Source organism: Talpa occidentalis, unplaced genomic scaffold (assembly GCF_014898055.3).
Source record: "Talpa occidentalis isolate TD23 unplaced genomic scaffold, MPIMG_talOcc4v2.1 talOcc4.3, whole genome shotgun sequence".
NCBI lineage: Eukaryota > Metazoa > Chordata > Mammalia > Eulipotyphla > Talpidae > Talpa > Talpa occidentalis.
In genome coordinates, this window is record NW_023603184.1 from 40,371,028 (window position 1) to 40,487,693 (window position 116,666).

A 116,666-nucleotide genomic window follows, 5' to 3' on the forward strand; every position below is an offset into this window, starting at 1 on the left:
CTACTATGACGACGAGAAAGAGAAACTGCAAATTGTAGAGATGCCCTTAGCCCACAAGCTTTCCAGCCTCATCATCCTCATGCCCCACCATGTGGAGCCCCTTGAGCGCCTTGAAAAATTGCTCACCAAAGAGCAGCTGAAGACCTGGATGGGGAAGATGCAGAGGAAGGCTGTCGCTATCTCCCTGCCCAAGGGTGTGGTGGAGGTGACCCATGACCTGCAGGTGAGAGGAAGCCCAGCTTGATGGCATGTGGGCCTTGGCGGGGGCAGTACTTGGGACACCCATTCGCCAGCTCAGCAGGTCTGTCCTGAGCCCTCCTGGCTGTGTAAGCAGCACTGGGCTCTGTTGTGGAGAAAGCTGGGGGGAGGAGGCATGGGCGTTGCCCTTGGGGAGGTGATGATAACATCAGTAGCTAAATATAACCGGGCACTGCTCTATGCCAGGCACTCTTCTAAGCACTTTATATGTATTAAACTCTCAATTCTCAAAACTTTATTAGGCAGGACTATGAACCTTATCTTATAGATGAGGAAACTGAGGCTCAGAAGGGTTAAAAAGCCCATCCAAAATCACACAACCAGTCACTCAAACATTTAGCACCAAACCATGCCCTTAATCCCACTGGCTGCAGTTTCAGACTGTTACAGTGCCCCTGGCGTTAATAAAACTAAGTGATCTCAGCTATTAGTCACTTAGGTTGGTCAGAAACTTAACCTGCCAGCTCCACCTATTGCCCCCTCACCACAGCTTAGGTGACTCGGAATCAGTGACTCTCACTAAGATCCTCCTGGCTGTTAAGTAGCAGAACCACAATTAGGCCCCAAGGTGCGCACTCAGATGGCCTTTATGTCAGGAGAGATTTTTGACCTACTGGAAAAGGAAAACTGTCTATTACCTGATTCTTGCCTTAGATGCCAGACATGGTCCTTTGGCAGTCCCATCGCATAATTGATTCAGACTTGCTGCTGCGGGAGTGTGGTGCAATGAAACCCGAGAAAAAATGTGCCTTAGGCTCCTACCCAGAGACAGTGACACTTAAATGGTCTTCCCGTGGATGGCCCTGAGGACTTCTGAGGAGGAGCTGTCCCTATCTCTGTCCTGGGTCTGCCCAACTCTTCCCCAGCCCCTTCTGCAGAGGCTGGTCTGCTCTTCTTTCTCCTGGAACCCTGGTGGACACACTCCCCTCCAGTCCATGGGGTAGATTGAGTTGGGAAAGTTGAAGTGAGTGAATAGCTGGGCCTGGAATGCCCGTCTCAAGACCCTGTGTCTAGTACCTGTTCTGCAGAAGCCTGGGCTCCAGAAGCTGCTGTTCATTCAGCCAAAGTGCCTTTATTGCTGTCTCTTTCACAGGGAGAGCCAGGGACATGGGCCCTACCCTGAATTGAGGGTGGGGGTGGGTTTGAGCTAGGTGGGAGAGATAGACAGGTCCAGACACTGGGTACTGAGGCCCAGAGGATGGCCCAGAGATGTGGCCTAGGGAAGGCTTCCTGGAAGATGTGGTATCTAAGAGCCCTAAAGGGAGAGAGGGTAGCCATGGAGGTGCCATTGAGGTTGCAGTGGGGAGCAGTGGTGGGACAGGATGAGGGGTGAGGCTGCATGTCAGCACAGGTCACATAAGAAAGTGCTTGTACTGGCTTCCATGGGCTGTGGAAAGAGTGTATGTATAGTACATGTGTGTTTTAATATTCTATGAAAGTGTATAAAAATACATTAAATAGAGAGTTTAGCATAATGAGCCCTCACATACCCACACCTAGCACTGACCAGCATCTCAACTTACAGCCAGTAAAGATACATCTATTATACACATCTTCCCCCTTCCATCAAATTATTCTGAAGCAAATCCCAGACATCATATTGCTCCAGAAAGGTTTCCTGAGTGACTGTCCTTAGATTAGCCTTTCTCAAATTTGAGCGTGCTAAGAATTACCTGGAGAGTTTGTTTGAAAAGTTCCCAGGCCCAGCCCTGGTGGTTTGGCTCCTGTCATTCTGGGCTGGGGTTGGGCGGGTGCATTTCACCTCAGCCCCAGGTCATGCTGGAGGCGGGTGTCCATGTCCACTTGGAGAAGCACTGGCAGCGCCAGGGAAAGTTCTGCCTTTTCCCCGAGTTTCAGTTTCCTCCTCTGAAGCGACAACAGGAAGCTCTTGTAGGGCGGTTGAGAGAATCACGAAAATAGTAGAGTGAAGTGTCCAAGCCACATGTGGCACACAGAAGCGGCCAAGCAGTGGTGGTCTTGTTGCTAGGACAACAGGAAGGGGGGTGGTGTGGGTGGAGGGTGAGGGCCCGGGAGCCCGGTCCACTGTCTCACCTGGCACCCACCTTGTCCCGCAGAAACACCTGGCCGGGCTGGGCCTGACGGAGGCCATTGACAAGAACAAGGCAGACCTGTCACGCATGTCGGGCAAGAAGGACCTCTACCTGGCCAGCGTGTTCCACGCCACCGCCTTCGAGTGGGACACAGAGGGCAACCCCTTTGACCAGGACATCTACGGGCGTGAGGAGCTGCGCAGCCCCAAGCTCTTTTACGCCGACCACCCCTTCATCTTCCTGGTTCGAGACACCCAGAGTGGCTCCCTACTGTTCATTGGGCGCCTGGTCCGGCCTAAGGGTGACAAGATGCGAGATGAGTTGTAGGCCCAGCGTGGGCATGGGATGGCAGGAGGCAGGCGAAGGCTCCTGAGACACATGGGTGCTATGGGGGTGGGGGGCACTAAGGTACTGACCTTGGATATTCCACGGGGTGGGGGTGGGAAAGCAGTGGGCGGCCTGTGGGTGAGCAGACCGTTCCGGCCAGAATCCACTCTGCTTGGCCATGGCCTCCAGATAGCCCAGAGCCCACGGCCTGCGGGACCTGGGCAATGGTGGTGTGCCCTGCGCTCCAAGTCCTAGGAGCAAGCCTGCCTCAGCCAGTGTTCATATTTATAGCCATGTACTCGCTCCTCTGTGAGACAGAATCTAGGGGGTGGGCTCAGCCCAGCCCTGGTGAAATGGGGCCTCTCTTCCTGACATGACCCACACTCCCTTCCCCTCCCCCATCCCTGTCTTCTCCCGACTTCCCTCAACTATTAAACTAGGTGCTGTGGTCCCCGGGACTGGCACTCCCATCATATCCCTGGCCCCAGTGAGGGGGGTCAGGAAATAACTTTTGGGGGTCTCCCAGGCACACTCAAGAAGCATTGCATTAGGCATTGTAGGGACGAACATTTTTTCCCCCTTTTACAGATTTTCAAAGAGGGGGAGGGAAGGGGGAAATGAGCCTTTGTTGCTGTCAAACCAAGAACTTATTTGTGTAATTTTTTTCAATAAAACTTTTCCAGTGAAATGGGCTAGCGCCTGGAAGGTGACTGGATCCGGAGAGTTCCATGACATTCTTCCCAGAGGACAAGGGCTCTTTCTCTTAGGTCAGATATGTGATGAACAGCCCATATCCAGCCCTGAAATGCTGGCAGATAGCACCATGCGGCCAGCCCGCTGCATGCTGACTCGGGAAATGGTTTCGGCCTGGCAGCCCTGGAGAGATGGGGCTGCAGGACACAAGGATGGTGCTGCACTGGGCTCCCTGTCCTGCTCTGCAGGGCCCGGTCTTCAGCCCCCTAGGCTTTTAGTCCAAGCTGACTTCATCCATATCCAGGACCAGAAGGCACGAGCTCAGGCTGCCTGACTTCAGACAGGCCTTTGGAAGGAAGGAACTTGTGGGATCCTTGTTGTTTGGGTTGGTGGCAGGAGAGGAGAGATCCGACAAGGCCTTCCTCATACTGGTTCTTTCTCACAGGCCTTGGGCTCCTCACACCACACCTCAGCGAGGGAGAGGGTGAGTGGGGTACAGGGATACTGTGGCCAAGGAAGTGGTGGAGCAGAGCATTTCCGCTGCTTGTTGGCTGTGTGACCTTGGGTAGGTCACTCAGGCTCTCTGGGAAGCTCTCTGGCTTCCCTCTCTCAACAGCTCTGTTTCAGAGGTTGGTGGGGGGTAGCCTCCGCCTCTTGGGCAACTGAGCTGGAATCCTCCAAGATGCAAATGGGGCTGCAGAAGTGCCAGCTGATTCATTGTCATCAAAATGGAATTTGTAAATGGTTCAGAGTCCCAGGTCTGTACTGTGCTGTGAACCCAGTAAATTAGGTCTCTGCTGTCAAGTGGCTCCATCTAGGGGCGGAGACTTAGGGATAGTGCTCAGTACTCCCTGTTTCCCAGTCAACTGGATAGTTCTGTCCCTAGACATGCCACATGTGTCCCCTGCCTCTGGGCCTTTGCACCAGCTGTTTTTTCTGCATGTTTAGTGGTTCTTGCAGATCTTTTTAGGACTGCTTTTTTGTCACCCAGAACCAAGCTTGAATGCCATCTGCTCACTGAGACCTTCCCCTGCCTCAGTTTCCCTACCATGTGCTATCAAATTATCCACTGATTGACATACTGTCTGTCCCCACAAGAATGGAAGTTTCATGAGCATAGGGACCTTGTCATGTTCATCACTGTATGTCCTACACCTAGATTCAGCATCATACATATCATATACCTCTTACACACCTAAGAGGCACACATGTTTGTGCACGTGCGCGCACACACACATGCATTGCTGAGTAAGTCAAAGGGCTTTTGTAAAAGGGCACCAGGGCTGTAAGTGTCCACAGGTGGAAGCCATAATTGTTAAGGGGAGATCAAGGAAGGCTCCCCGGAGTAGGAGACATGGTCTCCCTTAAGGAGAGTAGACATTTCTTGATTAGGATAGTGATTTAAATAATAGCTGGTGCTACCTTTGTGTTTTGCTTCTATGTGCTCTACATACAATGCTACTCACTTGATGAATAAGTCTTCTAACATCTTGGCTACGGAGGGATTAGCCCCTATTTTCAGGTGATAAGCTGAGGCTGAAAGAATTTAGCTGAGGATGAGTTGGGATCTGCTTCTAGTCAGTTGGGTCTTTGGTCTTCCTCCATGTCAGGAAGGGCAGGAGCAGAACTGGCCAGACTTTCTTAATCTCCATGTCAATCCACTTGATCATTACAGCAGGCCAGTTAGGTGGGCACTCATTTGACCTGTACATGCAGCTCAGAGTGGGGCAGAGACCCGGGACAGCTGGACCCAAAGTTTAACTGCTTCCCTGCATCAGGTGGGTGAGGGCAGTGAAAGAAGGCAGGCCTGGATGTGGGGGGTCAGCCAGATGACACAAAGGGGACCCTGAGACCATCTGTGTCTATCCAGACAGGCGGGAAGGTGGTGAAAGTTCCATGCCCCTACCTCACAGTGAGGGGTGGAGGTGCTGGAGTAGAGAGGGCCAGGGCAGGGGGATGAATCAGGATAGGAATGGAGGCTGGTGGGGACTACCCAGTGGCATGGCCAGTGTGGGGCTTTCCTGCTGCCTGGGGCCATTCTGAGGGAGCTCCGGAGCTCAGTATTCTTCACACCTGCTGTAGTAGGTGTAAAGTGTCAGAGACTTGGCTACTGCTGGATGGTGAGTCCTGGAAGTGAGTCCCAAGTACGGAGAGGCATTGAGTCTGAGCTAGCCCACAACCACATGGTCATCACAAAGTTCAACCACTTCCTTGGACCACAGCCAAACCGCAAGTGCCACTGCAGTGCTTCCTTGCATGTGTGTGGGAAGATATGTCCCTGTTCTCCACAGAGATGTGGCAGAAGGCTAAGGTGCAGCTATTCACGTGGGTATTCACCAAAGCAATGTGCTTATCACAAGGCTGAAACTGGGCAAAGATGGGAAAGAAATTCTTGAGTGCAAAATCACACCTGGACAAGGTAGAGAAGTGGAAGGCAAATATAAGGAAGAACATACTGAGAAAAACAGGAGTGAGTATAACCTATTGTGCAACCATGGCTTCTCAGGATTTATAGCCTAGTGTGTGGCCTTTGGAACATTTCAAGATGTCTCTGAAATGTTGCATTTCCTTACTTTTGAAAATTTATTTATGCATACAAGAGCTGGGGTGTAGGCCAGAGGTGCAGGGTGGTGAGTGGATTCACCAGAGACAGAGCATGGAACAGAACAGGCAGATGTACTGAAACACATTGCTGAGGGGAGCAGCAGGCGAGACAGGAGAGGTCTGCTGTGCTATGTGGGTCACCATCCTGGCTGGGGATTGAACTCGTGCTGCAGTGGCTGTGGATAGCTTCATAGTGCTGCGTCTTAACACCTTGCGCCACCGGGGAGGCACGCCTTACTGTTTTGTTTTGTTTTAAAGATTTATTTATTTATTTATATAAGCACTGGGTGCAGTCAGAAGCGCGGGAGGGTGAGAGAATTCACCCGAGCCAGAGTGGGGAAGAGAACAGGCAGACTGACGAAATACACTGCTGAGGGGAGCAGTGGGCAGCAGGAGAGGTCTGTCGCGCCATGTAGGGCCCTTGCAGGTGGCCGGGGATCAAACCGGTGCTGCAGAGGCTGCAGGCAGCTTCGCAGCCCAGCACTCAACCGCTGCACCACCGAGGAGGCCCACCTTCCTATTTTGTTGTTGACACATGGCTCTAATCCTCGGAGCTTCCCTCAGGGTGGCTGTTACTGTCCAATGTTATACATGAAAAAACGGGCTCACAAGAGCATAAAATGGAGAAAGAAAAGTCACTTCAACAAATGCTGTTGAGAAAGCTGGACGGCCACATGCAAAAGAATGAAACTAGACTACTATCTCATACCATACATAAACATTAACTCAAAAAGGATTAAAGACTTGGATGAAAGAGTTGAAACCATGAAATACATAGAAGAAAACATGCAAAAATCCTCAGACATTGGATGCAGAGATGTCTTTGGGGACTCAACTTCAATGATCAGAAAAAAAAGCAAAAATAAACAAATGGGACTGTCCGGAGCCGCCTGGAGCATGCGCCGTGTTGCGCAACACACGTGCTATTAATTAGTTTGCGCTTTACCGTTTGCCTGCTGAGAAACCACAGGTGTTTCCTATTAATCAAATGAGACTGGGAGGTACGATGAGAGGAGCTACCAGGATATAAGAAGAGAACCACGAGAAGGTCGAGAGGTTATTGCAAGAGGTTATTGCGAGAGAGGTGGTTATTGCGAGAGAGGTGGTTATTGCGAGAGAGGTTATTGCGAGAGGAGCAGAGAGAAGGTCAGGGAAGGTAGAAAGATAGGGAAAAGTAAAAGAAAGGTAAAAGAAAAATAAAGAAGTAAACGCTAGCGTCAAGTTGTCTCAAGCCCCTCATTTCAATCCTCAGCCCTTCTCTTTTCGTGCCTCCGAATCCCGCGGGTCGGGACATGGGACTACTTCAAAATAAAAAGCTTCTGCAGAGCAAAAGAAACTCTTGTTCAAATGAAGAGACACCTTACTGAATGGGAGAAAATATTTACACATTGTATGTCTGACAAGGAGCTAGTGACCAAGATCTGCAGGGAGCTCATAGAACTCAACAAGAAAGCAAATAACCCAATCAAAAAATGGGCAGAAGAGTTAAAGAGACACTTCTCCAAAGAAGACATACAGACAGCCAACAGGTACATGAAAAAATGTTCAACATCACTCACCACGAGGGAAATGCAAATCAAAACCTCACCCCATTAGGAAGGCCCATATCAAAAAACACCAGGAACAAGGCCTCCCTGGTGGCGCAGGCAGTTGAGCTCTGCACTGTGAATCTGTCCGCAGTGCGGGTTCAATCCTCTGCAGTGTGGGTTCAATCCAGGCTGGCTGGGGAGAAGCCCACATGGTGCGGCAGACCTCGCCTGTCTCGCCCGCTGCTCCCCTCAGCAGTGTATTTCGTCAGTCTGCCTGTTCTGTTCCCCACTCTGTCTCTGGTGGATCCTCTCACCTTCCTGTGGTTCTGGCCTGTACCCTGGTTCTTGTATAAATAAATAAATCTTAAAAAAAAAAAAAACCAAACCACCAGGAACAAGAAGTATTGATGAGAATACAGAGGGCTGGTAGGAAGGGAGACTGGCCCAGTCCCTATGAAAACATTATGGAGATTTTTCAGTTTTTAAAATAGATCTTCCTTATGATCTAGCAATACCACTTTTAGATACCTACCTGAAAAATGCCAAAACACCGATTTGCAGAAATATGCACTCTTAACTTCACTGCAGCACTATTTTTTTTTTTTTTTTTGGATGACTTGTTTTTTTTTTTTTTTTTTTTTAAGAGGCATGCATTTTTATTTATTTTTGTTTGTTTGTTTATTTATACATGCGCTGGGTACAGTCAGAAGCACGGGAGGGTGAGAGAATTCACCAGAGCCAGAGCAGGGAACAGGCAGAAGGACCGAAGTACACTGCTGAGGGGAGCAGAGGTCTGCGCGCCATGTGGGATCCTCCTCCGGTGGCTGGGGAGCAGCCGGGGATCGAACCGGCACTGCAGAGGCTGCAGGCAGCTTTGCAACCAAGCGCTCAACCGCTGCGCCACCGGGGAGGCCCTGCAGCACTATTTAAAGCAGCTAAGTTATGGAAACAAACTACGCCCCAATGACAGATGAGTGGATAAAGAAGATGTGGCATATGCACACAATGGAATGCTGAGTCATTAAAAAAAAGAGATCTTGTCATTCAAGACAACATGGATGGAATTGAAGGAATTATACTAAGTGAAATAAGTCAGGGAAAATGTGGAATATAGAGGAAAAAAATAAAGTAACAGACAAAACCAAGCCAAAACAAACCCTGGAAATCTGACTGCTACCAGAGGGTGAGGCTACCAGAGGGAGAGGTTAAGAGGTGGGGAGCAAAGAGGAAGGACAGCAGACTATGGAGGAGGATTAGGGGTGCTTTGGTGATGGGTATGGTGTGATAACACACATCTGAAGAAGTGTGAACCTATCCCCCCAGCCATATTTAATGTTGTAACTAACATTAGTTGCCTAAATTAAAAAAAAAAAATTACAACAATAACACCAGGGACCTCCCTGGTGGTGCAAGTGGTTAAGACACAACCTATGAAGCTATCAGCAGCCACTGCAGCATGAGTTCAATCCCCAACCAGGGAGGTGACCCACATGGTGCAGCAGACCTCTCCTGACTGACCCACTGCTCCCCTCAGCAGTGTACTTCAGTAGATCCATCTGTTCTTCTGCTCCCTGCTCTGTCCCTGGTGGATCTTCTCACCCCCCACATCTCTGGCCTGCACCCCAGCTATTGTATGCATTAAAAAAAAAAAAAGACAGAAAGAAAAGAGAAAAAAATGGGCTCAGAAAGGAAAAAGCTATCAGCTCAGGCCACTCAGCAGGCCAAGTTGGGAACCCAGGTCTCCTGACTACCAAGAAGTTGCAGGCATGCGTACCAAGAGTTGCTGCATTCCTAATCTTCTGGTTTTTTTGGTCAATCACTAGTGGAGTCTGTAAAACCGTTACCCTAGTGCCTGCTGTATGGAAACTATCCGCACCTTATGGGTGAAGAAACAGACTCCAGCTGAGCCTTCCCTGGGAGCAGACCTTTCTCTGCCTGTGTCCTGCCACATCTCCAGACCCAGAGCAACGCCTGGCGCAGAGCTGCCTGATAAAGGAAAGGCTCAGCGAAGGTGATGATGTTTAGTGGCAGACAGTCCTGATAGGAGTCCCAGCTCTGCCTAGCTGTGTGACTCTGGGCTAGTTACTTAATCTCTCTGAGCTTCAGTTTCCTTGCTAGTAAAATGGGAATAACAACAGTGCTAATCTCATGAAGCTGTGATGAGAATTAAGTGAGGTAACCCTTAGTGCTTGGCAAATAAGGTGTGGCCAAGGAAAACTTCCTCTTCATAAAGAACATGGCTCCTTCCATGTTCCCAGTGCTCAAGATCATACCACAGAGCCGCCGCTTGAACCCGCAGCTCTAAGTCTGATTCTCTCCCTGAGGCCACACTACATGGGAGACGGACTGAGCTAAAGTGGTCAGGGCAGGACTTCCCTGGAAGAAGAGGTGCGGGAGCTCGATAAGACAGAGGGAAAGAGGCTTCCAGAGGAGAGGGATGATAAGAGCCAGAAGGACTGGAGCGCTCAGGACGCGGGACTGGTGCGCAGGGTGGGTAAGAGATGGAGGGAAGGCCTGGGTGCCAGGCGGAGGGTTGAATTGCTTCAAGGGAGGCTGGGTTGGGGGTGATGACAGCGAGGACAGGGAACATTTTTGTAGGAGCAAAGGGGATGGCCGCTGCCATCCCCACCTTTCCAATTTCGCCAACTTTCTTTCCCGCCATTTCCTCCTCTCCCCACTCCCACCTCCATTTCTTATCGCTTCCCCTGAACTTTCCTCCTTCTTTTTGCTCAGACTGTCTTTCCTTCCCCACATCGTGCCTCTCCCATCTCTGCTCGAAGAGCGCCTCCTCATCCTTCGAGGTCTATGTCAGAGGTCAACAGGTCCCCCAGAGACAAGCCCCTATTCAGAAGCTTGGTTCCCCCCATTCCCAGCGCTCAGCTGAAGCATCTCTGGCTGCTGACAGAGAGGCCGCCCCAAGAAATGTTTAAATCAGGCCTTTCCAAGACCTGTTACTTTAACGTGGATTATCTTGAGCTGAGATCCTGCAGGCTCGTGAGAAACTTACTACTTCCTTAACTAACTAGAGGAATAAAAATTTGGGGTAATACCCAGAATGATTATTTGTACTAGAAACAAACTTTCTATCAAGAAACCTATCTAATTCCAGAGTACGGGGCCCTTTCGGTGTGTGAGAACTGCCCCTCTCACACCCTATCCCACTCCTTAGTTCTCCCTCACTTTGCCCCACTGGCTTTAGAATTGACACCCACGTGGATACTCATAGATTTGTAGTGAAGTTTGTTCTTTCCTCCTCTTCATGTGCCTGATGCTCCTCTGATTGCTCAGGAAGAACCAGAGGCGTGGGGTGGGGGAGTTTCCGTTCTACCCTGTACAGCACAACTGGGTCTTCCCTTTTGGGGGATCCGTCACTATGCCTATTGTCCTCGTTATTCCTTTCTCTCAGTGTGACAAGGGCATGTCTTCTCTGTGCCATCACGCCCCTGTCCCCATCTGTAGGGGAGCATGGAGTTCACACGCCCAGCCATGGCCTGACTCACCTGACTGTTCCAGCAGGAATTAGAACCTTTACCTTTATTTTTTTTTTATTTTTTTTGAACTTAATATGTTTCTACATTTTATTTATTTGGTATTTTTTTTAATTATCAATATCATTTTATTTATTTATTTTTTCAGGTAGGGCATTTTTATTTTTATTTTTTTATAATAAATTTTATTTTTATATTCCCCATACAATTGCAACCCCCTTATTTTGACCCCAATCCCTCCCCTCCCGCCTCCCACCCCCCCATAGAGTATCTCTGGTTCATAGTTGTTTGTTGATTTTGATTTTCACTTTCTTATAGTTATTCATTTTCCTGGTCCCTTATTTAAGTTTTCTAGATTCCTGCTATGAGTGAGACCATCCGGTATTTTTCTTTTTCTTTCTGGCTTATTTCGCTGAGCATGATCCCTTCCAGCGCCATCCATGTTGCTGCAAATTGCATGTGTTTATCTTTTTTGAATGCTGAGTAATATTCCATGGTGTATATGTACCACATCTTCTTGATCCAGTCATCTATTTTTGGGCATTTGGGCCGTTTCCAAAGCTTAGCTATTGTAAACAGTGCTGCTATAAACATAGGGGTGCAGGTGCTCTTTGGAATTGATGTTTCTGTGTCCTTTGGGTAAATACCTAGGAGTGGAATTGCTGGATCATATGGAAGCTCTATCTTTAGTAGGTCCAGAAATCTCCACACAGCTCTCCATAGTGGTTGAACCAGTTTGCACACAAAAATCTTCAAAGAGCTGATGAGACTCAACAACAAAGAAAATAATCCAGTCCAAAAATGGTCAGAAGAGCTAAAAAGAAACTTCTCTGAAGAGGAAATGCAAATGGCCAACAGGCATATGAAAAAATGTTCAACATCACTTGTCATCAGGGAAATGCAAATCAAAACTACCATGAGATACCATCTGACACCAGTGAGAATGGCACATATTAAAAAAAACTAGCAACAACAAATGTTGGCGAGGGTGTGGAGAAAAAGGAACTCTTCTGCACAGAACCTTTACCTTTAAAATACACAGGCCTAGGGCCTCCCCGGTGGCGCAGCGGTTGAGCGCTGGGTTGTGAGGCTGCCCGCAGCCTCTGCAGCGCCGGTTCGATCCCCGGCTGCTCCCCGGCCACAGGAGGAGGGTCCCACATGGCGCGCGGACCTCTCCTGCCGCCCGCTGCTCTCCTCAGCTGTGTACTTCGGTCCTTCTGCCTGTTCTGCTCCCCGCTCTGGCTCTGGTGAATTCTCTCACCCTCCTGCGCTTCTGACTGTACCCAGTGCTTGTATAAATAAATAAATCTTTAAAAAAATAAAATAAAATAAAATACACAGGCCGAGGGCCTCCCTGGTGGCGCAGCATTTGGGCGCTGGGTTGCGAAGCTGCCTGCAGCCTCTGCAGCGCTGGTTCTATCCCCGGCTGCTCCCCGGCTGCTCCCCGGCCACCGGAGGAGGGTCCCGCATGGCGCGCAGACCTCTCCGGCCGCCCGCTGCTCCCCTCAGCAGTGTACATCGGTCCTTCTGCCTGCTCTGCTCCCCGCTCTGGCTCAGTGAATTCTCTCACCCTCCTGCACTTCTGACTGTACCCAGTGCTTGTATAAATAAATAAATTAATTTTAAAAAATACACAGGCCGAGAAGTGGCCAGCTCCCAGGCTTTCTTTTATTTCCTGTCATTCTTCCGTTTCCCCATTCTTGGTAAAACAGGGAATCGTGTACTCATTAGGGGAGAGGGGAGGTGGCCCACGAACAGGAGGGTGTGCTGAACTACATTTTATAATTTATCCAGATGTAACTCTCATGCTGCAGTTCCAAAATTACATTGGCATTTGTCAGTTGACTTCACAGCCCTGCCAGGTCTCTGGTGAAATTAGGGCACTGATCTCAGGAACAGAATTAGGGGACAGTGGGTGGAGGATTTGGATAATATAGAGTTCCCCTCATCCTCAGGCCCACTTAGCCCCTGGAGCAGAAGCAGACCCTCCTCATTGGCCTGGTGAGGCTGCCTCTGCCTTGCCCAGAAATGACCTTACTTTAGCAGTTACCCTGCAGAGTGTTCTAGTTGTTTATCGCATAGCAACAAGCCACTCCACACATGGTGGTTTCAATGACAATGTGTTCTTTAAACCCAATGAGTTCTGTGGGTTGTGTGGACAGTGCTGCCATTGTTTCTTCTGGTTTGCTTAGGCTACAGCGTTCACTGGGTGCTGGGCCTGGCTGGGACACAGGGATGATTCCTTGTGAGCCTCTCTTACAAGGTCCTGCATCCTGGCTTCTTCCTAGCATGGGGCCCTGAGGCACATGAGAGGGTGAAGCAAGAACAAAGCCTCTGGGACCTGGCTCCAGGCTCTGCCTCTTGTTTCTCCCATCACATTGTGTTGGTCCAAACAGCGGCAAGACCAGCAGCGATTGGAGGGCAGAGGAAGGGACTCCACCTCTGGGTGGAAGGAAGACATGTCACAGGCGGTTTCCACCTCCACCCAGGGGCAGCCAGGGGCTCTTCATGCTCACGCTCCCTGCCTGAGTCCCATAACTGGAGTCAGATGCTCACCTGCCCCAAGGCACTAGTTCCAGAGTCAAATTTGAGAGGAAGAGGCATATGCATCAAAAGAACTGCAAGATTTTGTTCATTTATATTTGCAAAAATATCTGGATCACATAAGTGGGGGTGTTTTCTGTGGGTGCTGGTCCATGGAGGGAGGAATGAAATTTTCACTGGCCTGAATTGACTAATGTGTACATTTACCTGAGAGTCTAGATTTGGTGTTCCAGTTTGAGCAGCTCTGAGTGGTTTTCATTGTTTGCTCAGCTGGGGGCACTGAAGCTGGAATTCAGTTGAGGCCTGTGCTATTTGATGTTGAAATATCAGAAATGCCTTGCTTTACTAAGGAGGAGGGAATCCAAAGACTAAGGGAGTGAGGAATATTGAGGTGGAGCCACTCGTCTGTGTGAGACACTGGCTGTGTGAGCCGCTGGTCTCCCCCCAGTCTACAGGCCACACTCCCAACGCCCTCCTGTAAGAGCCTGGAGGAAACTGCCCTCAGCAAGGCAGTGAGAAATACCATGCACCTCTGGGAGATTGCTGGTTTAGCAATAAAGTGAGTCACATGAATGTTTGGGTTTCCCGGTGCAAATGAAAGCTATCTTTGCACTATACTACAGTCTATTATGTGTGCAATAACATTATGTCTTTAAAAACAACAATAATATATATACATACATACGTACAAAATAAAAAATATTTTATTACCTAAAAATGCTAACTAATATGTGAGCCAGCAGCAAGTCTTAATCTTTTTGCTAGTAAAAGGCTTTGTAAAAAAAAGAAATACCGTATCTGCAAAGTGCAATAAAAAAGTGTACATTCCATTATTGGGAGCAACGCCTTTGAAACACAGCGTGGTACTTGTATCTGCAGGCGAGGGGAGCTAGGGTGCCATGGGAACGGGCTCCGTGGTTGGGTGGAAATGATAGGGTCCCAGGGGAGTGAAGCACATGCAGCAGCACTTGAACACCTGGGGCATCAGACCTCAAGTGGGGATCAGAGGGCTTACTTCTGTAAGCCACAGAAGTCTTTGGCAAAGGCTAATTTTTCAAGGGCCAGGCAGGACCAAATGAATCTGACCGGCAGCCTCTAAGTCCTCCTTCATCTGGATAACAAATAAAAAACAATAAAAATAAAACACAAAACCACATCTACCCCCTTCCTCTGACCATGGCAGGCTCCACTTGAGTCCTCTCTCTACTCCTGTCCCCTCAATGTTACTGTTTCCCAGGGCTCTGGCCTGGAGCTTCCTCCTCTCACTTTGCCCTCTCCCTGGAAAAATGCACCTTCCCTCATGCCTCTCATACGTCTTCCCTCTCCCCCAACCTAAATATCTTTAGAATGTTTTAAGATTAATTACTAGTATATTCTCAGTATGTTACTTGTATATTCTTAAATCTTTTCTTTCAAAAAAATTCTTGGCTTTCCTCTAACCTATTAGCTCCAGTTAATGAGAGAAAGCATTATTATTATTTTTAAAGGTTTATTTTTATTTATTTATGCATACAAGAACTGGGGTCTAGGTCAGAGATGCAGGGGGTGGTGAGAGGATTCACCAGAGACAGAGTGGGGAACAGAACAGGCAGAATGACTGAAATCCACTGCTGAGGGAGCAGCGGGCGAGACAGGAGAGGTCTGCTGTGTTTGTGGGTTGCTCTCTGGCTGGGGATCGAACTCATGCCGCAGTGGCTGGTGATAGCTTGATAGCGCTGAGACATTAACCCCTGCGCCACCAGGGATGCCTGAGAAAGCATTATTTTTACCTTAGAACACCAGCTAATAAGTGTAGTAAGAAAAAATGAATTCATAAAATCACCCTTTTGGGTTTTTCCCACCGCTATCCCTTGCCTCCTCGTCCCTTTTGCTCTCTCCCTCTTAACCTCAGAGCACACAGGATGTTTTTTAATGTCCACTAATTTTGGAAAGTGTCTTATGTTACTGAATTGTCTGCTATGTAAATGTCCAGTATTTGTTTTTTTCATTGTGACTTACTTTGAGACACATAACTCTCTCAAATTCCTTTATTTTGTTTAAAACGACTGCATTTCACCCTTTCTTATGTCTACATAATACTCTATTGTATGTTTAGACCACATTTTCTTGATCCAATCTTCTGTCAATAGCCACTTAAACTGCTTCCCTGTCCTAGCTTTTGTAAATAATGCTGCTGTGAACATAGTGGAACATATGGGGTTTTGTTGTTGATGATGGTTTCATGTCTGGGAGTATATGCACAGGAGTGCAACTACTGGATCATATGGTATTTCCAAATTTTTTTGTTTCTTTTTTAAAAGATTTATTTATTTATGCATACAAGAACTGGGATGTAGACCATAGTTGGGGGAGGTGTTGAGAGGACTTACCAGAGAAAGTGGGAGCAGAACAGGTGGATTGACTGAAATACACTGCTGAGGGGAGCAGCAGGTGAGACAGGAGAGGTCTGCTGGCCCATGTGGGTAGCTCCCTGGCTGGGGATGGAACTGGTACTGCAGTGGCTAATGGTAGCTTGATAGCTGTCTTTAATCCCTGGGCCACCAGGGAGGCCCTAAAGTGTGGCACTCTGAAGGATGAGGGAATAGAATGGACTGACTTGGGGAGGGGTCTGTGCTGAATGGGTAGGGGGTTAGGGGCCTAGATTACCGGGCCTCTGAGGGATGGGCCCAGCCATGAGTCTGCTACAAGGGTGCCTGAGGAAACTGCAGGAACAGCCCTCCTGGGCAGGCTTTGGACTTCCCTGGCCTAGGGTGAGGCTGCCAGCGCCCCCTGGCTTGCCCTGAGGTGGGCCATAGTGACAACTTCCGTGTCTTTTCAAGATGCTCCAAGTTCCTGGAATTGTGTCGGGCCCCAGAGCTGGGGTGAGGCTCCAGGAAAGTGACTAATGTTACAGTTCCTGCAGCTCTGGCCTTGAGAGAAGGGGACTGCAGCTAGATCTGATTCGATTTACCAAAAGGAAAGGCCACATTTCTTACGCCCTGAGGGCTGTGATGCGATTGACATTTAGAATTACAAATAGGGGCCTCCCCGGTGGCGCAGCGGTTGAGCGCTGGGTTGCAAAGCTGCCCGCAGCTTGTGCAGCGCCGGTTCGATCCCCGGCTGCTCCCCGGCCACCGGAGGAGGGTCCCACATGGCGCGCAGACCTCTCCTGCCGCCCGCTGCTCCCCTCAGCAGTGTACTTCGGTCCTTCTGCCTGCTCTGCTCCCCGCTCTGGCTCTGGTGAATTCTCTCACCCTCCCGCGCGCTTCTGACTGTACCCAGGGCATGTATAAACAAACAAACAAACAAACAAATAAATAAATAAATAAAACATGCCTCTATTTAAAAAAAAATAGAATTACAAATTGTGCTGTGTGAGGTAACAGGGGGTGTCCGTAGAGATGGGGGAAGGGTCAGATTTGCTCTTTGTTGAGCAGGTAGAGGGGGCTGGTCTTGGTGACGATTGGAAGTGGAAGGTTGGGGTTTCCGCCTTTCTGAGAAGTGGGCTAACCAAAGTGTCCCCCACTCCTTGCTCTGGACTCGCGAGGGTACTGCTCCAGGGGGACCTGGCTCCTAGTGCCTCCCTCGATCCTCACGGGCCGTCTCTTCGCTGCACCCCAAATGTCAGTGGCCAAGGCGGTGCAGGGTGCCAGGCAGGCTGGTTAGGTGAAGGGATCAGTGTGTGAGGAAAGAGTAAAATCCCCGCACCCCCAGGGGCTCCAGGGAGGCCTCGCGGGCGCTCCCAGAGGTCGCCCGAGCCGGCCTGCAGGTGGCGCAGCCTCCCCGATGGCGCGGGGCGCGCGGGGGGGCGTGGGGCGCGGGGGGCGCGGGGCGAGGCCCTGCTAATGCTCCTGAGACGGACCTCGCGCCTCGCGGCCCCGCGGGGCCCGGCTGCCCCGGCACTAGAGCCCCCCACCCGGGTCGGGGGTACAGGGTGTGCCAGAGAGACCGCGATCGGGGAGGGGTGGATCCCCGGGAATAAGACTCTGAGCCCAGAGGCAGGTTCCGGGGGGCGGAGGGTCCGGGCGGAGTCTGGGCATCTTTGGGATCCCCTCTAAGATGCAGATTCAGACGCTCGACCACCCGGGAGTGACCCTGAGAGGCCCCCCGCCGCCCCCCCAACCCCCCTTTCTCGGGGTCCTGGGGCTCCGGGAGGGACAGGGGTGCATGGGGATGACGGGCGCGGGGAGGGGCCGGGAAGAACCCGGGCAGAAACGAGGCGCCGCGAGAAGGGCCCAGAGTCCGGCTCCTTCTCGCCTGTCTGTGCAATTGCCTCTCCTGGACCTTCCTCCGCGGGGTGACCAGGCCGTAAAGGGGGAGGCGGGTCTGCAGCTTACCCCCAGGCTTTCTGCTTGAGTGTGTGTCATTGTCAGGCTGTGGCAGTGTACGCCCCATGGAAAGGGGGGTTCCCTCCCGCACCCAAGGGAGAAGCTGGAAAAGGCTGGGAAAAGAACTTGGGGGGGGGCTAAAGAGGGGTGAGGGAGAAGGCAGGAAGACCCCGCTTCTCAGCCTCGGCCCTGTACCAGGGACTTGGGGGGCAGGGATGGGTACACCTGAAAGTGACAGAGATGGGGTGGCGGGAGGGGATCTTACAGCGGCAGCCTTTCTCTTGACTTGTGTTTTGATTTTGTTGTTTTCCTTCGAGACTTGCCAGGCCCCTTTGGCCCCTTTCTATGGGTCCCCAAAAGATGGAGGTACCTTAGACGGTGGCCAGCTTTTGGGCTTGGGTGGTCCTGCTTTGGGCCTACCCGGTTTGGTTGGGCATTTACACACGAGGGGGTGGGAAACTTTGGGTGTTTCATGGGGAAACTATTTTTTAACTACATTCTTTCTTTTCTGTTGCACAGTAATCGTGTTAAAGTTTGTTTGTTTTTTTCCTATTGAAGGTTTTATGCAGGAAGAGTGTATTTTCTCTTTATGTGACAAATGGCAGAACCCATTTAGAGCAGGAAGGTTTGGGGGCCTTGGGGTGCCCAATCAGTCTGCCTAATAATGACAACAGTCTTACAAATGAAGACATTGAGGCAGCTGGCTGGAGCCCATGTCTGCCTTCTCCCAAGCAAAGCTGCTAAATCCAGCCACCACCTTTTGGTCCTCATGGGGACCTTCTCAGCTTTTGACACTAGGCATCACTCACCTTGAATCTCCCCTGGCACCACAGATCCCTGGTTTCTCCTCACAGCTTTGAACCAGCGGCCTTTGTACATTTCTCTTCCTGTCCATTAAAAAATCTCCAGAGGGCCTCCCCGGTGGCGCAGTGGTTGAGCGCTGGGTTGCTAAGCTGCCTGCAGCCTCTGCAGTGCCGGTTCAATCCCCGGGCACCGGGTGAGGGTCCCACTTGGCACGTGGACCTCTCCTGCTGCTCGCTGCTCCCCTCAGCAGTGTATTTCATCAGTCTGCCTGTTCTGCTCCCCGCTCTGGCTCTGGTGAATTCTCTCACCCTCCAGCGCTTCTGACTGTGCCCAGTGCTTGTATAAATAAATAAATCAATCTTTAAAAAAAATGAAAAATAAATAATAATAAAAAATAAAATATCTCCAGAGCTTAGAACTGGGACCTCTTCTCTTCCTGTCTGTCTATCCGACTGCTGCTGGGGAGTTCAGTGCCCACACTCTCCTTCTGGCTGACTCCTAGGCCCTCTATCCAGGCAGCTCTCTGGAGCGGGGAGCCCAGGTAGGCAATGGCCTCTTGCAGTTGGCCTCTGGATGTTCCTCAACTCAGATATGGTGCCGTGACTGGACTGTGGGGATGGGCATGTGGAGGACTCCGTGAGTGCCTTAGAGAACCGAAAGCAGGAGAGACATAAGACATGTCTCACCCCTCCTTTAGCCTCAGTGTGGCCTTTCTTGTCTGCAGGTCCTGACTGTCACAAATCATGGCAGCAAGTTCTGAGGGCTACCTCTGTGTTGGGCCACACAGAAACCTCATCTCTCTCTCTCTCTCTCCCCACCCAGTACAGTTGGGACTGGGGTAAAAAGGCAGGCTTGGGGCTAGTTACTCAGAAAACAGGACTATCTGGAAGTAATCAGCACTTTCTATAATGATTTCTCTGTAAGAACCGAGCTGAGAACCTTTAGAAAAAACCTTTAAAAGAAAAACCAAAATATCTTTACAAGGGGTCAGTGTTCATACCAAGGACCCCACGTCTTAAATGAGTAGTTTTCCCTGGGGGCAGGTTTAGTGGGGGCATCAGGTAGAGCTTTTCTGCCCAATCAATACCCTGAGTGCCTGAGGGCACTGGACTTTAAAGGGGAGGTTAGTGTGGCCCACACCGTGGGATCCTCGTGGGACTCATCTCTGACGAAGGCTAAGCTTCAGCCCAACAGGCCCTTGACGGATTGACCCCCTGACTCGCTCTGAGGTCCTGGGGTTTAGAAGATGGGTGTGCCCTGCCTGGTCCCAGTTTTCTGCCCAGGACTTGCCACAGCCCTTGGCCCCGCCCTCGTGCAAACTAGGCTCCTTTCATTCGAGGACTTCTGGAAGGGTCCGGAGCACACTCCTAGTGCCCTTTCTACCCCGGCCCCGCTTGCCTGATCTGTGGCTTTCCTGACTGCTCCACCAGGTGTCCTCTCTTCATGGCCCTCTCAAAGCCAAGCCTTTACTTGTCCCAGAGTCCCCTCCCATGCCGCATTTTATTATCCTAAGACAGGGACTTTTCACCCTAGTGATTCCAATGTCCAGCACTGAACATGACACAAAGTGAGTGCTGAGGAAAAGTCTGGGAAAACTAACAAATGTTTCCATGTAAATTAATAGTAATAGCATTTCCAGATTCAAAAAGAACCTATCAAATCATATCAAATAGGAACATGGTACTTTCGAATTGTGGGGGAGATCTGTATGCATTGGTGTTTAGCCCCCTGGTTCAGTCTTTGGCTGAACACGTGGAGTTCTGGAAGGGCAGAATGCCTGGTCAGGGCCGGAACAATGCTCCATACCTTCCCCTGTGCCTTACCCTGTACATCTCTTCCACCATCCCTTATCAGATCCTTTTAAGACAAACCAGTAAGCATTAGTGTTCCCCAAAGTTCTGTGACTCATTCTAACAAATTATCTGAACCCAAGGATAAGATAGGACTGTGGAAACCCCAATTTATAGCCAATTGGCCAGCCGTTCTGGACTTTCAGCCGACCTCTGAAGTTGGGGAGACAGTCTCATGGGACTGCTCTTTTAATCTATAGGATCTGCTGCTTCTCCAGGCAGATAGCGTCAGAGCCAACTTACGTCATAGGACACCTAGCTGGTGTCACAGAATTGCCTGGTGTGTGAAGCGCACACATCTTGCCAGAAGTGAAGTGTGATAAGCGTGAGTGTAAAGGAGAAGTGGGAATTTTTTCTTTACGTGACCCCTGCCTCGTCCTATCTCACAGCCTCACTCTGGGTCTTGTCCTCCATCTCCTGGCCTCTTCTGTCTCCTCCCATGTGATATCAGCAACTCACAGGCGCTGGAGATCTCTCAGACTTCTCTGGCCCAGGTGGGTGAGTGCAAGTCCTTCATGCCCACTTGGGAATGTGCATTGCATGCACACAGACATACACACCACACAGGTGCATTTGTGTACACACACACACACACACACACACACACACTCAAAAGGAGGCAGAGGGAGACATTGCTGAGCCAGAGGGACCAGTTTTATTAGATGCCAGCAAGACTATACGGTACATGTTTCATGCAAATTAAATATGTGTCTTCACTGCCCCGGGAGGGGGCACTTTCACTGCCGGCTCCTTTCTCGGCATGTCAAGGGGAGAGCATCAAGGGGAAGCCTCAATATATTCTGCTTGGGGGGCAGTTGGGATCATGACTGGGGGTGAGGGTGAGACCGTAGGCAGCTGAGGACCCTTGGGACCTTGAGTCTTCAGAGGTTCGGGGACCACAGGACCTTCGTCCTTTGCTGCTGGTGGCACCAGAGGATCATGGCCTTTCACAGGCACCGGGATTACGGGAACTTGATTCCTCGGAGGCTCTGGGGCCACAGGGCCTTGATTCCTCGGAGGTTCTGGGACCATGGGACTTTGATGTTTGACTAGTGCTGGGATCACAGGGCCTTCATTCTTTATAGCAGCCTTTAGATGCTCTGGGGCTTCACCTTGACTCTCCACAGGCTCAGTGAGCACAGGGCCTTCATTCTTCACAGGCGCGATGATCATGGCCCTTTGGTCCTTCAGAGGCCCTGGGACCGAGGGGTCCTTGATGGATGCTGGGAGCACAGGACCGTGGTCCTTCAGAGGCCCTGGGACCAAGGGGTCCTTGACGGATGCTGGGAACACAGGACCGTGGTCCTTCAGAGGCCCTGGGACCGAGGGGTCCTTGACAGATGCTGGGAGCACAGGACTGTGGTCCTTCAGAGGCCCTGGTACAGTGGAAACTTGATCCTTAATTCTTGCTGGAACTGTAGGGCTTTGATTCTTTGGAGGCACTGGGGCCAAGGAACCGTGGTCCTTGACTGGTGCTGAGATCACAGAACCTTCATTCTTTAAAGGCGCAGGGGCCACATGCTCTTGATCTTTAACTGGTGCTGGGATCACAGGCCCTAGATCCTTCAGAGGCCCTGGGACCATCGGAGCTTGATCCTTCAGAGGCCCTGGGATCGAGGGGCCTTGATCCTTTGGAGGCTCTTGGCTCACAGGACCTTGATCTTTCAGAGGCCCAAGACCCACAGGCCCTTGATCCTTGTCTGGCTCTGTGGTTATAAGACCTTGATTCTTACTTGAATCCTTGGTGGGTTCCACCTGGCTCCTGCAGAGGAGAGAGAGGTGGTCATTGTGAGGGCCAGGACTCAGACAGGGATAGGGCAGGGCACAGATTGCCTGAGAAGTCTCAGTCTAGTGGACCCTGGGCAGGGCAGCTCTGATGGAGAGCTGGGAGGAGAATCTGGTTTCTATATCCTCCGTACAGAACGCAGGGTGCAGGGGGAGGGCAGTCATTCAATGTGCTTGCCAATTGATTATAACTTGCACGTGGCACAGAGGGTGGCACGCAGGTGACAATAGCAGTATTGGACTCAGGGTCCTCCAGCAGGCACCCCGCAGTCTGTCCATCCCACACTCCACCCAGGCCCCTGTTCCTTTGGGATGGCTGGGCCCATCCACTCAGGTGACCCTGTAGGCCAGAGAGCTCTTTCGTTGTCCTCATGGACTCCAAGCTTGCCCGGTCCTCTCGTTAAGGGGACGGGTCGGGGTCTATGACAGGCTAAGAAAGAAGGAGCGGGAGCAAGGAAAGTGTTTCGTCACTGACATAGTTTAGAACAGCCAGCGCACGGATAACAAAAAGTAGACAGGCTCTTAATTGCTCTTATTATTGCTTTAAATTTCCCTAAAGACAATGCACCCGTTGCTGTCTGCTCCACCACCACTGACCCCACCTGTGGTAGATGGCTGGCTGGACTCCCCATTTAAGCAGTGAAGAGGCCTCGTTCCCCTCACTCTACCCCACTCTGGCTCCTCTGCACCCCCTGGGCCCTGGCCCTTGCTTATTCCAAAGCTTCCAGGCTGATTTCTCTGCAGCCAAGAGACCAAGCCTCTCACCAGAGTCCTCAGGGGCTGCTCCGCCTGCCTTACTCTGGACATCGGCCCATCCCTTGGCCCAGCCACATAGTGGGGAGCAGGTGACGTCGCTGACACCCAAGGCAAACACTGCTGAAGTCAGACTGGCTCAGCCTTAGTTAGAATGCACACTTCTTCCTCAAGTGTCAGGCTGAAAGTCACTACTCCAGAGTGGCCGCTTGGCCCGTGTAACGGGCCTCTGCACACATACAGCACATACCACCTTCCTTTTCAAAGCTCGTTTCAGCCACGCAGCAACCCAGCAAGCCTGGGAAGCAGGCAGGCATGTCATCCCTATGGTCTGTCTGCTCCCAGGGCCTATGCTGTTTCCCATAGTGCCTGGCACAGAGTAGGTGCTCACTGCAGGGGAATTATTACCCTTTTATACTTTGTGGCCAATCAAGTCTTTAAGCACAAGATCACTTCAGCATTTAAACAATTCCTATCAGCTTTTAGGCTATGCTTATTAAAGCTGGACCAATAAGATCTCAATTTGTAGTACTTTCTTAGCTCATTATGGTTTAATCTCTGTGGGTTTCTAGTTTGTCATCTATTCATTGTGTATAATGACATTTACTTAGACATGAATGCAGATTAGACATCATGTACACAGAGCACCTCATGCCATTTTACAACTACAATTTTTTTTTCTATTTACTTAAAAGTAAATTTATACACTCTTGGGCTATTTTTATTCTGAAATGTCATCCTGATCCAGAAACTTTTTGCTTTATTTAGCACCTTAGCTACTAGGGGACTGACATCTCTCAGCAGAGGCACACACCATCATCCTGTCCCTCCTGTTGTCTCTGATGTCACAGAGGTCAGAGAGGGTCTGGGTGGCTCCCTGGCCCAGGGTGACACAGAGCACAGCTGCTCTTTCCAAATGATCACAGCTGGCTACCGTCAGTAGGATCTCAGTGTTTATAGACAGAGCCAAGCGAAGCCACTAGAAGCATGCACAATCCAAGGGTGGTATTAAAATATCTCTAATACTTGGGGACTGGCCAGAGCAGAAAAATAAAAGTTAATTAGGAATCGATTCAAGCAGGAGACTGATTAGGTGAATCTTGTCAGGTCATGAGTGACCTGGGTTGGGTTGTCTTAAAGGGGTGAGGAGGTTAAGGCAGGGGACAAAAGAAGTGACCAGGGCTTCACTTAATCTCAGGATCTTGGGTTGCAAAACCTCCCCTATTGACAGGACAGGGATTCAGCATCTCCTGCTGACGCAGAGATTAAAAAGAAGGCCAGCCCTACAGCATGGGTGGCAAAATAGATTCCCTTGGATGTTTCCTTGGGGCTCCCAAGCCAGCCCCCCAATTTCTGTTTCATAAGCACTATCAACCAGCTGTGAGCTAACCCCAAACTGGCTTGAATATATAATACTTTATTGCTTGGGTTAGTAAACTTGTGTCCTTCATGAGTAAGTGTCTTTAATCCGGGGAAAGTTTAGAATTAAGATCCAAAACATTACCTTTTTAGATATTAAATTTAGGAAAAATCTGTGAGGCTTTAGTACTGTTTAAAATAATCTTGCATATTAGAATATCTAGCAAATTAGTATTGTGATTCCAACATAAAATGTGTAATGGAATCATTAATTTAGACATAATTGGAAGATACAAGACAGTTTTATAAAATTTGTAAACAATGATGGAACTTTTATGACAACCCAATAGTCATCATACTTTTAAGCTTATTTTATTTATAATCTAAGTTTAACTATTTAGGGGAATTAAGTTATAAAACTGCCCTATCAAAGAGACTATTACATTTTACTAGATTTCAAAATTTGTCACTTTTATAAATTAAGCATTCATTTTTAAGATCAAAATAGACTTGGCTGGTTTTCCTATGAACACACCACGCTTAAGGGCAACATAAAATTCTCACTGACACTCACTGGGCATCCTTTGGCTCCACAGTGCCCTGCCAGTCTCCCATCTATGAAATGTCCTCACGCCCAGTAAGGCTGGCAGAGGCTGCCCTTCAGTGCCCTCTGTGTGGATGAGACAAAGCCATGCCCCAGGGTGGAAGCCAAACACACAGTGAGTGCAGGTGGGCTGATTCATTCTGGCTCAGCCCACAGGCCCGCGGTCTTTGGGTGCTCATCCAAATCTGGTGCCCTGAGCCAGCTAAGCCAGCTGAGCCAGCTGCAGAACATCTCAAGACAGCTTGGGACACAGACCCTTTCTATCCCCCAGCCTGTGTACCCTCTCAGGAACCAGAATAACCCTCTGGACTTTGCTTCGGTACTGCTCTTGCCTGCAAGATCTTGGGATCTCGACTACAACAGACTAGTTTCTCCACCTGTAAAATGGGGATAACAATATGAACGTCAGGGACTTTTACAACAGAGGATCATATGATCCTATTAGGCAGGGATCTGAAATCATTTTTCTTGGTATTTGTAGGGTGCTCGGGTGCCTCACCTGAATAAGTGCACTACTAAGTGCAAACTGTTGTAACAGTTAACTAAACACACACACGCTCAGCTCCCTGCCAGCAGTCCCGGAGGAAGGCAGGGGTGGTGGCACCTGCCTGCAGCCTCACCCTCCTTGCACTGTGGGGGTCACCCAATGCATTGTATACATTCCTAACATTTTGTTTCTTTTCCTGCTTCCTGGATTGTCCTCTTTTACCCACTTTACCCTGTCCGTCCTTAAAGGCTCAGCTCAGATCCCACTCTCACAAGGACCTCTGGATATGTCTCTTCACCATTTTATAGTCTCTCTCCCCACATGGATAGGTACCCCAGTCACATCTAGGGTTTCCCCCAATATACCCTGAGCTCCCTGGAGGCAGGGGCCATCTTCCTCCCCTGCAGCCCCAATGCCTGGCATAGAACCTGGAAGCAAGAAGTTTAAGCAGGAGGACTTACAAATGATTCCCGTTAAAACCTGGTTCATTATTTACCCCTTGGCCTCCTGGCCCCAGTGAGAAGCCCCACATCAGGCCTTGCTCCTCTCTCCCGCAAACCCTTCACGCAATCGACCAAGAATCATACTTCAGCTCCTCATATTTACCGCTGGACTGTTCCACCTCCCTGCACCGGCCGTGCCATCACCGCTGTGACAGCCCCCTGACTCGCACGCCCTATTCCTCCTTCAGCCATTCTTCAGACAGAAACCAGGAGGCGCTTTCAAAACAGCAAATCCCTTCCTTGTTCACAGCTCTTAGTGGCTTCTCCTTGCCCTGAAATGAAAACTGTTACCTGGCAGAGCAGGTTGCTCCACAGCCTGCCTGGCTCTATGTGCCCTGCCACCCAGGACGCCTGATCCTCAGTGTGCCCTGCTCCTTTCCATTTAGGGCTTTTGCACATGCTGTTGTCTCTTCCTAGACTTTCTCTTGCTCCCTCTTCCTCTGGTTGATCCTTATCCTCCATCTCTCAGCACTGGAGCATTTTCCCAGGGATGCCGGCCCTGAACCTGCAGAAATAACTGGGTCCCCTGCTCTAGGCTCTCCTGGTCCCTGGCACCCTCTCAGACCCTTCTCCTTCTCAGAGGTATTTGTGCCTTCTTTGAGGTTAATGTTTCCCCTACTAGGTTGAAGTCTTCAGAGTCTAGGGACCATGGCAGCTTTACACCTCATCGCATCCTCTGCACCTAAAACAGTGCCTGGTCCAGGCCAGGTCCTGCCCGCACACCTGGTGAGTGTGTGACTAAATGAATAAGTGAGAACCTCTTCTGTGCCAGGTTCCTATTTGCAAGATTTAATATTGAGGGTACACCCGACATCCTGAACCCTGGACGCTTTGTTTTCTGTCCTTCCTATTTCCATGGAGAGAGGTGATACCTCCCAGGCACACACTGACTTTGGATCCAAGTTTTATCAGAGTCTGGAGGCAGGATTATTCAGCCCCGCCTGAGGCGGTCTGGAAAAAGGACTTCATTCCCTCCTGCTGATTCCTGCCCTCAAACATAATTCTAATCCCATCATCTGCCCTTGCAGGTTTTCCTCCCCAGACTATCTCCTGCTGTGCCATCAAAGTAACCAGAGCTGGGCCGTTGCTCTTAGTCTGGGCCCTTGGAGCCTCTGTCTCCACAGGTTGGCACAGCCCTGAGGAAGAAAGAGATTCCTATCTCCTGAGCAATCACCACGGGCCAGGCTTGGTGCTCAGCGTTTCCGCACAGAACTCTTTCCAGATGGAAAGAGCAGTCTGCTGGAGGAGAAAGGCCACGGACTGGGGTGGAGGCCAGTAGAGCAGGGTTCAAATGCTGACCCCGCTCCATTCCAGTCATGGGGTGTCATCATGTTCATGCCAGTCTCCCAGTCTCAGTTTCTCTATCTATAAAATGAGGATTGTCTTCCAGGGAGAATTGTTATCGTGAACACTCACAGTATAACCTCCGAAGTACAGGTGATGTTAGTAAATGTTAGTTCCACAGAGGGACTTGGTGATTTAGTCCAAGTCTGTTACCCTATTGAGGGAGATCCGCCGCAGAGTGGACAAGCAGCTGTGCCAGGCCTCCCGACACGGAGCCAAGGCAGGCAGGAGAGACGGGGAGGGGAGGCAGGTAGTAGACAGGGTGGTCTCATGGCTTTGTCCTCCTTTCTGCCCGCGTGGGCCCTGTAAGACGCCCACGGCTCCCAGACACAACGTCTCCCAACAGTTATGGGAACCAGCTCTGGGGAGGTGCCAAGGAAGCCAGCTTTGAAAGGCCCTTGGCTCTCAGGAAGAATCTGCAGGAGACAGGGCGTTCTCAAAACAAGAACTGTCGCTCACATCTCCCGCCCCCACAGCCGCAGTGGGAGCCTCTATTTTAGCAGTCATCGTGGTGTTGGATGACTCGCTGCCTCCCTGCTAGTCCGCGGGCTGTGTTCCGTTCCCCACTTTATCACCAGTATCTAGTGTCTGGCTCATGGCAGCACCTGGCAGAGCGGCAAGTGGTATTGCAGGTGAGATCCAAGCAGACACACAGCCTATTTCCTGGTGTCTGTGCCTCTACTGATAGAGCCTCAGCTGCTTCAGCTTTCTCTCAGGCACATCTGCGCTGCCCCCAAATACCACCTCCTCCCCTCACGGGCCTAGCAGCCACTGAAGATTCAGACCCAAGGTCACTTCCCTAGTGGAATCACCTCTGACCTGGGGATAGTCCTCTTCCTTAGTTCCCAAAGCAGCTCCCCAAACCCTCCCCACCCAGCCCAGCCCTTGGGCCCTCGAAGCAGCCCCTACAACCTGAGTAGAAACTATTTTGAAGCTGCCTCTCTAGTCTGGCTCTTTGAGGGTAGGGACCACATGTTTCATCTCTCCTCCCCGTGCCCCCTCTCTCCTTCCTTCCACAGACATACAACAAACCTATGCTCCAGGCCACTAAAGTGCAGAGAACCAGAGAGCCCTCGTGAGGGGGCAGCACATAGCAGGAGACCTCCATCCTACATGAGAAATTCCCAAAATAATTTGCACAAGATCCAATTCCAACCACCATGTTTATGGGACACACACACATTTTCCTATTTTTAACTGCCTTAGCACCTTTTTTGTCCTCCCACACTGTGACCTCTCCATGGCTTCTGAGAGGACTTCATACACACGCACAATGTGGCACACTGCATTCTCACAGCAGCCCTATCTGCCAGGTGGACAGGGCTCACCCAAACCCTCGTTTTCCCAGAGTTGGAAATGTGGCTCAGATGGGACTAAGTTGACTAAGGTCCCACAGTCAGTTTGTGGCTATGTCAGGACCATAACCCAGGATGGCAGAATTTCTGTCATGCTCTTTCCTGCCTATGACAACATCCCTCACGAGTGTGACTTCTACCATAGAGATAGCAAATTTGTCTGCAGATGTCTGAACTGGATCAGCCTAGAGATGACTCCAACTGACTGACTTCTGCAGGTCCCAACCTCTGAGCTCCCCAAAGCAGCTCATGAGAGTGTTGCCCCTCTGGGCACCAGGTCCCCAACAACCAGCCCCGCCCTCTTTGGCCCCTCTTGAATCTACTACACAAGGGCCCCTAGGTTACCTCCTGGCAGTCAACAGACTCTGGCAAAGAAGATAGTCCCAGAAAGCAGCCACATCCTGCTCTAAGAGTGCCCACCTGCCCCCACCCAGAAGCCCTACCTGTCGGGCTGCCTATGGGTCTACCAGCCCGGGTCACACAGAGGCCTCCCAGATGTGACTCGTCAGCATAGGAGCAGCTAGGACCCAGCTAGGGAAAATGTTGCCACCACAAGGCTTAATTCTGGCCTAGAGATGGGGGAAAGGGAGTAATAACTATGCTGATAAAACTCAGCCTCCGTGACCTTCACCTAGCTCATTTCAGAGCAAAAAGAGTGCTTAGAGTCGCCTAGATTTGAGAGCAAGGAAGGGCTGGAATGGAGATGCTGCTATTTCAGCAGGAGGCACATCTTCCTACCACAGGAATCCTAGAGATGGTCCCAGGTACTGGAGAAAGAATGGGTCTCCTCACCCAAACCTGACTTCAAATACTGGCTCTTACAAGTTGTGTGACTTAATATTTAATGACTGAGTCTTCATTTCTTTATCTGTAAATGGGGATGATACCTACATATTCTTTAGCACTATCGTGAGGATTAAATGACAAGTGTGTGAAGACCAAATATTCACTCCTTCCCCTGGGCTATGCCAAGTCTGCATTTTACGAAAGTGGAAGCACAGGTTCATGGTTTTTCTCCACTGTTCTGGGTTCCTCTAAGCAGATGTGTTCTCTGAGGTTCAGGTAAATGGCTGTGCTAGGTGGCTAGCTGGTTATGTTTGCGATGTTGTTGAATTTTTCTTTTTGCTACTAAGTACCTTTTCTGGATACTAACTGGTATGAAGGACATAGATTCCCAGTTGGATTCTATTTTAAAAAGCATCCTTTGTTGTTTTAACACCAAGAAGGCAACGTCAAGGGCATAGCTGTCTGTCTCCGTGGGCTTCCAGGAATCTGATGATCCTGCTAATGACCACTTGAATGTCATAAAGTGCTGGACTAAGGTCACCAGACAGGGATGGTTCAATTCCTGTCTAGCTCTGAGCTCCTGGGAACAATCATTCCTCTCCTCCTCCCCACCCCATCTAAAGCAAAGGATGGGATCTTGAGCAATTAATCAAAATTGGTTTCATCTGCTCAGAGGAGATGAGTGAAAACGAGTGTGTGACTGCAAGAATGGAATCCTCACCAGGGAAGGCTGGGGAGAGCAGGGGAGGGGGAGGAGAGGGCTGCGGGAGCAGGGGGGTGGCAGAGGAAGTGGCTTTACCACACGTAGTTCCAACTACCACACTGTTTGGGACCAAGGGTGGTAAGTAAGGGGGAAGTGGCAGTCAGCAAAATTATCCATAAAACTCACGATCACCAGTGTGCTCCACTGCACTTTACAAAGGACTTCCCTTGCATCCTCGGTGGCCCCTCAGGATAGTCCTGTGATTTAGAAATAGGAATCCCCAGCTATCAGAACTTCTTCCAACCTACTCTCCCCAACTGTGGAACCAAACAGATTTGAATAACAACTTATCCCTTGTTGATCTAACACCTCCTGAATTTGGGAACCAAATAAGATTTGGACAGTGATGGATACTTGTGTCACTGCTATCTCTTTGAGGCTCAAAGAAATTCAGACTCAGCCAAGGTCACACAGCTAGTAAATGGTAGTGCTGGAATTTAGAACCAGGTCTGCTGGCTTGGGACAGCTGAGCCCCCTTCCTATGACGAGCCCTTGGCAGGATGCCTCTCCACTCTTGTGGGTTAGGAGCTCTGCACCGTTAAGGGGGTGGGCTTAGCCAGCCTCTTAAGATGACTCTGTTATGGAGTCTATGATTTTTTGAAGTCAAAACTCTTAAAGAAATGTGGCTCAAAACTCTTAAGGAAATGTAGCGAGCTGAGCTGGTGCCAAGGCTGGCCATTATGAAAGCAGCCGTTGACTGCCCTGTGCTCTGCTGTTCCTGTGGGCTCTCTCTAAGCCACCCCTTCATGTGAACAGCGCTAGTTGTCAGGCAGAATAAAGCCTTGTGGCGACACCGTGGTGAATGTGGAGGCAGATGGTGAATACAGACATTCATTCGCTCACTCATTACTCATTTAACATACAATTCAGAAGCCATTCTCTGTGGTAGGCAGTGGGCCAGGAGCTAGGGCTACAGAGATGAACAGAGAAGGGCCTGACCCTCGTCCTTGGGGGGCACAGTCGCTGGGCGGGGACACACGCATGAGTGGATGACAGTACATGTGGTGAGTTCCATGAGGAAGACACACAGGGAGCATCTTACCCAGCCTGGGAGGTGCGGGGAAGTTTTCCTGGAGCTGTCCCCTGAGCGGAGTCTTGAAGGATGAGTTAGCCAGGTGGAGAAGCAGGAGAAGGGCAATCTGAGTAGGTGGGGCAGCGTGGGTAAAGGCATGTGGTGAGAAGCAGCATGGTGCACTGAGGGGACAATAAGCTTCTGTAGGCCTGGAGGAGCCCACGGATGGTTTAAAGCAGGGTGCAACAGATTTGCATATTCTAAAGGTCCCTCTGGTGGTTTAAACCAGTAGCAGTGGTTTAACTTTATCTCAGCGCCCCCGAAGCTCAAGCTCGCCTGCCCACATAAGATATCTGGGTTGAGACAGTTAACAGTGGTTGAGGCCACTTTTATGAAGACAAAGGACAGAAATGTAAGCTTAGTTCCACTTTGAAATAAAATGCACAAAATGGCTGTCTTTGACCCAATGCCTCAGGTAAGGGACACAAGTTTGATCTTGGTACTTCCAGTCCCAAGTGTATTTCTTATAAGTAAACAATTTGTTGGATTATTATATATTTGATACCCATGCATTTCAGTCACCCAGTCAGTCAATTTAGTACTCAAATGAGAAAACCTGTATATTTGGTTGAGACAGTTGGTTAATTCAGTCAGATGACCAGATGACTGAGCCAGTTGTGTGTGAAGACCTGATCAGCTTATTTCCCCTTTGTCTCTGGGCCCCAATATTTAAAGAGGATACTTCAGAAAAGCCTGCTGGAGGGCCTGCAATAGCCGAACCAGACTGTGGCACTGTGAGGTGTGGGTTAAGAATGGGTTAAGGTGTGGGCACTGTGAGGTGTGGGTGTGATTCTAGTTACGAGTACAACTTGTCTGAAACTGTTCACTTGGGCTGCCCAGGATCTGCTCTCTCGGGCAAAGGAGAGAAACAGGTCATGCTGTGGAGCTCCCTGCTTCCTTCTTTCAGAGACAGGCTGAGCTAGCAGGTGCCCCTCCTTGCTGAGTTCTCCTGCCTGTTACCTGGCCACACACTTGCTCTAGAGCATGAGGAAGGGTCAATGGAACAGCACAGAAATGCTTTGTAAGCAGTATGTGTAAAATGATACAACATAATCTTTAGGTTTGTGGGCCAGGTAATTCAACAGCTGGGATTCCTTCAAAGTGATCTTCTCAAAGTGTTTGCCTCAGTCAACTTCATGTATTGTCGGAGATCGCTCACAGTGACGCTGATGGCGGACGCAGGCCCTTCACGTACTGCAAGGGAAGGAGGAAATGACCTGTGCTTTGTGTAGCCTGTGGGTCCCCTAGAGCCATCAGTCCATTTCATCCTCACTGCTCTCCTTTGAGGCAGCAGGTATTAATGTCTCCGTTTTCGGAGGAGGACACACGGAGGTTAGTGAACACAGGGCTGCCAAGCCAGCACTGATTTCCATTCTCGAACCTCGTGACTTGTCCGAGTGCACTGCTCTGGTAACCAGGAGCCATGGGACAAAGAACAGAACATGTCATGATGTTAATTCTGTTCTGATGGGAATTCTAGACTGGCCCAGCTGCTAGGAAGGTCTACACGTCAAGTGGCAGCGACATGGCAGAGGTTTGGCTCACAAGCCTGCGTCTGCAAGTGGAGAGGGTTGGGCCCACTCGTTTGAAATGGATCTCACCTTCTCTCAGGTTGTTCTCAGTGTCCTCATATGTGTGTTTTTCTGTGTGTCTTTTTCTAGCTCTGCCTCTATTTCTACCTTTCTGCTTTTTCCTATCTTTCTACCTTTCTCAATTGTTGGTTTTGATCAAAACAAACTTTAAGTGATCTGAACAGTATACTTTTTTTTATCAGTTTATTTAATTTACTGAACAGTATTTTGTGTTTTCTGCCTTATACAAAAACAGGCAGATGTGCAGAATGTTTTCTACTCATCTGGAAGACAAATATATTGTGATTTTTCTTATATATGACATTTGATTGATTCTGACCACTGCTCCCCCCAAAGCCCAGAAATTTGGGACCAGCAATAGAATAAAAGTCCCAGCCAAGAGCTCCGAGCCCAGAGTAAGAGAGGGCCTGCGCTTGTTACCCGACGTGGGGCTGAGGCAAGAAGCATGATGGTAGGGAGCATGCACAGGAGGGGGTGCAATCTGGTACATGGAATGGAGACCCCAGTCAGCGGCCGCCCACTCACGTGGCACAGGACTTCTCATGACAGTTCTGCCACTCTCCACCCTTGGCCTTGACCCTTCCCAAGTGAACTGCTCCCCTGGGACCTGAGCTCACCTGGTGTTGCGCTCACTATGCCTTTGCTCACGCAGCAACCTCTGTCTGGCATGCCTTGGTCATGGGGTCATCACCTACCTATCCACTGACGTCCTCCCTGCTCCATGGAACCAGCTAGTATGGATTCCTCCTTCGTGCCGCATTGTGACCAGAGGCGGGATTTCTGTCATCCTGGCTTCCCTAGTGCTTACACAATGCCTAGCACATAGTAGGTATTTATTCAACATATGTTGGAAAAAGGAAGAGGAACCCCATACAAAAGAATCTTTTGTGTCTCACTTTAGCAGAAGGATCAGAATAGGCAAACCTGTCCCTAGCTGTGACATTTCTATCCTGTTTACTCACCTGCCTGTGGGCCTGCCCCTGCGTACCCACTCCCCACCACCTCTCCAAAGGTCCCTCTGCCAGGAAGCCTTTGGGTCCCCACCTGGTAGGAAGAAACCTGTCCTTCGTCTGTGCTCCCAGCTACCTATTCTGTTCTACCTTATCTGGGCCTCTCTTGTGACGGAGTCTACGCGCCCATGATAAGCACACACAAGGCCATCACCCAGATAACCCCCACAGTGAGCCAGACGCTGGAGGGTGGAGCCTCATGACTAGATTCAATAAGTAAAGGCATCTCTGCATCCTTTGGGAGGAGAAAAAGCCAGAACCGTTGTTCTGCAGGTTGACAGGGCAGGTGGAGAGGCAGAGGTCAACCTCCAGGGAAGCGAGGCAGCGCTGGCACGGGCGGTCACTCATCCCCAGCAACATGGGATCAAAACGTTACACTACCTTGTTGGCCAGTGGATCTCCCGGTCCATCTTCTCCTTCCCCAACACTTAGCTCTGACTGCTTGCAATTAGTATCTGAGAGGCAATCTAAAAGAGTGAAGCTGCATTATGGAGAACCCCCGGCAACCACTCAAATGGCAAAAGTTGGTCCCTTCACTTACTCAGCGGGGCCTTACCAAGGAAATAAGATCAAGAAAGTGTTGTTCGTCTTTAGCATTTATTTATAATTGGAAAAACTGTTTGTTTGTTTGTTTGTTTCTGAGCAAGCACAGACCACAAGCACGTCACAATCAATTGGCTATACATGAATATTTTTGTCATTGTCTTACTAACAGCAGAAATGAAATAGCACCAAGAGAGGTGTGCGCTACACGTTACATAGACAATCTGCGGTATGCAACAAAATCCAGGCCACAAAGTGATTATTAGACACTTCCTGTCTGCCTTGGAGAGGCAAAGGTAAAACAGACTGAATGCGAGCACCGGCAGTTGACAGAAAGCTTTGGGGAGCTAATGCACTGCTTTGGGATTATTTTTGCAGGCAAGTGAAGCAGACAGTGGGAAAGCTTCAGTCCTGGCCCTCTGGCCAGGGCAGTGTACAAAAATGGGTAGAGCAGGCATTAGAAGCTTGGTACCTTCAGAAAGGCAAAACCAAAACACTGCTTGTGAAACTGCAATCAGTTTCAATCAGTTGTCTGGGATACGGAGTGAGACTGGCTGAGTTTTATTTGTAAACAGTAGAAATCAAAGGAAGTTTCTTGCCAGTGAAGGGACACATTCAAGAGTCAAAGTGAACTACAAATAGGGTCTTCTTGGTTGGGGGCTGTTAAAAGGACGGGGACACTAAGGAGCCAAAAAAGCTTTCATATAGGTCAGCTACAGTCCCAGGTGGATCAGGTAGGAGACAGCAAGGTGAGCAGGGCTGGCGCTGCAAGGTGAGAAGGAAACTACAATTTGGGCAACACAAACAGGATGGACTCCCAGGTACCAGCTGTGTTTCTGTGGAGACAGATTTCTTTACACTGCCCATCATGTCTAGCACTGAGTCTGGCCTGCAGGCATTCAATGAATGGAATGAATGCTTTCCTGCATGTTGTAAGCTTTCATTTACTTGATCCTCAAAAAAGGTATGTCTTGTCTATGGAAAAATCCAAATGGTGGCTACCCTCAGCATGTCTGACTGATGCCGGGATCTGGACAGAAGAAACATACACAGGCAACTTCTCTGGAAGAAGTTTCCATCACTTTGAGAGAGTTCTCTGGTTCATGTTAAGATTCACTAACAAACAGCTGGAACCGGTACAGAGGTCTACTCTAGTCACTTCCAGACAGACATTCCAAATTTGTGATTCATAAACACTGAAATCACTAACGTTTTCTACCTTCAGTGCTTCTCTTTCCTCACAGTCCCAGACCCTGAGACAGAAAGGAAGATGGCAGCAGGCTGGCTGAGCACCATGATTCTACCATTCCTCTTCTCTTCAGAAACACAGCCCGCATCTGCACACTGAATTCATTTGCAAAATACTTCTCAATCAGCCCCATGGTGACAAACAAAATGGTAGAATGGAAGACTGCAGCTTCAATGGCCAGAACACAAGAGAGCTCACTGAGGGTTTGTTTCCTCCAAACTGGAAGGACCCACAGGGGCTTCCACGGCAAGGAACACTGGAAGCTTCACGCTGCGCCATTTTCATACAGAAGAACAGTAAGCCTGAGCAGAGGCTCGGCGTCATGAAACTGCCCAGTCATTTCAGGATGCCGGCAACAGTAAGGACTTTATAGACATAAGAAATAAAGCATACTGAGTGATATACATGTCACAAGGCTTTATATTTGCAATTGTAACTTTTCTGTAGCTATGTTGGGTTCCCTCACTAGCACTGGGGGACTTTTCACAACAACTCTCTGACTAATGCCTACAGCACAACTCTAGCACAGCTAAGGGGGCACCTGCCACCACTGGGGCCTGGCGACACAACACGTGACATATAAACATCGAGAGCTTTTATTCATGAATGAGGTCAAAAGTCCTTGCTAATCACGAGCAGGGAACTCTCCTAGTCTTGAGCTAAGTCACAAGGCGTCTCCCATAACCTGAAGCTGGGCATCCTCTGTTCTTCCCGAGGAACAGAGCAAGGGCAGCTCAGGAAGGGAGAGCAAACACCACCACACCTGCCAACTACCTCTACATCCCACCTCACGTTCCTCAGAAGCAAGAAAGTCACATTCTAAATGCACTATCCCTACACCTTGAGCTTTCTTCCTCAGTCACCTGGAACCAGCTGCTCTGCAAAGTGGGCAGCACTGGTTAGGCAGTCTGTGGAGGGAAATCAGAGGAACACGATTCCCTCATTTTTGTCATCTTCCTATGACGTCTAGAATGTACTTACAATGCCTAGCCTTTTTACCCTGACCTAGTTTTAGTCATCAGTGGCATATCTATTACTTGATACACACTTTAAAGTCCACAGACAGAAATCTAAATGCAGTCACACGCTTCTAACAGAAGATTCTGTGAAAAAGTTACTTAACCTTGACAACTCATTTTATTGACGTTAAGGCTGAGGTTTTTTGTTTTTGTTTTTGTTTTTTAAATATTCCCACAATTCCCAGGTTGAGCTTCCAGAGCACATGATAACTCTCTGAATTTGGAAAAGAACACATTTGCCTCAAGTTCAAAACTGACCACTGACACAGACTATGGGGAAGATAGGAGGACACCCTAAGGTATTACCAAGCACGGCCAGAACATTCTCGCAGCCACTGGGAGTGCCCTGCGCCCTGAGGCCTGCGGGGCAGCGTGCAGCCTCAGCTGCGCAGGAGGGCACGGCCAGTCAGCAACACTTCCTGGTGTTCCAGGGGCCCTGCAGAGTGAACATGGGGCCACGCTCGGCCAGGAGCGTCTCGATTCAAAGAGGGAGCATGCCACATAGTCTTTGAAGCCAGTTCCTGCATTAAAGGAAACCAAGCCAAAGAGCTCCTGGAACACTCAGGGCCAAGGCAGATGAGAAGCCTCTAATCAATTTTGTGGCCTTTTTGTTGGTCGGTTAAAAAGAAAAAAAGGAGAGAAGAAGAAAAGGAAAGTGCAGTGAAATTTACTCTTTCGCCTCAGCCAGTTTATTGTTCATCTCTTTACTTTGCTCCTTGTCGTCGGGTTGGGCGGCACTGGGGGCCTCTGCGCTCTTTTTCTTGGCGGCCCGGCCCGACACCACCTGTTTGTCTTTGGCCTTCCTTGGGGGCTTATGGCTCGCTGAGGTCTTTTTTGGTTTGGAACTCTGAACACTAGGTTTCTCCACCTGCATGAAGAGACAGACAGAGCGCAGATACAGAAACAGAAAAGGAGAGGGACGGGAGAGAGAATTTAAGGAGAAGACACGATTAATCAAAGGACAGCAGTAATGATAAAATGTGATGCCGAGGAGTGTGCAAAGTATTTTCGGTGAATACTTTATGTGGCTTCTCCTGTCTGAATGGCCCGGTCAGTCATTTTGGCTACACTCTGGCTGGCCACGTTGGCCCTCGCCTGACAGCTCTCACCCCTGGGCCACAGAGCAGGGGACTGTGCTACTATTTTGCAGTATCTGTTGCTCCTCCTTGTGGAAGATTTTATCTCATCACCCTGCTCAACTCAGGCAGGCCGAGTCCCAGTCCTTAGCCCGAGTCCCAGGCTGATGAGAGGCAAAGGCGCTGCAGCCCACGATGAACATCACCACAAGACGGGGACATTTGTTGTGTAGGACAGAGATTCTGGGGTGGCTGACTGCCTGGGCATAAGCGGCCTTTCCCTGTTTCTGTGTAGGGCGGTGAGCTCATAGTGAGAATTGTTGCCACAGAGAAGCCACCGAGGGCCCGGCGCCCTCATCTCAGTCAGGTCTTTGGCACTGCTTGCCCCTCCGTTCCTCCTCTCACTGACTCCCTCCTCCAGAACCACTGCTCAAGCCCTCTCCACTCTCCAGGCTCCCCTCTCCACCTCTGTCCCCTCACTCCCAGGAGCTGACCTTGCCTTCCCCTTCCCAAGGATTCTGGAGTCAAGGCATCAGCATCCTGTAGGCGCTCTCTCTGTGGATCGCCCACCCAGCTCTTCGTTGACTTTCCCGTCTTCCCTCCTCTCTCCCCTTGAATCTTTGTTTGTCTAAGGCCAACCCCCTGTCCTGGTCCCTCCTCAAGTGTGAAAGGTGCATAAGGGTCATGTTGGGCCCCACAGGCTAAGTCGTTCACTCACTGGGGTCCAGGGATTTCCAGTCCACTGACCTGTAAATAAGGTAACCAGCCACCCTCGTTTGCCCAGGACATAGGGCTTTCATTGAGCAAGGAACTTTCAATGGTACAACTGGAGGAGTCCAGGCAAACTGGGCTGGTTAGTTACCTTACTTGGACACCAGTCCAGAGCCAAATAGGACACTCCACTTGAGGTCATGACTTTATGAAAAAAGCAGAGAAAAGGCCCTTTAGACGCTGATTCTTTCAGCTATTGCAGATAGGAGAGCTGATATTTGCACAGTCCCTTTTGGTTTGACCTGATAAAATAAGCTATGGAATAAATGATTTCTGCCTCAGCAACTGTATCTTCAACATGTTTCTCTCTCTCACACTGGGATGCAAATGAGACAAAATAGTGTTATTATAGGACAATCTCTGAATCGACTGTAAGTTACTTAGAAATGTACATTATTTACAAACTGTTTATTATAGTAACAATTACTCGGAACCATCTTGTAGCTGATGTGACAGGTGTGTTGTGACAGACAAAGAGCTGCTGGTGGATGGTGTCGATCAATGAAAGAGCCAGCAACTTTCAGGGACTCAGGAAGTGCGGGAGAAGTGACCAGTGAATGGAGCTGCAGATGGGGCGGGGGCCAGGTGGAAGGCAAGAATGCCTCCAGTACTGGACCAGCACTTCAGGGGCAAAAACACAGCTATTTTAAGAGAAGGGGGTTTAGGGTTCAGGTGAGATTTTCTGTCACTTTTTTACTGGGTTTCTCAAAATCAAAAAAATGAATTCTCTGGAAATCTGCATATTAATCTTTCTTAATCATAGATTTTTTTTTACATTCCCTTTGAATTAACAAAGGTTTCTATCGCGAAAACCCTCGGTCTCAGTGTGCTGCAAACAAAAGGAAGAATTTTAAAGCAGCCCATGGGGGCCGGGCCAGAGTTGGCAGTAGCCACGCCCCCACGCTCTGCTGCTAACCTCTCCATTCCAGGCTGTGCTGATGGGCTCCCCACAAGATCAGTCTCACCTTCGGGGGTTCCTTGAAAGGTTCACTGTAGAGGCTGCGTATTCTTCTGCGATCGATGACCTTATTGTCAGCTGGTGTTGGCTTATTGGCCTCGCCCTTGAATTGGGCACTGTAGCTGGTCTCATGTGCCATCTTATCATCCGGAGGCCTGTACTGGGACCTGGCTTTTATTGCTTTCACAGGCTTGATATCCGTCCATGCTCTGAATTCATTCCTGTGAATCAAAGAAAGCATAAGGGATATGAAACATGGTATGCTTGGAACCAGTGCTCATCACACAGGCCCGCAAACACGGCTGCTCTCAATTAGTGCTTGTGGTGCTGAATGCAGTGAGGGTGAGGAGGGAACTTCACAGCCAAGGTGAGTTTTCCTTCCTGCTGAGTGAATCCAGGCTGTGGCAATAGCAGCAGCACCTTGGGGAAAGAACTCAGGCTCCCAGCTCCATAAGGTACAGTACAATCATGGAAATGGCGATTCTAAAATGTCTAAAATGATACTGAAAAACTCAATCCATTCAGTTCTGTATGGGTTCATCGTATATATGGTTGAAGTTGGCTGTGTGCAAGGTTAAAGAATTGGGAAACTTAAATGAGACAGTGTTAGGCAGACTCCAGGTGAATGCCAGTTCTCTCCCCCTTTGTCATGATGAAGAACTTTTGCTATTTACAATCCTTCAGGATAATTCCTCTCTTTGATAGTAATGGGCTTACTTCTTAGAATGCCAGAAATGTAACAATCTTAATCACTTTGGATGGAGATCAATATGAAATGTCTAAATGCGTGCAGCCCTTAAATAAGCAAAATGTACTGAGCACAACATGGATCTCACCGCTAGGACATGTGTTGGGATATGTAAGTGTAGGTGGGTTTTGGTGTGAGTGGCTCTTGGTCTGTGACCCCCATCTGCTGCCTTTTTTTTTTTTTTTTTTTGGTCAATGTGTCCTTTTTCTTGTTCACAGCAATCTCTCTCATGATTTATAATCTGCTAATTCTGATCTGTTATGGGGCTGGAGAGTAGATGGCCAACAATGTTCAAAACAGGGTAAAGTAAATGTAGCTGCTGCAGAAGGCTACAAGGGTCTGTGCTCTTCGCTAAGGAGTCAGATTAGCATAAGGCTCTTGAGGTCTTATCAGGTCTGTTCTCATTTGGGGCCACAAATTTGAGTCTGTGTTGTGAGGAAAGGAGGATTAATGCATGAATATCTGTGGAGTTCTGTTCTTCCAGTGTCCTCTTCTCCATCACTGATAAGTCCTCCTTCAAGATTCAGAGATGAATGCCAGAAAGGAGGTCACCGGGAGGCAGAAAGAGCTTAGACAGTGATGGGGACATGTGGGTTAGAGCCCCAGCACTGCCTCTAACTAGCTATTCATCAGACCCCTTCCTTCTCTGAGCCTTAGTTTCCTCATTGTCAAATGAAAGAATTACACGCATGCATTGTTTTATTGTGCTTCACAGAAACCATACATTCTATAAATGTTAGGTTTGTGGCCACTCTGTATCAGCTAAGTCTGTCAGCACAATTTTTCTAATAGTAGGCTCTCACTTTGTGTCTCTTGTGTCTCTGTGCCACATTTTGGTAATTCCTTCAATATTTCAAACATTTTCATTGTTATTATGTCTGTGACGGTGATCTGTGATCAGAGATCTTCCATGTTACTGATGTAATTATTTTGGAGTACCATGAACCACACCCCCATTTAAGACTGTGAATTTAGCTGATAGATGTGGCCACTCCACTGACCCGCCGTTCCCTGATCAGTCGACTCTGACCTGGCCCTCTCTATCCCTGAGACACAACAATACTAAAATTGGGCCAATGAATAACCCTACCATAGACTCTAAGTGTTCTAGTGAAAGAAGAGTCTCATGTTTCTTATTTTAAATAAAAAGCTAGAAATGACTAAGCTGAGTGAGGAAGGCAATTTGAGAGCTGAGATGGGCTGAAAGCTAGGCCTCTTGTGTCAGTCAGTCAAGTTGTGAATGCAAAGAAAAAGTTCTTGAAGAAAATTAGAAGTGCTACTCCAGTGAATACATGAATAAGAAAGGAAAACAGCCTTATCACTGACAGGGAGAAGGTTCCAGTGGTCTCGATAGAAGTTCAAATCAGCTATAACGTTCTCTTAAGCCAAAGCCTAATCCTGAGCAAGGCCCTAACACTCTTCAATTCTTTGAATGTTGAGAGAGATAAAGAAGCTGCAGGAGAGAAATGTGAAGCTAGCAGAGGTTGGCTCATGAGTTTTAAGGAAAGAAGCCATCTGCAGAACATAGAAGAAGTGTTATGTAGAAACTGCAGCAAGTTACCCAGAAGATCTAGCTAAGTGCACTGATGAAAGTGGCTACACTAGACAACACATTTCATTGTAGACAAAATATCCTTCTGTGGGCAGGAGATGCCATCAAGGACTTTCATAGCTACAGAGGAAAAGTCAATGCCTGGCTTCAAAGGGTGCTGACTCTCTTGTTAAGGGTTAATGCAGCTGGTGATTTAAGTTGGAGTCAATGCTCAGTGACAATTCCAGAAAATACTAGGGCCCTTAAATCTACTATGTCTGTGCTCCCTAAAGGAAACAATAAAGGAAACACAGGGACATTATTAAATATTTTAAGTCCACCATGGAGACCTATTGCTCAGAAAAAAAACATTCCTTTCAAAATGTCACTACTCGTTGACGGTGCATCTGACCTCCAACAGCTCTGATGGAGATGAGATGTGCAAGGGAATGCACGTTGTCCTCGTGCCTGCTGACACAACATCCATTCTGCAGCCCATGGATCAAGGACCAGTTTTGACTTTTAAGTTTTATTATTTAAGAAATACATTTTATAAGGGTGATAGCTGCCATGGACAGTGATTCCTCTGATGGATCTGGGCAAAGTCAATTTATCATTCTTGATACCACTTTCTATTAAGAGCATTTGTAATTCATGGAAGGAGGTAAAAATAACAACATTTACAGGAGTTTGGAAGAAGCTGATTCCAACCCTCACGAATGACTTTGAGGAGTTCAAGACTTTCATGGAGGAAATAACTGCAGATGCGGTGGAAGCAGCATGAATTAGAAGTAGACCCTAAGATGCAAGTGAATTGCTTCAATCTCATGATAAAACACAATAGACAAAGAGTTGCTTCTTACAGATGAGCAAAGAAAGTACTTTTTTGAGATGGAAGCTACTTCTGGTGAAAAGGCTGTAAACTTAGTTGATAAGGCAGTAGCAGGACTGAGAGGATTGACTCCTAATTTGAAAAAAGTTTTATTGTAGTTAAAATGCTATCAAACAGCATCACCAGCTATAGAGAAATCTTTCATTAAAGGAAGAGTCACTTGATGTTGCAAACTTCATTACTGTCTTATTTTAACAAATTGCCACAGCTACCCCAACTTTCAGCAGTCACCACCCTCATCAGTCAGCAGTCATCAACATTGAGGCAAGAACTCTCCACCAGCAAAAAGATTAGGACTAAGTACATTTTTTGTTAGACAGGATGTTACTGTACTCTTCAATAGACTGTGCAGAGTGTGACCATAGCTTTTATTGAAATATGCACTGGGAAATCAAACATTTATTATTTTACTCACTTTATTGTGGCGGTCCAGAACAGAACCCACAATATCTCGAGGTGTACCTATTCATCATGCACTGTCCTTTTTTATTGAATACATCCTTCTAGTTTTAAGGCTCTGAGTTAATAGAACTGAATTGGTAATACTGAGCTATTTGCTGGTCATTTGACCTACTGCAGAGAATTGTCTCATATATGAGCAGAGAAATCAGTGTCTTTAGACCCTCCCCCAAGCTTTAGGCTCGCCTTTCTAGTGCAGCTGGGACCTCCATCTAGATGCGCAATCAACAACTCAAACTCAATGTCTTTGCAACCAGCTTATCTTGTTTCATCTGCCAAACTGTCTTTTCTTGGATTTCCTCATTGCTCAATTTCACCCATTCATTCATTTGTAAAATATTTACTGAATGCTTAGCATCTGCCTAGCAGGATGAAGAGCTCTGTGGAGCCTGAAGTGAGTAAGAAGATCTTGGGTTTAGGGTGCAGGCACCATGCTGAGTCATGAAAGAGAAAGGAGTGGGGAATACAGAGAGGGAGCTCCTATACCAGCCCAGAAGAGGGGGTGGGTTTCTGGGCATTAGAGAGGCTGACAGGACATTGGTCAGAAGAGGGGATTAAGCTCCAGGTGAGTGAGCAGTACATGAAGAGGATCAAGGGAGGCAAAACCCCTGTGGGGACTTGCAGTGTGAGGTGGCTGGGTTGAAGCTTGGTGGGGAAGAGCACAAGAGGATGGACAGATCAGGAAGATTCTGCTGGCCTTGCTATGGGAATGATCTGGACTGTACAAGGAGGTGCCAAATGATTTCAATGCAAAACATTTGGAGAATTGAAGAAAATCAAGTATTCTGTTCTATTTTAGATACTGATAACCACACCCTAAAATCCATATGCCTGAAGTCTTGACGTCCTTGGAGGGACGAGTTTCCCTTACTAAAGCACAGATTTGAAATCTCCAGGCTGTCATAAGATCCACCTCCCTAGACTGACAGGAGGCAGCCCAGCGTCCCTGCTGTGGGAGGCGACTTCAGGTGTGAAGGGACTGACTGGGGGCAGGAATGAGCCCCCGTGAATGGGACAGGTAAGGTGAGGAAACTTAAAAGACACTTGTCTAACGCTTACTTTCTGTAGGTTGCACCCTTTCTGAACCTAACTGGCTCTGCTCTTTCATCATCTTATGAGGTCACTGTTTCTAGCCCCATGTTATAGGTGAGGGACCTGAGCACAGGGCTATGGAGCAAGGACCTGCCTGAGCAAGGCAGATCTGGTGGCGAGGCAGTTGTGTGAGCCAGTGAGTCCACCAACTCAAAGCCCTCACCATTTCTACTCCCCCACTCCTGGGGTTGGGTGTGTAACCAACCTTCTAGCTCATGGCAACTTTGGCTCCTGACAACAATTACACAAAAGCACTTTCCTTCAGCCAATCTGGGTGCATACCACAGCGAGGATCTGGGCACTCTGGGAGGGACCCACATCTGCAGCCAGCTGCCCTTGGCATCCCAGAGATGGTCCTCATGCCGCAGCTTCTCCTATGTCATGCTGTGGGGAAGTCACAGGGATAGGATGGTCTCCAGCTGCATTTCCAAGGACCCACTGTCCCCTCCACAGTGGGTCTACAAGTAGGCCCTTTCATTTGTGGGTTGGTGCATGACTTAACTCCTGCACAATCCCTGCAGGGGCAGAGGAGGATCTTGCACTGCAATGTCCCTCTGTGGTTGGGTAAACTGCAACAGAGAAGTGGACTCAACCACTCATGTCCGCATTTAGAGGACTCCGCTGATGGCTCATGTGTGCTGGAATAAACATGGACAGAAGCCTAGGCTAGCTTGCAAGTCCACACCAAGGGATGGTGGAGCCAGGCCCAGTGTGAGCCATCTCATTGAGACTCGGCAGACACAAATCTCCTGCGCTGATCCCTCAGGACCCTTATGCAGCTGTACAGTCACGTTCAGAGCAGCTGCTACAGTAGGACTTTTGAATCATGTGGGCCAAAGTTTTTAAAGAAGTCAGAAGATATTCTACCTTCATCTCCTGTCCAGTCCCTGTGCCCCATTCACCTGGACCCTCAATACCTTCTCCCCCTGGATGGCAGCATCAGGATCCCCCATCTCTTACTCCTGACTCATCTGACACTTGCTACAGGAGGACTCTTCCCTCCAATGTGGCTGTGAGCACACTGCGCCTCTACCAAACTTCTCAGCAGATCCAGCTTCCTAGGACAAAGTCTAAAATGAGATCCCTTCTAGTTCCCACATGTACAGATTCCTCAGGGCGATTCCAAGCTTATTTTTTCATTTTCATCAGTTAGTCACATCATCATTTTGTGAGCGTTTTGAGGCACTATGCAAAGCTCTTTCAATGCTACCTTACAACATTCTTGCAACAACCCTGCCCCATAGTTACTGCCACTGATTTTGCTGATGAGTACACTGTGCGGCTCTTCCCCAAACACTTCTGCACTTTCCCACCACTGAGTTTTGGGCCATGCTGTCCTGTTCCTGGCAGGCTCCATACCTCCAGTTACTGAAATACTACACGACCTTCATGCCAGGCTCAAATGCTCTACCCCCTAGAGAGTGTTCCCCAGTCCTATTGCTGAATCAAGCTTGTCCTTCTCTGACCTTCATCTCTCTGTGGCACTCAGCATACTCTGCCTTATAGTACTACCCACGTAAATAGCTTTCTTCCATCCTGGATTGTGTACTCACTGAGGGCCAGGACCGTCCTTCTGCATCTTTGTAATCCTCACTGTGCTGAGGACTGACCATGACAGGGATTTAAAAATGCAGCTTCCACCTCACCGACGTGAAGCTACATGGGAAGCACCTGGGCTCCCCCAGCCAGGGAGGGTGCGTGTAGTTGCTACACAAGCATCTCAGGGCATCCAACACCTATAGCGCTTCTTACAATATGTCACACATTCTTTGACAGTCCTCTTTTTGGTGGAACTTTATTTCCCTTCCCTTCGAGGTGGTTGGGCATGGAGACTTTATTAGAAATCTGTGTGCTTCTCGCAGACAGAATATGGTAGAAGTGATGGGTGTGAGGGACTATCATAGGCATTGCGGCCGCCTCCTTTGCTCTTTCTCTCGGAGTGCTCGCTCTGGGGATAGCAGGCTGCTGCATCACAAGGACAGTCAAACAACCTCCATGGAGATGTCCACATGGCAAGGAACTGAGGCCTCCTGCCAAAGCCATATGAGGGAATCTCCAGCCCCAGGCAAGCACACAGATGGCCTCCGAGAGACCCTGAGCTAGAGCCACCTGGCTAAGCCATTCCTGGATTCCTGACCCTCAGAAACTCTATGAGATAATATTTGTTGGTTGAAACGGCTACATTTTGGAGTCACTTCTTACACTGCAATAAATACTAATACCGGCTCCCAGGAAAAATTGTTCTTCCTCTTTAAAAGGGAACATCCAGGCTTTGTGTCAGCAAGACAGACAGCACTGAGGTGAGCAGAGCACAAGAAGTTCAAGTTCCCAGCGGAGCTGTGACATCCAGTTAACAGACAGGGTCATGTTCTGGTTGTCAGAATAGCCTCACTAGAAGGCAGCAAAGCGTTCTATGCCACAAAGGTGGTAAAAATGCACCTGTCTTGGGGCCAGGTCATAAGCAGAAACAAAGAAACACAGACCCTCAGGAGAGAAAAATGAACTCTCAGCACACACAGCACACGCAGGTATCAGGATAGTGGGCAGATGCTAACAAGGTGGGAAGCCTGGGCCAGACCAGAGACGGGCTTGCTGGGAAGAGAATGGGCTCTGGAGGAAGATTTACCTGGGCTCGACCTAGTGCTAACCCTCACCCTCAGGTCCCTTCCTCGCCTGCTCTGAACACATGGAAAGATTTTACATAAGGCCTGTTTCACTATTTTGATATGGAGGTCAAATGGAAATATACTAGTTAAAGAGGGCCTAGACTTTGTGTCAGAATTACACAGCCCATGGTAGATAATCGTGTAATAACTCTTTGGTTTTCAACACAGAGTTGTTTGTTCAAGAAAAATTACTGAATATCTTCTACATTCCAAGCACGGAGCTAGAAATGCAGTGGGAACTGGCAGATGCAGCTCCTGTCTCCACTGACCTTGTAGTCAGATGGGGAGATATAAACAATTACACAGATGATCAAATATCCATACAGCTATTGTCATATTTCTGATCACTGCAGTGAACACTCTGGAACTGGGAGTGGGCAAAATTTGAGCAGCAGCTTCCAATGCCAGGTTAATTTCTCAATTCCTTTCACATTAGACTTGAACAAGTAGCATTCAGTGAATGCTTGATTAACTGAATCTCCAATACTGAGCGTCCACTACAAACAGATGGTCGCTTCTCAGGGCCTTACCCCACTTAGGCACATTTTCTTGCAGTGATTCAATGAGAGATACTGAAAGAGCAATTGCAGGGGAGAGACAAGACAGACAGGCGAGAGCTGAGTGATTGATGAAGCCTGGTCCCAGAAGAGGGGGAGGGGAAAGCAGGAGGCTTGGGCCTTGGAAAGATAGTGCTGAAGAGAATAGAGGCTGTTCTTTCATTTCTAATTTGAAAACGCCTGACATTTTTAAGAAACAGTGAAAGAGAATTATACAAGGAACAATTTTACTGCTATGAAGAATCTCTGCATGTGTTAATTGGTACAAATCACTTCTTGACAAATATGGAGATTTAGAATAATGGATCACTGCCAACTTTGAACATACATAAATTCCATTTTTTTACCCATGAGCCCCAGATTTATTTATTATGTTATCTAAGTACTTGAAGAATAAAATTCTTTCCCCATCCTCTTGGCAACGAAATCTTCAAAAACATTCTTTGACCGCTTTACAAAGAAAACTACTTTTAAGTCTTAATGGTCTAAAATCTTCCTACAGATTTCCATAAGTAACTTATGTTGTCATGGAAACATATTCAATACCTGTTCAAAAATCTTCTCTACATTTGTTATAAGAAAGTCTTCTCAAAGAAAGGAAGCAGGCTCCTTCAAGAGCTGCGAGGCACCAGTCAGTGAACGTTGCCAGTTGCCAGCTATTGTTGGGGGTTGGTTAAAGGCAGCAGGACTGTAGATTGAAAAGAGAATATCCCTGAGCAATGAGGGTGGCAGGGAGCTTAGGGAGGCATCGCTCTCCTTTTAGAGGAGAGTATAAATCTGACTGGGCCAAGGAGGCTTTGTGACTCCGCATGTACACTTGTCTGCACATCTTTCAGTTTCTTCTATGCAAAAGGGAGAAATACATAGCGAATGCTGACACACAGTCATTTAGGATTGCCCTTCTTATCCATTACTATCCAGCAAACACACACGCACCATGTAGGATAGTTTTCTAAAATGAGGTACATACGAACCTGAGGGAGGTAAATGTCAGTATATAAAGAAAGGTTTGAAGTTACTCTAATGCAAATAGAGAATGAGTGGTAAAGAACTCTCCCTTTCCCCTACACGGAGAGATCTGATATGGGTAAGAGTTGGCAGTGATGGGTGTCAGGATTAGGTACCCTTATGAGGTAAATGACTTGTGCTGCAGGTAACTGCAGAATAAACCCTGTTGTAGGTTGCACGCGGCACCCAGGCCCCCATGCATCAGGGAAACAAAGAAAGCCCATGTGTACAGCATGCGTAGAATTATCAGGATAGATAGTTAAAAATGAAAGCAATTCAGGCCTCCCCGGTGGCGCAGTGGTTGAGCGCTGGGTTGTGAAGCTGCCCACAGCTTCTGCAGCACTGGTTCAATCCCCGGCTGTTCCCGGCCACCGGGAGGAGGGTCCCACATGGCGCACAGACCTCTCCTGCCGCCCGCTGCTCCCCTCAGCAGTGTACTTCGGTCCTCCTGGCTGCTCTGCTCCCCGCTCTGGCTCTGGTGAATTCTCTCACCCTCCCGCTCTTCTGACCTTACCCAGTGCTTGTATAAATAAATAAATAAATCTAAAAAAAAAAATTAAAGCAATTCACACTAGTGTCAATTTGATTCTATACAAATTAATGTAGGTAGCAATATTTACTAGGCACTATGGTAAGAACTAGAGGGAAGGGAAGGGGTAGAATTAAGAAAACTTCAATTTATCAGAGATGGAAGATGAATAGGGGAACGTGGTAATTAAGATAAGAACACAATCAAATGTACCTCAAGTAGAAAAAAAATAAGAGATGAAAGGTTATAAGAGAATTTTAGTTATCACTTCCTTATTTTACTCCCACCACTTCCCCAGAATTGTTTAATGTATCAAAGATAGGGATGGAGGGGGGTTATGTTGGAGACCTTGGAGTTTCAGGGTTGAGGTTGGAGAGGGAGTCTACTGTTCTGGTTCTGTGTCCAAGTGCCTAAGTCCAAGTACTACTTGCAGAAAGATGGCTTTGATAGGAAATGGAAACACTGAAAGTGTGCCCTGAAAGGTGGGAAGCAGCGCTACCTCCTCCTTCTAGGGATAAACCCAAAATTCTGGGAGTACAATCCTATGAGATGATCTATTAAATATGCCAAGGACATTGCATGACAAGTGAAGTTTATCCCATAAATATGAGGTTGGTTAACACCTAAAAATCATTAGTGTAATACACAATATTAACAGCATAAAGAAACCATCTGATTATCTTAATGGACATAAAAATAGCATTTGATAAAATCTAAGATGCTTTCATAACTTAAGAAAAGTTCAGCAAACAAGAATCGGAGGGTTATTTCTCAATCTAATAGAAAACATCTACAAAAACTTATAAGTAACATCATACTCAATAATGAAAGAATGCTTGTAAGAAATGAAAGAATGCCTCTAAGTCCAGGAATAAGACAAGAATGTACACTCTCATCAATTCTATTCAACATTTTACAGGTGCTTATTATATAATAAATCTACAAAAAAATTAAAGGCACACAGGTTAGAAAAGAAGTAAACTTGTCACTATTATCATATAATATGATTTTGCATTTAGGAAATCTCTGACATCTACAAAAATGTAGAGAACAAATGAATGAGCTTAGCAAGGTTTCTGGATGCCTGATCAAGATATAAAAATTAATTTTATTTTTATGGACTAATAGCAGACAATGGGAAAGCTTTTTAATTTAAAAATCCATTTACAATAGCATCAGATAAAATACCTGGGAATAAATTTAACAAAAGAAATGCAATGTCTGTATACTGAAAACTACATAACACTGTTGACAGAAATTGAAGACCAAAATAAATAAAGAGATGTACCATGTTCATAAATTGGAAAATTCATTATGCTTAAGATGACAATTTGAGAAATTGATCCATAAATACAAAACAATCCTTATTGAAATTGCAACAGAACTTTTGTAGAAAATAACAAACTGACCTTAAAATTTATATGGAAATACAAAAGATCTAGAATTGCTAAAACAATTTTGAGAAAGAGAAAAATCTGAGGATTTACATTATGTGAGTCAAAACTTATTACAGAGCTACAACAATCCAGGGTGCTGCTGTCATAAAGACACATGGATCTATGAATAAAACAGAGCTCAGAAACTGATCTTCACATATAGTAGTATACTGATACTGGCTTATAGGTTCACAGAGTTGACTGTTACATTTTCAGGAATTGGAGAATTGATTGTTAAACTATTGATAGCTTCTAATCAGCCACGTGAAAGCGTTCATATCAGGAAATTGGCCAATACTACAAGTCAGGCCCCTCCTTTTCTCTCCTATAGTTAGTTGTTAAACATTTACCATTATATTGGTGTTTACATATCTGTGGATTCATTTTTGACAAGTTGCTCAGGTAATTCAAGGGGGGAGAGGACAGTTTTCTCATCAACCATTATCTTACATCATATACAAAAATTAATTAGAAATTACCACAGGCCTAAATGTAAATCCTAAAACCATTCAACTTCTTAAAAATGACACAGAAGAAAATCTTTGTGACCTTGGCTAGACAAAGATTTCTTAGATGTAACACAAAAACCAAAACAAAAGAAAAAATGATAAATTCAAGTTTGTCAAAATTAAATATTTTCACTCTACAAAAGACACCATTAGGATAAGACAAGCCATAGACTGAGAGAAAATGTTTGTAAACATATATATAAAGATCTCCTAAAACTCAATTATAAGAAGACAAAAAAAAATTAAAAATGCGGGAAATGTGAATAGACACCTGACTAAAGAAGCTACACAAATGGCAAATAAGGCATGGAAAGATGGCCCGCACAAATGGTCACTAGGGAAATACAAATGAAAACTGCAGTGAAATACCAGCGCATCCTGACTCTGGCTAAAGTAAAGAAGACTAACAACACTCAATGTGAACAAGAATGTGGAGAAAAAGCATCTCTTGTGCAGTGCTGATGGTCTAACAGTGTAACATCCACAGAAAGGGGAGCTCTGGGTTCCTGCCCCGCCCAAGAAAGGGTGGCGCTGGTGATGAGGAGAAGCTGAAGAAGGAAGAAGACAAAGAGGAAGCCTGGAGATGGGGAGGAGGCGCGTGGAACAGAGAGTGTGAAAAAGAAGCGGCACTTGCTTGTCAGCCTTGGACTTGTACTGGGGACTTGGGGGGCATGGAAGGAGACTCTTGAAGAAACAGAGACGCGGGTGGGAGACCCGTGGGGAGGCTGACAATAGTAGCCTTTATCTTGACTTGGGTTTTGATTTTGCTCTTTTTCTTCCAGACTTGCCTGGCCCCTTCTGCTCTTTTCTTATTGTCCCCACCAGAAGGTGCCTGAGACTCATGACCAGTTTTTGACTTTCAGTGGCCAGTCCTGTTGGGTTGGATATTTACCCACAAGGGGATAGGTAACTCTAGGTGCTTCATTTGGAAACTATATTCTTTCTTTTCTCTCTATGGCACTCAAATTGTATTAAAGTTCTTTGCTACTGAAGGTCTAATGCACTAAGAGTGTTTTATTTTTATGCGGCAGATGGCAGAACCCATTTAGAGAAGTCAGGGTTGGGGGTCCTGGCATGCCCCTCATTCTGTCCCTAACAATGGGAGTATAAAATGGCACAACTGCTTTGGAAGAAATACTGTTTTAAAGCTACCATAGGCTTATTATCCTCTGCCCCAGCAATTCTACTCCCAATTATCAAAGAGAAAAGAAACGTCTACAAACAACTTATATACAAATGTTATTAACATTATTGTTGGGAATAACTCAGATATTTATCAACTAATAGATGAATTAAAAAATAGGCAAAGCCATTATGATAGAAAAGTACTCAGCAATAAAAAGAAAATGGAATAATAAAAAAATGAATGAACTAATATGTCTCAAAAATATCATGCTAAACGAAAGAAGCCAGACAAAACAAAAAACACACTATCTGATTCCACTTACATGAAATTTCTAGGAGAGGCAAATGTAGAAACAGAAAGGATCAGCTGCTTAAGTCTGAGAGCAGAGGGAGGACAGATATCTCAACTGCATACCATGGGTGCCAGTATTTCCAGTGTCTATCAGGCACGGCTGCACCACAGTATACATGTGCTAAATCTCCTCAACTATATACTTAAAAGATGTTAATGTAGATTATACCTCAGTAAAGTTAGTAAAAAAAAATCCAGCATCCTCTCGCTGATATCCTGCCCCTTTCAAGGAGGTGATTCCTGCCTCCCTTGGGCCCCAGGGCCTCCTTGTACCAGCTCTTTTGTCTGCTATTGTCTCCCTGTACCAGCTATTTGCAAGCCTATCTGTGAGGCCTGGGAAGGCAGAGGGGACTTCTGCGCCACCTCCATGTCCCCAGTCTCTGGTTTGGAGACTAGAATACTTCTGCTTGCACTCCATCAGTGTTGCTGAACAAACACCGTCCTTGCTTTTTTTTAATTGTAAAAGCAACACAGACAGGGCAGTCAGTTTTCTATTTTTCTTTTTCTTATTGCTTTGTAAGAATTTTCCATACATATTAAACATAAAAATATGATTATTTGCAACTATGCTTCACAGCTTGTCTTTACTATCTGCATGACATATATAAATATATATATATATATGATTTAATTTGCATGAGGTCCTCCCTGGTGGCACAGGGGTTAAAGTCTCAGTGCTATCAAGCTATGGCCAGCCACTGTGGTGTGAGTTCAATTCCCGGCTAGGGAGTAACACACATGGTGCAGCAGACCTCACCTGTCTCACCCACTGTTCCCCTTAGCAGTGTATTTCAGTAAATCCACCTGTTTTGCTCCCCAGTCTGTCTCTGGTGAATCGTCTCATCCCCTCCCACCCCCAGCACCTCTGGCATATACCCTTGTTCTTGTATGCATAAAGAAATAAAATAAATCTTTAAAATAAATAAATTTGCACATGACTAAATCTATCAATGTTTTCTCCTATACTATTTACTCTTAAGGCTATGCTTTAAAAGTCTCCCTATGCCATAATCATATACATATTTATGTGGAATTTCTTCTTAGCATATTTATGTATTTGTGTAAGTCATTGGAAACACATTACTCTTTTCATGTAGCCTGCCCAAGTGGAGTCTAAAACATATCAGTACCCACTACTGGTGAGGCTGGGGGTGCATGGCCTAGTCCCACCCAGCAGGGGCCGCAGAAACAGGGCCCAGCAGAGTGTTTGGTACGTCATAAAAGCTCAATGCATGTTTGTTGAATTTGTGGATAAATGAAGCCTTTAAAATTGCTCTCCTTTTATCTAGCAACTCCATTTCCAGGAACTTGTCATGAAGAAATAATTGGTCAAGAAAGTATTTTTATGTATTGCAAACTCTATTATCATCATATGTGAAGCCTGTAGATCATTCCTTTGTCTGGAAAAAATGAACGAATTCTAAGTCTTATAGTGCTGAGTGCGACTAAATCTCAGAAATTATTAAATAACATGGAGCATAAAAATATTAAATAGGTGATTCCCATGATGCCATTTTTGTTGCCTTTAATGTCACGTTTGTTCTTGTTGCTAATGATTCATGGGGAGTGAAAACCATTAAATTCCACCTTTGGTTGCCCACACTCCACCTCATTGAGGTAATGGGCGCTCTGGGGCACAGCAGGGAAACTGCAGCCTGGCAGAAAAGGAGGGGGGGTGGTGCAGGCTGCTGAGTGAATGATGGACTTCATTTACCCAGGACAACCAACCGTTCAGGGGTTCAGGGCTTCGATACCTTTCTTTTCACATTGTAATTTCCTTCCTGAAGTCTTTCAGAAACCTGCTAGCTTTACAGAATAATGGATATACTCAGAAGCACCCGAGTTTGAGGAAATGTTTGAGAATGTTTTTCAGGCCGCAAAATTCAGAGGGGTTTCCTCAGAAATAGGATCTAGACTCTGTTCAAGAAGTTGCAGTGTAAAACTCAGTACTGCTGGCCATTTGCCTGTGCCAGCACCAGGATGTGGTGATCTGGCGTGGCTGACACATTTATAGGCCAGATGGAAGGGCCCCGGCTGTGTTACTCCCTTCTTTCCCCTCTGGGCCAAGGCGGGGAAGGCACTACCACACATGTGCGACCCTGTAAGGCTGGAATGGTGCAAGAACTTGGGGTCAGTGAGGGTCAGCTTAAACCTGAGTCGTTTAACTCCACATTTTAAGCTCCATGAGCTGCCCTGTGAACCTTTGAAATGTTCATTAGTTTGTGTCCTTGCATGCGCTTGGACATGTCTTGATTTTTTTTCTTTTTTTTTTGTACTGGGGAAACTGCTATTCAAATACAGGCAAAGAAGGCAGTAGAGGAAAGAAGTTATAGACACAAGTCCGCACCTTTCACAGGGCCACCAGGAAGAGCTCTGTGTTCCTGAGAAAGGTAAGCATCACCCTGTACACTAGATCCCCACCCAAATCCCCCAGCTCACGCCCCTCCGGTCAGCAAACATTCTGAACCCAACGCGTTGCACACAGCAGTGTTCAAACAATATTTTAAAAATTGCTTCATGCCTCTGAGCCTCTGATGGCGCTTCTGTTTGGAAAGCAATTATGAAGCATTCCAGAGTAATATAAAGATATGTACTTGTCTTTCGGGAAGGTTCAGCTGAGTGCAGCAGTGAGCCACGTCAAACACAGGGAACAAAGGTGAAGGCCATGGCCTGAAGAGGGCTCTGGGAGCACAAGGACCTCACAGAAGAATCTGAGGGGGTGGGTTGGGGGTGGGGGAGAGCATGAAGAAGAGAAGGGGAGACACTGAAAGTCCCACAACCCTTCCCTCCTCTGAGCTCTCCAGGGCTGTTCTCAGGAAGAAATTACATCAACGAGCTCAGCACATGGAGCCATCGAAGGGTGTGTCTGCCCAGCTGCCTGCAGAGGCAGGTACTAGCAGCGCAAACAAAGCCTTAAAACAGCTTGTCTTTTGGGGGAAGCAGTTAATATTTCACAGAAAGCCTCCTACCCACCAGTGCCTCCTTCCCATCGGTGCTCTTCACCTGCTACGCCGGGCAGGTCACTGAGATGGAGGCCTGGTGCCTGGAGTCCAGCAGATGAGAGGGACCGGAGGGGGAGTGTCAAGGCCCTACAGATGCCAGATGCTTCTCACCGCTAGCCCCTGACAGTGCCTTAAGGAGTGCATGTGGGTGTCTGGGGGGTGGGGAGGAGAACTTCCTCCATTTTTATAAAAAAACAATTCAAGGGCCCACAGCTAGTAAAGGGAGGGGCCAGAAATCCAACTCAAAAGTGAACAAATAACTACACACCTGACATTTTCCTGTTGTTCTATAGTAATCAGTTTCTATATACAAAGCAAGACATACCTTAATGACTTTTCCCTCCTATTTAAATATTAGAATAGAGTGCAGTGCCCAGCCACTGTGTGCACTGCAACTGTGACAAAGGAGGCACGTTTTGGCCACAGTGGAAGAGGTGCCAGGCCTGATCAAATGACCGCTGCTATTTCTACACCTGGAGGGGCCAGGCTGGGTTCCCCGACCAGGCATCAGGTCCAGTCCAGCCACACACCACCTCACCAGGCCCACTCCCACCTCCAGTCTTTGCTTATCCTGTTCTTTGATTCTAGAATGGTCTCCTAGTCCTCATGCTCATTGCTTGACCCCACTCAAATGTCGCCTCTGTGAAACCATCACTACATCCCAGTCAGGTTGAGGAGTCCCACCCAGCTCCCACCACGCATCCCTCTCTGATGCAACTGTCTCTTGACAAGCCAGGCACAGAGCAGGCTCTCAGAAAAGGCTTCTGGAGTGAATGTGATTACGTGAGACTCACAGGGAAGTAGAGCTGGATGGGTGCCTCACGACGGCTCAACTCACAGTCGAGGATTACAGAAAGGTGATGGAGGCAAGTTAGGGGAAGAGGTGAGGTGGGGCCAGTACCAGGGCTTGGACTTAACTAGAGGCAGCAGGAGCCACTTGGGAACTCCCTGTGGGGGTGGTGTGTGATGTGATGATGGGGCCTGGGAGGTGCTGTGGTTTGGTTACTGAGCCTGCAGGGGACAAGAAGAGGATGGGGAGGAGAGGACAGAGGTTGCAGATTCATGTCCATTTTATTTAATGATGTTACAAACTTAGTGTCAACTCTGTTAACAAATTATTTAACCCACCTATTGCAATTATACAATATAGCAATTATAAGATGGTTTCCTTTTACTGAGGGCCTATAGAGCACTGAGTGATTTGATTGCATTATTTAGTCCTCAGAACAACCTTTTGAGATGTAATCTATTACTTTCTATTTTGTGGATGAGGAAACTAAACCCAGAGAGGGGAAGCTCCTGTCCAAGAGTAGGAGTCAGAGTCTGTGCTGGTGCTTGGCAATGTAGGATCAAGAGTTCAAGTCTAGGGCCTCCCCGGTGGTGCAGCGGTTGAGCGCTGGGTTGCGAAGCTGCCCGCGGCCTCTGCGGCGCCGGTTCGATCCCCGGCTGCTCCCCTGCCACCGGAGGAGGGTCCCACATGGCGCGCAGACCTCTCCTGCCGCCCGCTGCTCCCCTCAGCAGTGTACTTCTGTCCTTCTGCCTGCTCTGCTCCCCGCTCTGGCTCTGGTGAATTCTCTCACCCTCCCGCGCTTCTGACTGTACCCAGTGCATGTATAAACAAAACAAACAAACAAACAAATAAATAAATAAATAAAACATGCCTCTATTAAAAAAAAAAAAAATTAAAAAAAAAAATTAAAAAAAAAAAAAGTTCAAGTCTAGTGAGGAGCAGAGAAAAAGATAAACAGACCTAAGTCAAGTAACAGCTAGCTTGCTATCTAGCAAGATAAATAGACCCACGTCATATGTTAGTGTTATAACAGAAATAAAGCACCTCAGAGGACCCAGAGTAGAGCCTCTAAGCACTCTGAGGGTGTGATAGGTTACAGAAAAAAATGCATCACAAGTTGGGCCTCCCCTGGTGGCGCAGTTGTTGAGTGCTGGGTTGTGAAGCTGCCCGCAGCCTCTGCAGCGCTGGTTCGATCCCCGGCCACCAGTGAGGGTCCTACATGGTGCGACAGACCTCTCCTGCCGTGCCCACTGCTCCCCTCAGCAGTGTACTTCGTCGGTCTGTCTGTTCTGCTCCCCACTCTGGCTCTGGTGACCGAAAGCAGCAGGGAAAATATCAGAGCATCAATGCGCAAGATTCAAAAATCACCTTTGTGCTTATGTAACCATTCAACACAGAAACTGCTACATGTGATTTCCCAACAATGCGATTAGCTTTATCTTTCTGTCTCAAGAAACTATGGGGCCATCAGGGGTATCCCAAGAACCCTGGGAAAGAGATGACCCACAGCTCAGCAGCAGATGGCTTACACAGCCCCACCCCCTAATTAGGTTACTGTGAGCACAGAGGCAAATGAATTTCTAGTGGTGGAAGACAGGGCACGGAGAGTGCTGTTGTAAGAGTGTCAACATTGAAGGGGTCATGGTGTAGACACCCCTAAACAGCTACTACTCTGCACATGCAGCTGTGCTTATGTGCATGTCCCTGGGTGGGTTTGTGGGTGTCTGTGTGTATGCTCTGGCCACACAACATGAGGAAAAAGGGTTGATAACAAAGGGATATGAGAATAAGGGGTCTGTCTCAGAAACCAATTAGTTTTGAGATTAATCATGATAATTGTGATGACAGTGTAAGTAGCTTACATTAAGGAGACCCTTTTCAGTGGCAGGAATTGTATGATGTACAATTTATGCATTATCTCATTTAATCCCCACAGAGACTCTAGATGGTCAGCACTATCATTATCATTCTCATTTTACAGATGAGGAAACACGAGCTGAGGGTGACTAAGTGTCGTGTCCTTGGGCAGCACTAAGTAGAGATGCTGGGATTAAAAAGAGCAATGCAGCTAATAGCCATGTCCCAGCTATTGCCCAGCTGAGACAATAGTACATCCCAAAGTAAGGCAAGATCACAAGACTGGAGTTTCAAAGGAAAAGCAGGGAATAGTGGAGGGGCAGCACTTGATACGCCACAAAGAGGCCACCTTCTCTCCAAATGAAACCAAGAATTGGGCTCAAGGACATTTGGGTCTTGGGCAACATGGTGGACTGACAATGACTTGTCAGGGGGGCTGGATGGTCTGTACAGGAGCACAGGGAAGGCACAGTGGCCGTGCTGAGGTGTGTTCTCTGGTGTTTGGGGTGGTTAGGTCAGTTTCCCTGGAACAGATGGGTCAAAGATGGGCCATTTCAAGGGGCAAATAAATAATTTCAGCAGAAAAGCCGAAAGGGTTGTAGGAGGCACAGGTTGGAAGGAGCAGAACAGAACCAGCCAGAGGGATTCACCTTAAACAAGGGACCACAGGGAAAGATCTACTGTGACAAATGGGGGCCCGCTAGGGACTTCAGCAGAGCACCCATGAGCAAGTCCACCCCAGCCGTGTGCAGTGCAGAGAACACCATCACCAAGGCCACACCAGTGCACACAAGAGCTCTCCTGTGTTCCCGGACCTCTGCTTTTACACCATGAATCCCAACCTGTGTAGGTTAGATGTTGTGGGGGCTGGGTAGGGAAGGGTAGAAGCCCCACAGTAGGCTTCTCCTCTGGAACAGACTATAGGAGGGAGAAAATAATTAACTTGAAATAGACTAACATAAGGTGAGACTGGATATTTTAATAACTGGAGGACTTTCATTTACTGAAATTTGCTGCACAAATTATGGTAATGACCCAAAAGGTCATATAAGGGTAAGGGAAGAATATACCCCAAGGAATAAATGTAAAGGGATATGGGAGACAAAAATAAAGTCACCTTACAATTATGTCCCCCAAGTTGCATTTGTTCAATGTATATGTTACATTTATAATGAGTGAAAACTTACTATGTGCCAGAAGCCTCATTTAATCTCAAGCTGATCTTTCAAGATAGGAGTTATTATTCCTATTTTATAGGTAAGGATATGAAGGCTCAGATTGCTAAAGTGACCTGTCTAAAAACACAGAGCTGGCAAGGACCCAGACTCATAAGGACTCCAAGCCTGGATCTTTCTCTTATCTTTTGTTTGAGACTCCAGCAGGTCAATCTATGCTAAGCAAAGTGATTCTCAGGATGGGAGTAGTTTTTAGTATGCTGAAATCTCGAGGCCATTTATTCCAAATTAATTCTGTTCTCATCCAGTCAATAAAGACTTCACTACAAAGATAAAAGGTTTTGCTCTAAATACTGACATGAAATGTTTTGAGTTTGTTTTTTTCTTGAGACCAAAGGAATTGGAAAGAAACAGCTTACTCCATGGCTACCATCACTTGACTGTCAAAGGGTTGATATAAACTGCAGTTGTCATAACCAAACAAAACAATGAAAGAGGCCAGCTGGAGCTCTAGAGTTTGGATTTGTGAAACAAAGCTGGAGATGGACTCCTGGGGGGTTCTATTATGTAGAGGAGCTTCTTGCAGGACAGTAGAGAATGAGGGGAGGGGAGTGTTGATTGAGGAGGGAGAAAAGAGAAAGCCAGTGAGCTAAGTCCCAATTCTTTTTCACAACACACATATCTAACATTTTCTGTCACTACAGGTTAACTGCTCGGAGCAATGGCATCTACGGAGCAAGGAAAAGACCAGCGTCTACCTGAGGGAAGGATGCTCAAAAGTGCACAGTAGAATCTCCAACCTGTGTGTGTGTGTGTGTGAGTGTGCGTGCAGGAACCGCTGTAGTTGGAATCACTGCCGTCCCAGTCCTGACTGTGGTCTCCTAACTAGTCTTCCTGATGTTCACCAGCCAGAGTCAGAGAACCAGGGGGGATTTCGGTTTAAATAGCGCTACTCTCGCTGGTGAATATCCTCTCTTGGTCTGGTTTGGGTGTCAGGGTTACACTGGCCTTACAGGATGAGTTGTGAAGTGCTCTCTCCTCTATTTTTTGGAAGAGTATATGAGGGATTGGTATTAATTTTTTGACTGTTTGGTGAATTCATGGGTTTGTTTTTATAACCCACTGGACCTAGCAATAGTTGATATGCATTAAAGGATAATGAGTTGAAATGAATTTATTTCTATAACTTTATATCTTGATATAATCTATTATGGATATTTTACTTAAGTATTTAAAAGAGTTTACATTATATATCATTGAATATTACAAAATTCTAGACTGGCCAAATTACAGGCTATTTATACCAGGACTTAAATTTTATAGTTGTGACCTACTAATCAGTTCCAAAATTAATTCCCTCAAATTCCTCTGGGTATCCAGTAAAATGCACCCAATTAAGCCCTGCACTAAGTTCCAGCTTCTAATCCTGTATCCTTCCTAAACTCATTATTCATTAAAAGAATCCATAACTGCATTTTAAATGCAAAATGCTTAACTTAGAAAGGTTAGTAAAAAGGAGGGGGTGATTTTAAGTATTTCATTAATTATAAGGATTCTTACTTTTTTTTTTTTTTTTACTTCTTTTTTTTTTTTTTTTTAATTTTCTAGAGGCATGTCTTATTTATTTATTTATTTATTGTTTGTTTGTTTGATACATGCACTGGGTACAGTCAGAAGCGTGGGAGGGTGAGAGAATTCACCAGAGCCAGAGCGGGGAGCAGAGCAGGCAGAAGGACCGAAGTACACTGCTGAGGGGAGCAGCGGGCGGCGGGAGAGGTCTGCGCGCCATGTGGGACCCTCCTCTGGTGGCCGGGGAGCAGCCGGGGATCGAACCGGCTGCAGAGGCTGCAGGCAGCTTCGCAACCCAGCGCTCAACCGCTGCGCCACCGGGGAGGCCCAGGATTCTTACTTTTTAAGAAAAACTGTCCTCAAACTTTGAGTGACCAACTTTACAGAGGATTTGTTAATAATGAAAAGCCCATTGTTCCCACCTGGGAGTAAAGCCTTGGGATCTGTGTTTCTACAGATTCCTTGGGTGATTTGCATTTGCTTGGTCAGAGGAACACATTTTGAGAAACATCACTTTAAAATCATCATGGTCACATGTATGAAAGGTGACAAATAAAGGAAAAAGTGTGTGTAAAGGGACTGGGGCAGCATCTGGCTCAAGGCAGCATGCTGTGGGTGCCAGTGTGGCCAGTGTAAGTCCCCTACACCATGATAAAAATTTAATTATTGCTAGGGTTGTAGGCTCTGTCTAGGTATTTTAGGATCACTCTTCCACAACCTCCACTCATTCTCAACATTAACAAAGCATGGCCTGTCAGGAAGCTTGGGTTTGGAGCCTCAAATATGTTACCAGCTTTGTAACTTTAGGAAAGTTACCTGCCATATCTAAGCCTGTTTGCTCATCTGCAAAACAGAGATAATGTCATCTACCTTGCTGTGGTAATATGAGGATTTAATGAAATACAGAAGTATTGTTCTGAGTTTGTTATAGGACAGGGAGAGGGGCAGCCCAAACCCCGCAAACCTGCCTATTCTAAATGGGTTCTGCCATCCGCCGCAACAACACAAAACATATGAGACTTTAATGGGAAGGAACTTTAATAAAACTAGGAAACAATACAGATAAGGCAAAGAGTCTAGTTTCTAAATGAAGCACCCAAAGTTACCCATCCCCTCGTGGGTAAAAGTCCATCCATATGGGAATGGCGCAGAGCAAGGCCACAAAGCCTGCCACAAGTCTAAAGCATCTTCCAGTGGGGACCCACAGCAAAGGGTCAGAAACAACCAGACAAGCCCGGAAGGAAAAGAGCAAAATCAAAATCAAGATAAAAGCTGCCATTGTCACCTCCCCTTGGGTCTCTCACCCACATCTGTGTCACCCAGTCCACGACCAAAAGACAAGCGCAGTTTCTTCACGTGTCTCTAGGCTCCATGCGCCTCCTCCAGGTCTCCTGGCTCCATCCTGCTTCCTTCCTCAGTCTCTTCTGCAGCTTCTCCTCTTCCTGCTCAGCTCCACCCTCCTTTGGGTGGGGCAGGGAACCTCCCCCTTTCCTGGGGACCACCCTGTTACAAGTTGACCTTGGCCCTTTGCCTAATCCCTAGGCCAGCAGGACACATCATGCACTTTCACAGCCATGCCAATGGATAGCTAGCTGTCTGAGGGCTCTCAGCTGACAAAACTAAAACATAGGGAAGAAAAAAAAAAACATAGGAAATTCAAAGGCTGGTGACTAGATCACAGGTTTGTTTCTGAAGAAAAATCTCTACATGAGACCAGTAAAATTCAATTGAAAAAAACTTTCTTCTATCCTCAGGTGCTTTGATATATTTAGGGGAAGAGAGGAAGGAATATCAAGGTCAGGTCTAAAAGAAGATCAATGAAGAGAGCATTTCTGCTATCCCAGGAGGCAGGCACTGGGTATCCAATTATGTTACGTAGATGGAATAATACAATTCCATCTAGCAAATACCACCTGCAAGGGCACTTCTGATATGCTTTCTGCAACATACACCAAGTGTGTGAGTGAGCATCATACAGATATTTCTTTCAGTTAATTTAATCAATAGCAAATTATAAGACAGTCTCTTGATTCCTTTTATTTTATTTTATTTTTGGTGGGACCCTCGCTGGTGGCTGGGGATCGAACTGGCGCTGCAGAGGCTGCAGGCAGCGTCTCAACCCAGCGCTCAACCGCTGCGCCACCAGGGGAGGCCCTTGATTCCTTTTATTTTATTTTTTATACGAAATAGTTTTATTTGGAGAGTTTAATTCTATTTTCCAGTTACATTGATTTTACTCGTGTTTTATCTATGTTAGATAACTCACAGTCCAATTAAACTGTTTTGTTCAGTTTCTACAAGAGACATTACTAATGGTGGGTAGAAACAAAAATAGTTTTTTTTTATGGAAACAATGGAAAGAGCAAAGGTTAAAGATTGAAGCAAACCACAGGTTCTTCCAGGAGTCCTGAGGGAAGCCTGTCAAGATTTTTAGATGTCATCAGGTATTTAAAAAAAACAGCATTCAGCTACATCTGCAAGCATGTGCTGATCTCTCTGAAATCAAGTTTTCAACTTCCAGCCTGTGTGGTTTCCAAAAAGGACGATCAGGGTTTTAATCATTGATCCTGTTATTTCTACTTCCTTCTCAGGCTTTTGGGTTCAAATGATTAGTTCTGTGACCTCAGGGGCAAGTCACTTTACCTCCCTGAGCTTTCTTATTTAATTCTCGCTTCAACCCCACTGACTATTCTATTGAGAAAAATGAGGTGCAGGGGTGCCTTTCCTCAGGTCACCTAGCTAGAGAGCGGCAGGCCTGAACCTGGGCCAGCCTCCTCTGTGTTCTCATCCATTCCAACTCTGGGGACTTGCCCAAGTGCACCCAGTTAGACAGGTAAGATCTCGCATTCAGATGTTGTCTAGATCTTTTCATGTGTAACTCTGAGATGAAAATCCATGAAAGGGAAGACTTAACCTTAAATTCTCTGTAGTCCTTGTGTGAAAGTACGTGAAGAAATTCCTCAAAAACAGCACAGGCTCCATGAGGCTCTTTATATGCACAGGCTCTTTATATGCTCACCCAATGCTTGGATATAAGTCAGCATATCCATTTATTTCTTCTCTCCCTTCCTTCCTTCCTCCCTCACAGAATAAATAAACCTTTAGTGACCATCACTTCTGCTTTTTATGATTCTATTATCTGCTGGTTTCTAACTGTCTACTACTTGAAGGTATGTGTACATAACACATTTTCAGATCAAGAGTAGGACTCTTCTGGAATAAGAAACAGTGAGAGGAGAGAGGTAAGAAACTAGAGCCAACCAGGGGGAGCTAAGACTAGGGAAGGTGGGAACTAGAGGCCTTATCCACCCAACTACCCGTCCTTCCACCTACCCAGCCGTTCCTAGAGCTTAGAATTTCAGCGCTGGTAGACATTCCAGAGATCACTTAATCCAGTATTTTAGTTTGTTTTGTTTTTCTTTTCTTCTCTTTTATTGTGTTCTTCAAGTTTCTTGCTGTTTACTCATAAATTCACACCTCACAGGACTTGTGAAGTAATGGTCTCAGCAAGTCCATCTGCTTTCTGGTCTTCGGGTTAATACTCAACGTAACTTGAAAACCAGTCTCCCTCTTTTGAAAGATATTATAATCAAATTTATCAGTGTCCATCAGTAAATAGCAGAGAGATTGGTCAAGATGCTCAGTAATCCCCTCAGCCCTTTACTCAACGCATATTACCCCAAGGTCAATGGTGGTCACTCCCATTCTCTGCTAGAACTGCCGGGCACCTTCTCTTAGAAGTGACTTTTCAGATCACAAAAAAACTTGGAATCTTTAGAGAGACATGTATTGATCAAGAGATATGCTGACACTTTCAAAGTACTGTGTAGGAAAAATTCTCCTTTTCCTTTAACAGGGGTTTAAGGGCTATTAAGGCTGCATTTTTTTATCAGTAATCACCAAGCTATAAAGAGACACCCTTTTATTCTTTCACTGAGTTTTCTCTCACACTAAATTACTAATGAGGTAATTACCAACACAATAATTACCATATAATTATTAAGGGAGTAGGAAGGAAAATGTAGAACAAAATAAGCAGCCAGGGTTTGGTTGTTCCATCAGAGATCTGATAAGAATTATCTCTGTGAAAGTCAGTATCAATTCATAAAATGAGAGACCTGTCCTGGGGATTATAAAAGTAACTCGTCAGAAGCACGTCTTTTAACCGTCCCTGAGGATCCAGCCTCTTCTTGGAGTCAGCCTGGCTGGGAAAGCAAGGACCCTCTATAATCAAACATGATCCCACCGACCTCCATGACACCTTGACAATTAATTAAACCTGCCTGAACCCCACTTTATTAAAGTAAAATGGGAAAAACTTACCTCGCAGTCTTCTGTTAGGATTTAAATAATCAAGTGGCATCTGAGGCATACTGAGTATTATTCTCCTGAATCCCTCCCTTTCAATCACCACCCATTTACACTGTGCCTATCTGCCAAAAGCCCAATTAGGCAAGGCCAGAGGACTTAGCAATTATTCAATGATTCTTACCCACTTATTTTCCCTAGAAGCTGCCAAAATCATTTTCAATTAGCCTGTCGGTTCGTATCTTTTTAATTTGAGGTAAAAATAGCAACCCATGGTGTAGGGTAAAGAAAATATCAGGCTTTTCTGCCCTTCCGCCATCAGGATAGATGATGGATCCTTGTCCTGAATGCATGCCTGATGGCGGGCACCTGGAATAGGGTGTGGGCATAGGTAGATGGGATTCAGCTGAGCTAAGACTGTGCTTTTAAGGGCGGCGTCACGGGGGGACGCCAGCAGCACCAGCACCAGCAGCAGCAGCAGCAGGAGCAGCCCCAGCCAGCAGCAGCAGAACCTGAAGGAGAAGCCGAAGCAGAAGCAGAGAACGCCAGAGAGCCCAGATAGAGTGAAGACTTGCTGGGGGCTGGGAGGCCTGCCAGCCTCCCAGCCCCCAGCCAGCACCCCTGCCTGCCATATGCCTGGTGAACCCCAAATAAAAAACCTGCAAAACTACTGAGGACTCTGACTGCTCCTTTACCCGGTCTGCATGGGATCAGAAAACCTGCACTGTGCCCAGTTCTGCCTCTACAATTGGCGTAAGTCGGCAAGATCCATGTAGACGGGTATTGGAGCCCTCCGAAGACCTGGAGGGACTAAGGAGAACAGACTGTTTGCCTGTGATGACGCTGGAGGCACCATGGCGGCACAGAAGGTGGATACGGTCTGGAGCTGTGGGACGAGACCTCGCAGGGAGGAGACGCCCGAGAGGACCAGGCAATGACACCGGAAAGGACCAGCCAATGACACCGGAAAGGACCAGCCAATGACCCCTGAGGCAGCAGGCCGCTGCTGACGCAGGGAGAGGCCAATGGACATGGACTGATAAACTTGGACTGACAATGCCGCCAGAAGGCGGAGGACCTTGCAGGTTGATATGTTTTGGGACCCTGGGGGTGGAACAGTTTTGTTTGTAAACCCCAAGAGATGGGAATCTGGGGGTGGCCAGTGGGCCTTGATGGCCAAAAGCAGCCTGTGCATGCCCAGCAGCCAGGTGGAGGAGAAAAGCCAACTAAGAAGGCAAAAGCTGGTACTGATGATAAGTTGAGAATCCCTGAGCGGCTGTTAAGCAGCCTGGGTATGCTGAAGAACTGTGAGTCTCGTAAAATCACCTGTGGGTGATGCCCTGCTCATTCTTGAGCGAGGGTGAGGAGCTGAGGAACCTGTCCTTGGGGGACGGGTGGGGAATGTGGCTTGGGGTGGAGCCCAAGCCAAATGCAGAGTTTGGATCCCCGACCCATGTGCTTGTGCAGTGGGTTGGCCTGAGTGCAGGGGTCTGCGAGTCGCATGGGTGGCCATGAAGGCCGAGTGTTGGAGCGACTGCAGACAGAAACCCTGAGGGTTGGCGATTACCCCCAACAGAATAAAATTGCCAATCCCAGAGCTAGTGCATCCTGGGGGTGGATGCTATGTGTGCCTTGTAGCCGAGACTACAGCCAGAGAAGGCCAGGAAGCCTGACGGCTCCTGGTGTGATATAGCAGATGCCGTGTGTGATTTCCCCTCCCTCGCATGAGCAGTGCCTTCGGCAGCAGATTTGGTGGCTCATCTGCTGGTACCAATAATTGTCTTTTGCACTTGGTTGGTGCCCTGCCTGGACTTATTTGTGTTCTGTTGTATTTTGTTATGTTGTATTTTGTTATTTGATGTATTTGCTTTTGTGGGCCATGGCTGCATTGTTTGTTTGCTTAGAAAATTGTGTATATATGTATAGACTGTATGGCAGAAAACCCTGAGGGGGTGGACTGTAGGGTAAAGAAAATATCAGGCTTTTCTGCCCTTCCGCCATCAGGATAGATGATGGATCCTTGTCCTGAATGCATGCCTGATGGCGGGCACCTGGAATAGGGTGTGGGCATAGGTAGATGGGATTCAGCTGAGCTAAGACTGTGCTTTTAAGGGCGGCGTCACGGGGGGACGCCAGCAGCACCAGCACCAGCAGCAGCAGCAGCAGGAGCAGCCCCAGCCAGCAGCAGCAGAACCTGAAGGAGAAGCCGAAGCAGAAGCAGAGAACGCCAGAGAGCCCAGATAGAGTGAAGACTTGCTGGGGGCTGGGAGGCCTGCCAGCCTCCCAGCCCCCCAGCCAGCACCCCTGCCTGCCATATGCCTGGTGAACCCCAAATAAAAAACCTGCAAAACTACTGAGGACTCTGACTGCTCCTTTACCCGGTCTGCATGGGATCAGAAAACCCGCACCGTGTCCGGTCCTGCCCTTACACATGGGGATAAACATGGAATTTGAAATCACACAGCTGCATCAGCGGCCAAACTAAACAGGCCAAACAGAGCTGAGTTGAGCCCGCTGGCCTTTGAGAACCTGGTTCCTTGGTTGCATTCCTTCCTGAGGTCTATCGGAACATCTGTAACGTTAGCCTCCCCTAGCAGCTGGCCTACCACGGCAGAATGGCAGGAAGCAGGACTTTAGGGTAATATCTTTTTGTTGTCCATGTGTTTAACACCTAGCGCAACAGCTGCAACACAAAGCAGGCAACCCAAACATAATTCTTATTGAAGGGGCTGAAGCGTTAGATGCATGTGTAAGATACTAAAGCACGGTGAAGGCCATGGTTGTAATAAGTACATAAAAATCTCTTCACATTTAGATTCTAGAATGTGCCTAGCATTTGTTAGGCTGGTCTCCACTTTGGCATTCCTAAGAATCAGCTGGGGGAGGGAGGGTAAGGAGGGCCTTACTGATAAGCAGACTTCTAGACCCAACTCTCAGTCTGATTCCAGGTCCCAGGAAGCTGCATTTTAAACAACACTCCATGCAGTTAGGATACAGGTCCATGGATGGTGAACACCAAGAAAAACACTCAGGTATTGACTTGATCTGTGCACAGTTTAAGGATTTAAACAAAATAAATAGTATTCAGAGGGTGCAAGGAATTTACTCAAGGTTGGGAAATTGCCAATGAGTAGTGGGAGCAGAGATTTCTCTGCACCTCACCCTACACTGCTGAAAAGCCATTCTTCATGAAGCCTTTGTCAGAGCAAGCATTCTTAACTTCTTCATCTTAACTCCCAAAGTGTGCCTCCTTTTTGTTACATACAGCTTTCCACCTTTTACAACATTAGAATTGAACACCTGCCTTGCTTCAGCATTAAGCATGTCTTTTTATTTTGAGGTTTTGTCATCTGGGGTCTTACTGACCCAGGGTTAGACAATTCCTAGTGATAGTAAACGACTCCCCTGTGAGCAAGCCTTTCATACGCAAATCAGCCAAATCCAAAGCCTTTTCCTTAACCACTCGCTTTATTAGGCTTTCACAGGGCTCTCTCCATCCTCCTGTCCCAGTCATCCCAGGGGCAGGCCAGAGACAACTTTGGACAAATCCTATGCCCCAGAGCTTGCTCAAATTATTCAAACTAGCCAATCCTAAACCTGCTTACTCTGCTCCGGCCTCACCCATTCCTTCCTGTGAAAGCACAGTAAAGGTTCTTGCCGTGTTTTCCCTTACTCCTGCCTCCTGACCAAAGCTGATGCTGCCCCAGGTGGCCCTGGTTGGCACAGATGGCCTGCCCCCTCCCCTTGGGAGTAAACTGTCTTTTCAACGGCAGTTCTCTCCTCATCTCCTCTAATGATGATCTAGAAGCAACTTAAGGATAAACTCTCCCATTTAGCCACTCAGTGTCTTGTTCTTTGTTCAAAATAGCTGTTGAATTAATTTTAAAAATTAATGAAGAATCTTATATCACTGGTTTTGATCACTTTGGAGTTAGAAATTTTTTTGAGGATTTATTTATTTATGCATACAAGAACTGGGGTATAGGCCAGAACTATGGGGAGGTGAGAGGATTGGCCAGAGACAGAGTGGGGAGCAGAACAGGTGAATCGACTGAAATACACTGCTGAGGGGAGCAGTGGGTAAGTCAGGAGAGGTCTGCTGCGCCATATGGGCCAGCTCTCTGGCAGGGGATAAAACCCACACTGCAGTGGCTGCAGACAGCCTCATAATGCTGAGATTTAACCCCTTGTGCCATGAGGGAGGCCTTGGAGTTAGAATTTTAAATCAATTTTTAAGCTGCTCCCAAACTTGTTTTTCTCAAGCAAAATTGTAAAAGTGAATGGCAGACCAGATGGAATGGTTGAGTTATCACAGGCTTCCTTCAATCATGCAAGATAACTGTTTACTGACACTAAGTTGAAAAAGACGCAGTCTCTGCTTTCTAGTTTCCCTGAAAACAGACAGTATTGATTCATAAATAAACATTTAAAAGGACAGAAATATTTTTAAAAGGCAGAAACACATCCAATAAAATAAACCCAGTTATTTATAGTGTTTTGATTAAGCTAACTTGGGAGTATTTCTGTGTGATGGGATGTGTGAGCAAGCAAAACAAGATGATGGAGCTGGAGGTTGCGTGATAAGAGAAGAGAGCATGGGGCCAGATATACAAAAAGATTTAGATTAAATTCCTTACACTGAAACCCACCTCTGTGTGCCAATGGGTAAATCACAAAGCCAGCTGTGAGTCTCAGCTATCACATCTGTAACATGGGAGTCTGGGACAGGAAACTTCTAAAACACCTTCTGGTCACTACACTGGCAGTGAATAAAAATTAAGGCTTTGAAATGGAGCCAGGAAGGAAGGAAGGAAGGAAGGAAGGAAGGAAGGAAGGAAGGAAGGAAGGGACAGGTATTATGATGTTTTGAACTAACAGTGGTGAAAATTTGAAAGCAAGTAAAATGACCAATAATAGAGAAATGTTTAAATAAAATGTGCCACATGATGGAATAGTATGCAATCATTTAAATGATGTAAATAAGGAGTCTGTAATGCCTTGGGGAATCTCAAGGACACTACAATGGTCCTTGTTGAGCCCTTGTTTGCTTGAGCCCCCCTCACTCCCCACCTCTCCTCAGTGCTCATGACTATTACTACTCCCCCCACCTCCACCAAGCATCCTGCTCAAGATCATACAGGGGGAAGTGATCAGAAAAAGTCTAAATGAATCCATGTGAGCAACACTGATTGAAATAGCTGTTGGTCTCACCAATAGGCTTGTACATTTCAGCCTGTGGTGCCCACTTTCCCCTGAAACACGGCCACTTGAGGATGCAGCACTGGCCCTTAGGGTGTAAGCACTCTTGGGGGTGACAGGAAAAACAAGGTCTCTGGTTGCACCACTACATTCAGGAGAAATGACCCAAATACACATTTCTTACCCCATTACTCACATTCTAGGGTCAAGACAGCATTTAATTCTTAACGCTCTTTTCAGAAATATATAAACAAAATAATTTACCAGTTTTTTCTCTGTTGGAAGTGTCTGTTCCTTTTATAAATAGGCTTTTCAAAGTTGTTTAAATACAAAAGAAATAACCCAATTAAAAAAAAAAAACTAGTGACACAACTAAAATGGGCATCTCTGGCTAAGGTAGCACAGTAACATTCACTCAGGAAAACCCATTTTGGATAAATTTGTCATTTTCACCTCAGTCATTAATTTTTTTTAAAGATTTATTTATTCATGTATACAAGAACGGGGGTACAGGCCAGAGGTGCAGGCAGTGAGAGGATTCACCAGAGACAGAATGGTGAACAGACCAGGCAGACTGACTGAAATACACTGCTGAGGGGAGCAGCAGGTTAGTCAGGAGAGATCTGCTGCACCATGTGGGATCACCTCCCTGGCAGGGGATGGAACTCATGCTGCAGTGGCTGCTGTTAGCTTCACAGGTTGCGTCTTAACCCTTTGCGCCACCAGGGAGGCCCAGTCATTAATTTTTAAACCAGGCAGATCTGGGATGCAAATGCAGAGGGTAATCTCACTCCAAAGCTTACATGTTCTTCCTCAAGGCTAATGCCTGACAAAAACCAACTTTTTAGAAAGCAGAATACAGAACTAGAAATGCATGATTTCAAACTTATAGAAACAAGAAGAGAAAAATATGAACTAGCACTAAAAATAAAGCTCCTGCGGGTGTCCTGGACCTAGGTTGCCTGCGCTCAGGCCTATCCTTGCTTTTATAGCTGACGGCCTCTGACTCTATTAACACACAAGTCTGTCACTTTTGTTTCCACTTGATTTCCACTCTCCCCTCTGGCTGGCAGCCCTGGAGTCTTCTTGGCAACCTTCACACTGGTTCCCATGGATACCCTCAACTCCCAGACAGGCAGCTGCTGGGAGCAGATGGTTGCTGGCACTGGGCGGGGAACAGGCTGAGGGGACATCTGAGTTATCCAGCAGCCTGCCTCTCTGACCACCTCTTCCCAAAATGTGTGAGCCTGCACATTTTTCTGAAAATTCTGTTTGGTTCTGACCTTGACAAGGAACTCATGATTTTCTAATACCACCAGTCACAAATGCTCCAGTTGCTAACATTTGCTGAATATCTACTATCTGCCAGACAATGGCCTATGAGGTTACTCTGCATACAAGAAGAAAATAATTTGCCAGGACAGTTTAAGAAGTTCAGGTTTTTTTTACCCAATTCAAACATAGCCCAGCCAATTCTCTTTGGGATTAGTGTGGCTTGTTGATATGCCTAAGAATAATCTCAGAGGCATATTGAAATTTCAGGATCCTGGGTCCAGGATCAGGCCTGGGGTAGGACCCAGGACTCTGGGGTGGGGCCTAGGAATATACACTGTAAATAAGCACTCCATGGGATTCTGATACACATGGTCTGGATCAGTTGAGAGAAAGCCTGCTGTCATTCTGAGGTCCTCAGACTTTACTGTGTCCATGGGGGTCTTGTTAAAATGCAGCCAGACTCAGTATGTCCAGGGTAGGATCTGAGGCTGATGCTGCAGGTCCATGGGCCACACTTTGAGTAACAAGAATCTAAATGGTCAGCCAGCCAGAGGCTGGTTTGTACACCACTTACCCTGCCAAAAGCGCAATTAGGTAAGACAAAGGCCTTAGCAATTATTCAATGGATTGGTTCAGAGAGTGCAGAACACTGACCCCACTCCTTGCTAGCACACTCCATGAGCAGAACTGTATCCAACTCATCCACTGGCACAAGAGGCCTTGACACTGTACTAGCCATCTCCAGATTCCCGGTCACACCCCTGCTATGCCCCGGCACAAAGTCTACGCCAGGCCTCCACACTACCCCGTTTGCTGTATTGGGTGTCTCGCACCTCAAGTCCCTGCATGTGTTTGGGGTATAGGGAATGCGCTTCCTTTACCACCTGACCTCTGCTCCAGGGCACCTTGCTGACTGCCCCACAGCATCATGACATGCCCTCAGCAAGCTTCTTACTGTATACATCCCAGACATGTTTTTTTTTGAGAGTGAAAATCCAATCACTCACATTCTTGTTAAATATTTTTCAATGATTCTTTGGAGCTGTGGAGCTCGGAGTCCACAAGACCCTTCATGACTTAGCCTGGCCCTATTTCTCGGACCTCCTACTTGCCACCTATATTCCTCAGAAGCTCTGGGATGTACCTTTCCTTATTGTGTTCCCTCTGCCTGAGAGGCCTCCCTCTACCCTGCAGATTTTAACTCAGCTCTCAGAACCCTTCTCAAATGCCAGTCCTTCATTCCTCTGGTTTCCATGTCTATTTCAGACATGACTAGAATGCTGGCGCCAGCCCAGACGATCTTGTGAGAGTCAACGACTAAATTTTCTGAGCCAGTTGTTAAACACAGCATTTATAAAAAAAAATAAAAACAATGATATAATTTATATTAAAAATAAAGGTGACAAATACTCAAAATGCACCACTTTCTAGTTCTATCACCACATTTTACTGTTATCTATGCTCTTGAGATGACCTAGGTCTACCGCATCCTTTGGATGGAAGTGCTACATACTGATATACTACTGTGGAACTCTTCCCAACTCTGTGGTAGGTAATATCACAGTTTGAAATTAGCCATGTGGTAGTATTCACACCATGGAAAGCAGCAAATGCTACAAATCAGCACTGGGTTTATTGTGTTGTTGATTATCGACACTTAAGAAAGTGGTGGAACAAATGTTATTAATGAAAATTAAACTTAAAAGTGTGTTATATCTGTAGCTGTGATATTGATAACAGCAAAAAAAAAAAAATTGAGAAAAATTTTTCCAGTACAGTCATATAGCACTTAAGGGTAAAGATGTGTTCTGAGAAATGTGCTGTTAGTTGATTTCACTATTGCGTGAATGCCACGGAGTATACTCACACACACCAACGAGGTAGAGCCTACTCACACCTCTCCTATATAGTGTATCTACTGGGAGCACAATCACAGATGCTGTCTGTCCTCAACTGGAAAACATGTTTAGCAATGTATGCCTGCATTCAAGGTTGCAATCTGATTAAGAAGCCCACACCATCAAGTAAGGAGTGAAGATCTGACATGTCTCCATTCATCTTCGTTCCTTCTCTTTCACCTACTCCTTAATATAAGCAAAAATATTAGCCAATATTCATGTCAGAGATACACTTGTTTGTCAGTAATAAGAGTGAGTTCTTTGCTGGATCAAACAGTAACAAAGCTTGTAGTCATAGTCTGGTTTTGGAACACTATTTATTGCCAAGCGAATTATAAAAACTGACAATGGCTTTTGCGAGAAATGTAAAGTCACACTGAAGTTGTAGGTGTTTCAGATTTATAGTAAAGAATATTGTGTATTTTATTATTATTTTTACATTTTGTATTCACATCCTTTACATCAATAAAATTTGTTTTGCACTTTTTCTTGGAGGGCTGGTTGTTAAACATTTGCCAGCACACTACTGCTGATGCCCCTTCTTTGTTTTATGTGAGGGAGTCATTGGCCCAGGAGTAACAAGGAAGTCCCTTTCTGTCTGGGGTTCTGGGTGGGCTGGGTGATGAAATCTGCTGCAATCAGACACTCTTCTAAGCATGAGTCACATGTAGGTATAAAGCCACTATTTGCAGTACCCACAAAGTACAGTTTCAAGCTAAGGAATTAAGGTTTAAAAAAAAAAAAATGGATCCCAGGCCAGTAAAACTCTGAAATACTTCTCAGGAAACTAATGCATAATTGCTCGAGAGGGTCACTTTTACGACCCACAATAAAAACTTAAAACCATATGAGCAGTGAAATTGAAATTCAAAAGACAGTACATAAGATCAATGAAACAAAGAATTGGTTCTTTGAAAAGAGAAGCAAAATAAACAAACCTCTAGCCAGACTCACTAAGAAAAAAAGAGAAATCTCTAATAAATAGAATAAAAAATGAACAGAGGAGAAATTACAACAGATATACAGAGGAGCATAAGAATTTACTATGACTATATTTATGTCGATAAATTGGAGATCTAGAAGAAATGGACAAATTGTCAGAATCATATAACCTTCTAAGACTGAATCAGGAAGAAATAGAAACTACAAGTAAGGAAATTGCAACAGTAATCAAAAGTTTCCCCAAAAACAAAAGCTCGGGGCCAGATGGTTTCACTAGTGAGTTCTACCAAATCTTTAAAAGCAAACTAATATCTATCCTTGTCAAACCCATCCCCAAAATTGAAGAAGAGGGAAAGTTTCCAAACACATTTGATGAGGCCCACATTACTCATAATAAAAGCAGCAAGTACATCATACAAAAAAGAAAACTCTAGACAAATGTACCTGATGAACATAGATGCAAAAATCCTCTACAAAGTCTTAGTAAACCAAATCTAACAAATACATCAAAGGAATCATACATCATGACCAACTGGGATTTATTCCAGACATGCAAAGATGGCTCCACAAATCAGTAATTTACCATATCAGCAACAGGAAAGGTAAAAGTCATATACCATATCAATAGATGCAGAAAAAGCATTCAACATTCATTTCTTCTATTTTTAAAATTGAAAATGTATTTCATTTTAAAACTGTTCCAAACTTAAAAAAAATGTAAAAATAATATAAAGAGCTCTCATATATCTTTCACCCTGAGGCTCCACCCAATTTTGCCAATGTCCAGGGAACATCCTTTATAGCACTGGACCCAAGGAAGGGTCACTTGTGGCTCTTTCTTTCTTTTTTGACATTTATAATAGTTGTTTTACTTTGATTGGGATAAGAAACAACATAAGGTGACAGATAATTTTGTGACTCTCCTTACAACCTTACTTTTTTTTCCTTTTTTTAATATTATTTTTTTACCTTTTTTACATCATTGTTCATTTTTAAACAATATTTGCTTCTCCCCCCACCCCCTCAGGTGTAGTCCCCATAGAGTTTCCTTCCCCAAGGCACCCGTGCACCATCACCTCAGTCCCCTGTGCTCCTCCCTCCCTCCCTCTGATCCCTCTCTCTCCTCCTCCCCTGCAGGATGTCTCTGATTTATAATTGTCTGTTTTTGCTTTGTTGTGTTTTGTACTGTTATTATTTTTTACACTGATGTCTTATTTGGTTCCCCTATATTCCTGCTATAAGTGAAACCATCCAATATTTTTCTTTTTCGTTCTGACTTATTTCACTGAGCATAATCCCTTTATTTCCATCCAGGTTGCTGCAAATGGCATGAGTTTATCTTTTTTGATTGCTGAATAATATTCCATTATGTATATATGCCACATCCTCCTTATCCAGTCATCTATTTTTGGGCATTTGGGTTGTTTCCAAGTTTTACCTATTGTAAATAGTGCTGCAATAAACATAGGTGTACAGGTGTTCTTTTCAACATTCATTTCTGATAAAAATGCTGGGTAATGGGAATAGAAGGAACATATCTCAATATTATAAAGGCCATATATGAGAATCCCACAAGTTAATATCATACGCAATGGTAAAAAGACTGAAAGCTTTTGCTCTAAGAACGGGTACAACACAAGGATGTCCACATTCACCCCTACTTTCCACATATTATTGGAAGTCCTAGCTAGAAAATTAGGCAAGAGAAAGATACAAAAAGAATCCAAATTGCAAAAGAAGTAAAACAATCACTATTTGCAGGTGACATGATAATATACATAGAAAACCCTAAAGACCCCTCTAAAAAACTAACTGAATAATAAATCAGTATAGTAAAGTGACAGGTTGCAGAATCAATTTACAAAATCAGTTGTGTCCCTAAATGCAAACAATGAGCTAGAAGAGAAAGAAATCAAGAAAACAATCCCACTTATAATCACAACAAAAATAATTAAATACCTGGGAGTAAGCTTAACAAAGGAGGTGAAGGAACTATACAATGAAAATGATGAGACATTGTCAGAAGAAACAGAAGAAGACACAAAGAAATGGAAAGATATTTCTGCTCATGGATTGTTAAAATGTCCATCTTACCCAAAGGAATAGACAGATTTAATGCAATCCCTATTAAACTTTCAAAACTATTCTTTAAAGAAACAGAACAAACATTACTGAGATTCATAAAGAACTACAAAAGGTCCCCAAGAGCCAAAGCAATCCAGACAAAAAAGAAGAATGGTGGTATCATATGTCCAGACTTCCAACTATACTACAAAGAATAGTACTACATAGATTATAGTACTACATACTACAAAGAATATACCACAAAGATTACTGTAGTAAATCAAAATAGTATATTACTGAGTAAATAGACATATAGACCAATGGAATAGAATTGAGACCCCAGGTACAAACCCAAACTTATATGGACAGTTAATTTACAACAAAGGAACCAAGAGTATATACTGGAGAAGGGAAAGTCTCTTCAACAAATGGTGTTGGAAAAACTGGACAGCCACATGCAAAAGGATGAAGCTAGACCACTGACTGATATCCTATGCATATACAAAAACTAACTCAAATGGATTAGAGAATTGGATGTAAGATTAGAAATCAGCCTCCCTGGTGGCGCAGGGGTTAAAGTCTCAGTGCTATCAAGCTATTGCCAGCCATTGCGGCATGAGTTCGATCCCTGGCCACAGAGCTGACCCACATGGCACAGCAGACTGCTCCTGTCTTGCCTGCTGTTCCCGCAGCAGTGTATTTCAGTGGATCCACCTGTTCTGTTCCCTACTCTGTCTCTGGTGAATCCTCTCACCCTCCCATACCTCTGGTGGTGTTTGTATGTACAAAAATTTTTTAAAAAAGATTAGAAACCATAAAAATACCTAAAAGAAAACATAAATAAAATACTCTATGGCATTGGCTTCCAATGTTCCTGGGGACTTGACTCCAACAGCAAAGGAAAGAAAAAACAAATGGGATTATATCAAACTAAAAAGTTTCTGCACTGTGAAAGAAATGATTATAAAAATGAAAAGATACTCTACTGTGTGGGAGAAAATAGTTGCACATCATAAGTCTGACAAGGGGCCATTATTCAAGATCGAAGAACTTATATAGTGCAACAACAAGAAACAAAGAGCCCAATTTAAAAATGGGCAGAAGAACTAAATAGACACTTGTCCATGGACATCTACATGGCCAACAGGCACATGGAAAAATGCTCATCATCACTTTTCATCGTGGAAATGCAAATCAAAACCAAAATAAGATACCAACTCACTCTCGTGAGAATGTCCCATAATAAAAAGACCGGTAACAGCGAGTGCTGGGGAAGGCCTGGAGAAAAGGAAACCCTTGTATACCAATGATGGAAATGTAGACTGGGTCAGTCCCTAAGGAAAAATTCCTCAAAATATAGATCTGCCTTATGACCCAGTAATCGCACACCTAACTATCTATCCTAAGGATGCAAAAACAATAATTCAAAGGGATATATGTGTTCTGATGTTCATCGCAGCACTATTTGCAAAGGCCAAGTTACCAAAACAACTTAAGTGTCCAAAGATAGAAGAATGGATTAAGAAGATGTGGTGCAAATACCCATTAGAGTACTACTCAGCTATAAAAAAAAAAAAAAAGATGAAATCTTGCGATTTGTAACAACATGGAGAGATCTGGAGGGGTAAGTAAAGTAAATTAGGTCAGAAGGAGAAAGACAAATACTAGATGATTTTACTTATAAGTCAAATATACAAAACTAAACAAAGAGACAGAAAATCAAAAGCAAAACAAACCCTAGAAAACTGACTATAGATGTGAAGCTACCAAAAGGGGAAGGTGGAGAGAGAGAAAGAAACAGAGAAGGGACAATCATGGGTGTTTTAGTGTTTGGCCTGGGGTTGTAACATACATCTGAAGAGGTGTGAACCTGCACTCCCAAATCATCTACGAGGTGGTAAATCACTGCTACCTCCATAAAAATAATACAATTAAAGGAAAAAAATATGAGGACATGATCTGCCATGATGATTAACATCCTAAGAACTTGAAATAACATTGTGACCTGAGACTAGAAAATAAATAGTTTTAAAAATTAAAGAAATAATCCAGTCAAAAAATGGGCAGAAGAGCTAAAAAGAAACTTCTCTGAAGAGGAAATGCAAATGGCCAACAGGCATATGAAAAAATGTTCAACATCACTTGTCATCAGGGAAATGCAAATCAAAACTACCATGAGATACCATCTTACACCAGTGAGAATGGCACATATTAAAAAAACTAGCAACAACAAATGTTGGCAAGGGTGTGGAGAAAAAGGAACTCTTCTGCACTGTTGGTGGGAGTGCAAACTGGTCCAACCACTGTGGAGAGCTGTGTGGAGATTTCTGGACCTACTAAACATAGAGCTTCCATATGATCCAGCAATTCCACTCCTAGGTATTTACCCAAAGGACACAGAAACATCCATTCCAAAGAACACCTGCACCCCTATGTTTATAGCAGCACTGTTTACAATAGCTAAGCTTTGGAAACAACCCAAATGCCCAAAAATAGATGACTGGATCAAGAAGATGTGGTACATATATACCATGGAATATTACTCAGCATTCAAAAAAGATAAACACATGCAATTTGCAGCAACATGGATGGCACTGGAAGGGATCATGCTCAGCGAAATAAGCCAAAAAGAAAAAGAAAAATACCGGATGGTCTCACTCATAGCAGGGATCTAGAAAACTTAAATAAGGGACCAGGAAAACGAATAACTATAAGAAAGTGAAAATCAAAATCAGCAAAAAACTACGAACCAGAGACACTTTTAGGGGGCGGGGGTGGGAGGGGAGGGATTGGGGTCAGAATGGGGGGGCTGCAATTGTATGGGGAATATAAAAATAAAATTTATTATTAAAAAAAAATAAAGAAATAATGAAAAATAGGACACTATGAAAAAATGGTAGGTTTTAAAAATAAAATCAAATAAAACTTCTAAAAATGAAACACAAAAATGAAAAATTCAGTGGATAAGGTAAAATCATATTTGAGGAAATAAGTGATATATTGAGAAAATTACCCAGAATGAAGCACAGAGTAAGATATATGAAAAATAAGAAATAGTGATTGAAGGAAGTTATAATGAGGGGACTGTGCCTTAGATAAGTTCCAGTGAAGTGAATAGAGAAAATGGAGCAAGGCATTGCTCAGAGACACAGGCTGAATTGAAAAAGTAATGCACCTCCAAATTCAGGAAAATAATGAGTTTCAAACATGATACATAAAATAAAAACAAATCCATGCCTATATGTATTATAGTTAACTGTGAAACAGCAAACACAGAAAAAGAAACTTTAAAATAAAACAAGGAAGAAAACTTACATAGAAAGGAATGACTATTAGAGTGATAACAGACATTGTGGGCAACAGCAGAGGCCAACATATGGTGGAATATCTTCAAAACACTGAGAAAAAAATTACTTTCTTTTTTTTTTTAAATTAACCATTTTATTTTATTATTTTTTAAAGATTTTATTTATTTATTTATACAAGCACTGGGTACAGTCAGAAGCGCGGGAGGGTGAAAGAATTCGCTAGAGCGGGTAGCAGAGCAGGCAGAAGGACCGAAGTACACTGCTGAGGGGAGCAGCGGGCGGCAGGAGAGGTCTGCGCGCCATGTGGGACCCTCCTCCGGTGGCCGGGGAGCAGCCAGGGATCGAACCAGCGCCTCAGAGGCTGCGGGTAGCCAGCACTCAACCGCTGGGCCACTGGGGAGGCCCAGAGAAAAAATTACTTTCTACCTACAATCTTCCCTTAGCTAACTATCGCGAAAACCTGAGGGAGAGAGAATGATATTTCAGACAAAGGAAATACTTTTAGAAGGCAAGAGTGGAATTCAAAAGCAACGGTGAGGTAAATGTTACTGCATATTGGAGGCAAGTGTAAGTAAGCATTGCTACCACTCCCAGAAGAAGCCCACACAAATCATCATAGCAGCGAGGGACTAATACTATTTCACAATGGTGACTCCTGTACCTTGTATTCTTGGTTGCTATGAGAGATGGGTTGGTTACCCATTATATGTGAGGACAAAGAGACTCACACATAGATCAGAGGCCTGTTGCTTTTCAATTGTAAGGAAACAAGAGAGCATCTATGTCATTTGGGAGGAAAAAATGATGTGCTTAATAAGGCATGGCCAACCAAGCATTCTAGGCACTCTGTTCGGGATGTTACTTGTTACTTAAATACAAAGTCTGAAATGTAGCACAGTACTCTATCCTCAACAATATACAGATTGGTAAACTATGTCCCATGAGCCAAATCTGGTCTTCCACCTGTTATGTTCTGCTGTGAGCTAAGAATGATTTTTGTAAATAAACATTTGCCATCAATTTGATGAAAGGGAACCCTAATTTTGAATCCCATTCCAGCAAATGCTATTCCCTAAAAAAATCTACTCTCCTCATTAGTAGACCTCTACTAAAAAAAAAAAAAAATTGTATTTTGTAAATTGTATTTTGAATTTCAGCAATAAATTTTTTTGGAAATTTGTTCTCTCTTGTTATATAACATATAAGGGACCGCAAATCCCTTTACAGAAAGTTTGCTGCCCACTGACTGATAGAGACCTTTCCAGACTCACCTCCCACTGTATCACTCCTCACAATGGGAACGTTTGTTATATCTGAATATCTGTGGTTCCCCAAATTCACATCTAGCTCCCCATACTCCAATAGTGCCTTCCACCTGGATTGTGTCACCTCCTTGCCTACCTGAAGCCAGACTGACATTCCAAGGTCTATCTCAGATGACTTCCTTTCTAGAGTTCTCCTTTGAAGTCAAAATTACTCATAAAAATTACTAAAAATTACTCATAAAAAAATCTTTCTGACAGCATTTCATGGTTTTCTTCCCAGAAAGTCTGTGTGTACACAGAGGCCTAAAGTACTTCTTTATATTTGACACACTGGGGTAATAATGATGATTACAGTATTGCCATTTATTTAGAGCTTACTATGGGTTAGGCACTATGCTAAGTGCTGTATGGACAGTGTTCATTTGTTCAAATAATATCTACTAAGCATCTCTCAAATATTATGTACTAAGCTTGGTGCTCAAATATTATGCACTAAGCTTCCAATGATAAACAGGAAGGTAAGAGAGTCAAGACTTAATAGAATGTTAAATCTTCAATAACCTTGCAAGATAGGTATTATAGGTTCTGTGTTCCACCAATAGGAAAGCAAAATCAAAGATAGTAGGTTAAGTAACTCGCTCAAAGTCAAAGCCCCAAATTAAGCCAGGCATCTGAGAGGAGCTGGAAACACCAGTAAGAATTGCATTCTTAAATGCCTTCTTTGTTCCTGTCTATTGTTAAAGACCCCTACAAAGGAGTATCTAGTGCTTAATCTTTTTCCTTTCCAATGGAATTAACTCCACTCTGTTGACACACTGTGCAGATATACCTCTTCCAGACTGATGCTGGAAGTAGCCTCTGATTCAAACTGAGGGCTGAGTCAGACCCTCCTTTCCTCTACATCTCCTCAATATCTTGCGTGTATTTCTATTATTGCACTTACTGCTATTACCACAATTCTCTTAGCATGTGTTTCTCTCACTAGAGCAGGAGTTCCTTTAGGACAGGTACTATTTACAATTCATTTCATATCCCCAGGTCCTAGCACAGTGCCTGATACAAAATATATGAGAGATGTTTACTGAATGAATGAAAGACTTTCACTGGTAACCTATTCTACTCCACAGGGGACATGCACTGGGGACAAGCACTATCTCCATCTTTCTCATCACTCGGAGATACTATAACTATCAGTATTTTACTCATGAGAAAAATAAAGGCTTTTCCAAGGTTGCACAGATTTTAAGTTACAGAAACATGATTCAAACCCAACTTTAATGGTCACCAAATCCTTCACAGGATACCAAGATACCTTCTGGAACTCATAAAACCATATAGTGCATGAATCTTCCAAAAGAATTAATCAGTCCTTCTGCTGTCCTTAGAAGACTCTGGCTCCTGATTTTAATCCTTATCCAGTACTTTACATACTTGCATTCCAGTTACCTCCCTGCCAAGATAGCAATGTCCCATGAGCAGGGATCCATGTTCTTCACCTTGAATCTTCATAACTCATGGCCCTAGCCTCTGCATGCTCTCAAGATGCTGCACTGAACTGGGAATAAAAATAATATTAAGCCCACTGCATTATTATTATTACTATATTATGATCAAATAAATTCAACCTAATTCCCTGCTTTTATAGTATAAGCCTCTTTTACAATGAACTAAAATCCCTGAAGGATTGGGAGGATTTAGGAAGGAGAAGAGGACAGCAGGAAGGAAAACTGTGAGCAAAATCCAGCAGCAGTTATATGTGGGGCTTGTCAAGGCCCAGCTCAGACTGTGATTTGGCCAGATCATCTGCTGGGGGCCCATGCTATTAATATGCAACCAGAAATGAGAATTCCCAGGAAAAAGCATCTGGTATGAGTTGAGAGCAGTGGGCAAATGCACAAGAAACACTCGATAGGTCAGATTCCAGAAGACCTTGATAGCAGGCTGAGATGACTCAACCTGGCTCTGGTGGGGATGGGGATCCACGGAGAGTTCAGGGTAAGAAGTAGTGAGACCATCCACCCCTCACCCACTGCAGAAACAGGTTGGTGGAGGAAGACGGTACGGGTTTAAACGAGTGGGGGCCAAAAAGGCAGCAGAAAGGATGGGAGGAAGCAGCCTTCCTGGTAGGAATGGCATGTTGAGTCAGGAAGACATGGCAAGGTTCTGCTGAGCTGCACAAACAGGCAGCGCTGTGGGCTAGGAGAACCAGGATCCTGAGCCTGCTGGGTCTTGTTGTATGATCTCAGTCCCCAGACCTCCCTGACTCTTTCATCCTCACCTTTACAGAGAGAGGCTTTTGCCTTAAAAGGTGATTATAAAGTCTAAATAAAAAGCAATTGGCACAGAATAAGCACTCAGCAAATGAAGCTGAAACTCAATTATGTCTCTGTGCTAACTTTCTGCTTATTTACACTCGGCCATTGTCATCTTTCACCTATTATTAAGGAGCTAAGAAGATTACAAAAAGGCACTCTAGGATATGTCACAATATGGGCCAACTTTCTGAAGCCACTGCATGAAATGGACAGTGACCACAGCAAACAGCTGAGCAGAGAAGGGAGTGCTGCTGGGAGGATTTGTGGTGGGTTTTGTGGCTTCAGGCCTGGCCCCAAATTTCCCACCCAAAGAGGTTATACCTGGTAAGGTCCTGCAAAATCTTCTTTACTCAGTTCAGAACAAATACACATTGACAATGGATGATTATAGGCTAAGGGAGGACAGAGAAGAGTCCGATTATACAATACACATGTTGGGCAGCACCTGTGGGTAACACACAAGGCCAGAGACAAGGGAGGTGAGCGACTGGGACAATGTCTCACTTCTGGATGGGGCAGCACACAGGACCCAACTGACTCTTCCACCCACCCCTGAAATGTCACTTGCTGGGCGCTGGGCTCTGGGCTCAGCATTCTCCTCCATCCTGACACCTATGGGTCTAATGCTAATTTTTTCTATTCCCTTTCATGGATTTTACCTCCTCCTATGGCTTTAATAATATCCATGGGGTGTTGCAAATCTATATTAAGGAAACATCAATACAACTAATCATGAAAAAAATGGAGAAGGTACAAAAAAGGACATAACTGCAAATAAGTATATTATTTTTAAAATCTGTAAGAAAATGCTGTGATCAATAGAATGTGTATAAATTTAGAAATTAGAAGAAATGTAAAATTTTCAGTTACTAAAAACATCAATTATGAAAATTTCTCAAGGAATATAAAACTTGAATAAATGAATCACTATTAGAGACATCAAATTGGTAGGAAAAAATCCATGTATGTAAAAGACACCAGGTTTGCATACCAAGCTTTATAGGAGAATCTTATCAAATATTTAAAGATCAGCTCTTGTTACATGAATTTTTCCAAATAACTAAAAATTGTTTCTATTTTATAAACATAACTTTGACCCCAATATTGTACAAAACCAATATAAAAATATAAAAGGGGGAAACTATACAAATTTCACTTACAAATATGTACACAAACATTTGAAATAAAAAATAAGAAATCAAATCCAGTATCATAAAATATATTTTTATCTAAGCCAGGTTTTTCCCAGGAATTCACAAATGGTTTAACATCAGAAATATCTATTAGATTAAAAAAAAAAAAACATATGATCATCTCAGTTGATGCACGAAAACCGCTCAATAAATTCAACACCCATCCACATTTTTAGAAGTTCCTAATAAACCAAAATAAAGAGAAATTTCTTGGGTATCCCTGTTGGCCTAGGGGTTAAGCCTCAGTGCTACCAGCACGAAGGCCCACCCACAGTCTGAGTTGGATCCCTGGCCAGGGAGCTGACCCACATGGTGCAGCAGACTGCTCCTGTTTCCTTGGCTGCTCCCTCAGCAGTGCATTTCAGTAGCTCTCCCTGTTCTGCTCCCCACTCTGTCTCTAGTGAGTCCTCTCACCCCCACACCTCTGGCCTGCACACCAGTTCTTGTATGCATAAATAATTAAATAAAACCTTAAAAAAGAGAAAGAGAGGTTTCTTAATTTGATATGAGCCTATCATAAAAACACAGAGCAACCTCATACTTAATGGCAAAAGTTTAGAAGCATTCCCAAGCCCTAGACAAAGACACCTGCTATTACCTACTAGCAAGTCGCTAAATGTCCTAACCATGCAGGAACAGAAAACAAGATATATAGATACTGGAAAGGAAGATAATAAATTGGTATTTGCTAACAACATACATTACCTCACAAACAATTCAAGAGAGCCTCTAGACAAAACTAATGAGAGAATGTGGTAAGGTTGTTGAATGCAAGATTAACATACAAAAATTAAGTCTCTGAGAAATAACAATTAAGAAAATGTATTAAGAGATACTTTCCACAATATGAAGAATACTTAAAAATAGCTTAGATAAAAGAGAAAATGATAGTGAGGCATTAGCTCAGCTGGAATAGAACAAGAGAGCCCAGAAAAACATCCAAGCTGACATGACCCTTAGGTGACAGAAGAAATATTAATGGGGATAATAGAAGGGGAAGGATGAACTTTCAAAAGGGATATTGGTATAAATAACTTTCCAGATGGGAAAAAAGAAAATTCCATAAAGTTACCTCATTCCATAAGGTTGAAATTCAGTTAGATCATTAAAGACTGAAATATAGAAAAACAAAACATGAAACTTGTTTGCATGACTTTTGTACAGAAAGTCACAAAATATAAGTGAAGGACATAGAAGACTTAAATGAATGGCAAAAATAAATGGCAAATGATACCATGTTGAAAATGGGGAAATTCAGTACCTTAGAGACAACAAATCTCTCCGGTGTTTTCTTAAGTCTAAAGTTTACCTGCATCAAAATACCTAGAATGACTGTTAAAATGCAGATTTTAGAATCCATTTTAAACCTATTGAATCAGCATATTTGAGGATAAAACCCAGGAATCTGCATTTTAGAAAGTTCTCCAGGTGATTCTTTTGTGTACTAAAATATGAGAATCTTTGCTTTAGGGAAGTAGGTCATACCTAAATGGCATGTTGAATGACTTGGGACAACTTTTTAAAATTCAGGTGCCTAGGCTACACCCCAGGCTCATTAAATCAGAATTTCTGGGCAAGGCCCCTATACATCAGCATTTTTAAAGTTCTCCAGTGACTCCAATGTGCATCCAAGGTTGAGGACCTGGGTGAAGGGGCAGTGAGAGTCAGATCTGCTGCCCTTCCTTGTCTGAACATTTTACCTCTTGTGATAATGCAGCAGGATTTAGACTTATCTTGATTAAGGAAGACACATAAATTCAACAAAATGAAACTGAACAAAAGTGAATCAACATGTGGGTGAGTAAATGTTTCGCCAAACTCTAAAAACTCCATTGGATTCAACAAGCTTCTATGGCAACTAGACACAATGTTATACATATACTGTGATAGAGGGATAATACACTACACAGAGATGAACAGAATATAGGCCTTCTCTTCATGATCTGGTAGAAGAGGCAGATATGGACAAAACTATCTTACAATCAAGCAGACAATGAGAAGTGTACAGACTATTAAAAGGGAATAAAAGAAAAATAAATTCTCAATGGCAGGAACTAGGAAAAGGTCATTGAAGATTCATTAGCAGAGACTGGAACTTACCCAGGAGGAAGCTAGGGACCTGAGGAGTTACTCTATAGATATAGAACAATTCTGCACAATATAAGCCATGGTAGATGGGCCTTTCTCGAAGCTTTATGGAAGACTATAGGACAGATATAAAAGGTTCCTTTTCTTCCTGATTTCCTTGTAACTGCTCTCTTTTTTCCCAAGTATTTTGCCTCTGGTTTATTAATTCTACACCCTGGTGTCTCATCTAATTTCTTCCAGGAAAAAGTCTCTCATTAGCATTTCTATGGGGAGCACCTGCTCCCCCATCCATCCCTATTAACGGATGGCTAAGGCAATGGGGTAGACTGAGAAGGGAATTTTAATCCTCTCCTTATGACTCATCTGTTTTCTAATTGAGAACACTAGGTCTAAAGTCACAAATGGCTGCCCAGTGAAGTCCATCCTTAACATTAAAAATGATAACAAAGACATGTTTCTCAATTTTATAATGTTATATAATACAAATGTATTCAAAATAATCAACTTTATGACTGTGAATAATTCTAGAGATAAACTTGCACTGAGATACCACTTAAATGCAAAAATCCCAGGCTAGTGAGGATAGGTCATGAATAAGATGAATTGTTGAACAGGGAACGTTTCTCAAAACCATAGCTCGAAAGGATATTTCATGTTATATGCCAACCGTATACTGTAGGGGAAAACCGTTTAGCACATATATGACTCTGGATAGTAAGTGTATATTTTCCATTATATACCGATATATTAAGCTGCTAGATTATGTAGTCTTTCTCTCTTTAAGCAAACCGCGCACACTAATGTCATGTGACAGATGTCATTTGTAAAGCCCATGAGATGAACCAGTCACCATGGTGTAAAACACCATGATTTATGTAGAGTGGCAGAAGAAAAGGGTTTATAAATCAAATTATCATTGAAATGGAACCAACTTGGCTTCAAAGGTAATGGAACGCTCATCTACAGCAGACATGAGGAGATATTCAGAATCATAACAAGGAAAATATGTGAGACAATAGGGAAGGAAAATCAATGTTCTAGGTAAGACTATAATTTACATGCATTTTTCTTTATAGTATCTTTGATGTATCGGTTATCTTATTTCTTCATATCTCTGCTCACCTAATGTGCATTTCCCTATTATTGGTTAATTGTCTTCTGAAACAAAAAATACGAAATTTCACATCAAATTTGTCATGCACTTAAAGTACCCATTAGAGAAATCAATGTCTCTTAGCAACACTCATTGTCTTAATGTTTCAAAATTCTTCTAATTATACAGTAAAATAGAACTGTTGGCCCCAAAGTCATATGCATAATTAAATTTTATAGAAGACCCAAATTAGAAAAAAATATTTTTAAGGTGCCCAGAGATTTTTCTGGACAGGTTGATGGAATTTTGATAACCACTAAAAATAATCATTTTCACCAGCTGTGACAGCATAACCTAATCAGTATGTGTATAATTAATTCTACCTTAAAGCATGGCATGTTTATTGCACAGTTGAGGTGTTGTCTAGGGGAAAGAAGCTACACAGAACAAAGGTAAAACCCAAAATACTGATTGTGAGTTGCATCTGAAGGGTGGGGCATTCCCTGATGGTCTGGATAATCAGCCATGGACAAAGTAAGTCCTGCCAACTTGGAAACATAAACTGAGTAGGATCACCCAAGAAGAATTGAAAATCAAGGAAACACTCTTGATTGGTAAGGCTACATGGAGTTGAAGAGAGGTAGCTCCTACTTGGTGGATGATAAAGTTCTACCCATGACAGAGTGGTAGGACAGGATGAAGCCAAACCAGAAATCTGTGATGTTGGGCCACCTTTAGGGTTCTCAGGAATCAAGGACCTTGTAAACAAGAAAGCCAATGCAGAATCACAAAACTACATCTTGGCTTTGTTTTTTTATGCCCTTTACTTATTTTCTTTCTTTCTTTTCTTTCTGCTCTTCCCTTGGTGGCAGCCTAAAAATATTCTGAAAATCCCACCTCCAGATTGCTATGAGCCACGAAATATGACATATGTCCTTGCCTGACCCAGAGCTTTATTTTCAACTGTGGTGGAAATAACAACAAACCATGAGAGATGCCAGGGGGAGGTGGAATTCAGGAAGAAGTAGGAATCAGTTAATTAGTGTTCCCTTCTCATTGTGAAGTCCTTTCCAGAGTTAAAATTGGGGGTAAGGGTGTAGACTTTGTTTTAACAAAAGAGGCTATCTATATAATGTTATAAACCAACATCACCGCAATAAAATTTTATTTTTTTAAAAACAAGATGTCTATTCTATTCTTTCCTCAGCATATGAGGGTTTTATCATGGCCCCTGGAGAAGGACATCAGTCTGACATGAAGTGACATATAGGGTCTTGGCAAAAGACACTAGCTCTGCAGTCCTCTTGACCACACCCTCCTGCAGGAAGGAGGCAACTGGCTGTGGCATTGATGAAGAACCCCATAAGTCACATTTTGAACACCTCTAACTCAATTACTCATCATGCACATCTGCTTCTCCAGAGAACCCAAGCCCAATGATACATATTCAGCGTCAACAGTGATCTTAGGTCATTAATTTGGGTTGAAACATAAGGGCAAAATTGAAAGGTAAGCATTGAGAAATACATACAGGATGGATAAAGGATGAAAAAGGCAGCTGAAAAAGCTGAGGCTGCAGCATGGGGAGAATTTGAGACAGAGACACGGGGAGGAGGGGATATGAAGAAGGAGGGGGTTGAAAAATGCCATTGTTTGAAGACATTAATTTATAAGGAATTTAAAAGTGATAAAGAGGTTCTTGGGGGCAAGAGAATAAGAAACACATCTGGAGAACATAAAGGGAAAAGAGAAAGGAGATGTATCAATAGGGCAGAAGGTTGGACGTATTCAGGAAGTGGAAATCAGAATAATGAGGCATGTAAAAGGTCAGAATGGAACCAAGACATGTAATCACCTACTATGTGCCAGGCACATCGCTCTTCTTGATTCATCTCATTTACTCTTTACAATGTCTAGCACAATGTCTGACATACAGTAGGTGCTCAAACCCATGCTGAATATTTAATATTAAATCAATAAATGTAAGAACAATTCTAAGAGAACAATCTATTATTAATCGCATCTTACAGATAAGAACCCGAGGCCCAGAAAGGTTAAGAAATTTGTCTACTGTGTCACAACTCACAACAGGCATAAAGAATGTGACTTGAAAGCCCAAGTGTCAGAAGAGGGAGGGTGATCTCTCAGTGCCCTGCAGGGACTCTAGAAAAGGGTGTGGTGTTTGGGTGTCTCTCAGTGACTCAGAGAGGGGAGGAAGTGGACTGGGCTAGGAAGGAGGGGAAATCTATGAAACAGAAAAAGAATCCTGTAAATACTTTGGGGAGGATGGGACTCTATGGAAAGTCACAAAGCCTGTGGGCAGCAGCTGAGTCAGCAAAGGGCAGTACCCAGACTAACACAGCCAGTGAGTTGGGTGGGGCAGAATGGAAGCGCAGCCTGTGTGGAAACCGCAGAGGGTCTCTGTTAGGCAGACAGGGGTCCGAAATGGGGCGGGACTGGGAACAGGGCAGCTGAAGGGTGAAAGCGAAGACCTGGGCAAGCGGGAATGGACAGTGCCAAGTTTTCAAAAAGAGAAAAGCAAAAGAGAAGTAGCCTGCCGGAGGAAGTCTGGTCTGCGCTGGGGAAAGGGTGTGGCCTGGGATGGCGGGTGGGGGCGGGGAGGCTGAACATGAGGTCTGCGGTGCAGACACAAAGCCTGGGGCCTTCTCTGAGGGGACAGGGTGACCAGCCCCGTCCAGCCCCGGGCCCGGGTCTCACCTGTAGGAGCTGCCGGCCGCGCTCGCCACCTCCCGACGGATCTGCCTGTTGAGGGCGTCCGCAGCCTCGCGCCCCTTGCTGGCCTCGGACATCGCTGGCAGGGCCTGGACCGGGCCGGGGCCCTGGTCCTGGGCCTGGGCCTCAGCCAGGGCCTGGGCCTCGGCTGCAGGCAGCGGCGTCTGCTCCGGCCCCAGTCCCTCCGCGCGTCGCAACATCCAAGCGGGCCCCGCCTTCCTGCGAGTGTCGCGCACCTCGTCCCCTCCGGAAGGCTTTCCCGCGGCGGGGCCCGCCGACCCCCCGTAGGCCGCCTCGAGCTCGTGGGCCTCGGCAGAGGCATGCGCCGCCCAGCGCTCCTGGCTGGGCGGCCGGCGTCTGGACGCGCCGAGCATCGGAGCCGAGGCCGGGGAGGGCGTGGGCACCTGCATGGGCTTGGGGATCCAGGGGTGGTCCCCGCGGCGCGGCAGCGGCCAGGCGCGGAAGTCCTTCTGGTACTGGGTCTCGCGCTCGAAGGGCGCGTCCGAGGGCTGGTACTCGCTGCGCGGCCTGCAGCTGGGCTCCGGCCGCTGCACCTTCCAGGCGCGGTAGTCCTGGCGCATCACCGAGTCCGCGGGGCCGGCGCCGGAGGTGGAGCCGGAGCCCGCGCCCAGGCCCTGCCCACTTCGGCCGTGGGCGCCCGCCGCCTCGCGCTCGGCGCTGGGCCCGGGCGCCGGCCCGGTTGCCCGGGCAACTGCATCCGCCTCGCCCTGGGCCGGCTGCGTCTCTATGGCGACCGCGCGCGCCGAGAGGGGCGCGTGAGCCGGCGGTGCCTGCAGCGGCTGCGGCGCTGGCGGCTGCGTCGGGGCTCCAGGGTGCTCGGTGGCCTCCGAGTACTTGGTGAAAACCAGGGGCACGGCGATGTCCGCCTTGTCCAGCTGGTTCCAGAAGCGCGCGATGCAGCAGGCCCGCGTGATGCACGGCCACGCCATGGTGATCGCTGCAAAGCCGGCCTTTCCTCTGTCCTTTTGTGGTTCAAAGCAAGCCTCGAACCTTCCTTCAGCCCCCGGCCCTCGACCAGGCAACCTGATTCCCACTGTTTTATTTATTTTTTTTTTTCCCCCTCCCTCCTGGTCAACCTGAGCTCCTCGCCCTCCTCCCTCAGAAAGCACCTGGCAAGGTCGGGCTGGCAAAGCTGCCGCAGAGACAGAGTCTGTAAAGTCCCTCGATTACCGGCTGCAAAAGCCTTCCCAGCTGCCCTCCAAGGTCTTGAGATCGCAGTCGGCTGCGGGCACCGAAGGGGAGAGGCAAGGCGGCCCGGAGTCCCCTCGGGGTGTCTGGGGCGCGCCCCTCCCTGCTGCTGCGGCGGAGCTCAGACCCCGGCAGAGCGAGGCGGCCAGGCGAGGTGGCCCCGGACTTAAGCCATGTCGCAGAGGAAGGGCCGGGCGGGGTGGCCGGAGGATGCTGGACGGAGCTCGGTTCTCCTTCCCGCCGGCGTCCGTTCGCAGCTGGCCACTGAGCAGGCCCAGGGGGATCACCTCCTGCAGAGATCCAGCATTGCTGCAGCCGCCGCCGCGACTCGCAGTGATGCTGCAAGCACCGCCGCCGCCGTCTGTACTGCAGGGAGGCGGCCCCACCCTTTTCTGCCGTTCGGCAGGGGGAAAAAAATCCAGGGAAGATGCTGAGAGAAAGCGCGCTGCAGAAAAAAAATCACCTGCTGTCGTCAGAGCGCGCTGCTGGGAACGCGCCCTCTCTCCTCCTCCCTTCTCTCTGGCAGCTCCTCCTCCTCCGTTCCCAGGCAACAGCAGAATCTGGGGCCTAAGTGGGTTCAAATCCCAGGCTGGTGACCGCTTGTTTTCCTTACTGCTGGTTTCCCCCCTCCAGGAGCTTCAGGCTCCTTCCTCTTTTGCATAATAGGGCCAATCAAGGGGTTGAGGAGGATTAATTAATTAATATGTATATATACCCTGGTGAAATGTCTGTGCCAGAATAGATGCTTTTTTTTAAAGGGAGCTGCTGATATTAGCCAAAATTTGGGGGACAGATTTGAGCCCAGTCTGACACCTAATCCAACCAATTGACATTCTTACGCACAAGCCTAGCTCAGAGGTGTAGCGTTGGGAACCCTGGGACTGGGGGTGTCCTGGCTGACACTTGGGGGATCGTGTGTCTTAGAGTCTCCCAAGGACCCTCTAGTCCCTGTGCAACCCATGGGAAAGGCTGCGAAAAGAGTCCTGGAAGGGACCCACTTGGGGAGGCTGGGGGTGAGGGGGAAGCAGGGAGACAGTGTCCTAGGAAAGGGTGGTGCCTAACTGGTAGGGGCTTTCTCACCTATTCCAGCACCACTGGCTTTTGCTCTTCCCCAACCTGGGGAGGCAGAATAGATTTAGAAATCAGACACCTGGTTTGGTTCTGACACTCTCTGTGTCACTTGAGCAAGCTTGGTCACCCCTGGGCCTCGATCTCACTTGAAGAATGGAGGAATAGTCACCTCAAAGTGATTTAGTGAAGATGGTTAAGGCCTCAGAGCAGAAGCTGTGAGTGAAATCAAATCCACCTGGGTTCAGATTCTAGTATTTGCCTTCCTTTTGTTGTATGACTGAAGGCATATCATTGCAACTTCCTGCCCTTTAGCTTTCTCTACGAACAGGAGTATGCCCAGCATGCCCCAGGTTGTGCTTTGAAATCAATTCCCAATCTAAACACATAAATAACAACCTTTTTTTTTTTTAAACTTTAGAATTAAACAGGATGAGAAGACAACTCTGATTAGTCAATTATCTGCTGAACTTCCTCCTACTTGGGTCTTTGCCTCTTGGTGATTTGATTTGAGTTCCATAAACAAAATGATTTCTGGCACTGTTTTCAGCACAACATCTGTTTCTATAAAAGAACATAATCTTATTTGACCATTCCTTCTCCCAGTTCTACAGAACGACCTGAGGTTTGACTGAGGTCTTTCCAATAAAGATTTCTACAGCTAAAAAGAGGAATTAGAAATTGGAGGGTGGATTCAGCATCATTGAGATTCTCTTTCTTTCATTTAGTAAGTATAGTCTTCTACTGTCCACTCTATGCCTTGCACCTGTGGATACAAATGGATTCTAGCTCCATTGAAGGAGTGTGGTATGGGAGCACTAGGAGATAGACACACACGTAATTAGGAAACCATGTGGTCAGTATCACACAGGTTCATTCATAGGTACTGAATGAATGCCTAATAAAAGAGAAGTAGGAGTTCTCCTAGCAGAAGTGTAAGAGTGTTCTAGGCAACTTTATCATCAGGATCATCTCCCACATTCATTTATTTGGATTTGATGGGGATAGACAAGTCTGATGGTTATCCTTTGGGTGGCTTGCTCAGCCATCTATTTTGATGAAAATAACATCTTATTATTTGACTTTGGGGAACCATCCCTTTCCTACTTTCCACACGGTTTGGATGGGGTTAACCTTATGCAATTCACCTTCCTAGAGTAACTATGAGCCCCATACCTGTTTCCCAGGGCACTGCACCTCCCCTGGGCAAAAGTGACTATTTCAGTGATGAGCATGTGGCTCACATCAGAGCAGTAAGAGGAAATCCTAGAGTTCAACCGGAATATCTATAAAAAGCCCCCACCCTAATTTCTTTCTTCCCTCCCTTCCGCTGGAAATGCTAGAGTGAGAGACCATGAAGTTATAATGTTGCTAGGGGTGAAGCAAAAAAACCCAGAAGGCACAGGATGCTGATGATGTCCATGAAAAACTAATTTGTGGGCCTCCCTGTTGGCGCAAGTGGTCGATGTCCACAGCCTCTGCAGCGCCCGTTTGATTCCCAGCCGGCCAGGGAGATTCCCACATGGCACAGCAGACCTCTCCTGTCTCGCCTGCTGCTCCCCTCACCAGTGTCTTCGGTCCATCTGCCTGTTCTGCTCCCCGCTCTGTCTCTGGTGAATCTTCTCACCCTCCCGCACCTCTGCTAAACCCCAGCTCTTGTAAAATAAAATAAATCTTAAAAAAAAGAAAAGAAAAGTAAAACTAATTTGTTTCCAGAGCCCATTCTCCCCTCCTCCCTCTAGTTACCCAAGCCTCAGAGTTTTACCTGTGCTTTCGGTCACCTGGTCAGAAACTGTATTTCGTAAGGTCACTTACACAAAGAGCAAGCCTAAGTAGGCCCAAGACACAGAAGGGGCAATAGGAGACTAGACTTATCAAATGAAAAAAGGGGAGAGTCTCAATAATGCTGAGTCCACCCTCCAATTTCTAGTTCCTCTTCTTCTTTTTTTTTTTTTTTAAGATTTTTATTTACTTTGTATAGAAGAACTGGGGTGTAGGCCAGAGGGTAAGAGGACTCACCAGAAACAGAGTGGGGAGCAGAACAGGCAGAACCACCGAAATACACTGCTGAGGGGAGCAGCAGGCAAAACAGGAGAGGTCTGCTGTGCCATGTGGGTCAGCTCCCTGTCCAGGGATTGAACTCAGGCTGCTGCAGTGGGCCTCAGCGGGGTCGTGCTGAGACTTAACCCCTAAACACCAGGGAGGCCCCCTATTTCCTCTTTTTAGCGGTAGAAATTTTTATTGGAAAGACATCAATCAAACCTCAGGTAGTTCTGTAGAGGTGAGAGAATAGTCACATCAGCTTATGTTGTTTATAGAAACAGATCTTGTGATGACTAGAAAGTAGACTTTCGGACCACTTTTTTAAAAGAAGTTGCTTGAGTTCAACTTCATTTTTTTCCCTTTCTGTAGGGTAGAATTTGGACTTGGTAGAGTTGAATTACCATTTGGGTCACTAACATGACCATGATATGATGGTAAAAGACTGTTCTAGGGCCTCCCTGGTGGCACAAGGGGTTAAACACAGCAGCTATGAAACTAGCTGCAGCCTCTGCAGCACAAGTTCGATCCCCAGCCAGGGAGCATCCCACATGGCGCAGCAGACCTCTCTTCGCTCACCCACTGCTCCCCTCAGCAGAGTATTTCAGTCAATCTGCCTTTCTGTTCCCCACTCTGTCTCTGGTGATTCCTCTCACCCCCCGCATCTCTGGCCTGTACCCCAGTTCTTGTATGCATAAATAAATAAATCTTAAAAAAAAAAAAAGACTGTTCAGGTGCCAGGATTTAACCCTCGATAAAGGAGAGAAGAAATCTATCTTGCTAGACATCATGGGATGGTGCCTTGGATCACCTGTCTGCTTTCAGACTGTTGAGGGAGAAAAATACACTTTTCTCTTGTTAGAGTCACTTCTTTGGGGTGGGGGTCTCTGTTTTAGCATTTTAGTCATTTGAACATATGGACTTGTCCATTCTTGAACTAATTTGAGGTATATGAAAACAGTATAGAACTAAAATACTGGAAAACAGCATCATGTATGATAGGAGGGAGTGGTCAGTGTTAAAATATTCTGATGTCTCATTTGTTTGTGAGGAGAGTAGAGATCTTCATTAGTTTATTAACCTAAAATTTTTATTGACATTAAAATGCACATTAAAGGTAGGAAAAGGGCATACAGAAAAGTTTATTAAGGCCAGAAAGGGTGAAAAATAAGCAGTGAAAAAACCTGGCAAATAGCAAAAACAATATAAGGTGGTTGAAATATTTCTAAATATATTAGTGATTGGGGCAAATGTACATGGTCAAAATTATCTAGCTGAAAGACAGAATGTCAGATTGGAGGGAAATACAAAATCAAGCAAAATGCTTTTTTTTTTTTTTACACTATTTGCAAGAGAGATATTTAAAAATAATGACACATAAATATGGCAAAATGATGGGAAAAGAAGTCATATCATCATATCAAAATGACAAAATTGGTCTTAAAACAAAAAACATTGTTAGGGATAAAAATGGTCAATGCATAAAGATAGAAGAAACATTCAACCAGAAATTTATAACGTGATTTGCATTTAGTAATACAGTTTTAGAATATATAAGGCAAAACTTGGTCATATTTTAAGGAGAAATGCATCAGCATCTTTAGGTTTTCTTTAAAAACACATTTAAATACAAACAAAACACATAAAATGTTGCTAGGAATGTAGAAAATTTAAACAGTAAGCTTGATCTCTGCAAGTAGAGAATACACGTTCTTTTCAAATATAGTGGAATATACATAAATTGATAATTTCCTATTCCATAAAACAAATAAAAACAAATACCGAAGACTCATACAAATCACTTTTTCTGATGTTAAGTAATTAGAGAAACGCAAATTATGTTAACTAAATGATGTTAAGAACCAGTTACACAAGATGATCACAAACCTCCACATATTTAGAAATTAAACAAAGAAAATATACTTCTAAATTAATTTTCGGTTTTGCAAAAATTATAATGGATGTGAGATAGTATTCACAGCTGAAAAAAATGATAACATTGCATATCAATATTGTGGCATGCAGCTAAAAACAATATTCACAGGAAAATGTATAACCTAAGTACACAAAACATTAAAAAAAAACCACTAAAAATGCTCTAGTGATTAGACTCAAGAAATTAGAAATACAGAGCAAACCCAAAGAAAATGGAAGGGAGAAAACTGAAGAAAATAGCAAGATAACTAAATATAAAGCAATCATACATTATAGTACTGCCAAAAATTTTTTTTAAATAGATTTTTATATTTTAAATCTATGTTTTGTGTTATGGTGTGAGGTTGTGTTGTTGTCTACCCTTCTTCCTTATAGTTACCCCAAGTTATTTTGGTGTGGGTCAGCAGTATAGTTATCTTTTCTGATTTCCGGAAGTGGTCAGAGGACATGATTCTGCCCAATGAGGCCTAATCAGAAGACTGTCAGATTTTTCTAGAAAAATATTGGCTTTCCTGATAAGGTGTTTTCCTTTCTACCTTCCTGCATATCTTCTACTTTTTCTTTTCTGAAAAATGGACATGGGCTAGAGGTTACTCACCCCTTCTCAGCATGAGTTGACAAGCTTGAGAACTGATGCTGCAAGCTAAGTTTTGTGGAGGGACAGACAGAAGGAACCTGGACATGAATGACATCATGGGGTTGCTACACCTGCCTAGCTCTGAATTTTTTTCAATTTCTGTATTTGTTTTTTTCATTTTTAGAATTATTTTATGAGTGAAAATAAATCTATCATTGATAGATTACCTTCTTGTGTCTTGTAGCATAATGCAAATCCTAATTGATACAGATAAGGATATAATGTTTTCCATGTAAACTGCCAGTTCTTTAAGAAGTTATTTTAATAGTCTGTCCTTTCTTCACTAGTTGGTGATGCTTCCTCTAGTATATAATAAGTTTTCAGCTATCTTGGAGCTGTTCATTAACTACAAACATTCTGTTTTATTGGTCTTTTTATTTATTCCTGTGCCGATATTTTATTATTTAAATTTATTGTGTATCTTTTTATGCAGAAGTTCAAATCTCTCCTACTCCTCTTCTTGTTGTAAGCTGTCATTCACTTGTTCACAAGTATCTTTTGAGTACCCACTAGGTGCAGGCACTGTTTCACATTCTGGGACAAAGAATGGAACAAAATAGATAAAACTTATTTTTTCTCGCGGTGTTTCCAATGCATTGCAAGACTTTGCCCTCAGTTGACATTAATCTTATAGCCAGTTTGTCAAATTTTTGGAAAACTTTTATGAACCAAAAAGTTTTATGAAATGTTTTATGGAATTGCATTAAATTTATTGCATATCTTTTTTTTTAAAAAGAATATGTATTTATTTATTTTTAAAGATTTGTTTGTTTATTTATTTATACAAGCACTGGGTACAGTCAGAAACGCTGGAGGGTGAGAGAATTCACCAGAGCCAGAGCGGGGAGCAGAGCAGGCAGAAGGACCGAAGTACACTGCTGAGGGGAGCAGCGGGCGGCAGGAGAGGTCTGCGCGCCGTGTGGGACCCTCCTCCGGTGGGCGGGGAGCAGCCGGGGATTGAACCGGCACCGCAGAGGCTTCGGGCAGCTTCACAATCCGGCACTCAACCGCTGAGCCACTGTGGAGGCCCGAAAAATAATTATATGTTTAAAAGAAGTTGCAAAAATACTACAGAGAAGCCCCCTGTATCTGTAACCTAGCTTCTCCCAATGGTAACATGTCAAATAACTAAAGCACATTATGAATACACACAAAATGACATTAATACCATGCAAATAACTAGATGACAGACCTCACTTGAATTTCACCAAGTTTGCGTGCATTCATCTTTGGTATCTTTGTCTATAGTTCTTTGACTTTTTATCACATACAGTGATTTGTATAAACACCACCAGAATCCAGATCCAGGAGTATCTATCACCACAAAGGATCTCCCTTTTGTTACCACTTCATAGTCGCACCCTTCTGGGATTTCCCTGGTTTCCTGGGCAACCACTGATCTGTTTCCATCTCTGAATTTTTGACATTTGGGAATGGTCTATAAATGGATTGTGTAATCTTTTTAAAATTAATATAATTTTTAAAAGATTTATTTTATTTATTTATGCATACAAGAACTGGGATATAGGCCAGAGGTGTGGGTGGGGGTGGTGAAAGGATTCATCAGAGACAGAGTGAGGAGCTGAACAGGCAGACTGACTGAAATACACCGCTGAGGGGAGTACCAGGTGCAGCAGGAGAAGGAAAGGTCTGCTGTGCCATGTGGCTTAGCTCCCTGGCCAGGGATCCAACTCAGGTCACAGTGGCTAGCAATAGCTTGATAGCGCTGAGACTTTAACCTCTGTGCCACCAGGGAGGCCCTAGTGTATAATCTTTTGAGTGTCTTTCTGTCTCAGCACAACTCCCCAGAGTTCCACCTAAGTGATTACATTCATCAGTAGTTTGTCTGTTTATTGCTGAGTATTAATGCATTTATGGATATGCCACATTTTAACCACTCCTGCATGGAAGGACATTTGGGTTGTTTACAGTTTGGATTAAGTTAATCCAAATAAATTAAGTTACTCCAATAAATTAAACTGTTATTACACTCATATGCAAGTTTTTCGGTCAACATGCTTTTGTTTCTCTGGGATGAGTGCTCAGGCGTATGATCATAGTGTATGTTTAACTTTTTAAGAGACTACCATTTTTCTTCCAGAGTGACCGCACCATTTTATATTCTCACCAGCAATGGATAAGCAATCCAATTCTCTACATCCTTGACAGCATTTAGTACTAGCATTCTTTTTTATTTAAGCCATTCTCTAATTTGCATTTCTCCAATTACTAGTGATGTTGAACATCTTTTTTGTGCTTTTTTTTTTTAGATTTATTTATTTATACAAGAACTGGGGGACAGGTCAGAGGTGTGGGAGGGTGAGAGGATTCACCAGAGACAGAGCGGGGAGCAGAACAGGCAGACTGACTGAAATACACTGCTGAGGAGAGCAGTGGGTGAGGCAGGAGAGGTTTGCCACAGCATGTGGGTTGCTCCCTGACTGGCCAGGATTCAAACCCGTGCTGCAGAGGCTGTGGACAGCTTCAGAATGTGGCGCTCAACCCACTGCGCTACCTGGGAGGCCCCTTTTTTGTGCTTTTTTGAAATGACATTTTTTCAAGAGAATTTTATTGTATTCATGTTTATTGAGAAATATAAATAAATGGGTCAGAGAAATTAGTATAATATTAGAATTTTGTAGTATCCTTTGTAATTCATGATTCTGCTTCTACTTTTAATTTTTGTAATAGTTGGTTATATTTCTCATGTTTCTTTTTTTTCCCCTCCACCAAACCATCTGTGCCCATTCCCCATCTGCCTCACTTCCCCAGCCCCTCCACTCCTTGCCATATTCTCTCTAGTAAACATTATCTTCTTATTGCTGAGTTCTTTGGATGTAAATAGTTTTCTTGGGTATTTATATTCAACAGATGAGTGAAACCATCCAATATCTTTATTACAATTTTTGACTGATTTCACTCAACATAATCACCTCAAGATCCATCCATTTTGTCCCAAATGCCACCACTTCATCTTTCTTCAAAGCTATGTAATATTTCATTGATTATATATTCCACAATTTCTCTATACATTCATCTGTTGAAGCGCCCAAGGGTTGGTTGCATGACTTGGCGATCATGGACAGTGCTGCTATGCACATAGGTGTAGATACATCTTTTCATATTAGAGTTTTGATATTATTTGATGACTACCTCCTAGAGGTATTGCTGGATCATACGGAATTTCTGTTTTTATTTTCTTGTGAAATCTCCATACCATTTTCCACAGGTGCTATACCAACTTGCCTTCCCACCAACAGTGGATGAAAGTTCATTTTTCACTGCAACCTCACCAGCATTTGTTAATTCCATTCTTTTTTATATGAGCCATTCTCACAGAGGTGAGGTGGTATCTCAATGTGTTTTTTTTTTTTTTATAAAGAGGCATGTATTTTATTTATTTATTTGTTTGTTTGTTTGTTTGTTTATACATGCACTGGGTACAGTCAGAAGCGCGGGAGGGTGAGAGAATTCACCAGAGCCAGAGCGGGGAGCAGAGCAGGCAGAAGGACCGAAGTACACTGCTGAGGGGAGCAGCGGGCGGCAGGAGAGGTCTGCGCGCCATGTGGGCCCCTCCTCCGGTGGCCGGGGAGCAGCTGGGGATCGAACCGTCGCCGCAGAGGCCGCGGGCAGCTTCGCAACCCAGCGCTCAACCGCTGCGCCACGGGGGGAGGCCCCTCAATGTGGTTTTAATTTGCATTTCCCTTATAATAAGTGATATTGAACATTTTTATATGTCTGCAGGTTATCTGAATGTCTTCTTTAGAGAAGTGACATTTTTTGAATTATATATTTTGATGTAATTATAAACATTAAGCTTCTTGGATCTTTGCATGTATTGATCTCTATTCAGCAACTTTCTTAAACTCTCAATAGTTTTCATAGTTTAGAGATGATCTGGAAGTTGTTCACAAAGATGACATTTCTGCCTCCTTCTTTTACTTATACTTCTCATTTCTGTCTCTTATCCAATATCACCTAATGAACCTCTAAAATTATTGTTCCCGACTTTAATGGGAATGTTTCCAGTGTCTCATCATTAAGACACTGATGTTGATTTTTGGCATAAAATATTTAGAAACTATCCATCTATCCAATTGTACTAAGATTTTTTTTCAAAATCAAGTCTACATGGTGAATTCATCAAATGTATTTTCATACTCTTCAAACTTGATCACATCTTTCCTACTTTGGACATTTTATCTTTAAATATATTAATTGGGTTATTAATATTAAGCTTTCTTGCTTTTTTGGTATAGAGCCCATCACAACTTGGTGGTGGTATGGTGTTCCTTTAATATGTTTCAGAAGTCTACTGACAAAAATTTTAAGGGATTTTTTTTTTTATTAAACTCATAAATCACTTGGTCTGTTTTCTTTTTGCTGTGTCTTTATCAGAGTGGCCAATAGCATCATGACTCAATAAAAAGCAGTTAGATGCCCTCCTTTTCCAGGCACTGTAAAGTTTAAGTGAAATTGAAGTTATCCCTCTCCTAATGACTTGGGCTAACTCACCTATGAATGATCTGTCCTGGAGGTTCTCGGGGGTTAGTTTCTTGCCTACCTGCCAGAGGGGTTATACCATTCCTTTGTTTCAGACTCTTCAATGGCTTCCCACTGCTCTCAGAATAAAATCTAGACTGCTTACCATGGCCTTCAAGGTCTCTCAAGAACTGGCTCAAGTCTTTAAAAACCTCCTCTCATTTCATACCCCACAGTTCACTATGCTCCAGCTTCATTGGCTCTCATTCTGTTCTTTATCCAGCTCAGGGATCTTTGCACTTGCTGGTTTCTCTGCCTAGAATCTTTTTTCTGTTCTTACATTGAATGACTTATTCTTGTCCTTCAGGTCTTACTTAATATCACATCTTCAAACAAACCCAAACCCCACCCCATTTTCTCTACTGTAAGGACCCCCATTCTCTTTCATCATTCTGTTTATTTCCTTAATATATCACTTGTTACATTCTGTAATTATCGTCTTAATTTCTTATTTGCTTATTGTTTGCTATACCACCTTCCACCCACCATTGACTGTAAGCTCCTTTGACACCATTGACTGTAAGCTCCTTTGAGTACCTGAAGAGCTTGCCTGTCTTATTTCATCTGCTTCCATTCCCTGGAACTGTGTTTGATACATGGAAGATAGGAAAAAAAAAAAAAAAAAAGAAAAAGAAAAAAGAAAGAAAGAAAGAAAAAGGAAAAGGAAAAGGCAAGTGAAGGGGACACTGGGAAGAATAGTCTCATTGTGAGAAAAAGAGATATGAAGGAATAGCTCGGGTGGAATTCAGGTTTGATTGGTTTAGTTTTAGATGACAGCGAAGGGACCAAGTGGGAAGTTCTGATAGGCATTTTCAAGATTAAGAATGGAGTGAAGTGGGGAGAGTTTTGAATATAGATTTGAGAGTTATCCTTAATCATCTCTTAATGCACTAAATCACCCATCCACTCATCCATTAACCTGTCTCTTCCTCCTTCTGTCTGTGCATCCATGCATTCATTCATGGATTCAGATGGTAAACACTTTTTTTAAAAAAAATATTTATTTATGAATACAAGAGCTGGGTTGCAGGCAAGAAGTGTGGGAGAGGGTGAGAGAATTTAACAGAGACAGAATGGGGAGCAGAACAGGCAGAGCTACTGAAATACACTGCTAAGGGGAGCAGCGGGAAAGACAGGAGAGGTCTGCTGTGCCATGTGAGTCACCTCCCTGACTGGGGAATTGAACTCATGCTGCAGTGGCTAAGGGTAGCTTCATAGTGCTGTGACTCTACCCCTTGTGCCACCAAGGAGGCCCCAGACATAAACTTTTGAACAACTCATGAGTCAAGCCCTATGCACTGGGTGTATATTGTCTAATAGATTATCTCTGCCTTAAGAAGTTTAAGTCTGGAGGAGATGGGAGAGTAGTGGACATAAATAAATAATACACTGTAGTAGGCACTATTTTGAGGTAGTCATAAGTGCATTATACAAAGCATAGTTGAAAACATGTGGGTGAAACAAAAGAATTTAATTTTGAAGTCATGCCAGAAATTAGGAAGCTTTGGAGCAGAGGAGTTGACAGGATCTGATAAGCAAAGAAAGAAGTGGGTCAGAGCAATAAAAGGAGAAACAGAGGAGAAATTATACCACAGTAGAAAAAGTTGGGCTTTAGAGTCAGATTGAACAGACTTTGAGTTCTAATCCTGCTTCTAACCAACAGGGTCACTTAGGAAAAATTATTTATCCTCTCTGAGCCTCAGTTGTCTTCCTGGCAAATAGAGATAATAGTACCAACCTTTTAGCGATGTTATGGGGTAGGTCCTGCCTGATACATAGTAGGTACTCATAGCTGGTGGCTGGATGGTGGTATGGTAGTGGTGATGGTGGTGGTAGTGATGATGAAAATGGTGGTGATGGTAACTGAAAGAAAACTTACTCCGTCTTTGTCAGTATTTAGTACTAGCATTCTTTTTCAGTTCAGCCATTCTGATAGGTGTGTAGTGGTATCTCATCATGGTTTTAACTTGCATTCCCCAATGCCTAGTGATGTTGAACATCTTTTCTTGTGCTTCTTTGAATTGACATGTTTTTAAGTTATAACCTCAGTTGGAATTATAAACAGCAGGTTTGTTGACTATTTGCATGTATTGATCTCTATCTCATCAAGAGGTGATCTTGAATTTTGATCACCAAGATGACAGCTTTGCCTCTTTTCTTATTTATACTTCTCATTTCTTTCTCTTATCCTCCTTATGTACTTCTAGAATTCTAGTTCAGGACTTTCGGAGCATTAGGCATAAGGTTGATTTTTTAAAGATTTATTTATTTATTTATACAAGCACTGGGTACAGTCAGAAGCACGGGAGGGTGAGAGAATTCACCGCTCCCAGAGCGGGGAGCAGAGCAGGCAGAAGGACCGAAGTACACTGCTGAGGGGAGCAGCGGGTGGCAGGAAAGGTCTGCCGGCCATGTGGGACATTCACCCAGCGGCCTGGAATCAAACTGGCGCTGCAGAGGCTGCGGGCAGCTCCGCAACCCAGCGCTCAACCGCTGGGCCACTGGGGAGGCCCCATAAGGTTGACTTTTAGCATAAAATATTTTGAATAGTTTGAAGTCTTTGGAGGTGTGGGCAACTTCTTGCTTACCCACCAGGAGAGTCAATATGCCATTGATTCTCTTCTTTAAGATTCTTCAGTCTCTTCCTACTGCTCTTAGGAGATGATCGTGAGAGCGGTAGTAATTATGATGATAGTGATGATGGTGATGGTTGTGGTGGTGGTGGTGATTATAATTGGGGAAAATTTAGACTCTTGCTGGTTGAGCAGTAATGACTTGGATTTCCTGAGCCAATACCCATGGATGTAGGAATGACACATGAAGTTTTGGGAGCGAGCAGAAGAGTGGGCCAAGTTGTGCGGCCTTCTTTTGCAGGATGGCTGCAGTTTTTATGGTATCTGGACAGCAGCCATTTGCTTTCTGTAAGGAAAATGCATTAGCCACGATCCATCATACTGGTTTGCTGACTCCAAGTCTTTCATGACGAACGCTAAAATTAAGTGATTACATTTTTTTCTATTTTAAAAGATATGGCTTCCTGCTGGTCATAATAAGTAGGATCAAGTGTAATGGTCAGGAGAGGTAGTTTTTTGGGGGAGTGTGACTTGGAACTTGCCCAAGAGAATCCACATTCTGCATTCCACAGCTCTGCAGAAGGCCAGGACACTGGGGGTATGGAGGGTAGAGAAGAAGAAGAGCAGATCCTGTTGTGAAAAGATAAATATTTCTGTCAGTATCACATGCTTAAAGCATCCAGCTTGTGTACCTCAGCTCTGCGGCAAATAGACTTCTCATTCCCTTTCTCACATAAGATTGACATCCGGCTGTCTCCATGGCAAGGACAGCTAAATAGGAAAAGAAGCCAGGACAGGGTGGCCAAACTCGCTGACTGGTGAGGTTTTGGGTTCACAAATGGCTTGATAGAAGGAAATTACTCTTAATTAAGTGGTTTCAGACTGCCAGCTACTGTGCTAGTGGCTTCATAGTTGATCCTTACAATAACTCAGGAGTTGATAATATTTACGTCATTCTGCACATAAGAAAATCAGGATTCAGAGAAAGGAAGTGACTTGCCCTAAATCATGGAATCAACTCAAGACTGAGCCAGCATATAAGTTCAGGTCTTTCTGACCAAAGTGTCCAGTCCTTCCATTTTACAGATCTGTGAATTTGGAATGCTGAGAAATGAGGCAACTCAACGGAATATTGAAAAGGAGACTGGTGTGGAGGATCTCTCTCTTAGCTCAGGCCTGAAGTATTTCAAGGAGCCAAACTTCAAGAGATCTATGTCTGAACCAGGAACACAGGGGGAAGGGCAGGGTGGGTGAGAGGACAATAAGAGGAGAAAAGGTAAGGATGGTGGTGCTTGGAATTTTCTGGATCTCGTCCCTTTCCTCCGCCCCTTTCCTCTTGTTCTCATCCCCAGGCCCTCAGTGGCACAACGGGGGGGGGGGGGGGGGGTGACCTTGAATGATAAGAAACTCAGAATGCTCTCTCCCCAGGCACCCCAGCTCTGGTGTGAGGCCTGCCCTAAACTCTCCGGGGATGGGGAGGGTTCTCCAGGGACCTTTTAATAGTCTTCTGGCCTCATGGGTTGGGGTCCATGAACTTCTCAAGAGCTTACACAAATATTTCAACCTTGAGAAGAAATATATATTGACTCCAAAATGTGAACAGAAAGACAGCTACATCAAAATTAAGTAAGTGACAACAAATGCATTATTTTGCCAACTAGGCACAGGCCACTCAATCAAATCAGTTCTTGTTTAAATAACAAATGCAATGAAATTGAAGTTACAAAACAAAATTAATAATTTACTCTTTACAAACCTCAAAATTATGAAAATCCTTTTCAGAACTTTTGCTACAATAAAAGGCATTGGACATAGGAATCATTGGTTATGCTTGTCCTGAGTCTGCAGGCTGTGAAGGTCTTAGCTGGGCTCTGCAGCCCTCACCCTGCAGGGTCCCCTTAGGTCACAGCAGCAGCCTGGAGGAAGGAAGCAGCAGCTAATTTCCTGGTAGGACTGGGCATCACAATTCAGTCTGCAGGGACATGGCTGGGGCCATCTGCCATCAGCAGTTCTGCTCTCTTAGGATATGCTGGAGAAAGGCAAAGAGCAGGCAGCCCATTGCTACACAAAGGAGATTTAAACACCCTTCTGTCATCTGCCTGCATCAGCCAGGACAGCAACATGTTCAGATGTGGGGTTTTGCAACTCCCTCTGGCTACGCCTGTGGAGAAGAGGCTGGCGAGGGCCACCCTAGTGGCAGAAAGACCAAGGAGGAGGCTGCTGAAGGTCCATGAGAGGTGATAGTGGGTTGGTTTGCAGTAGAGGCAGTCAAGAAGAGGAAGGAATTTAAGAGATGTATCTAAGGTAGACATGGCAGGACTTTTTAAATAGCTGCATGTGGGGAGTGAAGGGGAGGGAGGAGTCCTCGACGAGTCCCTGCAGAGTCCCGGCTTGGAGGTGGGTTTGGGTGGGGACCCGATGGGAGCCAGCAAATGTAAGTGCTTGGGATATGCTGATGTCAGCTGAAGGGCCTGTGAGATGCCCAACAGAAGTTATTTGGGATACAAAGTGAGCTGCTGGCTTCGAAAGTTTGACCCAAGGTGAAGGCATGGAGGAGGGCGTCCACCCAAGTCAGAGTCATGGGCATTTCACTGGAGGGCCACAGGGTGTTCTTCCAACTTGGATTCTCCTCTTCCACACCCTTCATCTGTTCATTCCATCCACAAAACCTCTGCTGATGTTCAGTCTGGTGGAGAATGAGACAAGAATGAGGGCAACTGGGTTGTGAGGTGGAAAGGACCCCCCCCTCCTCCTGAGAACTGTGGGTCTCCATTGCTGCCTACAGAGGTGGTGAGGTCATGGGCAACTTTAAGGAGCAGCACTGGAACTGGGTCTGGAGAGCTGAGTGGAGTCCATCTAGGGGACCAACACTGAAGGCAGAGGGAGGAGCGTCGAGCTCATGGAGCAGACTAGCAGCTAAGGATTTTGCCATGGCTGTTTGGGAGTCAGGAAAAAAAAGAAAAGCTCAGAACCCAGACCTCCTATAGCCCTGCAAGGTGCTGTATTTATCTCTGTAGCTATATCACAAATTTAGGGGTTTACAGTTCTAGAGTCAGAACCCTGAAATCAGTTTCACTAGTCAAGGTGTTGGCAAGACTGGTTCCTTTTGAGAATCCGAGGGGAGAACCTGTCACCTTGCTTTTTGCAATTTCTTGTAGCTGTCTCTATTCCTGGCTTGCGACCCTTCTTCCATGTTCAAAGTTCTTCACTCCAATCTCCACTCCCATCATCACTTCGTCTGCCGTGACCCTGACCCCCAATGTCCCTCTTATAAGGACTGCTGTGGTTATGTCAGGCCCACCTAAGTAATACCAGATAATCTCAAATGCCTTAGTCTAATCATATCTGCTGTGCCCCTTTTAACACAAAAGATAGCATTTACCAGTTCTAGGGGTCATTTACTGGAGTTATTATTCGGTTTGCTACAGGTGCCCACCACATTCATCACCACCAGGGCATGGAGAGCTACACTCAGGCCCTAGGAGCCTGAGGCCAAGGTCAAGGCTTTCCATCCCTGCTCCAGGCTGACCTGCAGCGATTCAGTGCCAAGTCTGTCCACAGACCCTGAGTTCAGAGACTACCTCAGGTTCTCACTGAATTGTATGCTGATTATCAGGCCCACAAGATTGGAAACAGAGGAGTTGAACAGAGCCAAATGGGTTTCTTTAATCAGGACTTCTCAGAGTCTTTCTTAGCTGTATGCTGTGTCTCTCTCCAAACTCAAGTGATTCTGAAACCTTTTCAAGAGAGCAGCATTCTATGGAACACAGCTTAGTCCATGTGGCATAGAGCAGAGGAGTAGGTGCTTTCTTTGGCTCTCAAACAGGCTGCCTGCAGGAGAGTCAGTGGGGAAGAGAAAATCTTAGTTCCAGATTACTTTATTGAAAGAATGTATCTTTCAGGTGCTAGATTCTAGGTATAGATTAACAAATTATATAACGATGTTTCCTGTCCACAAGGACTTTACTTAATCTACTATAGTAGAAGTAAAAATTTATTGATTTTAATACTACCCTTTGAGTTAAAGGCTGTGGAGGAAATGTCCAAGATACAAAGAGAAAAAAATAACAGGGTGGGCCTCCCTAGTGGCGAAAAGGGTTAAGCACCGCACTGTGAAGTTATCCACAGCCTCTGCGCACGAGTTCTATCCCTGCGCAGGCAGCTACCCACACGGCGCAGCAGACCTCTCCTGTCTTGCCTGCTGCTCCCCTCAGCAGTGGATTTCAGTCAGTCTGCCTGTTCTGTTTCCTACTCTGTCTCTGGTGGATCCTCTCACCTTCCACACATCTGGCCTGTACCCCAGTTTTTGTATGCATAAATAAATAAATATTTTTTTTAAAATAACAAGGTGTTCAAAGAAGATGTCATTTAAGCCAAGAATCAAAGAAGGAGGAGAAAGCAATACATAGGCTGGGAAAAGTGGACACTCTGGGCAGAAGAGACAGCGTGAGTAAAGGCCCTGAGGTGGAAGGGAGTGTGGCATATTTAAGGAACTGAAGGATGAAAAGAGAGCAGTGTGGCTGAAGCCCGTGAACATGGATGGAGAAGATAAGCTAAGCTTGGCAGGAGGAGCTACTGGAAAGACCTGATTATATAGGTGCTTGTGGGTCAAGGTGAAGAGTTTGGCCATCACCGTGTGGTGTTGCACCACTTAAAGCAAATTCACACACAGCAATGACTGTGGATTTGTTTGGAGAATAGACTGTAAACAGTCAGAAGGTATTGCTGTTACTGTGTTGCCAGTGTCTAAAACAGTGTCTGGTAAACAATGTGAGGTCACTGGACAAGTATTTGTTGAGTGGACCAATCAATAAGAGAAGTAGGAGCATTAATGCAGCAGCTACTGAGGTAATGACCAGCCATGGCAGGTGACATTGGGCTGAAGATGGAGAAAGGAGACAGGAAGAAGTGGGGACATCCAGCATGCATTTCGGAACTAGAAATGACAAAAGTTGCTGCTGGGTTGAAGGTGATAGATAAGTAGGGGAGAAATCTGGAACGTCTCCTGGGTTTCTGCAGCAAGTGGTGCCATTTTCTGTGAAGGGCAATATTGGGAGGAGTTAAGGAATACAGTGTGGAGATTGGACATGGGGAAGTGGGCCATTCTTCAACACATTAGGTGTGGGATGCCTTGGAGAGTGCCGAATGCAGAGAGCAAGTTGGGTGTCTGGATTCCAAAAGAGAGGTAAAGCTTGGAATTATAAAATTGAGAGTCATCATGCACAGATGGGCTTTAAAACCACGTCATGATTGTAGTACTGGGTAGAACTGGAAGGGTCATGCTGACTGAAATCAGTCAGAAGGAGAAAAACAAGAGCTGGGTGGTTTTGTTCATATGTGGAATATAAAGAAACAAAAGAAAGGAACAGAAAAAATTAAACAAACAACAAAACCCGTAGAAATAAGATTGTAGAATTGGTGCTGCCAGAGGGGGAAAGTAGAGGGTGGGGAGCAAACTGTGGAGAGGGTTCAAAGCAAAGTGGGTGCTTTGGTGATGGGTGTGGTGGGGTAACGTACATCTGAGGAGGTGTGAGCTTATTTCCCTAAATCATAGACAGCACGGTAAACCATCATTACCTCAATAAAAAATATCAAATTATTCATTAATTTTAACAACTATGTCACAAGCCAGTAATCCTGAGAGAGTGTGTGAATGAAGAGAGGAGAGGGCCAGGACTTAGGTGAGTTCAAAGGGGTCTAAAAACAAACAAAACCAAACCAAAAGCCAAACAAATAAAAATGTTCTTATTAGTGTCGCGAGCTGGAGAAAACCATTTAACACCTCTGAGTTTGTTTCCTCCTCTGTCAATTAGATAATAATTCCTCCTTAGAGGATGTGTTGTAAAGCACTGGACACAAGGGCAGGGCCTCAATAGACCATACAGCCCAAGGAGGGCTCAGAATTCTCCATTCTGACAAAGTCAGGCGAGGGACAGAGTTAGCCCTTCGTCAGCCAAAGGCAGCAGAAAGAGATCCCCTAACCCCCTCTGGGAGTCCCTCTCACAGAAGCCAGGATTCTCTCCAGCTGCTGCCAGCACTGACTTAGAAATCTAGGCCATTCTGCCCAGAGAGTCTCAGGATGGCCACCAGAGGGAGTGCCTCCTCACAACTTGACCTTGCTGGCTCTCCTCATTCCCTCTACTCTCCTTTTCCCTCTACCCTTTTCCTGTCTTCTGAAATTTCATCAAAAGAGATGAAAGATGCATCATCTCATATTCTCTGTTCCACACTGTCTCATTCTGTGGACACAGGATTCCTGAGCTTGAAGATTTCACATTGTGGTCACCAAAGGAAACCAGTTATAGTCATGTATGATGCTGGGGAAAGAAAGTTCTGGAATAAGAAAGACCCAAACTGAAACTTAATTCTGGCTCCTATGGACTGGGAGGTCTCAGGTAGGTCAGTGCACCTCTCAGAGCTGTGATGGGACCAACAGCTACATTGGTTGTGAGTACTGAGAGTTCAGTTTACGTATGTAAGTTAGTGATATTATTAGCACCTACTCATAGGGTTGCTTTGAGAATTAATGGAAGTAATCACATAACTCGCCTCCTTCATAGCAGACACTCAAAAATACTAGCTTTTTAGTAAGTATTGATATAAAGAGCAACTCATAGTAATCCTTAATGTTAGTTCTTTTTCCTAACCCCATCTCTTTCTACAGATGTAGAAACTGAGGTCACTTGGGGAATGAGGAGTAGGCACTTGTCCACATCTTTCTTCCATGCCCAGCACAGTCAGTAGCACAGACAGAAATCCTGGGCTATTAGGGTCAAATTCTCAAAAAAGTTTCCTTCATCTTTTGCTGAAGGTGAGAGGCTACCAAGATGGCAGACCAGGCAGAACTTTGTCCATAGAGGTGGTAGATGAGCTCACAGCTACGCCTAGAGTCCTCTGCATAACACCCACCTACAGCACTTGACTTTGGTCTCAGATTCATTTGGTTACTTTTGTTTAGACAATTCAGCATGCTACCTGTCAGCTCTGAGATATTCGAGGGCTTTTACCAGTTGACCCTAATTTAACTCCCAGTTTTATGCTTGTCTCCTCCGTTCCCCCAACATTTATGTTCCAGATACTTTAATTAATTAATTCAACAAGCATTTAAGTATCTGCCAAGTGTCAGAACAGGGAAGTCTTGCCCTTCTTGGTTTGAAAGTGTAAGGGGAAAGAAGTCTCACTGGAGTCTGGTAGGAATAGCTCTATGGAGAAGGCCACCTGACTGCAGCTAGGATCTCTAGCCTTTTAAAAAGGAATGTGCTGGGGCCTCCCTGGTGGTGCAAGGGGTTAAGATGCAGCACTATGAAGCTATCTGCAGCCACTGCAACACGAGTTCGATCCCCAGCCGCGGAGCTACCCACATGGTGCAGCAGATCTCTCCTGTCTCGCCCGCTGCTCCCCTCAGCAGTGTATTTCAGTCAGTCTGCCTGTTCTGTTTCTCACTCTGTCTCTGGTGAATCCTCTCACTGCCCGCACCTCTGGCCTGTACCCCAGTTCTTGTATGCATAAATAAATAAATCCTTAAAAAAACAAAATAAATAAAGAGGAATGAGGTCAACCCATGCAGACCCAGAAGTAAGGGGGTAGAGGAAACTACTTTCCTGATGAAGGACATAAGGGAACATAGAACGAAGGGAGCATGTGTGTCTCCACATAAAATAGTTGCTGTGCTGAGAACCCAGTGTTAAAATTAACAGATGGAAACAGTAAGAAAAAGCCAAATGGGAATACTAGAAATAAGAAGCATACTTTTACTTACTCCAGTACTTTATTCATTATTTTTAAAAACCTGAATTCATCTGTAGAATGAATACATCCTAAAAAATGATTGGTTAATTTGAAGGTAAGGCAATAAAAATTATTCAAATTGAAACACAAAAAAAGGGGTGGAAAAACAATGGCAAAACAGAACATCCAAGAGCTGTTGGTACAATCTCAAACAGTCTAACATCCATATAAATGAAATCTCCAAAGGAAAGTGATAACAGAGCTTAAGGAATAGTTAAAGATGTAATGATTACACATTTTCCAAAAATAATGAAAACTATGAAATCATAGGCTCAAGAACACAGAGAATTTCAAATGATTAAAAAATGTATAGATGTAATTTACTAAACTGCTGAAATCAAAGGTAAAGCAAAAATCTTAAAGCTTCTCGACCCAAGTAGGTTACAAATAAATTTCAGATGGGAACTGGCACCACCTTGAAGGAATTCTAATGTTACACTAATGAGATAGTTTACCAAGATGACTTCAGAGTAGAGCAGCTTTACACATAGCACATTAAAAAAAGGACACATTTACTCAGCATCATGATCAGACTATTACATTTAGCAATCAACAACATGGGTGCAAAAAAAACTACATTAAAACACTTCGTTTGGAATGCTTTATACTTTCCATAGAACAGACTAAAATAACCTGTTATACAATTAGTCACAAATACAACCGCTGAGTTTTTTGCTCATCCATGTGAGTATTGTCTAAAACATGTCTTCTCTGTAGCAGCGAGGCCCTCACACCTCTGCACTTGTCTGAGTTCACAAATTTGTTGTAATCTGTTGTTCCCTGTCATTTCTCTCACTCTCTTCTCCTGCTAAGCTTTGTTTTCTGGCAGTTAATTAAAACCTTCTGTCATGGCCATAGCTATGCTGCTATTGGAACCACCATAGCCACCTCGGTTTCATGATTTGGAGTAGTAATGGCCTCTAGCAGAGCTTCTGCCGCCAGTTTCCTTCTTTCATGGGCCCCAAGTTTGAAGATTGATTGCTGTAATTGCCAAATCATTGTCAACTTCGTCACCTCCAAATGTACTTCCACCATTACCAAATCCATTAAAACCATCCCTGCGACCACTAAGTCTACCACCACTTTGGCTGCCACCAAAGCCACCTCAACCACTTTAGTTTCCTCCATCACCATGGAGGACATTTTGAGTTCCCATCAAAACCACTTACATGACCACCACAATGTTTCCAGAACCACTTTGACCCCTTTAGTTGGATGAACCACTGACCGTCTCTTGCTTAGGTAGGGCTATCCTTACTTCATAGTGGTGGCCATTCACAGTATGGTATTTTTGAATGACAGTCTTGTCTACAGAATCGTGGTCATCAAAGGTCACAAAAGCAAAGCATCTCTTGTTGCCACTGTCTCCATCAGTCATGATTCCAATCACTTCCATTTTCCCATACTGTTCAAAATGTTATCAGTGGTTCTTCAGTGTCCTCTTCAACGCTACCATCAAAAATATTTTTCACAGTGGAGTGGGCACCGGGTCTTTGAGAATCTTCTCGTGACACAGCACTTTTTGGTTCCACAATTTGTCCATCCACCTTGTGTGGCCTGGTATTTATGGCTGCATCCACCTCTTCCACTCTGGTATAAGTGACAAATCCAAAGCCTCTAGATTGCTTGGTGTTTGGATCGCTCATACCACACAGTCTGTGTGTCCCCCGTCACTCAAAATGGCTTCTCAGACACTCATTGGTTGTTTCAAGGTTAACTCCAATGAAGAGCTTCTGCAGCTGTAGGGGCTCTTTAAGGGACTCTGACTTAGACATGATGGCAGTGAAAGGGGACCCTTTTATGTTTAAGTTTTTATCTATATTTGGGTCACTTTTGTAAATTGTATTTCCCACAGAAACTGTCAATTTAATCTAATACATATATTTGAAATATATATAGAAGTTTGCAAAGTATATTTAGAAGTTTGCAAAGTAGCGTCTTTTGCTTTTTAAAGTTTCTTTTGTCTCAATTACTTCACTACTATACTTTCATATTTTGTCTATGTGTCCTATTTGTTATATGTCTCTTTATTCCTTATTATACTACTTAGTAGTTTATTTTATTATTAAAAAACCAAAACTTTAATTTTTTAATTAGCTCTAGTCTTTTTTCTATTCTTGAGCTCATTAATTTCTGTTTTTATTTTTATTATTTTCTCCCTGCTTTCTTTTGGGTTTCTTTGTTGCTCTTTTATTAGATATTATGACCTGGAAATTTAATTCATGTCCTTTCTCTTTCATTTTTATTCATATATGTTTCTTCAAAATGAACTGTGGATTCAACATTTTATGAATTCCAACATTCTAAGAAAGATTATTTTGAATTTGTCAAGATTATGTATATGGAAGAATAAAGGCTTAATTATAGGCTGGACACGTCTAAAGTAGAAAAGCAAAGAGAAAAGTTTGGTCCCCAAATATTATGACTAAATGATTAAGACATTGTGACATTGGCAGAGATAGACAGCAGGAGAGAATAAAAGCCCCAACACGCATCATGTATGTGCAGAACTCTGTTATATGATAGAGGTGACACGTCATATCCTTGGGGAAAAGGAGGAGGCTTCAACAGATAGAAATGGAAAAATGCTTATTCATATGTTAAAGATAAAATTGGAACTTAACTCACACCATATAAAAATCCAGGCAAACTGAGTATCTACGTATGTGTTGACCTCAAACAAAAAGCAATTAGTTACTTTACCAACAAAATAGATTTATTCAGAAACAACAACATAAAGGCAATTTGGAAAGTGCAGTCTTGTGGCAAGACACTTCCTTAGAACCAAAGCTACCACTCCCTTATATGACCTATTGAGAGGAGCTCCTGCCTGGTAGAGAGGAACACATCCCTTCCACTGAAGCACTAAAGCAAAATCACTTCCCATGAGAGGTGCAAGTCATGTTGGGTTCTGTAGTTTTGCTGATAGCGCATGCATGGAAACTTTCTTCTAGCCTCCTGGCTTCATTTAAATAGGATGTTTGTATATTAACTTCCACATTTCTGCCTTTTATCAAGATCTTTCTCTGAAAACTTCATTGATCAAGACTCAAGTTTATTCTGGATTCAATGGTCTTTGTGTTCCTCATGTCAGGAAGGGGCTTTCCTGGGTGTCGTGTCCCCCAGGGGCAAGAGTGTGCACAGACTGTGGTGACAGATGGAGTGCAGGTCCAGTCAGGGCTTGGAGCTTTCTTTAGATGTGTTAAATGAATCCAAGAGTTTGTAACCTGAAGTTTGGCTGCACAGGGCTTGTTAGAAACACTTGATAGGAATCCTGCCAGCAGAGTTGAAGAGTCTGGAGATATCTTCCCACAGATGAAATCTCCAGATTGCAGGATGTGTTGCTTAAGGCCTTTGTCTCCCTGGAACACTATGTGGAAACATTGTTCAACTAGAACTTGGTTATTGTTGATGTAATCAATTAGACTTTTACAGTACTGATGCATATCTCCTTAAATCAGCTGTGGGTCAAAAGAGGCAGGGATTATGGGTCCTAGATCCCTGTGGATCTCAAAGGTGAGAGTGTATGATTTCCAGGAGAGGTAGATCTGAGATTTAGAAGGACCAATAACACTGTTTTTGTCAGGATACTTGGAGAATCTCTACAAATTTGGCCAATTGAGATCTAAGAATTCTGTTGGTGCATTTAATCAAATTCCAGGGTTGAGGATGATAAGATCGTAAAAATGTCGCTAAGTCAGCCACAGCACAGACTTGTTGGAGCACCTGGCCAATAAAATGCATTCCTTGAATGCTATAAAGTTCAAGAGGAGTTCTCTAGATATAGATAAGATTTTTCCAAAAGGACTTTGACCACAGAAGAGTCTGTAGCCTATTTGCAAAGGAAGACCTCATTCCAGGGAAAAAATAGACCCATGAATGCTATCATTTTATCAGTGGACCAATGGTTTAATATATGTACAGTGGTTAGGAGTGAAAATTTTAGATCCTCTGATAGAACCATGTTGTCATTTGGGCAGAACCAGAGCTTTCACTCTTTTGTCATACCAACAACTATTGAATTTCCAATATTGTTTTTCCCTCTCTGGGGTCAGTTGTTGCACTGCTGAGGGGAGCAGTGGGCGAGACAGGCGAGATCTGCTGCCCCATGTAGGTAGCTCCCTGGCTGGGGATCAAACTCGTGTTTCAGTGGCTGCAGATATCTTCATAGTGCTGAGACTCACCCCTTGCGCCACCAGGGAGGCCCTGGTATTTTTCTTTTAAATGAATTCTATTACCTCTATTTTGAGTCACAAATTCCTGGATGACTACAATAAACTCCTAGAGTTAAACTTAAACTGAGGAGGTGACTATCAGAAAAGAAAACTTTATTCATGCAATAGCTACAGAAAATGTTTCCAGTTTCTTAGGAGATAACTAAAATAATAATAATAAATAGATAATAAATAAAA

The 116,666-nt window shown here is 45.1% G+C and overlaps 2 protein-coding genes and 1 pseudogene across 3 annotated transcripts in view; 1 reads left to right on the forward strand and 2 right to left on the reverse strand.

Annotated features, from left to right (window-relative positions):
* The window catches only part of SERPINH1 (serpin family H member 1), a 9,864-nt gene extending 6,504 nt beyond the window's left edge, over positions 1–3,360 (forward strand). For both annotated transcript variants that reach the window (XM_037522981.2, XM_037522982.2), the window contains 2 exons: positions 1–223; positions 2,334–3,360. The exon at positions 1–223 is cut by the window's left edge and continues 10 nt beyond it. In XM_037522981.2, the coding sequence (XP_037378878.1) occupies positions 1–223; positions 2,334–2,636 (526 nt within the window). In that variant the 3' untranslated portion in view covers positions 2,637–3,360. The remainder of the gene's footprint in view (positions 224–2,333) is intronic.
* A 17,724-nt stretch (positions 3,361–21,084) lies between these two features.
* MAP6 (microtubule associated protein 6) lies at positions 21,085–91,447 on the reverse strand. The gene is made up of 4 exons (XM_037522983.2): positions 90,448–91,447; positions 39,492–39,705; positions 37,351–37,547; positions 21,085–22,217 (listed from the first exon to the last, which is right to left on the reverse strand). The coding sequence occupies exons 1-4, from the start codon at positions 91,410–91,412 to the stop codon at positions 21,233–21,235; spliced, it is 2,361 nt and encodes a 786-aa protein (XP_037378880.1). The 5' UTR covers positions 91,413–91,447; the 3' UTR covers positions 21,085–21,232.
* A 21,610-nt stretch (positions 91,448–113,057) lies between these two features.
* On the reverse strand, positions 113,058–114,029 carry LOC119254700 (heterogeneous nuclear ribonucleoprotein A1-like; annotated as a pseudogene).
* Positions 114,030–116,666: the final 2,637 nt, after the last annotated feature.

Coding starts and splice junctions, on each gene's coding strand:
- MAP6 (XM_037522983.2), bottom strand. CDS start 91,412: ATGGCGTGGCCGTGCATCACGCGGGCCTGCTGCATCGCGCGCTTCTGG. Junction 39,706..90,447: donor GCGGCCGGCAGCTCCTACAG/GTGAGACCCGGG, acceptor TTTGATTCACAG/GAATGAATTCAGAGCATGGA. Junction 37,548..39,491: donor CTTTCAAGGAACCCCCGAAG/GTGAGACTGATC, acceptor CTCTTCATGCAG/GTGGAGAAACCTAGTGTTCA.